Genomic DNA, 121,896 nt, shown 5'->3' on the forward strand with positions numbered 1-121,896 from the left:
AATCAAAACATATAAAGAAGTGAAAAAAAGGGGTTGATAAAAATGGAAACAGCATTCTTAGGTGATACAAGCACAAACAACTCAATATCATTTGATTAAATTGGCTCAGTGTAGCTGTGGGGAATAGAGGTATAGCAGCAAGATTTTAAGATATGGAAAGACATGCAAGTGGTCAAGCAAAAAGATACTGAAAATGTAATAGAATTTCAGAAAAATATACTGATCTGGAGAATTAGATTTGACTTTCATGCAACACAAATCCACAAACCCTTTATTTCGATGAATATTTTATGCTGATTCCTGCTTTTCTTTCCATTTTTTCTTTGCAGACATGTTGGAGTCTAACAACCTTGTGACATTTGAAGGCCTACCCAACAGCTCGGCTTACCACACCTTCCTGTTGGATGAGGAGAAAGGAAGACTAGTAGTTGGAGCCAAGGACCACATCTTCTCTTTTAATCTTCTCAATATCAGCAAAGAGTTTGCACAGGTAGCTGAAGCCTATAATTTATAGACTGCATGACTGGTTTCATGCATTCTGCGACAGACTCCATGTGTGTTTGCTGTTTCTGACCGACTTATTATCTCGCTCGTATCCGTGCATCTCCATCCAGAGTGCCAGGCAGGGGCGCAGGTGTCTTGGGAATCTCTTTTCTGTTCCTACCGAAAAGTGCCTCATGAATATTTCAGAGCAGGGCTGTTGCACACGATCACACACTGTGCCAGGCATGTAAGCTGCTCTCTGCACACCTGGATGAATAATAGAATAAACCGAAACAAAGTGGATAACAAATCGCAATGTGACCCCTTCAACTCTCATATATACACATCCATGCACACAAGCTGTTCCTCTTTCGACTGACTCTGTAAAATTGATTTTGTGTGGGGGTAATTCTTTTCTAACATGTGCAGGAACTGTGTTTATGTTGCAGATCCCTTGGCCAGCTTCTTCCACCAGAAGAGATGAATGCAAGTGGGCAGGAAAAGATCTCTCGGTAAGAGCTAAAACCATCCACCTTTTAAGTGGGTGTCAGCAGTTTGCCCCTCTACTCCCACTAATTTTTTCAAATGTCTTTGTTCTCTCATACGATGAAAAATGTGCAGTTCTGCAGGTCTCAAAGCAAATCACCCTTGGAGTTACACTGGGGTTATATGAGCTTTTTTTATATGGCATTTTAATCATAGATTATATGAGATTTTTTTCTTTTTTTCAGTTTGTTTATAGCAGTTTGTTGACAATATGTTATATGGACAACTCAAAGACTCGCTATAGATCTGATAATAATCTCAGAGCCATATTTGAGACCATAATAATTTCTCTCCTCCCTAAAAGATCTGTTTTAGCCTATAAAAACGTACTTTTAGGTATAACATTTCTTTGTTATTAATAACTACCAGTACTTCCATATATTCAGGGATCACAGACAGTAGTGTTCCAGTGTTATTGGGCTTTGTTTTTCCTCTGTTTCTGCTTTAATATTTGACAGACTAACCTCAAGGGAGGCCTTTGAAGCTGAAAGACTACTAATTTGCCAAATTTAAATAAGACAAACTAGTGTCACCCAATCCCATTACATTACTAATATAATTTCTGTGGGACTGTTTTTTTTTAAACTAGCACATACAAAACCACAGAAACAATACATTAAATCACATTATTCATATATTGAAACCTACAGTAGCATAGTTGTGGATAAAACACAACATTTCATAATTTTAGATTATAGAGTTCTCTGGATGAAAATACTTTCTAAAATTTTGCTCCCAACTAAAGCTGGTCTTAAACAAATCCAAGTTGTTCTGGCATTTACATTCAGGGCCTTTTTTTTTTTTTTTTTTTTTTTAACTCTGTACATCTTTCAGAGCTTTGGCAAGTCAAAAATCACATTTCTCTATGTCTGGCCAAGTGCAGTTTTAGAATAGCTTTTGTGATGTGGTGAAACTTTGTGCCCCTGCTCTCTGTAAGCTATGTTATGAATTTTATCTCTAAATGGGCCCTGAAGCAAAAGGCTGGAATGTAAAATCATGGAAATGCTGGATGTGTATCAGCTGTACCTGTGATCATCAGCCCTTCTGTGTGGCTGATTTGAAGTGTACTAAAGTCTTTTGTGTTATTTTATTCTATAAACATTATGTCATGGATATATAGGGTATCCTGAGGGGTGGTCTCTGTGTTATATAGTTGGAGGAGAGTAAGAATTAATGGGAGATGAAGAGTCTGTTCACTAATCTTATTTAATGCAATCAAAACAAACAAGATGAAACGGAGAGTCAATGAGAAGCAGGAAGGTCTGATATGTGTGACAGACAAGTACAAGTTAAAAAGCACAAGTGTTACGAGTTTATCACAGCAAATGTCAGGTCAGTCAGGGTCATAGCAAAACAGTGCTGCTTCCTGCTCGTGACCTAGTATAACCAGATAACTTAGTCATGCATAATTTGTGGCAGTATTCTATTTTTTTACATTTTCTGTTGTGAAAATGTGGTGACACATTCAGCTTTATTTGAGGTCAGGCTCGCTCAGGCATGTGCTGCAAGAACACGAGGAAATGTGGCATATGGCTGCAGAGCAATGCAATATTTCATATACAGTTGTGCAACACAACAACACACACACACTGTTTTCTTCGACTTTTGAGTTCAGTATGTAATAAAAAAAAAACAGAATCAGATGACAGTGTTTAGTGGGCTCTTAATTTTATTTCCAGATTTATTACTCGGCACACTGGTAGGGTTTATGGGTCACTCTCTCGGGAAATACAGCAGATTACTTTAAGCTTTGCTCTGTTTTTGTCTCCAGTCTTTTTTATGCAGGCACTGGATTTTTCTGAGTGACACTCTGTTCTGAATGACACTTTAAAAAAATAATAATTTTACTGTTTTCTGTCTTTGCTACATCAGAGAGAATGCTCAAATTTTGTGAAGGTGCTGCAGCCATTCAACCAGACCCATGTCTATGTGTGTGGGACAGGAGCCTTCCACCCTGTGTGCTCCTACCTGGACGTGGGCAAGAAATCAGAGGTACAGGCACACTCTACACCTCCATTGAAGTTTCCAATTTCAATTTCTATCAAACACATAATCCCTTAGAATATAAAAGCTGAGTTTCCTGACATATCAAGTATAAGTATTTAAAGCTCTCAGTGGCCATGAGGGTTAGAGAATTGTCTTTCTAACAGATGATTATATAAGTGCATAAAAAGTGGTTTTCATTCAGCAAAATGAGGTGGAAACGCAGGGTTTCATAGTCTGACGAATTTCCAGTGCATCAGTCTAATGCGCGCTCTTTTCTCCTCCAAATGTCACTGAGTCTGACTGATGTGAATTTCCAATTCATTAAACAGCTATTTACAGATAATTAGATGCAGGAAATCCATCTATCTCGTGTGTAGAACTCATGAACAAAATATGAAATTCCTCTGTAGGGCGTCCTTTGGTGTCACAGAGTTAGAGAGAAATGAAATTTATTGTTTTAATACTTGTTCTGTAAAAATTTCAAAATGCTTCAATATTTTAAACTGAACCTATTTTACATAATGACTAACATTGATATTATATATTATATCTACAGTCTCTAACATTATCACACAAGTATTTGTCAAAAACAACTTTTGCATCGTGTCGCAATATTTCCAAAATAGTTTGGACTAAAAAACAAAAAAAACAAACAAAACATAAATACTATCCTGTGGTCTCTCTAGCTTTGCCGTTCTGGAAGTTGTGAAATGCTGACAGCAAAATGACTTTCCCAGAAAACTTTCACTTAAATGGAAACTACTTTTTCCAAAAGCTGATACTTGATGATATACTGAAGGTTCTGTGCTTGTCTGTTCAACTATGTACAGGACAGTGTTTTCAGACTTGAGCCCCACGTGGAAAATGGCCGTGGGAAGAGTCCCTATGATCCCAAGCTGCTCACTGCATCCATGCTAATTGGTGAGTTTAAGAGCGGATACCCTGCGCTGTCTGTCTGTGTGTGTTAGAGTGAGGTCATATAAAAACAAGTAAGTTAAGATACACCCACTGGTTTGCTCTGTCATTGCAGCAGATATATAGGGTGCAAAGTAAAAGCAAATAACAGAACACAGGCATTCTTCTCATTCATTATAAGTGGACCAGCTTTGTATTTAAGCACTGGGAACCCCTCATTGGCACGATTGTAAACTTCTTTTCACCATGACTATACATCATTTAAGTAGTGGGTGTGGGGTCAGTGACACTTTATTGAGTTTTTTCTTTGCATAGAATCTCATTTTTTTGGCAAGTGAACTATGTGAGCATGCCTTTTCTCTCTTACTCCAATCATTGCCAGTCACATTGCGTTACATCTGAGTGTTTAACCTAGCAGATGGCCATTTTCCAGCCCATCACCCCTAATCCCTGCTCCCTTTTCTCTTTCCTTTCTCACCAGCTTTATTATGTACTCGTCCTATCTCACACCTCTGTCCTGTCCCTCCTCCTCTGACCTATTCATTCATCCTTCTCTCTCCTCCCTTCTTAGCCCTGCCTACGGTGTTAATGTCAATTTCACACTCCTGATGTTCATCACATCTGTCACTGTCTGTTTTCTCTCAGGACTCCAAGTTTATCTATACTGCCAAGCCCCTGTACAATCCCTCAGTTTTATGCCTTCATCATTGGGGAAAAATCCCTAAAGATTGTTTACTCATCTGACATTACTAAGCTAACTCAGTTTATTCCTCTTAATCTCAGATGGAGAACTGTATGCAGGAACATCAGCTGATTTCATGGGGCGGGACTTTGCCATCTTTCGCACTCTTGGAAAGCATCACCCAATCAGAACAGAGCAGCATGACTCCCGATGGTTAAATGGTGAGAGAGATGAGGAAAATCCCTTCTGATTATACAGTACTTTTCTTGTTTTTAATTTTGCAAGCTGACTCTTTGATCCCAGTTGTGTTTTTGTTTGAGCTCAGATATGATCAGAGTTCGTCACTGATCTCCTCGTGGACATGGATCTCAATGTATCATCACCTGATTTACATTTATCACAGTTTGGTACTACAAAAAAAGGGGTTTGACCTTAAAACAACTTTAAATTAAACTACCCTGAGTGCTAATATATAAGAAAAATATAGAAAAATATACAAGAAATACCTATAATAACCGGAACTATCATCTCTGTTGATGGAATGGCATACCTCAAGTTTTCAAATGTAGGTTTTACTTACTGTTTTTCACCAGTTAATATTATTCCAATTCATCATATTCTGCTTCAGCTAAGGTGCTGCAGCTTGTTGCAGTCCAGACAAAGAACGAGAAGCACATAATTCATTTAGCTGGCCCGTCTCCAGTGGAGTTGTGAAATTTAATATTAAGTGTTGTTATTGCCTTTCAGGCTCTATAGAGGGAAGTCCCTGAGTACATGTCTGCTATTTCACAGCATCTTTAAACTCTCACACAGTATCTAGCACTTGGTTTAAAACTAGATACAGAGCAGTTTTTTCCAGATTAAGAAACACAAAAACTAACATTGACTTTGTGTGTGTCTTTGTCGCTTGCAGATCCTAGGTTTTTAGGCATTCATCTTATTTCAGAGAGTGACAACCCAGAAGATGACAAAATCTACCTGTTCTTCAGAGAAAATGCTATAGACGGAGAGCATACTGGAAAGGCCACACATGCTCGCGTCGGACAGCTCTGCAAAGTACGCACGCACACAGAGGACATGCAGGATGGCCTTTACAAAGGAAAATCCCAATATACACAATAGCAGAGAGACAAAGGCACACACACGTTCACACCAGCATTATGTGAAATAGCTCCTGTATCTGGAAAAAACACTTGACGGGTGTCTGAGTGGCTTTCATAATGGTAGCTTTCAGGAGCTGTTATCTGTGATTATTTTTAGCCTGGAGAAGAGTGGGCTTTGTTTTGCGTGGTACAACTGCCCCGGAAGACAGAAACCTGAGAGAAATGTCAAATGTCGCCAGAACCTGAGAGGCAAACACACCATCAATGGCAGCACTGTTATCCTAATGCCAAGCTTTGGCACTTATTGGGCCTTTAGCTCCAGGGGATGGTTATGTTAAAGAACTGGCCTCGTATCAAATTTCACAGCCTAAATCCATTTCTTATTCATTTAGCAGGAATTCAGTAAGCTTACTGCAGATCAGTGAGCGATGTCAGCCTCAAACCCCTGTTTAGCTGCACATCATGCCTCCTTCATGACTGCCTGATTATCTAGAATGTCAAGAATCTGCTATCTTCAACACAAGACAAGCCATCCATTATGTAAAATGGGGTATTAACTCCAGCATATGCATGTCTTGGATACACTATAATTTACTGCCATAAATCAACACAAAGTGAAATCCATTTTTATGAGCCAGAGCTTTGTGCGTCTGTGTTTTTGTGCTATGTTCATGAAGACAAACACTACCCTGTAAGGCACAGAGATGCATATTATTAAGAAGTGCACTGGAACAAACAGTTCAATATGTGCTGTCCTCTTTTTGTACAGCATCTAGAATTGCATTATTCACAAAAATATATATAAAAATATACATATAAATATAGAAATACATTTTAAAAACCCAAACATGGATGCTTATTAGACTTGTTTAATATGTTATAGAATTTTTTTGGTAGTTTATTTTGTACAGAGAGTTTACTGTGCATTCACTGAATAAAAAATAGGAAATAGAGAGACTAAATATGATAATAATAATAATAATAACATGAATGCTAGTATTGTGTCTTTAGTATGCTTTAAACAGTGTTAAAAAAGTGAAAATGACAGTATCACTAAGCATAGACAATAAAAAAATTTTGCCATGTCCAACAGAATGACCTGGGAGGTCACAGGAGTCTGGTAAATAAATGGACAACCTTCTTGAAAGCTCGACTTATTTGCTCTGTGCCCGGGAATAATGGAATAGACACACACTTTGATGAATTACGTAAGTGATCGCTCCCAAACCTCCACATATTATTTCCTTAATTTGAAATATTTGCACAATGTCTTTTTACGTCTTGCCTTTTCTTTTGGCTTTCAGAGGATGTTTTTCTCATGAGCACAAAAGATCCCAAGAGCCCAGTTGTGTATGCAGTATTCACTACTTCCAGGTACTGTGGCTCATTTGAAGTAGTTAAATGGTTTTTAGTAGTTCATGTCCATTTAATACACGATTTGTAACTTCAAAATTACATGTGTTTTTCTGTCTCATTCTTTCTTCTATTAGCAACATCTTCAAAGGTTCAGCTGTGTGTATGTACAGCATGACAGACATCAGAAGAGTGTTCCTGGGTCCGTACGCCCACAGAGATGGGCCCAGCTATCAGTGGGTGCCCTTCCAGGGACGTGTTCCCTATCCACGACCTGGCACAGTGAGTACAATATCCTCTTTACAAGAGGATGTACTGAAGCTTGTGAGTTCTTGCTTCTTTACAACCAACAATGTAACAGACACTGTTACCTTTATTTGCCCCCACAGTGCCCGAGCAAGACATTTGGTGGATTTGACACAACAAAGGACCTCCCCGATGAAGTTGTGCAGTTTGCCAGAAGCCATCCAGCCATGTTCAACCCTGTCTACCCCATTAATAATCGACCAATCATAGTCAAAACAGATGTGGACTACCAGTTCACCCAGATAGTGGTGGACAAAGTCGAGGCAGAAGATGGCCTTTACGATGTTATGTTCATAGGCACAGGTAAAACAAATAAAAAGTATAAAGTTTATGTAATTTATAACTAAACATTATCATACTGTAGTAAGGAATCGCTTGGAACTACAAAGCAGTATTGACCTAAAATGTGTACTTTCATTATATCCTAGATGCGGGAACAATTCTGAAAGTGGTGTCCATCCCCAGAGGCTCCTGGCATGACTTAGAGGAAGTCCTATTAGAAGAAATGACCGTTTTCAGAGTAGGCTATTTTCCCATCACCCATATTATTTCGTTTTGGAGAATATCAAATCAGAAAGATCTGTTGTTTGTTTTTAATTATTTTTGTTTTATTATATTTTACAGGAGCCTGCAGCCATTACAGCTATGGAACTATCTACAAAACAGGTAGAGACTGCTTATGATTAAACTTTACACAGCTGTCATATTGTAGACATTCATGACAAACAAGTGACTCTTGTTTATATAAGTGTGTCTGAAAAACCGTCCTGAGAAAGCGTTCTCTTATTGGTGACACATCTTGCTTCAGGGTAAAAAGACAGAACAAAGACATGCTTGTCTGCGCAATTTAAACAACAGCATGTTGCCACAGAAAAATCTTGATTGTTGGGTTTGTCGCAACAGTTGGGTTGTCAACTGAAATTGCAGGATGAGACAAAATGAGCAGGATAATTGATAATTGTAGTAAAATGTATCTATCTTTCTTTTCTTGCTTTACTGAGAAACAACATCTGAGACAAAAGTAGTTAATGAAACCACACTGCCCACCCAGACTTAGTAGCAAAACTAAAGCTCCTAAGACATAAAATAACAAATATTTGAAATTTTTCTGTTTACAGCAACAACTCTACCTGGGTTCAGACATCGGGGTCTCGCAGATGCCTCTGCATCGTTGTGAGGTTTATGGGAAGGCTTGTGCTGAATGCTGCTTGGCAAGAGACCCTTATTGTGCATGGGATGGCACAGAATGCTCCAGATACTTTCCCATGGCTAAGAGGTAGTGAATTTCACAGTCATACTTAACATGTTGCCAGTGTGTTGAAGCTGCTTGAGATCTTTTACGTTGCAGCTAATCAGATCTGTAAGACACAGAGCAAGTTTAGGTTTGCCTACAATGTCCTGGACTGGTACTTATATAGCACTTTTGTACTCTAACTGGGAACTCAAAGTGCTTTTTACTAGCCTCATCCACCCAATCACACACACTCTTTTCCATACTTAAGAGCTTTGTTTAACATTTACATACACAGTCACATGTAGGCATCAGGGGCACTCGGGGTTCAGTATCTGGTCCAAGGATGCTTCAATAGGCAGACTGGAGTGGCCAAGGAATCCATTCACGACCTTCCGATTGGTAAATGGCCTGCTTGACTTTCACCCCAATGGAAATGATGCTCCAACAGCACAATTCACATACAACATTTTATATATTGTCATGCATGTACATAAATACAGCATATTTTATTAGAGCAACTTGCTTTTTTAAAACACAAGTGTTGTCCTGTTAGGGTTTTAATCATGATTGTTTAATAAATTGTGTTGGTTAAATCTATGGTCTATACTTCTTTGAGGTAAAACTTGATTATGTGAATAGACTGAGGACATAGCCGCAATTCAGCACTAGAGCTAGGGTGCACTTTTAGTGCAGGCTTTGCGTATTTGCCAAAATCCCCTGAAGGTACAGGATCCTGTTTCTAGCACAAAACTAGAAATATAAACTGCCTCATGTGTTGACTGCAAATGAGAGCCAGTGTCAGTGATGTCTGGAGGCTGCCTGGGTGAACCAGGGGTGAGGTAGGTTCGGTGGTGGTTTGGTTATGCTGTAGTAGACGTGGACTGATTGATGTGCGCTTGTGTGGTTGTGCTTTTTGTGCAGCCGCCCACTCATAGCTTCATGGGGCTTATTGATTTAAATGCTAGCTCCATCCTGTGTTATATTCGACTCTAATATTTTTTAAACACCAATATAAAAACTTTGAGTTGGAACATGAGGAAACAAAGGTGAATTATTTTTCCGTTTGCTTTGGTGTCTCCATAGTTGCTTAAATTGTTGTTGGTTGAAATATTCTCATGGTAATGCTTGACAGTAAACATGAAACTCTATCTCTTTTCCATGTGAAACCGACAGAGATGACAGGCTAGAAAGATTTATTAATTTGAATTCCTGTGTCACACACCCTATAATTAAAGCTTTCCTGCTAAGCTTTAAGCTGAATGATGCTTATTTGTTTGTGTTGGCCACCAGTACAGCTGCAAATCTCTGCAAATCTCATTCAGATGCACACACACACATACAAAGTGACTGAACACCTATTTTCTTTAGCACACCCATGCAATCATTGCTTCTTTTGACCTGGGAAAATGTTTATATATATATGTGTGTGTGTATAAAAAAATTTTGTCTGTGTGTTTTTGCAGGAGAACAAGGAGGCAAGATATCAGGAATGGAGACCCACTCACACAGTGCTCAGATCTGCAACACCATGGTATTTTTTTCGATATATGTACATGTTTTATATCATTCAATTAAGATTTTATGTTGTAATGTAGACAATAACATTTCAATATCCAAAAGAATGTGCTAAAACAAATTATAATCAGATTTAAATGACACTGGCCTTTCCTGACCTGCTCAAAAAGGGTGGAGAAGATAGTAGAGTTGAATGTGTGTGGTGTCGTATCTACGTCTTTTATGTGTTTTCTGGTGGTTTAAAGATTAAGGTCAGTTGACGTGAAGCTTGTAATTAACACATTAAAGAATCCTCCAAGTCTGCTTTCTGTTGCCAAACCCTTCAGTCTAATGCACTGTAATTGTACTTAGTCCAAAAGCAGGACTGGTCTACTATACTTACTCACTATCTTAATTATACATCTCTTTCTTTAATTGAAATAGACAAAAGAAGAAAATGTTAGCAAAAGCTTCCAAGTTGACAAGGTTTAACCAGACACTACAAAAAAAACCTTAATAAAAATTGTGGCGTATATATTTAATTGTATGTACAACCCAGATATTGACTAGTAAATGTCATTGTTGTTGTTGCTGCCTCTTTATATGCTGTTTGTGACTGAGCATGATGAGAAAGGAGAACATTTTGTGAATGTCAGTAACTGAATAACCTTCAGTTAATATTTCTAACTTATTGTCTGTAAATAAATCACATAGCCAAAACCTGCAATACCTAAACAAAATTCATTTCTTTCCCAGATGAGTTAAGTGGGCAGTCAACCCTCCAGGATAAAACTGTGTACGGTGTGGAGAACAGCAGCACTTTCCTGGAGTGTAGTCCAAAGTCCCAGAGAGCTACGACATACTGGCAGTATCAATCCACAACGGATGACCACAAACAAGAGGTGGGCTTCATCACAGCACACATAATGTGTTTCATTTCAGAAAAATAGATTCAGACTGCATCTGGATCAGTTTGACTCGGATACAGTCTGTCTTGATAGAAAGTAAATAAAGAAAAGAAAGAGACATTGCGTTAGGTAACACATAATACAGGTGACAAAAAAAAACCCAATAAAACAACCAGACTAAGTATCTAAGTACTCAGTAAAGTACTGAACTACCATATGCTGTCAAATCAGTGCTGGTATTCCTTGGCTACTGGAACGTTAAAGGGATGGAACATCCTTCTCTTAAAATGTATTTGGTGTTTTGATGTTAACTCTACTTACCATATAGTCACTGTATAGTAAAGGACTCATTCCTTTTCATCACAGATGATTTCTCAAATCTATACTCCATGTGCATTTTCCCCAAAACCTATTATACTGTAAAAAACAAACCAAAAAAACCCCAAAAACTGATGCAGGTATTGACCGTTTTGCAAATACTTTGCACCTACAGAAATGCTTTATGGTTATCAAAAAATCTACTGCAATTTCTGACTGAGGCTCCAGCCCTCCATGTCGTAGTAACTAATTATTTTCCAAAATCACTTACATTGTATCTACATCTATTTGATATCTTGATACAAATTCAGAATCAACTGGGCCTGCTCAGCATTTTAATACATACTGCCAAACTAGACCATTGTTGAATGTTAATTGCATAATTGCAATCATGCAGTGCACCGGTGTAGAAGTACCTGTATCTGTTATATTTCTTATTATCTCAGGTTGTCCTTGAATCACATACCTGTCGCCTACCTTTTTTTTTTTTTTTATTAATCAAATACTATAGTTGATTTTTTGGACAGTATAATATGATAATAGATTTCAGATTCTGAATGCATTTTTTCTGTCTTTTTTCTCTTTGTCCTTCACTCTGCCTCTCTCATCACTGATTCTTTCACTCTTTAGATTAAATCAGAGGAGCGCTTTATCCACACCGAGCAGGGCCTCCTGATTCGCACACTTAACAAGAAGGATTCAGGCATTTATCTGTGCCAGGCAGTGGAACATGGCTTCATGCAGACAGTTCTAAAAGTTAACTTAGAGGTCATTGACACGGAGCGTCTGGAAGATCTTCTGCATCGTGATGAAGAAGCAGCTAGTGCCCCTGCCCATGAATTTTCCTCTTCTAGAGAAACTCCCAATCAAAGGCTGTGGTACAGGGACTTCCTCTCTTTGGTCAATCACCCAACTCTAAATAGTGTGGACGAGTTCTGCGAGCAAGTTTGGAAACGGGAGAGGAAGCACAAGAGGCAAAAATCTCACTTGGTACAGAAAGTGCAACTACATCAGCAACAGCAGCAGAAGACTGCGACGAGTCCTCGCAACCACATGCATGCTCAAGGGCTGGCAGCCAAGTGGAAACACCTGCAAGAGAGGCAAAAGGGTCGCAACCGCAGGACCCATGAACTGGAGAGGGCTCCCCGCAGTGTGTGACTTACAAACCTTGACTGTTAGCACAGACTTTTAACCACACTCAGTTCTCATTCAGTAAACTCATCCTGTTTTTATCCTCTGTTCTGAGACACAGATTTCTTCCACAAAGAATGGAAACCTCAAAAAGTAGATACTACCCTGAAGTGTCAGCTGGAGTGTTCTGTGCGTGGGAAGCCATGTTTACAGTTCACCAGTATGGAGGACTGCAGGAATCAGGATGTTGTATCACGCAAGACCATTGGAGCATGTTATCGTAGTTGGCTCATGCGGTCTGAATACTGCAGAGTGACATATCCACCCTAAAGACTCTTGTGGAGGTGGATCTGACAGTGGCAGTTACATGGTATGCTTTTAACTGTCAGTGCGGAGAAACACCCGATAATTTCTGCTGCAGAAATACGAAACAAAAGTAGCTGAGATTATACGAATAAAGTCTTGAAAATTAAAAGACTCATCATCAACAACAACAACAACATGAAGCTCATCAAAAGGACACGATGCCTGATCACTGCAAGAAATCCAGAGGAGCATTTATCATTCATTAAAAAAATAAACTAATTAAATAACTAAAATGTGTAAATACTGTATTCTGTAACATCTGCTCATCTGAAAGGGAATGCTTGTAGTTATCAAGTTGCTTCATGTTGCTTTCCCGTGTAGAAATTTATTTTTAAAAAAATATCTGTCAAAAGCTGTTGTAAACAAGGAGGTTTTGTACATGTCTGTGTCCTACCCCTAGATAATCTTCCAAAACAAAGACTTGTTCTGTTGTTGTTTTTTTTGTAGTTATCAGATTCCTTCTAGCCTCAACATTTAAAGTTAAGTGTCAGTTCACAGTATATGGATGGCTGCCAACTCTATCGTTTCAGTATGCCAAATCTCATTCTGAGTTCTTCCATATTTATTTAATTGTACCTTGTGTACACTTTGTCTCCTTTACTTGTGTATTTATTGATAAACAGTTCTGTACATTGTGTGTTTCCTTTTTTTCATGTGCAGGAGGCTTCCTGGAGGTTAATATTTGGTTTGATTAAGTTGATTTGCAGGACCAATCTAATCAAATAACTGTATTGTCTGCAGTAGAACTAGAAGTACAGTATCACAAGTTTTGTTCAGTGTCAAATGCATTACATATCAAATGTACTGAGCAATAAGCCAGTATCTATACTTTTATTTTTCCCTTTTATTGACTCATATCCATATTCTTCACAGAGCAGTGACAGTCTTTTTTCTGAATATGATGTTAAACGATATCCACGCAAACACAAACCTGGAATGTAGCTGTGAACACCATGTAAATATAAATACTATGGTATATGTTTGAGAAATATGACAGTATGTGCTAGTGCATGTCAGTGCTATTGTAGTGTTGCTGTTTTACTATGGCATTGATAACCAGTCTGATGTTGTAGAGTTCAATTGTTTGCTTATCTAGTGGACGGTAGTTATTATTCGAAAGCTGTACATACTATTTCTGTTAGGACTCTAAATTGTATACTTGATATAAAACAAGAACTAAACATAATCTCTATGGATTGAAATGGCCACAGACCAGTGAACAACAGTAACCAGTTCAACTCTGCAGCACATTAGTATGCCAGATAACATTGTGTGTTTGTGAGCTTCATCTGCTTTTGGAAGCCAAGACAGAGGAAGATGAGAAACAGCTGGGGCCAGCCTCAAGAAATGTGAGGCTCACAAATCAAGTTAAACACCAGTTGTGAATGTGCATATATGATAAGATCATGATTATAAAGAGAAAATGTGGGGGACCTGTAGTGCACATGGAGTGGCTCTGAGGAAATGAAGTGCTGCTCTTGCTGCTTTTTGGCATGATGATGGTGATGCTGATGTATTCTACTGATCTAATAAATGTCTTTTCATAAAATGCTAGCTTCATTAAATCTGTTTTAATATACTATGCCCTGCTGCATGGTATAGCGAGCTCGTGTAGTGTAGATGATCGGATTAGATCTTGAAATACCTTTTTGGTACATCTGCATAGTAATGAGGAAAACTTTTATTCCCTCATGTAACGTATCCTTAATATTGGGATTCATTTAATGGTGTGCTTGTCTTTTCTCTGTGCAGACAAGAACTGCTGTATGGTACATACAAAACTGACTAATTAATGATTTATAGCTGAAGTAATTAACATAAGAGATATTAAAAATCAATGTTGCTTAAAAAGACAGCCCAAGTGCCTCTTATGGTGTGTATTGAAAAAGTGAAGCTGTGTACTCTTGTGTGCCTCAGGCAGTAGAGTTACTGTAAGTTGATATTAAAACCTTGATGGGTGATGTGCTGTGAATAAAACATTAGACCCCTACAGTCTCTAACTGAAGCCTAGCTGTTGTATTTGCATGCCGACATGAGCTGCAAACATTTCAACTTGGACTCTCGACATATGCAATTCAGACAAAAATTATAAAAAGAAAAAAATGAGGAGGAGAAAAAACAAGTTGCCAAAACTCACCCATGGAGGGTGTGACAGCGTAGCCTGCCACAAAATATTAAGTGTGTTGTACTACCGCCCTCTGGTGGTTATTTTATCACAGCACATATTGTTTTATAAATGGAAAAAAATATCTCTTCTATATGATTGTAAAGCATTTACTGTAGTCATAAAGGTGTTTCTTATACATTTTTGGTCCTGAAGCTGCGTTTGGAAACACAGCAGACTTGTTTTATCACTTTTGAGCATCTGGTGACACCTTTGGCCTGAGGTCAAAGGTCGGTTGGTGTATGTCCCACCTGGGTTATGACCTTGACCTCTGCAGTCAATTCAGCTGAGGCCACGGAAGTTTCAAGCAGACACTTCAAAGGGAGTATTACTATGGCCTGTCTGCTGTATTTCATCTGGAAAATAAATACAGCATATGTATATATATGCTTTTGGACTGTGGAAAGAATATTAGTGCGTGTGTGTGTGTGTGTGTGTGTGTGTGTGCTATAAATGCTCTTACATTCTCTTTCAGTATTTCAATCACATTTGAACTTGTATTGTTCCATTTGGTCATGTTATCACAGATTCAGCAAAGGGATCAAGAAGCGCTTTCAAAAAAGGCCACAGAGCCTTGATATAATTGCTTCTGCTATTGTAGTTATACAGCACGTGACTGCCCTCCAGTGGCTGATGAGAGACATCTTTCCACCATTCCAGTCCAGTGGAAAACAGAAACTCCCTCTGACTCGCAGCCAAGGCCATGGTTGAGTGAAAACACCCCTGACACTCACACAAAGGACTACTAAACTCAGTGGAAAAACTGACATAGAAGTGACAAAGTCAGAGAGCAAGAATAAAGAAAACAGAGAAGTTAAAAACTTTCTTGCTGCTGTTTTTACTGCACTGACGATGCTTTTGAACTTCAAAAGAATATTCCAGAGAAGAAATGCATATGTATTATAGAAATGAGATAGCAAGCTAGCTATAATCATGTATAATAGCTATAATCATCTGAAACGGATTTTTCCCATAAAAAACAGATTAGCAATCACCTGGCATACAGCTGAATGCACAGGTAAGAGCACATGTTGCAGAAAACATTATACTCTTTGTAAGACAGACATCAGAAAAGACAGACTGTATTCTCTTCTATCTGGACTCGTGGGAAAACTAAAATGCACCAGAGAGCGCTTATTTTGCACTTATTACAATCTGCTAGACTGATGCTTCACTACACCCAGCAGCTGGAGACATGTAAAAACTTGTATGGATCACAGGTGCTTTCCAGCTGGTCTGTTCTGGATCACTTCAAAATACAACACCTTGGTCTATCTGGAAAATTAACATTTCCAAAAGCAGAAGATTCAGTTAACTTAAGCATAAATGCATGCTTGTCAGTATTTGCAAATCATAAGCCTAACCACACAGAGGCTCCTTGCAATTTATTTTCAAAAACCGAACTGAATATAAGGCAAAGATATTCTGCATAGTTGGAATCTGTGGAGAGAGCCGCATTACCAAAGCATCAGTGCAGCCAAAACCACTCAACCACAGCATGTCTCACATTTACTCAACCAAATGATGGCCCCTGACAGTATCCTGCCTATTAGACAGGCTGCATCAGTTTGACATACCTCAGTTTTGTCACTTCAGTACAAGGTGCTCTCTGAGTGAGGTGATAATCTATTGCTTTCCCTCTGTTACTTATTTGTGGAGTCAAAGACTTTGTAACCCTACTGCTGGGAATAGCACACTTGGAAGTGAAAATGTGAGTGGGATGGTATTTTCCATAAATCTTCCGTTTGCAGGTTGGGTTGAGGGTGGGAAGTTACTAGATCATCGATGGATAGTGCTCTGTAACACAATCGGGTTTTTCTGTCACCATATAGAGTCTGCTTCTCTCGATGAGGATATGGGAGGGTGTTAGATTTTGTAAGCATGTAGGGACATATCCGTTGCCTGGGGTAAAATAGAGGACATAGTTTCTAGCTGTGACAGCTGTGGCAGCTTAGCAACAGTGGTGCCTGGTAGTGCTCTATAAAGTTGGCAGGAATCTTGGGGGCCTTTCTGCTATGAGTGACAGCTTGGCACAAAAAAATTAAACTGGAGATATGACAAGACCTTTAGCTCATTTCCTATGTGGAAAAGACCTGTTCTAATGTTGTAATTATGGTTATTGCACAGGATGCTCATTTTGGAGTCTGCTTACATCTATGGAACTCTTGAGAAACAGGCATCATGATCTTTCCATATATTGACCTTATATCACGGTGTTTATATACTGTTTATTTTAGCACATACATACCAAGTTACTATTTATACATAATAAGTGTTTAGGTTCATATACAGATATAACCTCAAAGCAAAATATACTTTAATTCATTTATATTCATCTATAAATAAAAGAAGCACGCATCATGCGGGTGTACAAACACAACAATCTATGCTAGCTAAGCTGCCATGACATAAAACAGATATTTTGAGATGTTTTATTGGTTTAGTAAATTTGAATGACATTGTAAGCAGTGGATTACCTTCATGATTTGGACGGCTCAAAAGCATAAAACTCAAATCAGACAACGGCTTACAAATAAAGTAAATAAAAGGAGAGTAATGTCTTTTTCATCCTTTAGCATCCACACTTGACTCATAAAGTAATCATCTAAACCTGCAATCACACAAGAATAACTGTCACTAGGGACGGTACATTATACTGAGCCTGTTTGTAAGCACGTTGCATGACATACAAACTCCAGCAAATCAGTGTATCTGTACTCTGTGTAATTCTGTGTAATGTAGTTCCAGACAGTGCTTTTATTGTTTTGAAATGGCATTACTGGCAAAAATGTTTGTGGGTATTATAGAGTTTGTACTGTTGCCAGTGTAAAAATGTGGTGTATTTTTAACAACAACAAAAAAGGGGTAAGAAAAAGAAGAAGAAAAACCTGCAGAGGCTTGAAAGGAAATGCTGTTAAGAAACACTAGAAACTGAAAAAAGTTAATGAAAATAAAAGCATGAAAGCTGAAGATGAGATAGGATTAGACAGTGGGGGAATGAGGCCCATAGCTTGACCTTAGCTGACCCTGAGATGGTTTGAGGGTGCGCCAAGGAGCAAGAGGTTAATTTATCCAGAGAAAAATGTATAGGTACCCTGCTATGTGTTTGACTGTTGCCTGGCTGCTCCCTTGCACACTTCTAATCTGTAACTGATTGAAGTGTGCATAAGCTAGCTTTAGCTCAGACGCCTGCAAAACATTATCCACAAGTGGGACGGTGGGTTCAGCGCTGTGTCATTCTGGCAAGAAACTTAAAAGGAGAATAAAAATATCTGTCTCTTCATAGGAAAGCAACTGAACCTGAAGAGAATATATCAGAAACATAACAGATCTTTGTTCTGAAGTGCACTCAAAAATATTCCAGCGCTTATTCCTCTCCCTGCATAACCCATCACTTAGTCAACACAAATAGCAACCTCAGGCATAATGTTATGCCTACTGTTCCGTGGAATATTTTCTCTTTTATGTTTAGTGGCTTTAATTGTCTTGCTTACATTTTTATTTTAGCCTGGAAAGGAGTTCACACAAGACTGTCAGTGATCAAATGTTGCTCCTTTATTAATGGCCAAACACTTTATTTTGGACTTTGTATGCAAAATTCACTCATGGTTGCATCAAGGTTTTAGTCATACATTTACCAGGAAAACTTAGGGATAAATTTTCCTTCACAGTTAAAAAATGAATTTTTGATCTTGTGCTGTGAAAAAAAATTAATCTTTGTGTTTTAACAAAAGTCTATATTTTATCTTGTTACCGCTGTCAAGTCATGCACAGGACAGAGTAAGACAATAGGCATGCCCTAGATGTGACTCACATTAAGCTCACATTCCTGAAGTCCATTAAACTGTTGGGCTGTTTTTTTGTATTATTTGAATTTATTGATTGTGTCAGAATCTGATGGGAAAACAAATTGTGGCATTTGACGGACGCTTCAAACGCAGGTGTGAACTTTGTGATGTTTTCTTGTCTAAATTTAACTGTTAGCTAAAGTTTTCATGTGGTGAACATGTGAAAATAACACTTCTGTTTTGTTCTGTTGCCACACTATCCAATTAGTGGTCAAGGGAAGAGATTTTTTCCGCCACCTTATAGTTCATACTGGTTGTGTGAGATGATGCTGATGAGTGTACACTGGTGGCTCAAAATATGTGACCCATAACAAGTGTGTTTTGTTCCAGGAAAAGTGTTTGTCAGTTAACATAAAGTGCAGAAATGAGTGACTTTGAAAAGTCCGGTGTTTATCTCCTGTCCTCCTCTAAGGGCAAAAGCGGATCTTGTGGAATTGTAAGTCCAGTAATTATGGACAGATGAAGTGACAAACAAAGCTGGTGGAGAAACAGCCACGCTGACACAAAACTTACTGGCAGTACTGACACGGTGGCGTCAGCCTGAAACTTTTTAATGGATTTATAGCATGAGGGAGTTTATTTTTTATTTGTGAGTATTTCTGTAAAACTTTATTAGTCTGTTAAAACTGTGTGTTTTCTTCTTTGGTTACAGACAGGCGCAAGCTGAAGTTAAAAGACTAGCCTTTTAGGAAGACTGAAGATTGAAAAGATATGTCTAATACTGTCATGGTCCTGGGCCATGTGGGCCCAGTATTCTTAGTTTTCATGTATTTTTGTATTTTGTTCTTTATTTAGGCCATGCTTCCTGGGTTGATCTGTTACGTTGTTCCTTATGTGTTTTCCCTTCGTGACTCTTACCCCCTGTGTGCCCCTCTGTGTATTTATGAGCCCTCGTCTCTCTTTGTGTTTTATTCTATGTTTTCCCCAGCCCGTTATGTCTGCGTTCTCCCCGTGCTCTCTCTCCTCCTGTTTGAACCTCTGTGTACTTCCTGCTTTACTTTGCCCATCTCCCATCAGTGTTACGTTCACTCCTGCCGTGTCTTGTTATGATTATCAGTGTCACCTGTGTTCCCCGTGTGCATCCACTTCCCCTGATCATCCCTCATGTGTATTTAGTCTCTGTGTTTCATACAGTCTGTGTCGCGTGGTCTGTGTTCCCACCCTCCGTGTTTCCATGCCTGGTCTGTTGTCTTCCAAGCCATAGCCTCACCATAGTTTGTTCCCAGTTTAGGTTTTTGTTTAGCCACGCCATCCCTGCTGTATTTGCACACCTTGTTTTCAGCCATATTAAAGGCTCGCCTTTTGTTAAAACTCACTCCCGTCTGCTCACTTGTGTACGCACCTGGGTCCATTACACGCATTCTCCACTCGGTCCGTCACAGCGGACCGTGACAAATACCATAGCAAAATCCCTGAAAATGTGTTTATATTATGCTTGTACTTTTGAACACTTAAAGCAAATAAGATAAGATGTGTTCAGTGAGATTTTGTCACACTGGATAGAGCCACTGTAGCATTTTCCACATTTTTAAGTCTTTGTGGTAAGCTTAGAAAACCAGCTGTCTGTGGTAACTTTGGAATGTCTCCATGAATCTCCTCATCTAGCTGGATAAGACACTGAAAATTCCAAAGTATTGCTTTAATGTTAACCCCATTTTTATTTTTCCAAGGTTTTGACGCTGCCTGCCATGTTTCTGTACGTAGGTGTGCGCGTAAAATGTCAACACAATATGTCAGCCTACACTGCATATCTCTGGAATTTGTCTCATAGTGGTCCAAACGACTGCTAACTGTTATTAATCAGTTAGGGAGCAATGTAAACTCAGTGACATCGACAGATGGATTAACAGGAGCTTTTGACACAAATTACCGACAGTGTCTTTTGGAGCAGTCAGTGTGATATAGAGCAGGTTAACAGGTTAACTGATAGTTCTTCCACAATGAACAACACATCTGGAAAAAGCACTAGTGTTCCAACTCACACTTTGGGTCATTTCTGACAGTGACTAATATACACAACTTGTCACTGTGTTTGTTCATTGGGTGCAACTGAAGCACAGTGACCCTGATAGCGCTGAAGGTTCACCTCCCATCTAGTCCCCTTTGATAAGTAAAGCCCCAATTTAGACAACGGTGAGGCGTTGATTTGAAGAGTGCCTGATATTTATAGGTGGCAAAAATGTAGGAAACAGCTAAAACAGTTATTTACTAGAGGAAAGAGGCAAGCCCGAAGATACACACATAGTATGACTCAGACTCTTAAATGCGTGATGTGGATGTGGCATTTGGTCTCAATTAATTTGTTTTCAGTGTTTTTGTCTTTGTATATCAAACAACAGTGGTTGTGCAATTAAAGGAGGGGTTTAAACATAAGAGTTGTGTTTTGCTGGTCGCTGACAAAAACTCCAGGAGGACGGTTTTCAGGAACTCTTACTGCTTTTCAGCCATTTCAAAGCACACAGTCAGAAAGTGCTTCTTCTTCGTAGCAACACATGGTGGTCCTGCCCTGGAGCAAGCCTGGGATTACTGATTCAATTAAGGTGTCCCTATTCATATTTCATAAACACTAGGGTTCATGGATAGATGTCCACAGTCATACACACCAAGGAGCAACGATTTTATGCTGAGGGGTTTTCTTTGAGCAAAAGATCTTGTGCATTTTGATGCAGTGCACGGCACTGCCCTGCTGCTTTTCCGCGCATCCCCCTCTGTTTTCGTTTTGCTACTGACGGAAATGTGTCTGCCATTTCTGTATGCGCTTAAATCACCCACCAGTGAGGTAGAAAAAACAGCAGTAAGTACATGTTGAAGGCAGATGTTTAGTCTGTGCCTCTCACCATTATTATTATATGTATCTGTCAGCCAAAAGCAATCATGGTTAAACATATTTAAAACCAATGGTCAAGGCAGAGAGTATTAAAGAATTTTTTTTCTCAAACGGCCTGATTTAGCCTTATTTTAAACTTGGAGTCATTTTACTGTACAAGGCATTAAACTTTGACTTCACAAACCCATGTAAACAACGCATATGTGTTCACAAAAATTCACCCTCACCCCCTCACCTGTAGGTTATGTTGATGGTTACCATGATGATGGATGAGAATCCAAAAGAGACCAGATGGCAACTTCCACACATCACTCCAGAGGCGTAACCCATTCCTCCTCTTCACAGTCTGTGACCGCAGACCACTGCCTTGGTCTGTATTTCCCATTACTATACCTATAACAAAGAAATATGTCCTGAAAGCTGAATCACAGGAAGAAGAAAATGGTGACCACATAGCATTTTTGATAACTGTTTTGTAACCACCTGAGCTTTGACACATTGTGGTCTTTAGCATTAGTTTTTGCAAAGGGCGAATTCATTTACTACACTTTGGTCCCATAGACATCCATGCAAGATGTACACCCACATAGGGCCTCAGCTGAGGTTTGACAGCACACGGTTGGAGAGAGGTTGAGCACAAATGGGCTGTGACAGAGTATATACAGACTTATTTCCACTTATCTCAAGACTTAGGTTAAAAGTGGTTCCAAGTATAAATTCATATGCATGAAGGTGTGCACAGTAGGTCTTATACTGTAATACTCACACTCAGCAGACACAGCTAAGCCAACCATAACACCCCGGCTTCCCGGTCAGAAAGCGCCCCTGCTTGTCTCTCTTTCTTGGTTCATTTCTCCATGTTACTCCCTTCTCTGCGTGATATCACTCACACTGAAACTTCAGTTCTCTGACGAAATGCAAAAAGTGTATTTATGTGTCTTGCAAAGATTACTCACTCCAGTTATATCATATAGTGTAATGACTGCTGGAGGAAACAAGTACTGATACATGCCTGCAGATTCTAAGTATGTCTTATTGGCCATATGATAACCACCTGTGTAAACGCTTGGAGTGCATCATGGCTCGAAAACACTGGATCCTCAGAGTGTTGCTTCTGTTGCTACGGAAGACCAGAAACATGACCTCTTTGCTCTGCAGGTGGTCAGTAGTAGACATACACATAGGCACAGTTTCATGCATAAATGTATGTATCAATCTATGCATATTTACCCGGTGCTTGATTTTAATATTTTTTATTTCCTTTTGTTTTTCTTAAATTATGACAAAGTGCAGTTCAGTGCGCATTGCTGTACAATACTTAAAAAGACAAAAATGGAGAGTTTGCATGTGTAATTTAGGAGAGCAGCGGGAATGCATGTCAATCTCTGCAGGTCAAACAGGAGGTGCGAGAGGCTCCTGTTGAACAGGGTGCATATTGACACAGCATTATCATGAATGAAAATATTTTCTGTGTTCAGCGGGCATGAAAGGAAAGCCACCAGACATTTTGACATGGCCTGTTCAAACAAACATTAGACACCAGTATTCAATCAAAAACACATTCACCCTCGCAGGCTTCTAAAACAGCAACTAGGAAGGAAGAAGGCATTTAATGATGTGAAAACAGGCAAAAAAAAATGTGACCATGAATGTTGCCATCCTTGCAATCTGATGCATTCACAGACTGCAGACATTGCAGACCAAATATCTCTGCAGTGCACTACATACTGAATAAAATTTTCAGGCATTGGTGGAATCCCAGGGACACTTGTAAGAGGACAGAATTTCAATGGAGCTGGTAAGAAAGTAGCTGCTGTTGTTAATATGTGTAGGGGTGCTGCTTTGATGGGCCCTGGGTAAAAAGCTAACAGTGAAACTGGATTCGTACAAATAGCAACATTGAGGGCTGAAATGAAACACACAAATCAAGAAAACGTAAGGGAAGCAGGGACACACTGAATGAGGATAGTACAAAAAATAAAAAAGGAGTGCAGACAGAGGTTATTTGAGCTTTTATTGTTTCTGGATTGAGGCATATTCCTGACTGATTACTGCTGTTAGACAGGGTAGAGGAATTAGATACCCATTCAGTCAATGATGGGATAATGTAAGCAAAAGAATGCATTGCCAGACTATCTACATTAGACTCTTTAAATGGCTATTAATCTTAGGCACTGGCTTAAGAGATCGGAAATGAAAATGTTCTGCAGAAGCTTTCATCTGGAGCGGAGCTAAAATATGTTCTTGCATTAATGCCTGGGTTCAAACTGATGAAACTCTGTGTCACAGTCAATCTGACGGTGCCAGCTCTGGGAACTTTGACGATGAACAGTTGTCTCATGCTCAACAACAGATGAGAGTCTATAATTGCACCAGGCAATGAAATAACAGAGATAGTATATGTTACAAGACCTCCATATACATACAAAGTCCTTCTGTTCTGCAGGGAACAGGTGCAACGTGGGAGTGTAGTCATGATATCCTAGGGTGGTGAAGGGGCGTGGGGTTGCTGGTGCAGCTGCCACGTACAGCCTAATGCAATCATTTCTGTGACTGCATGTCTTTTAATTGCTATTTGTTGATGAGGACATTTTTATAGAATCTGTAATGTTAACACTACTGTATGTGCTGTTTTCAAGCTTTCTTTCTAATTACTAAGTCACATTTGTTTGTTTTGCACTCCCCTTTTTGCTGCTGTTAATTGACTCGGGGATCTCAAATATGAATGAGTACTGTCACTGGGAAATGTACTCATTAAATCCCTGCTTCACAAATTGAAAAGCAATGCAAAGCAGACACAGATTTGAGAATAACAAAACAAATTTATTTTCTTTTTTTCTGTAGTGACTGATGGGTTACTTGGGGTGCTAAGCATGGATCAGCATGACTTAATGTTGATGTCAACACACTGCCATGAGAAAGAACAGAGAAAAACAGATGTATTTCAGAGAGGTTCACAGAAGACAGATATAGATCTGCTCCAGTGGATTGACGTCTATGTTATTTTCTTGAAGGGTATCTGCAGATTCAGTAATGACTCCAATCTCTTCTTGTACTTATTTTTGCGTGTTTCAGTAAGTTTTTGCATGTGTTTGCAAAACATGTTCAGTCAATCTTTTCCACAATGCTGACAAGACCTGGATACCTCAACTTAAACACCGTAACAGATACACAAGGGCTGCGGGAACCTGGGATAGAAATTAACTTTAGACAGACTACAGAAACAAAAGTCCTGGTAGGATAAATCAGAGAAGACGGTGCAGCATACACTAATAACAAGGTTTTAAAGAACTGATGAGTTTGATGGATGGTGGGGAAGATAAAAAGAAAGAGAACCTAAGCAAGAAAGGAAAAATCTTCATGAAAGGAACCTTGTACATGGAAACCCATGGTAACAGTGGTAATGACTATCCAAATGGAAACAAGCACAAAGAGGGAAATAATTGAAAATGAAAAGAAGTGCCAGTTAACCTTGGCTGTGGTCCATATTAATGCAGAAGGGGCAGGAGCCAAATGAAGGTAGTGAAGGAGTAGAGCAAGGGTAGAGAAGAAGTGGGGGTAGTCTGTAGAGTGACATTAGAGGAGGGGAAGTCTGCCTGGGAGACACACTGCACTTAATCCAGCTGCCTGGGAGGGAAAGACAGATCCTGAGGCAGTTTAGAGGAAGGAGCAGGCAATTTTCAGCCCTTCTATCTGATACAAACTCAGTCCATTTCTAACCACACACACACAGGCTTTTACTCAAACACACCACACTGTGGCAGGTGGCCTCTGCCCAGATCAGTAGCTGTGGTAGAAACCATCTCAAGTGACTGGCAGAGGTTTCAACTGAGGTTTGGAGCCTCCCTGACTGAGCGTGAGCAGAGTTAGGAGCTGGAGCTTTACTTTCTTTCCTAGTGCAGAGAGACCGCACGTCAGGCACGAGGCTCTCCACTCCTCCCCTCTTCTACTCATCCTTTGCTTGGGCTCTCGTCCAGAGAATGACTGGCTCCAGTGGACCCAAGAGGAGGAACACAGACTGAAGACAGAGCACACCAGCTCCAGCTCCAGATCTGCCTGTCTGCCCTCCTACTGGGATAGACTTATACACTGAGGTTTTACAAATTAGCATCTACACCTTTGTGGGATTCATAGATCTGATTTTTCTACCTTCTTTTCATTCATCACATCAGAAAGAGTGGATCTAAGCTGTTCATACAGACAGACAAAAAAAAAAAACAGACGGACTGACATATGGACAGAGGACAGTGAGCACTGCGGCGTGAATGTGGCAAGTGGACTTCTCTTCTCCCTGGTTACTAAAACCAAACAAGGATAATACCCAAAGCACTACCCTGTCCACAGAGGTAGTGGGTGGATGCAGCTTTCAGTCGACTGCTATAGGGGAAAGCAGGGGCTATATAGAAGCTGCAGAGATACACTGAGCCAATTCACATTGTTTTGATCATTAGAAAATGGACTGCTACCTCCAAGCAAGCTCTTGTTGGATTGTTATATTAAAGATTGTATCTTACTGAACAGTATTTGCAGAACGCTGCTGAGCAAACACCTGTGGGCAATTTCTTTTTTCCAAAGACCTCGGAGGCTACGTTGAGACTCTGGACTTGCATGGCTTCTAAATAGGCAAATGTAGAATGTTTATGTCAATGATGATGGTAGAGTGCATACGGACTGTGTATCTCTCACTGATGCTGCTGTATATTGCTCTGCTGGGCATGACACACACAGCACACAGCATCAACCCAAGGATACGTCTCTCCAACAAAGGTAAGAAATATCTAATGTGTGTTTCTTTTCATTTATTTTGTCAATAAATATTTATATAGCATGCTTTAAAATGCTTCCTGTGCTTCATTAATATAGAGACAATTTGATTTTTTTGACACTGTCAAAAATTAATCAGCGCACTTTGATTTTTCTGCACAGACTAATAACTGGAAATTGGAAATGAGACAGGTATAATGCAAAATCATTGTCCATACTTAATAGACTTCTGCTCTCTGCCAGTAGTGACTGTAGCATAGTTGATGACTGCACTAAAAATTTAATAGCTAATGTTAGTTTTTATACAGTTTTAAAGCATTATAGTTTCCTGCAGAAAATATGCATAAAGTTATACATAAGCAATGAAATGATGCATCAAATGCTCAGTGAAAAAATAGTGAAGTTAAAAACAGTGCTATTCTTTGGACGTGAGTTCAGGATGCTGTTAGTTATCATTACCGTGTAATGAGATGTTTATTGAAGATTTATGTTTTAACCTGGCACTGCGCAGCATTGGCTCAGGGAAGACTTTGGGAAGTGCACCCTTTTTTTCACCCACTGTTGATATGTAAGGAGCCTCCTTGTAGTTTGTTTTGGTGCCCCAGCCATGGTGGTTGAGAATCTAAAATGTGGCTTTCTCTCATGCTATACTGGTGGTGTGATGGAAACGTTGTTTATTTCTTTTCTTGGTGCACGGGAATGTGCGTGCGTGCACGTGCCAGTTAAAGTGTGTGTGGGAGTTTGCAATGCCCTGGTATGTAGACTGATTTTTGTGTATCTCTTAGACAATAATGAGGGTTTTATCTTTGCAGATAAAACTCTTGAGTAAACACTGGCCTTTTCTCACAGTTTCTTTGATCTCTACAGCAACAGAAGGTGATGATTTCACATAAGCCTGTTAGTCATGGTTGAAAATAGGTGTGGAATTTGGATGGTCAATAACTCAAAAATACGTGTTTGGACTCAGTTATGAAAGCTGACAAGTCTGGTTCATCAGTAAGAGGGTGTGCTGTTTTATGATATGTACTGCACGCGTTATTTTTCTCATCTTTGCTCATGTGTCAGCAATAGCACAATAACTTACAATGAAAAGTAAGGCAAAGTTCGCACCAAAACAAATGTTAGAAAATCACCACTGATATGCTTAGTCACAAAAAGTAGGTATTAATTATGATTGTTACTTTCGGTTCATTAATTGCCCAAGGGGCGAGCTGAGACACTCACTGACATACCACCTAGCACTCTTTCTTCCTCTCTCTCTCTCTCGCTACATGCTCTGGCTAGCACAGGGGAGCTTGAAATGGCTGCAGTTGGATCCTATCATTATGGAATGAAAAACATCTAAGTCCTAATTTATGCCTCATGGGCTGTTCTGTCAGTGATTTTTTGCACACACCCTAAACTCACACATATGCATAAACAAAGAGAGACACATGTACCGGAGAAAGAAATTCTGTAAATTCTTCACACACTGACAATTTGAATGCAGTTCAGGAAGATGGAAAGAGATGGATGTGGTTTTACTAACCTATTCCTAGAAGTATGACCATATTATCATAACATTTGGTATCAAAGCAGGTTAGAAAAACTAAATTCTTCTATTTAAGAGAAGGTTTAATAATGGGAAAGAAAATATTATAATATCAATAATGAAATACTTGTATTCTGCTTTTGGTTAGATGGGCCGATCCATGATGTGGGATCAATAGAAAGCTCAATAAATGAACAGGTCAAATTTCCAGAGTTTGTGAGATTGAATTCCTCTGGGCCCATTACCATGTGTTTTAAAGATGGCATTACTGCCATACAGTATGGACCTCTCTGCGCTTTTATGTGAGCCATACTTTGCACGTTTTATGGCAGAATTATTCACTATTTCTTTTTTTGATCTTTTCCCAATGTTCTTTTCGAGACTTCTGTTCCAGTGAAGACCTCTTTAAATGCATTTAATTCACTTTAATCCCACTCATTCTTTCATGTGCTTACACATCCAGTTAACTCCGAGCTGTTACCTAAATCATATGGTGTATCGAGTTACAAACACAGACTCTGTGCTGTTTGACCGTAATCTTCTGCTGCAAAGATTTAAAAGACTTTAAAAATAACATAAAGATGTTAATGCATCTCAGTTGCTTGGGCTTTTGCCCAATAAAACCCCCTAAGTCTTGGACTATAGCACAGAAAGCCCCCATTAGCGAGATATGCTGACCATAAAACAAAAATAAAAAGATACTGTTTGTTTTGAAATTTTCGGCCACAGAGCCATGCAGTTTGGATTTGCATCATTCAAGGTGCTTGGCAGCAGGTTGTTTTTTCAGCTCTCCAGGACTGTGAAGTGAAATGAGCTCTTCCTTTAGGACAGCCATCAATTTTGCTGCTAATGAAGCTGTTGCACAGCTAGCATGTTGACAGGCTGCAGATAGGTGGTCAGACTTAGATGTATTCTGCTGCTTCCTCAGCACTTTCATCATACTTGGCCTAAGCTGCTGAGAGTTTGATGCAGCAGATTTCATAGTTTGCATAGTTCTAATGACCCAGCTGGAAAAAAAAAGTCACACCCAGAAACGTGTGCATTTAATTTATGAACAAATTGGAACAATAAATTGCTTGTTTAGCAAAGCTAAAACATCACTTTCTCCTGCCACATAATAGATACCTACACAGAACAGTAAAAAAAAAGGAAGAAAAATAATGAACATTTTAAAATAATTAAATTGACCAGGAATTTCCTCAGTCGTCTGCCAAGGACACGTTTTCACTAAAGCTGTAAGCATTTAGTAACAAAAATATTTTAATGCAGCGAGTCAATAAAGGGGAAAAAGGTGTTCTGGCAAGGTTAAAATCATACTGCATACCGCTTATATAAATAAACAGATGCACTTTCTTTATTTTGTCCAATTGGAAACTTCAAGAGAAAGAAAGTTTAAAAAAAACAACAAAAAACAACAACTTGTGAGCTGAATTTCATCATTTACTATTTCTTTCACACGAGTGAGCAAAACATGCTTTTTATTAAAGAAACGTTACAGTGTAGGTATAGATAAGTAAATACACTGGTCGAGAAATACAAAGCTTGTGCTTAGCATTGCCTTTCTTCAGTAGAAACTGTAAAACTGTGTGATTTGAGCAGAGGCAGCAGAGGTGCAAGCATCTGTGAGCACAGGTAGCAATTACTCATGTCCTTTGAAACTATAATTTTAGAGGTGCCACTCCAGACAAGAAAAAGCTTTTTCTGTGTACTTTACAATCTTGAAATGATGAATATGTGGGTGACTTTCATCTGGGGCTGAGATGGAAAACACCAGTGTGACTCTAGATGTGTTTGCCTCAAAAGAAATGGGGATTTTTGCTTCTTGTTTTTTCTACTTACATATAATGTGTTAAGTGAGGAGTCCCATTATGTTTCTTGCCTCTGTGTGTGAAGAGGCCTATAATTAGCATTTACCACACTGCATCGCGGTCACAGCACAAGTCATACTGTAGACCTTTAATCAAACAGCTAGAAAATGAAGGGAATGGTGGCGTAAATCACACCTTTTAGGCTAGCACAGGAAAAGGGATCATCTTTCAGCCTTCTCCAGTCGCCTCTACAATCACCCTTCTCATATTCTCATTTTGTGTGTGTACATCTCACCATCATTTTTTTTCACCCATTGTGTTATGTATGTGTTCTCTGGTTCATTAATGAGATGTCCAGAGGGGAAGGCAGCTGGTGAAGCTCTAATATCCTTTCTGACCTTTTTGCAGTGAAGGGAGCATGAAGACTAGGTGAGTTAAGTTTGTAACAGAGAAGCATAGATAGGACAAAAATGGTGCCTCTGTAGAGTCTAAGCTGCAATGATATTACAAGGGAGGAGGATGAAGGATAGCAAAAGTGATGGATTCATTGTGGATATTGTTTGTTGTAGGCTGGTGCATCAAAGAGAGTAAATAACAGGAAAGGTCTCTCTTATTTCACTCTGCCAGCTTTTGGGGGGAAAATAAGAAGAGAGGAGAACTGTAATAAATGGTTTCACACAATATTGATCCAAAGCGTTTTTAATGTCCCCAGCTAATTATATGCAGCTAATTATGTTCAAAAGAGTGAGTGTCCACAGCCATCTGTAAAGCACATTGGATGCTCTGTCATGGTTTGGGGATGCATTTCAGCCAGTGGTGTTGGAGAGCTTAGCAAATTTTTCAACACAACCTTGAAAAAAGTCTTGAAAAACTCCATATACACCACATATCTAGTATGATTCAATAAATCGCTAGTGTGGCTAAAGACTTGTGGACAGTACTGCATTCACCGTGCTGGAATTGACATTGAAATCAGTTTGTACATTCTGGTCCTTTAACATACAGCGCCGATATACATCAAGTTATCCAGTAAGTCCTTCATTTTTATCTCAGAGGCCACATAGCCTACTTCATATATGACTGAAGGAGTAACAGATGGGGACAGGCTTTAATTACATGTCAGTCAAAGACGGCACAGTGATATATTCACAAACCTTGCAAAGAGATGAAGTACGTATGAGGTGTATGTATCTGCTTGCCTTTTGATGTGGTTTTTATCTTTTATCTTATCTTAATTTATAACTTTATTCAGGAAACATACTTGCACTCTTGTCATTACAGAGAAGCACACTCTGTCTCACCCTCCACAGACACACCATGTGGGTTTCATTTTGCTCTGTGACATCATTCCCCCTCACACAAGGGAATATAGAAATACAAGGCTGTATACCGATAATGGCATAACACCACAGTTCTTCTGCTCCTGACCCCACCCCCAGGAGTTCTGCAGTCTCACTCAGGCTTTCAGGAGAACAGACCCCCTTCTCATTTTTTTTTACCCTTTAACAGTTCACTTCAATAATTCTCTTTGTTTCTGTTCCTGCACAAGTCCCATTACTCAGTGTAATACGCGTAAGCTTATTTTGCTGGAAATACGAGCCTGTCTACCTCAAGTTTAGGTTAAATGTGTGCTTAGTCCTTGGCAATATACAAAATTATGATAGATACTTTAATTTGTGTTTTTAAGTTTCCAGGGGAATGTTCTTTTTTTCTCCATGATCTCCTGTGTGCAGTTACCTTGGTTTATGTGGCCATAGATGAAATGCTGCTAAAGTACTGCTGCACACTTGGAGACACACGCATACACATACTGTATCCCCTCATACAGCAAAACAGTATTTCCATACATGGATAAAGAAGAGATGACAAAGTTTATTTTGATTTCATCACATCAAATCTCCTTAAACATCTATCAGCACTCCTCAGACAACCGATGAAAGTGTGCGCCTTGTGGGAGTCCATTTTCTTTGTGTCTGTCATTTGAAGTGGGATCACAGTAGGGCCATGTGTCTCTTTGGCAAAGTTGCTGGTAGAGAAACACCCTCTTCCTCCTTCCAACTACTTAGCTGTTGGCTAAGGAGCTGTCACTGGCTGCAGATGGTGAGAGAGCGAGAGAGAGACAGAGAGAAGTGTGGAGAATTGTGGAAATCCCCCCATTCCTTTATTCAGCCAGTGGGGTGGCATGCACTTATAATAACAGAGGAGAAATCTTTAAACAACTCCTCTGAAACATCCTTCAGTTCATCTGTATAATCAGAAGATCCACTGATTGTATTTTTGTAACTTCAACTGTAATTATAACATTTTTTATATGTGATTATAGGTTTTTAGAACTTGCATTTTTGCATTTCCTTTTCTTTTTCTTTCTTCAAATGAACATTGCTTACTGTAAAAACATTCCAGTTCAAAAGAGGTGAACACCATATATCTACAATGTAACAAACAAATCTACACAATTAAATGTAAGTTTATTTGCAGTTTTTCTTGTGTGTGTGTGAGAGAGAGAGACTCCTACAGGTCTATCTTAGTGCCTTGTTATGTGCATGTGTCCATATAAATCAGCTGCAACTCATCTTTATTGACATAGACAAGTGAAAAGCAGATCGAAAAATGGGTTTGACTTACACACTGTTTATTCCATCATTTTAAATTGCCCTGTAAGTCAGTCATCTAAGTGAGTAGCTGCAAATTTGACATCACAAGAAAAAAGAAAGAGCTGATTGAAAGCCAGTGTTAGAGGATTGTGCTCAATGCAAGTCCAGCTTAGCACAGAGGGATTAAGGAGATAAAAAATCTGCATGTGAGTGACACAAAAACTGAAAGAATTCCGTGTATGTGTGGTGGGGGCTGTCTGTATGTGTATGTGTGTGGATTAGATAATTACAGGAAGCATGTCTGAGCCTTGGCAGAACACCACTGCCACTCTCCGTCTCTGCCACCTAACCACCAAAGATTTAATTCTACTCAAACAAACTGTCACTTGTCTCCAACGCAGAAATCTTAATAGCAACAAAACATACACAATCACCCATTCCTCTGTGGATACCTAATCCTATTTTAAACAAATAAAACTTTCCACGGAGTGGAGTACTGTTGCCAAGAGTGATCTGCAAAATAGGATAAACACTCTCTCCTCCTATCTTGGAGATCGAGTATCACTAAAAATATACAGCGCCTAGAAAAACAAATCATACAATTACCCCCTGCAGCCCTGGCACGTAGAGGCACCTCAGTATTGTTTTAAATAGTCCAAAGGCTGTTACAGTAATATGATTAAGTAGGTTATTATTTTTTTTCTCTTCTTTCAAAAGGAGTTTGATGTACAGTGTGAAGATGAACTACCATTTTCATGAAAAGTAGGACGAATAAATGTTTTGGGTTTTTTTCACAAATTCTAGCTTGTCTGGTTGGCTTGACCTAAGGTCTCAAAAAGCACCATTAACACACACCAGATCCTCTTTCTTCCTTTACGAGGGCACCTAGCCCAACCGATCATGTGTTAATGAAAGGTTTTTCAGGCCAGTGGAACCCAGAGGAAGTGCATGCCTCTGGAAGTCTGGGACTTAGTTTAAATCCCTCTCCCCCAGTCTTTCATGAAGATTACAGAGAGCAGGTATGGTGGGGCAGCCTGTCAAGCTCAATCTCAGGTGTGCATGTGCATGGGTGGTATTTGTGATGCAAACCGTGTTTGCTGGTGCGTTTATGTTTATATAAAATGACATGCATGTGATGGTCCACTGCCTCCTTTTTAGAATAAGATTTCAAATCACCTAAAATAAAACTGACAGGGAGTGGCAGCTCATCTAAACTAATGGCTGATAAGGAGCCAGTTCGCTTTCCTGTCTGATAAAACTGCTTCCTCTCAGTACAAGAAACCATAGCCTAGTGCAACTCAAATGACCCTTCTATTATACAAAAGATTACTTCCTGAATCGTTTCAGCTTTTTTGCATTTTCGAGATGTAGCTAAAAAGAGTCATCTTCTAAGAAATCACTTATTTGTCATTTCTTTCAGATTTAGGGATGATAACCACTGTTGAAGTGAGATATAGGTATCACTGAGAAGGGAGACATAAGATGGAAAGATAACCTTTGCTGTCTGTGATTCTCATGAGGTTGGTATGAATCAAAAACACATGTTGCAATATGACCTTGGCCACTTGAGCAGTTGGACTTTAGGCACAGGTTTCTACAGTTGTTAGAAATCTCTTGAGGAAGGGTGTCTGGCTGAAATTGACTTTCACTACAGTCAAAAAGCTACATACATGTAAAGTATATCTAAATGTGTGCTGTGTTTATTATTGTAATCAATTTATTTGTATTGTCTATATAGAGCTTTGGCAGCTGAACAGGACTTGGGTGTTCCAGAAACATGGAGTGTCACTTCAACCCCAGACCATGCTGCTGGATGAGGGCCACGAGAGGCTTTATGTTGGTGCCAAGAATGCTCTGTTCTCTCTTAGCCTGGACCAGGTTAACACACACCATGCAGAGGTGAGCCTGGTTTCTTTCCTTCCTGTCAGCAACTGCGATATTTAGACCCATAAGTCTATAGACTAGCCAAAATGAATGTAAACGCTTCTTTGCCATGGGTTCAAAATGATGAGCTAAATATGGAAATGAATAAATAAAGAGGACGTGTTTTAAAACTTACTGGAGAGCTACATAACAACAGGCACTGTAAGGTTAAGGGGTGAACACAAAAACAGATAAATTATTTAAAAGTTATAGAGACAAGAGGAGAGTGGGAGAAACAGACAAACCAGCAGGACTGACAAGGCCAAATGCTAATTGGGAACATTTGGAAACAATTCGAGAATGACAGAGGCGGCGATAAGAATGAGACAGGATGCAATTAACACATCTCCCCTTTCTCATTTCTGAATTTCTACATCCTCACCTCACATTGTCTGATGAGATGCGAGCAGAGGAGAAAAAGAAGAGAGGAAGTGAAACAACAGGCATTTAACATAACGAGACAGCCTTGCTTCAGGGCCTCATTTTAAAGCAATGTCAATTAAATATGACGTTTGGCACAACTGCAATGCTTAGGCATCAATAAATTGTTTTGTTATAACTTAACTTCTGCTAGTTTTAATTATAATCACAGAATGGCACAATATGACAATATAAAGCTCAGTAAGAAGAGATCAATTGGAAGAACTGAACATGATTTACGGAGACAGACAAATGAATGTATTTTGCGATTAGACTCAGATGACCCATGATGGCAGAATGGAATCCCAGCTGTGATAGGATTTAGAACAGGACCCCTGAAGTCTAGTGGTGGTGAAGATGAAGACTCAGACTTGAATAGTGTTCTGGCTGAAGTGTCTGAGGTGGAGGTGGGGAGGAGGTGGGCTGCGCAAAAGACAGTCTGAAAGGGAGAACGATGGAGAGCACAGATTTAAACTATGGCTGGCTCAAAGCGGGCAGGTGAGAAGATGAATGGTAAATGGCCTGCATTTGTATAGCGCTTTACTCAGTGTTACACCCCGGCCTAGGCAACCGGGGTGCAACGTAGAAAAACAAAGATAAGGAAAATAAAACCACGAAGGCTCTCCACCAAAATCCCAAAACGAAAATATCCCATGACGAAAATATTTACAACAAACTATTTATTTACAACAAAACACCAAACTATTTACAACACGGGGGAGATCGCGACCATGACCAACTGACACACAGGGCCTAAATACATAGAAGGAGCAATCAGGGAATGGACCACAGGAGGGAAACACAGCTGGGGCAAATTAGACCTGACGAGACAAGGAAACGTAAACTGAACACACTAAGATAACAACAGACCTTCAAAGTAAAACAGGAAACACATGACAGTCACGCAAAAACAAAACACTGACAACACCGAAACGTAACACTCAGTCCCTAAGGACCCCAAAGCACTTCACACTACATTCAGTCATTCACCCATTGGCAATGGCACACTACATTGTAGCCACAGCAGCCCTGGGGCGCACTGACAGAGGCAAGGCTGCCAGACACTGGCGCCACCGGGCCCTCTGACCGCCACCAGTAGGCAAACATGGGGTTAGTATCTTGCCCAAGAACATTTGGCATGCAGCCAGGAGGCAGCCTGGGATCAAACCACCAACCTTCTGATTAGTGGCTGACCTGCTCTGCCACCTGAGCTACAGCCACCCCATGGACTAGAGTAACGATGTCAGTTGTAAGACTGGCAGTGTGGGAAAACGGTAGACAGGTAAAAAGAAAAGCAGCCGAACACCCAGCAAAGCAGACACATGAGTGATTACAGCTTCCTTATTCCTTCCTTATTGAACTTACACATAAGCTTCATAAAGTTTAAACATGCAGTGGATCATCACAAATGCTTAATCAACAAATGAATATAAATAGCACTTGAATAGTTGTTTCAAAACTTCTCCTCCCACCTTGGTTTGTATATTCAAGCCATGTGTCATGCCTCTTTTTTACAATGAGGGTGAAAACATTTCTACAGAGAGTACACCTTTTCATCTTTGATTTTTTTTCCCTTCTAGCAAGATTGCTCTCTGCTCTGGACTCCAGATGCATTTTAGGAATTAAGACATCTTTCAGCGTGGTGTGCTGAAATTGATTTCAGTCTCAGACAGGTGGACGGTCAACAAAGGAGATGAAAAAAGCGTATTAAGTAACAACAAAGACTCGGTTCCAGTCTTGCTGGCGGAGCTATGAGCAGGGATGGTGAACAGGTGTATCCCTTTCACCCGCAATGTATGACAGAGTCTTGACGTTAAATATATAAATCATGGTAAAAGCAGGAGAGAAGTCACTGGTTATGATATATGATCAAGTGCATGATCAAAGTTTCGACTCTTCATGAATTCTAGGCGTAATAATGAAAAAGAAAGATATTTTTTGACATTCTTACCACATTTCTCTTACAGTCTCCTAAAATTAAAAGCAATATATATATATATATATATATATATATATATATATATATATATATATATATATATATATATATGTTGTCATGGAAACAGTTATGCTCATGAAGACATCATAAAATATAGTGGGGGGTTATTACAAAACAATGGACATATGTTGCAGATGTACCACATGCAGGGTTTAATTGTAAGTGGTTTAAAATTATAGTTTTGAAGCATGAAATGCTTGCTTTTCCAACTCCTCTTTCACGATTGATCTTCCTTGCTTTCTTCTTTTCTTATATGTCATGTGGGAGGGACTAAGATGAGGGTAGAGAGAGAAGAAGCAAATTTAAGATGTGCAAACCGAGAAATGAGAAAACGGGAGAGAAACTGAAGACACAGGGAAAAAGAACACACTCAGATACATCAATCATTGACAGAAGACAGGAAAAGACACATCAGTGGCCATAACAATTCTTTTGTGTGATATTTAAAGAGTGTAAAGAGTAAATGTGGAGGGACAATTGTGCTGTGTTTCAGATCCAGTGGGCCAGTACAGACTATCAGGTGGAGGAATGTCTCATGAAAGGGAGGGAAAAGGTAAGGCTTCTGCAATAAAATATGACTGAATATACAGATGGTTATGTTCTTTGCTATAACTTGTTGTTATTATTATTGTTAACAGTAAGCACTAATGACCAGCTGAATATTTATTGGCCTGATATGTATATGATTATGAACCTGAACATGCTTTATCAATATTATTAATGATCCAGAAACACCCTGGCATGTTTCCATTGCCCATTTTTCACTGTTTGGTCCCAGTGTAAAAGAACAACTCCCTACCGACTTTACCTTCATCCTTGTAATTCCTCCAACAGCAAGAGTGTGCAAACTACATAAAGGTCTTACAACAGTACAACCAGACCCATCTGTTGGCCTGTGGAACAGGAGCCTTCAACCCTATCTGTGCTGCGGTCAGAGTTGGGCATACATGGCAGGTGAGCCCAGAAGAAAGAACCATACAATGCCATACCATACCACTAGGGCTGACTAAAGTGCTGTACAATCACACCAAACATAAAAGACAAACTCAGGTCAAACGATAAAAGATACAGAAAAAAAAACAAAAAAAAAAACAATCATTTTAGGAACCAAAAGTTTAAAAAACTTAATTTCAGACACTTCAAGGTCAAACAGAATTGTGAATTATGATCTTTAGTTCTGTTACATCATTCTAATTATTCACTTTCAATATTTATACTAAAAAAAGATGTTGGATTGGTTAATGGTGGATTTCACAACGAGGTACTGGCATCAAAATGAGCAACTAATCCCAGGTTCTTTACTCTTAATCCTACCCCTTATGATGGATATGAACATGAAGTGTTTTGATAAAGTTTCAGCCCTGGGTCTGCTCTGCTGTAAAAACACTGCACATGCTGCTGTAGATGTAAAGCTTTGGTTTTGGAGAGCATAAGGCTTTGTGCATGTGAGCGTCCATGTGGACACTCTCTGCTTATAAATTTAGTGAGCAGAAGGAATAAGGTTTCCGCCCTGCATTCCAGCACTTGTCCAGTAGGTCAACCAAGCCAGGGATAGCTTCCAGGCAGGAACCACACTCAGTCATCACTCAGGTCATTGGAATGCTCATAGCTGAGCACACAACTCAGATATGGCTGATTTATGTAAGCACAGAAAACTTACATGCCAAATTGCCTCCCGAAATCATACATGTAGTACTTGAGATTGTATTCAGTCTTTAGTTACCTTTAATTTTGATCTTATTAATGTATACACTAGGAAAACCAAGATTAATAGATACTATTGAAATCGATTATGCCAACCAATGCCCAATCAACGTAATATCAGGTGGCTTAGATGTTTCAATAAAAGCACAAATCACATACCAAAGTACAGACTGGAAGTAATATTGGTTAGATGTATTTTTGCTCTTTTCCATTTAGTTTTGATAGGCCACTTCTTATGATGAATGAGTTTAACCCCAGAACTGGCTTCTGTTACAGTCATGCGTAGGGGGGTAGTCACCTCACAGCAGGGTTCTGTGGCTGCACATAAATCACTGCAGTATATGACATCTCCCCTGGACTGCCATTGACTGTTAAAATCACTGGTGGCCCACAGCATGTGAGCTGTGGTTCTATAGGGAGTTCAGATCTGTATTTGTAAGCATGTGTGGGTCTGTTTGTGTGTGCATACTTCAGCTGTTAGCATCTGAACGGTAAAAGTGGTGATCTCATTATGAAATAAGAGTAGAGAATAGCTGGTTATACCCATCCAGACAGAAGTCCTCCATTTGGTCATCCATCACTTGTTGTCTCATCTATCTTCCTCCCTCATTCTAATCCATCATTTTCTGATCTTTCCTTTCTGCAGTTCTTTTCGATTTATTCCTCTACACATCAGCTTAAGGGATTTGCTTAGGTGCTGTCAAAGCCTTTGCGCAGGAGTAACTCTTTAGTGTGTGTTTGTGGCCCTGTTTTGTGAATCCCTGTGAAAATAACTACACATATATCAAAGTGTTTGCATGTTTTCCTCAGGACAGGCTGTTTGCTCTTGAAGAAGAGAGCATTACAAGTGGCAGAGGACGAAGTCCATATGACCCCAACAGTTCCTGCACATCAGCGTTATCCAGTAAGAACTGCTCAACTTATCACTCAACACCTCCCCATCTGAGGTTAAAAGATAAAGGCTCAGTTGTGAAATGACCATGTTTTCATTTTAGTTCCATGGTAAAGCATGTAAATCTCCTCTGGCCAGTAAACACTGCCACCTTGTGGTCTTTTTATTTAATTTATTTTAATAAATAATTATACTTTATATCATTTTAATCATATTTAAAGAAACTGCTGTTATTTTTTTTAATAGCACTGTTATTACTTTGTGTCTGTCCATGTGTACATTAGGAGGAGAGCTTTATATTGGCCTCTACACTGACTACTGGGAGAACGATGGTGCTTTGTGTCGACTTAACAACCAGACCTACACACGCACAGAAAGAAACGACAGATCCCAGCTAAATGGTTGGTGTACATTACAGGATTGTAATAACATGTCCTTATTAATGCGAAGGGCAAATATGTCCATATGGCGTGGCAGTGCAAACTGTGACCTCCTACTCGTGTCGAATGTGACGTTAACTATCTGGCACACATGTTTCTTCTCAAACATAGCTTCAAGGCTTATAATCATGTTAAAAAAGATGCTCATGATTTACACTACATAATTAAAGTCAATATACACTGATTAGCCACAACATCAAAACCAGCTGCCTGGGTGTCCTGTGGTTTTGGCTCATGAGCATTTGCAGCAAATGCACTGGGTCCACTAGTTTGTGTGGTAGGGCCTCTTGATCTGACTTGCGCCGGCATGTGCCACAGGTACTCAATCTCAGTTGGACCTCCAGAGTTTAGGGGCATGCACTCTTTGTTGTATTGTTAGACACTTTTGCTGGGGAGGTGCACTGAAGTCATTTTTATGGTGTGGGAGGGGTTTTATTGTTGTGGCTGATCAGTGTAACTGTGCTAATTAGTACTAGCTTTGAGATATTTTCATATTTATTATATGTTTTCTTAATAAATCATATATTCACATTTATTTTCCTAAAAAAATGTTCATATAACACTTTTTTTTTAGGTTTCACTGTATGCAACTAATTCTTCTTCCTACAGAACCCAAATTTGTTGGGTCTGCAGTTATACCTGACAATGATGACAGAGGTGATGATAAAGTTTACTTCTTCTTCACTGAGCGAGAGATGGATGCCGAAGGTGTGACCAAGGCCGTTTATTCCCGTATTGGACGGGTCTGTGCGGTGAGAACACTACAGAAACAAAATCCAACCAAAATGTTTATACTGACCGTGACATTAAAACCTATACATGCCTTTATCTCTCAGAATGACCAAGGAGGACAGAGGATGCTGGTGAACAGATGGACCTCCTTCCTGAAAACTCGTCTGATCTGCTCTGTGGCTGGACCCAATGGCATCGATACGCATTTTGATGAGCTCGGTAAAGAAACAACAAAGCCTTACAAGCCACGTTATCTAATGATTGCTTTTTTCTTCTTCTTCTTTTTATATCGCACCCATCCACATTTACAAGTTTCAGATGTTCATCACATCTTGTGTCAATGTCTCATTCATTACTGCTGCCTTTGCCACACAAACCATCCCATTTAGAGGGAAAAATGTGATTAATGAGACATCATGAGAATAAATGAACAACTCCCACTGCTTTACTGGAGATGTCAAAGATGCATTAAAGGCACATCTAACCATCTGCATGAAAAAAAAACCTTTCTCTAAAACTTTGAACTAAATTTTAATGCCAGCATGCTAACATACTCAGAATGGCAATGATAAGAGACAAAAAAATGTCAGCTTCATGTGTGCTCAACAATATACACACTAAATCTAAATGATACATTTTGTGTTTCAGAGGACGTGTTTGTGCTCAACAACAAGGATGAGAAAAACCCAGAAGTCTTTTGCCTCTTTAGCACAACAAGGTGAGAAATGAGATGTCAGCATTTCATTAAAGAATTTCGCTCTCTATCAAATTTACTGATGAACCCTTTCTTTGTAGTACGGTGTTTAAAGGTTATGCAGTCTGTGTCTATCACATGGATGACATCAGAGCAGCCTTCAATGGGCCTTTCGCCTTCAGAGAGAGACCTGAGCATCACTGGACACCTTATGAGGACAGAGTCCCCTATCCTCGACCTGGATCTGTGAGACCCAAATTTGAAATAAATCACGTTTATGTGATTTAATTAACAGTTTCACCAGCATTGTTTATCGAGGGCACTCTCCTATTCTCACATCCAGTCTGTGTTCAGAGCAGATGTCCTTTAAAATACAGAGTGCTGAAAGAATGCAGAGCAGTGTCAGTGAATGTCAGCACTGTTGTGGCTACCTTAGCAGGTCATGCCAGGGCAGTTTGAGCATGACTAATGCGTGTCAGCTTTTTTCTTTTCAACTTATGCAGTGAGGAAGCAATAAATAGTCTTTGCTTATCTTTGTCCCATCCTCTTCTCTATTTGCTTACATCACAGTGTGCCAGTAAAGTGAACGGTGGTGGCTTCTCCAGCTCTAAGGAGTTCCCTGATGAGGTCCTGCGTTTTTTGCGTTCTCACCCAGTGATGTATAATCCAGTCCTTCCGCAACATCATAGACCAGTCCTATTACAGACAGAACCAGGCAGAAGAAAGTTGACCCAGATTGCAGTTGACAGAGTCCAAGCCCAAGATGGACACTACCACGTTCTTTACATTGGCACAGGTATAGGCACTGTACTGGACTGCATAAATCCATGCAAAACGTGCAAGTAATGAGTATTTCATCAAAAAAGACACCAAAGAAATTTAATAGGTGTTCTGTAAAAACAAATACAAAGTCATTGCATAAATAGTTTTAAAACAACATTTTCTTACCATTTCACACATAACTTGTTTGTTTGCTTTTGTTTGCAGAAGTATAATGTTTATCTCTCCTTCTGTTAGATGACTCAGTGGTGTTGAAATTTATCACCATCTACAACAAAGACACAGATACTATGGAGGAGGTGCTGCTGGAAGAGCTAGAAGTTTTCAGGGTACCATATTTTTTTGCTCCAGAATGTGAAAGCAAAGTAGACTTTGTTCCCAAGTGAATTCTGCATTATAATACGTCCACACCATAATTCAGTTGCTGCAGCGACACCACGAGAGGATAATGATTTGCTGATTTTCTTGCTTTCGATCATCAGAAGAGTACAAGTGTGATTGTTCAACCTGACAGCTGAGAGATCTTCATTATAACATGAATACATTAGCTCTTCTCTACTAAGATCAGTTACATCTGAAAATTACTCAACAAGAAGTGGTTGCTGCTGTTTTCATTAAGAGCTGATTTGGTATGGACAGAAGAATGACAAGAGGCTTTCAGCTATGGTTTTTAATAGCATACAATGAACCAACCACTTATTCAGCTTTATTCTTAAATAACAGTAAAGTTTTTCCCTTTTTTGCAGGTAAAAACACCAGTGACAGAGATCCTAATATCACCTAAAAGGGTAAGACAATAATCTGAATAGTTATTTGTGTTACTAATGCAGTTCTGCAGTTCTCCTGTTTAGCCACAAGATGATAACATTGTGACAGTATGCATAACACTGTATTGACATGATCTGCATGATTGCCTGTGCGTTGTTAAGTAGATCTGAGGAAAAGACATAATGTATATACAAAGTCTCATTTTAATTAGCCTGCAAATCAATTCTAATGGACCACATTTTTTTGGTTCACAGCAACAGCTGTATGTTGGGTCAGAAGAGGGTTTGGCTCAGGTCAGACTGCATCAGTGTGACCTCTATGGTTCAGAATGTGCTGACTGTTGTCTGGCCAGAGATCCCTACTGTGCCTGGGATGGTATCACCTGCTCCAGATACTACCCTGCTGGAGTCTACCCCAGCAGGAGGTAACAGCATATATACACAGCCTTCAGTACAGGAGTCATTTTCTTTTTATCGCAAATGTCTGCAAGAGCTATCATCTGTTTGCACCTTTAATAGTAGACACCCCCTCGGGTTCCATTTCAGGATCTTGCACTGAAAGTCACAATGCTGTGAAGCTGGTTTCCCAAGTCATTATCACAGACACTGAGAGACATGCCAGCCAGATGTTATGTAATGCCAATCAGTATGCACTTGATCACCCTCTTCCTCTTTCCATCTTTCCTGCTCTCTCTTTTTGCTTCTCTCTCACTTTTTAGCCGACGATTCAGGCGGCAGGATGTGCGCCATGGCAACGCTGTCCAGCTGTGCAATGGGCTGCAAATTGATGGTTAGTGTATAAAAGAACTGTGGGATGTGCATGTTTGTGTGGGTGTGCATGGCCACTTGCCTGTATTTACTAGAATATTAAAAATGTTGTCAGACAAATATGGTTACATGTTGCAAAAACCGTTTTTAAAAAAAACTATGTGATTGGTGCACTTGTGCTATAGCAAAAGAACAATGAACAATTCAATGTACATTTACCAACTAATGAAAGGTCAAAGCAGCTCAATGTCATTTTTCTTGCCTCACTATGTTTTATGATGTGTGCGTATTGGTGTGTAGATGAAAAATGGCACAGAGCTAAAGACAGGCTGGTGTACGGGGTGGAGAGCAATAGCACTTTATTGGAATGTGTCCCGCGATCACTTCAAGCCAAGGTCCTTTGGTTCTTCCAGAAAGGAGGGGAGAACCATCAGGTAAGTCTGATGCATGTTTAAAATACAACGAACATACTTGTATTAAGTATGTTATTGTGATAAACAAGTTGTCACATTTACTTAGATGACAAGGTCCATAGATTGTTACAGATTTAAACGCGTATATCTTACATTCCATCTAATTCAGTAGTGTAGAGAAAGTCAGAAAGGTTATATTCCTAAAAATCTTTTTAAAAAAGTCACTGAGTTAGGCATATTATTAAAATACTAACATTCTGTCAACCTAATTCATAAAATGACATCAGTGGCATAAAAAGTTGTTTTATCTCTTGCTTCATGTAGGTTCAAGGTGATGAACGAGTTGTTGTGACCTCACATGGGCTGCTGTTCTTACGTGTAAGAGGTTCAGATGCTGGTGTGTACGTATGTCAGACGGTGGAACACGGATATGTGCACACATTGCTACGTATCACTCTACATGTGCTCAGAGGAGAGAAGGTGGAATCAGCAATCCACATGGTCAATGATGGAGATGGGGCAAAAGCAGCGGCTTTGTGTCACTCTTCCATGGGTCCCCCACCACGCCCCAGCATCAGCCCCAAATCTCTGGCACCATCCCTGGCATCAGGCTCCCACTCCAGGCTGTGGTACAAGGAATTCCTCCAGCTGATTGGCTATGGGGATGCTCAAAAAGTGGAAGAGTACTGTGAGAGAGTGTGGTGCTCTGATAAGAAACGTAAAAAGACTAAAAAAAAGTATGTTCCTCTGGCTGGTGAGAAGAGAGTGAAAGGAAAGGGAGGGGAGAACTCCCACAGAGCTCCCAGGCACACCTTGGACACCTGAGGAGAGCAGAGACTCACTGCACATACATACATGCACTCATACACAGTCTAAAGGTCAGACTCGCTCAGTGTTTGCACCATGTAAAAGGTTTTCACTTTGCTTTCGACAAGAGCAGTACAAAAAAAAGAGAGAAAAAGAACAGTAGCAAGCTGCCTCGCTGTTGTAGCTACATTCATTACTGAGTAGTTTGACTGTGTTGTTTCCTCTTGTTTAAAAAACACTGCCTTTTTTTTTTGTCGTATAAACTTATTTTTGGCGCCAATCAACATTACAAACTTAAGTGTCAGTATGGAGAAAGTGACCTGGAAGCATATGGACAACAGCAACATTGCTTCAAATCTGAAGAGACGTGTTAATATCCGCTCCCTTGGATTGATCCAGCCTACCCCATCCCAGCTGTCAATTGAAGTGCACACAGAGGCTGCTTTACTTCTAATACAACGGTAAAATCCAGCAAACTCTTACGGCACCTACAGTGCCATGAGAGGGAACAACTGCCTTTTTACCTTATTTGTTACTACGGTAACTTATTTTCATTTTGTTTTTTTTCTCTGAGTACTTTAGCTTTTTAGGTGTCATTAACTGGAGAATATGTTGTTTTTGAACAATGAAAAATAATTTGAGCATTATAATATTGCTATTTTGATTAGACTGCAGTCATGGCTTTGGGGTGTGTAGTTACAATGACCACAATACAAGGCGTGTTGTGATGCCACTGTTATTGATATTTGAGGCATGTTTCTGTTACAGTTGCACCCTTGATGAAAATAATTATTATCTAAGCACTTCTAAAAGTTTATACATTGGATGAAATGTGATCTTAGTAGTGGATCTCATTGTTGCTCTGTGTCTGCATTTATTATGTGTCTACTATTGTGATCAAATGTACCAACAGTATTGTGTGTATTGTATGCTGTATTTATCTAAAATTCAGGGTGGTCCTTATGTGCATATCTGATAATTATAACTGTGTATTCCAAAAATGATTTATCCTTCTCCGCTTCCTGACCTGTTCGCCTTCTGTTTTCTCTCGTACTGTTTCTCTTTCCTCCTTTTGACACTCTTTAAAGCCACGTTATGATTTTGTTTCTCATGAGTGATGCTGTAGATGGGCTTTACCACAAACAGTAATGTACATCACCAAATTTCTCTGTGAAGAAAAACACCAAATAAATGATAGGGTCACTAGCCAAGCATATCATTAGCAAAACTGATGAGTCGGTATGTATATTCAATTTATCCTGGAATGACAAGAAAAGAAATGATCTTACAGTGAAGTATACACTGTAGTCGTGTGGTAATTACTCCAGAGGACCATATTTCTTCTTTATTATTTATTTCTTTTCTTTTTTACATTGTTTTGATCTTTATGGTATGTGATTAAAAAAAAAATCCACTTTTCTATGTCAGGCCTTAATGTCACTTATCATTCACCTTGAGTATTCTTGATAAAATGTTGTGTCTGCTATACCCCCTATAAATTCTTGTCATTAAAAAAAGATGGACCATCCTTCCCTGGTGTCACCTCTGTGGTTAAGCAATCAATAATGGCAACGCATACTCCGAGTGTCTGTAACAGCATACACACACAAACAGATGGAGAAAGTGGTTATGCAGTAGTAGTGATTAAAAAGACAAAATATATATATATATATATATATATATATATATATATATATATATATATATATAATTTTTATAATAATCTACTATAATATAATATATGTTTATATTTATTTTACCTCTATTATTTCTCAGCAAATAGAACTTCTTTGTTTTAATATCAACATTAAAACAACTGAAATGATCACAGCAAGATTTTCCTATATTTTATTAAAAAGAAAGCACACCAAATGTACCGACAGTATTATGTGTATTGTATGCTGTATGTATATTGTATACTATTGTATGGTAGCACACCATCTGTCAGTTCTAAGGTTTTACATATCAGGGCATCATAAAAATCACCTGGTCCATAGCAGCATAGTAGGTCTTAAAATTTGGTAAGCAACACATGGCATATTACACTGTGCAATTATTTAATAAAAATTAAGCCAACATGCAGAAGAAGTGTGTGAAAAATTAGTACACCCTTACTGCTTCCGTAAAAATTGAGAGTAAGTAGCAGCCTGGTGCTTATGATCAAATGCACTTGATTGTCCTTAAGTGTGGGCACCTCTAGGAAAGCAGTTCTGACAGTTTGTTGGTCTGGAGCTTTTAGATTTACAAACATAATCAAAAGAAGGAAAGGGAATGGAAAGCAATGACCTTAAAGGAGCAACTATTGCCTCTGATCAATCTGGGAAGGGCTATGAGACCATTTCCAAGCTATCTGAAGTCCATCATTCTACAGTGAGAAAGACTGTTCACTAGCGGAAAACATTCAAGACGGGTGTCAATCTTCCCAGAGTGGACATCCCAGCAAATTCATCAGAAAGCAAGACTGAGGATGCTCAGAGAAACTGCAAAAAAGAACTACATGTCAGACTCTGTAAGCAGCAATCAAAATATCAAACGTTAAAGTTCAGAAAAGTGCCATTTGCACTGGACAACTATGGCTTGTTTTGAAGTTTTGCCAAGAGAAGGTTGCTTCCCGATTAAAAGAAGGTGGTAGCATAGTTCAGGTTTGCCGAGCTGCACCTGAAGAAAGTACAAAACTTCTGGAACTTGATGTCCTTAAGACCAAAGTGGAGATGGCTGGCCATGAACCACAGCCCCACTTTTTTTTCTTTTCTTTTTTTTGCATTTATATTATAGTCAGTGTTGGGAAGGTTACTTTTAAAATATATTGCACTATGGATTACAGAATACATGACCCAAAATGTATTTTGTAACGTATTCCGTTACATATTCCAAAGTAACTGTATTCTGAATACCACCTTTTTAAACGGTAACTGTAACAGAATACAGTTACTCATATTTTGTATTTTAAATACGTAACGGCGGTACATGTATTCCGTTACCCCCCAACACTGATTATAGTGCAGTATGTATTTACCTGTATAAAATGTCACCGTCACCGAAAAATACATCTAGGGCAACCAATAACATCTGTTCAGGGTTCTTTTTATTCTCCAGAGTGAAATACATACTGGGACATCAGACTCATTCACATTCCGCCTGGGTCTACCTGAGTCAGTGGGGTGCTGAAGGCATTTCAGAATGGAATTCATGCTGCTGATTTATTCCACATGGCTACCATAGCAACAGACTCAGTTCAGCTCACCTCCTCATCAAAGAATCCTTTTCTCTCTTTCGGTCAAGTTTTTAACACTGTTTCTTGGGCCCCTGTAACCAGTAGTCCCTGTGGTCACTCATAAATCATACTCTACTACATGAAACTTGTTCTCTTAGTTAAGCTCCAAAGTGCCTTCCTTTCTTATGGAATTAAACCCTTAATTCACCTCCTAAATTTGTCTTCTGATCCAACACATGGATTCCATCTGAGTAGATGAAAACAGATGGAAAAGAAAATAATAAATCTGGAACAACTCATATTAATTATGCATTTTAGGATTGAGAGGCAAATTAATTGTGCTCAAAACTCTGTAAACCAACAAAGACCCCAACAGTCAAAGGGCTCTGTAATAAAAACAGTACCCTTCCTTGGCTTTGTTGAGGATAATGCTCAGTCTTTTCCTCTGTTTGCAATTTTCCCGTTTTTGTCCCCTGTTGTCTTTGTTGTTGCCACACAGCACTACTTCCATCAGAATCCACTGTATTTGATTACAAGTGAAAATGCCACAGAAAAAAGGGGGAGGTTATCAGGCAGTGGAAAATGAACAAATGGTAAATGATCTGCTACAAGTACTAACACTCTTTAATGTTGTGTCCCTGTGCATTTTTGCAACAACTGATTGTGCTGTGCTCAGCAAATATGAACAGATAGCTCTCATAGTTTTCTCTCTTGTATAATATTTTTTAGTATATTTTGGTTTTGTTTTGTATTTTATAGCATCTGTCAACGTATGGGAATGAATTATTAGCTATGGAAGTGAAAGCTTGTACATCTGGAAAGGCAACATCAGTGCTGAAAGGTATATGCATGTATATTATAACGACACAGTTTTGTGTTAGGAGAGTCCAGGGGCTGAACCGGCCTGCCTGCGGACCTTTCCAACTAAAAAGATTTGTTTCACAAATGAAAAATACTATAAACCTGGACTGTTGACAGTTAGAATTGTATATCAGACGAGAGTGGAACATTTCTGCGAATCCAAAAGTCCAGATATTTGCTCCATTCACAGATGTTTACAGACCGTTCTTCAAAGAAAACAGGGATGCTACACAGTGGTAAACAAGACTCTGTCCCAGCTTTTTTGTGACAGGTTGTTCCTATAAAACTTTAAATTACATTATTTTTCTTCTTATAATAATAATTTTAAAATGTGATGTTTTCTATTTTCTGTTGTGAATGAAATATGGGTTTATAAAATTTTCAAATCATTCTGTCTTATTTGAATTTTTCATATTGTGACAACTTTTCAGGAAATGAGGTTGTATGATGGATGATAATACAAAAAATGTCATACACAAAAACACTGTACACACAGCAACAGGACAACATGTGCTATGCTGCCCAGTGTTATCTCAATGACAAAGCTGTCATAGAAGTATATTTCCCCAGCAGCCACTACATTAGATAACCAAAGTGAGAGAGCTTGTACTGACCCCTGAGTGGGCTTTGTTTTTGTATATTGCTTGCAATAGCACATGTGTCACCTATACAAGACATGAAAACTCAAATTACACATTCAAGAGGATTCACTCTGATTCATGTGTCAGTGTGCTTTTCTCTGATCCCAGGAATGACTTTGTGAATAATAAAGATCCCTACCAGCCATCAATGTGATGGCTGGTAGGCATCTACCAGCCATCAGTATGGGAGCTGCGATGTTTCCCACAGCGCCCATACTTCAGAAGACACGAGAGGCTTAGAAAGGACAGCTGAGCGAGTGAGAAAGATGGGAAGTGTAGATCATCTGGCTTTTCCGACTGATAGGCAAGGGAAAGCAGAGAAAGCAGAATGAGTCAGAGAGAGATAGGGAAATTGTGAAGAGAATAAAGCAAAGAAAAGAGGGCACAGAGTAACGTATACCCACTGAGGTGTGTGATGGGGAGCTCTGTGCTCCCGTCACCTTTGGGGTTTGCCTCTCCAGGGATAACAAACTTTGAATTATATTACTGCCTCATCTGGAAACCTGAACTCGAAATCTTCCAAGAGAGGTACCGGATGCAAGTGAAAAACTTGGTTGCCCTAAAATATCGTGCATGACAGACAGGTAAAAATTTGTAATGCTGCTCAGCACAACTCATTATTTTTTGGCATTTATTTGTATATTTTACCAACAGAATGCCTACATACTAATATGAAATGAAATTTCTTTTTGAAGAGAGAAGAAAAAAAGTTTAAAACAACAACACAGTCAGGAGATAGGAAAACAAAGCAATAAACAAAAAATCAATAAAAAAAATGCATCTGTGCAGCTTTATTTAACATCTCTATTCAGTAAAGTGCACTGTTTAGCGAAAGTAATGCATGAATACTGCGTCATGAATCTCAGTGTAATCACTACATTTATGTCCCTGTGGGGGCTGCTCTCTCCTCTAATCCATCTCTTTATCCCAGCGTCTTGCTCATTACATAACTCTGACCTTTGTACCATGTCAGCTCCAACAGCTGGCCAAGGCTGTTAAACACCAAACAACATGCACTGAGAAGCAGCAAATATTGGTCGTATTGGCTTTTATATGCAGGAGTAATACAATGAAAAGTCTTGATTTACATATAAATGTAGAGATTATTATTTGGTTACAGAGAAGTGAAACAGTCTCAGACATACTATGGAGCTGCAAGAATTCATCTATATTTATTGTTGATCCCAGCTACAGAAATGCATGTACTCAAGGATTTGCATCCTGTTAAGTAAGCATATACAGTAGGCATTCAGCCTGCTTGTCCGTTGAAGCCTCTCAACCATTCATCTAATCAATATGCACAGAAAGAGAGAGAGAGAGGGAGGGAGCAAAGGAAAATAATGATGACGTTTGGACATTATTATTTGCATTATGTGATTTTCTTCTAGCCTGTTTGTGAAATATACTTAGGAAAACAAACATAAAATGAAAAAAATAGTTACGGTATAAGAGACCAAATGTAACTAAACCTAAGTGTGGTGTTTTAGTAAAGACAAATATAAAGCATCCTCTGCTGCAGACAGGTGATAAAAGATGAAGAAACCAATGAGGACAAAGATATTTTACCCAATGCTAAATGATCCCAGGGCCCCTGAGTGAAAACAGAAAGTGCTTAAGGCTGTAAGGTACCAGCATCTGTTAGTTTCATCCACAGAAAATACACGGATTTGTATGAGTGATCAAATTAGTAGTCTTAAGCAGATTGTTCAGCACTTCATGACACTTTCAGAGATATTCTTCAAAGCGTCGTGTTGTACACTAATACTTTGGAAGTGATCACAGCTTTTCTTTTGCCACACTCCAGTTCTTTCATGAACCACACATTTAAATGCAGTTTAACTTTCCAAATTTGCCTCAACAGTTCAACAGTCTGAGCTTTGAAACTAACATTGTCTAGTTGAAACATATAAAACCAATAGCGTTACTATATTTCTTCATTAATACGCATTAGTTTATTAAAGTATAGGAAGGCAGAACCCAGTATTATTCTTTCAGCTAAGAGTTACCCAGTTATATTTTTTAGTATAAATTAAACATCCTGAATGTTAGCATTAAAATACATGAACTGCTTTTAAAGCATAGTTTAATGATCTGTTTTTCATGAAAATGCCACACATTGTTGATTTGATCTATGGTTGTGAATAAATTTTAAACATGTGATTTATGTGTACACTTCCAGGGGAGCTGCAGACACTGAAAACTGATTCTCAAAATGGACTGTTCAAACATTTTACGAGGCACTTTTTTTTCAGTTGACAGCTGAATGTTCGTCAAGCACTGAATAACATAGCAATATGTGTGCATTATAGCAGCAGGCAGCTGGGAGCCTGTGGTTGCTGGTGAATATTTGATGAGAGAATAGATCCTCTCCCTGGGCAGGTTGAGTACAGTGTGCATACTCAGTCACACAGACGCGCACTCACAGACACACACATACAGATATACCCTGGTGCACACACATACACCAGGTGGTACAGTTTCTCTGCTGTTCAGCAACTAAGCGAGTGCCAGTGAAGGTGATATAAGAGTATACTGCAAAACTCCCTGATGAAAAATACACCAGAAAGTGATGCCTCTCACTCTTCATGGTGTCCATCTTAGAAATCATCAGGACACACACTACGCACACATGCAAGGTCATCGTCTCTTTTTCACTAGAGGCTTTCAAGCCGCAAGAGTTGAATACTAAGAGAGCCACACAAATAGAAAACAAGCAACTAATGCAAGAAGTGCACATCTCCATTGGTTCATATTAGTCAGAAATAATATTTATTTTAAAACACATTTTGCAGCATGCAGTATATAAATACCATATACACTGAAAACATTTGAGAATAAAGTGCAATTTGAAAATACTAATACTAATAATAAAAAAATGCTCTTTTTGCAAACATTTGGTAGCAATGCTATTGAATTTGATTTGGATTTCTTTGCAAAAGAAATATACATTTTAGTTAAAGTGCCTGCATGCAAGCTGAAGAAAGGCTACCCCTGACACTGTACACTGTTAGTGCAGGACTCTCCTTGTAGTCTAAAACCCCATCTTCTTTTACACCTCTTCAATTATATACAGCTGGCTGTCTGGACCTTATCACAGAACCTGTACAAACATTCTGATGCCATTCAGGCACCGACACCATTATAGATTGGCCGTTTCAGGGCTTGTATGATTACATGCTACATAGACTGAGGTGCACAAAGGTTTATGCTGTCACATGGTTGAAATGCGGATTTCAGAGATTTGCCAAGTATGATATTGTAAGATCTGGAAACACAAAGCAAATGCACACACTCTCCATGCCTTTTATAATGTCAGCAAGATATGCCTGAGAAAGACAGCAAAATGTTTTACTTAAGGCTTTTGCCAATTCCATTAGCAATTCCATTAGCATTAAAGCTGATGTGAGTCTTTTCAGCCAAATTGGGTTTTCTAGACGCACAATTCATACTGCCTGGTCCTACATCTGCTAAACCTGTCACTGACTTTTTTCCTCTCGGCTGTAAGATATTCATTAAGGTAGTGCTTATTTCCTGTCAGACTAGAAAATAAAGACTCATTTTTATTCTCGTCCATCCTTTTCACCTATGCCAGTCTGACTCTATCAGCAGTGATTTTGTGCTCACTGATTTGGAGGATTTGGGGGCGTGAACTGGGTAATCCTCAAATTTCTCCCGTGACATGGCAGCAGAGGGAGGGGCTGGTGTGAAAAGCAAGATAAGAGTAGTAGGGGCAGTGATAAGCCCATACAGATGTCTTGTCGGTGCTGTCTCTTTAAGAGTATTTTTAGTACGGGAGATAGCAGTGGTCACTCATCAGGAAAAAGGACTGGGTGGCTTTAGAGGCTTGCTCAGTGTTCTAGCACAATGCTGAGTGAGGAAGGCACAAAGCACAAACCATTCTCCCAAGTGACACACATCAGACTGCCAGTGCTTGGTAACTCTTTATTTTTTAACTTTTTATTTTTATTTTTATTCCTATTTATTCTATTTATCCCCTTCGTATATTTTATTTATATTGTCTCTGTATTTATATATATGTGTGTGTGTATAACTCTGTAACTTCTGTCGGTGCTGTGCTTTTTTGGAAATCGAATTTCCCAGAGGAACCCACCCGAGGGATTAATAAAGTTCTATCTAATCTAATCTCTACCTGTGTCTCATGTACATTCGAACACAATCAAGTTAACGGTCAGTCAGTTGCATTGTTTGGAACATATTTTATGTGTGACACAGTTTGTACTTGAGTCGAACTGTAAACAACGCATTCAACAGGAAAAACAACTCATGACAGAGTGTGCAATTTTTGTGTATTTTTCCTGTCCACTGTTGAGCCAGTCCCTTCAGGGATGTAAGGATCTATATTCTGGCAATTAATAACATGTTGCAACGAATAACAGTCTGCATTAGATTGAATTACACACAGAACTAGATTCCTGAAATACAGAACCTGTAAACACCTTCATCTGCTGTTAATATTATATTAGTGATTTTTGCTCTTTCCACATGTGTTTCGGTTCTGTTCAGAGAGTATTATTGCAAGTCCATATTTTCCCCTCCCAGGGGCAGATATGTAAATTTAATGATGCTGGCAAAGTGTGTGTGATCAGGTTACTGTATAGATTACATTGTGAACCTGCCAGATACTCAGGCACAGAGACCTAGAGACCTACAGAGGACAGCAATACACCTCGATGCAGGTTACCACTCCACCTTGCTCCGGCTCTGCTCCCGAGAAAACCATGCCGGGAAAAAACTGCTTTGAATTCCTCAAGGGTCAACGTCAGAGGTGTGTGTTTTTGTAAACTTATTCCAACATTATCAAAAAAAGTGAATGTTTGACTGTTGTTCTTGTTGCGGAAGTAGCAGTCTCATATGTGAGAATTGCAGCTAGGGAAGTTAGAAACTGCTAGGTAGCATAATGCTCCACAGTGTCTGCTTAATTAAAATGAGAGAGAGATAAGTACTGCCTCTCAAATCTGTTTGAGTTTGTTTGTGTACACAGCCTGATAGAGAAACAGTGAGAGAGAAATAGGGACGGGTGTGTGGGTGTTGGTATCAACTGTGGAGAGAAGAATACAAGTGTAGAATACAAGAGTGTTACTACATGAGCGAGAACTACAGATGTGTTTGGTCAACTCTTCTTAGTCACGCCATCATGTTTATTTTCTTATTTAAAATTCCTATAAAAGACACATTTATGGTTTTTATTACTGGGCTAGTAACAGATAAGCAAAGTAGCAAGAAGCTCTTCTGTCCCCGTGCAAGCAGGTCTGAAGTTCAAACTGCCATATAAAACATATTTTATTCACAATACAAAATAGAAAACATATCAAATGTTTAAACTACAAAATCTTCATATTTCACAAAAAACTATCACCTCATTTTGAATGTGATGGCATTAACGTGGGAAAACTAAAATCTGGAAAAGTAAGTGGTACCAAAAAAACAAAAAACAAAAAAACACCTGGAGGAACATTTAGCAAAAAAACAAAACAAAACATCCCAAATAGGTTAATTGGCTACAGGTCAGTAACGTAGCTGGATATAAAAACCGCATAAGAGGTTTGTAAAAATGGACAAAAAGCTACATTGTGGAACAATTTCAGGATAATGTTCCTCAACATAAAATTGTCTTCTCATCATTTACAGTACATCATATCATCAAATGACAAATTGGAGAAATCGGTATTGAATGCCTGTGATCTTTGGCAGCGCTGCATTAAAACCAGGCATGATTCTGTCATAGAAACGGGCTTGGGCCTAAGAACACTTCTGTGTTTGTGAACACAGTTCACCATGGCATCCACAAACAAAGGTTAAAGCTCTATCATGCAAAGAAGAACCAATATGTGAACAAGATTCAGAAACACGGCTGTGTTTTCGGGTCAAAAGTTCATTTAAGATTGAAAACAGTGGAAAATGTTTCTTTGGTCAGACTAATTTTCATTTTGGAAAACATGGATGTTGCATCCTTTGGACTAAAGAGGAGAGGGACCATCTGACTTGTTATCAGTGCTCATTCAAAAGCCTGCGTCTCTGATGATGTGGGAGCGACTTAATGCCTATTAAATCGGCAGCTTGCACAGCTGGAAAGGCAGCAGCAAAGCTGAAAGGTATATACAGGTTTTAAATCAACATGTGCTCCCATGCAGGCAGAATCTTTTGTCAGTGAAAGCCTTTCAACAAGAAAATGGTAAACTGCTTACTGCCAACTATTGTAACAGTGTGGTTTGTGCTAGAAGAGTCTCGGTGCTGAACCAATCTGCCTACAGTCTAGACCGTTCACCTATTTGATTTAAAAAAAAAAAGACCCAGGACTGTTGAGGACTGGGATTCTATATCAGACAAGAATGGGACAGTCCTGGAATTGGTCTCCTCAGTTCCCAGATGTTTCCCAGGATTGTTGTTAAGATAGATGTTACAGTGGTAAACATGCATTTTCAACTTTTTTTAAGCTGTGTTGTCATCACCATATCATCATTAAAGTCACCTTATTTTTTCTTAAAATGTTACATTTTCTCAGCTTAAACATTAGATATGCTTTCCACATTCTGCTGCGAATAAAACATAGGTTTATGAGATTTGCAAATCATTGCATTGTGTTTTTTATTTAAATTTTATGTCCCAACTTGTTAGTAATTGGGGTTGTACTTTCTATACATGTGAAGCCACTGAAAAGAAGTGAGCTTTCAAAGCTTCCCATCAGCAACTTGGTTTTTGTTTCGTTCCTGGATACACGTGACAGACTCTAATTCACTTTGAGGTCAGCTGGTAAACATGTGAGTGATGCAGTTAAAAATCTGCGATGTCTTAGTTGTGTGAGAGCAAAGTCTGGTCTGCCCTTATCAAAGAGTATGTGGGGGAAAAAAGGATGGTGACAGTGGAGATTTTGGTTATTGTATTTAAACTGACAAGTAGGGAGGGAACAAAAGAAAAGAACATGCTCGTCCCACATCTGGTGATTTCCTGCTGTCTTACATAATATTGACTGACAAACAAATCTGTTGTGAGGAAGAGTGTAAACTGTTTAATGATAAACACTAAATTATAGACAGCCTGTTTACTGTAATGTGCTTTAAATATCAAAGCTAATCATATTATTTATCTCGTAATCATTGTCAGAAGAAAATATGAAACCTAAAGCTCACGATACAACAATGACCTAAGACATTACCTAATGGCACATAAAGGTATTAGTGTGCATTAACATAATTTTAGCTCTACTCTTTTTCTGTTCTAAAACTTTACAAAAACAAAAAGAGGAAACAGAAGGAAGCGGCAGATTGTGAGGATGAGGTAGAGATAAGCAGTTTTGAGATTACTTAATGGATTTTCAGCCCAGGTAGGAGGACACGGAAAAGTTACAGCCTATATCCCCAGATGGAGATTGTGCTACATGTTTCCTGTGTGCGTATCTGTTTGTGTATGTGCACATGTCTGCAGTGAAGCCAGATTTGGCGCTTTCCAAAGAGAGATCATAGCGATTCTGCTGCTCACACATCACACATGACGTAACTCTTCCACACGCCCACACAACACTTGCTCTCTATCCTTCCCACAGAGCTTCCTCAGGCTTACCAGACACTGAGTAGGAAATTATTGACTGTACGACTGAGTAAACATGCATGCCATGGTGGATCTATATTAGTGCTCAAAAATGATGAACTGTGGTGGTGAGTAATCGCTGAGGGTGAATTTCCTCTTTTATGGTAGCAGGATGCTACAGAAGTGATAAATAATAGAGCAAAAGTTTTGCTAAACTTTGTGATATATTCCATATCATCAGTTCACCAGGAAGAAAACTACATATTTGAATATTTTAGTAGTATACACATTTTTGCATTTACATGGTTATCTGTTTCGAATATAATTATAAATTCTGCAGAGCTGCCAAAAGCTGTGATCATGATATGCAACCTCCTTGAACTGGAAAAGTTTTCCAAAGCAGGACCAGATATGATTGTCCAAATTGTCTCTTCTCCTCACATCTGCTCTTTCAGTTGTGACAGAGATAAGAAAGTTAGTACAAGGGGAAAAAACGAGATTATGCAGTCAAAATCTTGACAGGTGTCCAGGTCTGAACCATGGAAGAACTGATATACAGTGGCAGTTGGTGTGAATTTCTTTTGTATGAGCTAAATAAAACAACAAGAGCTGCTTGTGCACAGAGTTACTCATGCATTTTGCTTCACCAAGCATGTTTATTTGTTAATGAAACTAAATGAACTGATACTCTATAATGGAGGCTGTGTGGATTATATCTAGCCCATTATTACTGTGGAAGAGATCCGGAACCAAGGCTGGTTGGAACATTTACCTTAACTAAATTGACAGAGAGCACTATAAGAAGAAAACTTAGAGGCAGGTCAGATGAACTAATTTCTTCTAAGACAGAGTCTAAAGCTGAACTTTACAATATATAAGCCGGGGAAAGCGCTCTCATTCTGTCTTTCAGACAACAGAGGGTCATAGCTTGCTCACTTTCTTAATGGTGCTCGGGCATGCTCACACTGCAAATCCAAAAGAGGACCTAGCACATACATAAAGCAGATGAGGCATTATTTGCCTTTCTTGTGCTCAGTGCTGATTTAAATCCACTGTGCTTTCAGGAACAAGAGAAATAAGTGAACGTGACAGGGGAGCGTCATTTGTCTAGAAAATGCAATTAATCGGGTATAACATTTAAAGTGATGTGAAATTATCCAGTGCTGCTCTTTTTTTTATTATTATTATTATCCAGCTATACTGCAACTCACGATCACAGCAATGACATATCAAATCTGTCAGCGGCCACTGAGAAGACGTTCAGCATAAGGGTAAATTTTCAGGTCTGATCACACGTGACTCCAGGGGAAATAAATCGCTTGTCCCCTTTAATTTCAATTTCCGTGCGTGATCTATATTGTGATCACCTGTCAGATGTGGCGCATGCGCGCAAAAGTGGGAGGCGGAGTGGATGCTGATCGCTCTCTATCCGCTGCCCTGTGCTCTCTATCCCCCGGCGATCAGACAGACACGGATAGGGGATATCTCAGGAAGGTTGGGCAGGATGGGGAGACAGATCAGCTGTTGATGAAGGTACTGTTTCTCTTCGGTTTCTCTTGAATTCTGCGCTTCAGTGTTTGACATTGTGACCGTGGAGGGTGAAGGATGCTTGGTTGCATGCAGGATGGGAGGAGGTGAGCGGGGGGCGCAGAGTGGATAACAGATGGTATTTCGGGAAATCACAGGGATGACAGAGCTGTTACTGGGTTTCGTCACAGTTTTACGCTGGTTTACAATAATCTAGAACAGTATACTACACATTAAGTATAAAAAATATTCGTTAAGATACCCGGTCAAGGACACAAGAAAAAGGTGAGAATGTGTTTTCCATTTTTTCGCTCACCCGTGGGCTTGGGCTGTTATCACCTCGTACCCTCTGCGGACTAAGATGTTGTCCGGTTTAGAATGGTTGGTGGTTATGCATGATGCCTTTTCATATCGGTAAAGCGCCGTGGATACGTCAGATACACCGCGTATGAGTGAACCTGAGCTGCAAGTGAGCATTGCGTAGTAAACGCCGAACGCAGCTGTAATTGCCTATTTAGAAAGATAATTGGTCATCACAGACTTGTATTGTCCTTGATGTTGCTTTTGTCCAAGAAACTATCAGTATTTACTTCCCATGCATTATTTGCTGGGCCGCTACCCGGATGTGCCTGCAGTTTCTCCAGTGAAAGCGCTAGATTTCCTGTGTTTACTCGTCTGGCTGCTGTAAAACACGTCTTGCGTGACATTTTTCACTCCGTGACAATCGGTGCCATTCGGATAATGAAAATCTAATTCTGTCACCGTGAAAAAAAATGGTGTTCTGGACCCGCGAGTCCACCTTCAATAGTCATTTGAATAGGATTTGTAGTAGCCCGGTCAATTGAGAGCAACATCCCCCTCCTGTATTGCACATTAGGCTGTATCGTAGGCTTTAACTGGCTGACAAGGATCTCTCTGATTTGTATAGGCTGCAAGCAGCAGAGCGGTTCTGGTCCCGTCCATGGTACTGAAAGCAACAGTCGGTGTGGAGTAAATCAAAGAGAATGAATCTTTAATGGCTTTAATGACAAATAATAATAGTTCTAACCAGAATGGAAATAAATATAATTTATCAAACACCGGTGTGTCTAATACACAGATTCTTACAGAATATTTATATGAAAATTTCTCTATTGAAAACCATGCAGTTAATAGGTTCAGATAAGGATGCACTTGTCTAAATCGAGTTAAGTACATATTGTGTAATGCATTGATGGTCTTCAAAGTTGAGTTATTAGATTAAGCCAACTTTATGTTAATGTTGAGTGGATGGGTGAAACTACGTTATCCCTTCTTCTACATACTTGTGGTCCGCAAATGTTACTCTCTTTCATTATCCCTCCCTTGTTTCTGTCACCTCACACATCCTCTCTTTGTCTGTCATGTATGTAGGAAGTCTGACGTAGATGCTGAGCCAGAGGAGAGCCCAGGGAGCAGCAGCAGTAGCAGCAGCAGCAGGAGTGGGGCTGTAGATGCCCTCTCCACCGGTCCAGCCCCCCCTCAGGCATCTGTGGGAGAGCCGGGTCAAAGTGGAGACAGTTCCTGCTCTGACTCTGACAGTCCTGTAGATTCCAGCTCCTGCAAGGAGGAAGAGGGGGAGGACGAGGAAGACCCAACAATGTTCTCCTCCAAATTCCTTAGTGGGGCAAACCCCCTCAATGCCGTGTCCTCTGCTGTAAATAAGTTTGGTTTGTTTGGAGATGATGGTGAGGGGGATAAAAAATCACCTCCCCAGCAGGGGCAAAAGCAATCTGGAGAACAGAAGCCAACAGCAGGCTCTGGAAAAGACCATCAACAGCAACCGCATCCCCATAAACCAGGCCAATCTCCCCCTATGCAAAAGACCCAACAACCTCCCAAGCAAGGTTCACCACAGCTACATGGAAATGGACAAACTGGCCCCTCAAACAAACCTGCTGGGCAACAAACAACTTCAAAGACAGGGGCTCAACCTGAAGTCCAGCCTAAAGGAGAACCCCCCAAAAACCAACCTATACAGCAAAGTTCTCCTAAACCTGGAGCTCAACAACAGACAAGGATGCAGCAACAAAACCCCACTAAGACTGGTGCACAAGGGTCAACAAAGGTTGGGTCTGAGGTTGGAAAACAACAGCAGGCATCACCAAAAATTGGGCAGCAACAGCATGACTCGTCTAAGGCAGGACCAGAGCAGAAAGGCATCAGGGCCACATCCCAACAGCAGTCCTCTGATAAGCAAGGGAGTAAGGGACCTGGTCCAACTGGCATGACACAAGCAGGGTCTTCATCACCTGGAACAGCCAAAGCAAGATCAGGGTCAACAGCAGTAGCAAAGCTTTGCCCAGTGTGTAAAACAACACAACTTACAAAAGAACCAGCTAACCATAAAACCTGTACACAGTGTAAAATGGATGTGTGCAGCTTGTGTGGCTTCAGCCCTCCAGACTCTAATGTAAGTAGTGGTTTAATTTAGTCTTAATGTGATCTATTTTATGCTTTCTCGTAATTTTGCTTCAATGCAAATGTTCTTTTATTTGATACTACAAATTTCAAGCAGTTTTCTTTGGTTGGATACTTTTGCTATACACTACACTTACAGAATTAATACATATGTAATTAAAAATATTAATGCAGTGTAGTTTTAATTGATATCATGAGACAATGAGGGCAAATGGCCAGGAGTTGAATGGTTATTCATTTGCATCTATCAATGCATCTTAAAAGTTCAGAATATCATAAAAAATGCATTTTGTCATTTAATTAAAAAAGGTAATATTTAATGCACATTTAAATATTTCAAGCCTTTTTGTTTTCATTTTGACAATCACAGCTCATAGCTCACAAAAATACAAAAATCAGTGTCTCACATTATTCAAATATTTCAGTTTGAGATTAAAACTTCTACTCAAACAGTATAAATACCGTGTATGCCTCAGTCTAATTCAGTGCACGCAACCTCAGTCACGGGGAAGACTGCTGACTTGACTGCTGTTCAGGTGGTGATCTTCGACACCCTCTACAAGGAGAGTAAGCCACAGAAGATCATTGCTGAAACGGCTGCCTGTTTGCAGAGTGCTGTATCATAGAATATTCATGGAAATTTGACTGGAAGGAAAAAGTGTGGTAGGAAGAGGTGCACAAGCAACATGTATAAGTGCAGCCTTGAGAGGACTGTTAAGACCAATCGATTGAAGAACTCTGAAGAGCTTTGCATAGAATGAAGTAACATGTTAGTACAATACTGTGAACAAATCTTGAGCCACCCCTCATTTCTTTATATTTTGCTATGAAAATGTGAGATATGTTCAGCTGTTTACTGAAGCTGTTGCAAAACTACATGGAAATGCAATGTAGAATGCAAAAATCGTGTTTGTATAATTCTGACAAGCATGGAAGTCGGTCTTTGGTATGACCACCTTTATTCACCAACACAGCTTGAAATCTATTAGGCAGGTTTTCTTGTAATTTCTTTAAGTAGTCTTCAGCAATAGTTTTCCAGTCTTTCTGAAGGACGTTCAGCCTCTTCTTTGGATGTTGGTTGCCTTTTATTCCATTTTATCCCAAGATGATCACACACTGTTTCAGTAATGTTAAATGCTAGATTCTCAAGTGACCAATCTATGACTAACAGTCTTCCACTGTGTTTTTCTATCCAGGTATGCTTTAGGCAGTATATTTGAGATCATTTTCATGCTGAAAATGAAGCTGTTGCCAATCAGCCATTTTCGAGTTGGTATTGCTTGGTGGAAAATCTGATGGTAGATATCTATGTGCCAGAGGCTGAAATGCAGCCCCAAAACATGACAGAGTGTCCAGCGTGTTCTACAGATACCTGTAGACACAGTACTCACTGTTGTACTTCTCTTCTGACATCCTTTGTATGTACTGATGATGATTTGAACTAAAATTTGGTTTTGCCACTGATTTTCTGGAGTAGTTTGGCATACTTCCTTGTTTTCCTTCCTTAAGATTAACTCATTTACAGCTACCCTTCTACTGAGACCATTTCAAGATTCACTGAATAGTACATGGATCAACTTAAGGACCAGTGTCAGGTGTTTTCTTGATTTTTTTCCTATTTCTCAAGAACATGACTGTCAGATACTACTCATATCTTATTGATGGTCTAAGGAGCTTGGAAAGAAAAGCGTCTCGAATTCTTTAAGTTGCTTGAAAACGTTTCACCTCTCATCTGAGAAGCTTCTTCAGTTCTAAGGTCAAATGATGGAGAGTCCCAGATTTAAGCCCTATGGGAGTCCCCCAAGAGGGACAATGGACCCCCTAATGATCCTCTACCTAATCACCAAGGTGTGAAAATGGGTGTAGGCCACAATCAGCCAACCATCTGTCTTCTCTGTCCAAAATGTGAACATTGGTGTCCTCGATGGAGTGACCTTTGTACTTTAGATGCAGAGTCTTGTCCCGTCGAGGTGGCTCTTCTATGTTGTGCCATGCGTTTATGAAGTGGCTGTTTGCTCTCTCCAATGTAGAGGTCTGAGCATTCCCTGCTCCACTGTACAGCAGTGTTCCTCGCTACACTGTACAGCAACAGTGCTGTACAGTGTAGCAAGGAACAGTCTACATTAAACAACGATGACCTGGATGACTGAGAACCTTCACAGACATCCTATTGATGGTTTTCTTTAGTCCTGACACATTTTCTTTTTTCTCCACTTGTCAAATTTCTGCAAAATTTTAAGTAAACTCTGTACAACGTGTTAAGAAATGGAGAGTTTTCAGCTAGTAGCTCTTTGGGAATCTATTTCTATAACAATTTATAACTATAGCAATTTATAACTATAGCTAGTTATAAATAAAGTATCTAAAACTTGTATTAACTATTTTATGCCTTTGAAACTGTGTTATTTTTGGACTTTTCATTGATTTAATTTCAGAAGAAATTATATAATTTTGCGATGTGCTGCTGGTAACAAACGTGCCTAAATATATAATTTAAAATTGGTTCTTGGCTAACTTGTCTGTTATGTGTATGTATATGACACTAGTTCATTCATTGAGTTAGGTGCCTTTTTATGCTTGATTGAGTCATAGGCCAGTGTTAAGTGGCTTAACAAACAAGCAAAAGCATTCCATTCATAATTGCTAGGTACAAGGACTGTATTGAAAATGGGAAAATTTAGTCAATATCTAATATCCAAAGAAAATCCTTGAAAGACCTTCACAAAGCTTGAGGAACTCTTGCTCTACTACTTTAAAATTACAAGAAGGAAATAAAATAAAGAGAAATGAGGGCTCGCTCTAGAGTTTTGCACAGCACTTAACTTCAAGAACCACTACACACAAACAGCTTCAGGAAAGGGTCTACAACGATCTAATTTCTATTATCAATCATACCAAACAATCAATACTCAGAGACAATGTCAGAATCGTCTTATCTTGGCTAAGGAGAAAGATATTTCCATTTTCAGCAGGATTTAGCTCATGCACACAGTGCCAAAACTACTAACAAATAATTCGCTGACTATCTTGTCACTGTCCTTGATTGGTCAGCCACCTCACCTGACCTGAACCTCATTAAAAATCTGTAGGGTATTGTCAAGAGGAAGATGAGAAACACCTGACCTGAGAATGTATACAAGATGAAGGTTGCTGTTAAAGCAACTTGATCTTCAAGAACACCTTAGCAAGCTGGTCTGCTGTATGTCACAACACAGCATATTAACAATAATAATAATAATAATAATAATACATTTTATTTGAGGGCACCTTTCAAAAACCCAAGATCACCTTACAAAAGAACAAAATTAATAAAAGAAGCAATAGTCATAAAATAAGTTAAAATTGCAAAGCAGAACTTGACAACAGATAAAATCAGCACTAAAGCGAATAAGCCAGTTTGAACAGATGTGTTTTGAGCTGTGACTTAAATGTGGGAAGAGAGTTTATATTTCTTATGGCTGGAGGAAGAGAGTTCCAGAGTCGAGGAGCAGAGCGACTGAAGGCTCTGTTCCCCATAGTGGTAAGACGTGCGGACGGAACAGTAAGATGAATAGCAGATGAGGATCGGAGAGGGCGGGAAACAGTGGTGATATGGAGCAGGTCACACAAATAGGAAGGAGCAGATTTATGGATACATTTGAACGTGAGAAGTAAGATTTTAAAGTTTATCCTGACTTCTATGGGCAACCAGTGAAGCTGCTGAAGAACTGGCCTAATATGAGCTCTTGAAGGAGTACGCGTTATGACCCGAGCTGTGGAATTTTGAAGAAGTTGGAGTTTATGAAGGGACCTTTTAGGGAGACCAAATAAGAGGGAATTGCAGTAATCAATGCGGGACGTAATAAGACTATGGACAAGGATGGCAGCAGCATGGGGAGTAAGGAAGGGGCGTAAGTGGAAATATGCAGACCAGGTTATGTAATTAATGTGGGACTGGAATGAAAGAGTATTATCAAGTATGACACCCAAACTCTTAACCTGAGGGGAGGAAAGGGTGGGAGAACTTTCAATGTCAATGGAAAAACTGTGGCATTTGGATAAGATAGAGGCTGTACCAACAAGTAAAACGTCTGTTTTATTACTGTTTAGTTTAAGAAAATTGGAGGAGAACCAGGATCTAATCTCGATAAGACAGTTTGAGAGGGAGGTAGGTGGGAGGGATGAATTGGGTTTAGAAGAAATATAGAGCTGGGTGTCATCGGCATAACAGTGAAAATTTATATGATATTTTCGGAATATATGACCAAGAGGGAGCATGTAAATAATGAATAAAAGAGGCCCTAATACTGAACCCTGGGGCACACCAGCAGAAACAGGATGGAGACTTGAAGAATGGAATTTAAATTGGATAAACTGAGTGCTGTCTGAGAGATAGGAGGTGAACCAGGCAAGGGCCGTATGACTAATGCCAATGGATGCTAGCCGGTTCAGGAGGATATTGTGAGAAATGGTATCAAACGCCGCACTAAGATCAAGAAGGATGAGGATGGATAGGAGACCAGAATCAGCTGCCATCAGAAGGTCATTGATAATCCTTAACAAAGCAGTTTCTGTGCTATGACTGGGGCGGAAACCAGATTGAAATTGTTCATAGAGATTATGTTTATTGAGGTGTAAGTGAACTGGGAGGTGACAATTTTTTCAAGAATTTTTGAAATAAAGGGTAGATTTGATATAGGGCAAAGATTATCAAAGTTATGGGGGTCTGCACCAGGCTTTTTGAGAGTTGGAATAAAAGAAGCCTTTTTCAGAGATGAAGGAACGATTCCAGTGTTAAGGGAGGAATGTATAATACTGGTTATGAGAGGAGCTAATGAGGGAAGACAGGCTTTAACTAACACAGTGGGAAGAGGGTCAAGGTGACAGGTGGATGATTTAGATTTTATAATAAGATTAGATACATCAGTTATGGAGGGAAGAGGAAAGCTTGAAAAAAGTGAGGGGAAACAGGAAGTCTACTTCAGAGTTGGAAGCTCCTGCAGAGTTAAGTTGACGGTGGATATCTGAGATTTTACGGGTGAACAAAGACATAAGAGAATTACAAAAGTCAGCAGAATACATATGGGAGGGTAATATGTCTGGAGGTTTTGTAATTTTACTGAACATTGAAAAGAGAGACCTTGAGCTACCTTCATTAGAACTGATTAAACCAGAGTAGTATGTGGATTTGGCTGAAGCAGTGCAGTCCTTATAGAACAAAACATAAACATTATACATTTCTTTATGTAGTCCATTTTGATCCAATAGTATGTTTTCAAGGAGCTCCAATCAAGTATTGAGTGTATAAATGAACATATTTTTCAGAGGTTTGATATTTTGTGTTGTAAATCCTTTTTTGATTGATATTCTTATAATCTGAGATAGAGATTTCTGATTTTCCTGAGATATAAGCTATAATCAAAATTGCTATCTTTTATCTAACAATTAAAGCAACAAAGACTTGAAATATTTCACTTAATGTGTTTTAGCACATTAGCACATACTTTGAACAAAGTATATTGTTCAAAGTACTTTGCAATGTCTTTTCACATTCACACACAAGGGGTTTTACAATTTTGGGTTCAATGTCTTACCAAAGGACACGGAACCCTTACCGTGCTAGTAGTGGGCAAGCTACTTGGTGACACCAAAGTTCTTACAAGATGAAATATTGTACTATCGCAAGTATTGTACATTTTATGTCATGTATTTGAAAACTGCTGTTAGATTGTGTTTAATTAGTATTGAATTAACACGGGTTTAGCACTGGTAGAGCTAAATCAATCTGGTACCATTATTGAATCACTAGTTTTTACATTTTTTTTATTTTCAAAAGTTTCAAAACTCAGTTGTGATGTCCCTTGAATAATTTGGGGAAATGTACTTTTTTTCTTCTTTCACCTTATTACATTATGTGCATCTATCTGCACATATCTTTTAATAAATTTATTTGTCTTTGTTTTTTTGTACAGGCACACGAGTGGCTTTGTCTTACTTGCCAAATACAGAGAGCTCAAGGATCTTCTGAACTGCCAGGACCTCCCATGAAAAACCCCACACCTAACAAAATGTCTGGTCCCCAAAAACAGACACCATCAGCTGCTGAGCCTGTCAAAAAGGAAATATCAGCACCAGGTTCACCGCAGAAAATCCAGTCTAAATCAACAAAAGTGCCAGAAAAGGCAGAAGCTGCTAAAGGACCGGAGGCTCAAAAAAAAGGCAGTCCAGCACCTGTTCAGAAAATGACACCTGAGGCCCAGAGAGCATCAGGATCTCCTAAGCCACACCAAACTAATCAGACTGAACGCAAGCAAAGCAGTGCCACCTCAGCACCCCAGCAGCAGTCAGGAGGTTTATTTGGCTTTGGAGGTACTAAAACTGAAACTGCAAAGACAGAAGATTCAGTGACTGGAAAGATGTTTGGGTTTGGTTCGTCTATTTTTAGTTCTGCATCTAATTTGATAGCTTCTGCTGTTCAAGATGAGGCTAAAACAACTCCACCGGTTTCTCCTAAAATGCAATCTTCCAAGGAGACCAAACCGCCTTCTATCCAAAAGTCAGAACAAGACAAGAAACAAGAACAACCTCAACAAGCAAAGGTTCATCCAGCTGGACAGGCAAAAGCAGAAAAATCCCTGCCAGTCACTCCAAAGACAGCAACAACTTCCCACACTGCTCCGACTACAAGCCAATCCACTTGTCCTCTCTGTAAAATAGTGCTTAACATGGGCTCGAAGGATCCTCCCAACTACAACACATGCACTGAATGCAAAACCGTTGTCTGCAATCAATGTGGTTTTAACCCCATGCCAAACGTTAATGAGGTAAGAGGTGCAGTTTACTGAAGTAACTTAGGAAAATTAAAATAAAATGTATATCTTTTTAATTTTGGAGTTTTAAAGGGTCAGTACATTTGTTTGCTGTAATATTTTACAGATTTCTCAGAAGTGTCTTTTACTTGGACTTCTGAGGCATGCTTAAGAATTAAGCTTGTTGAAGCTGTTAAGATCCTTTTTTATGTTATTTCATAGATTGGAGAGCTATTATCAAAGAACCATTACATGTTAGATGATATACAAAATTTTGTTACATTTGAGCGTTTTTCACAAAGTTTTATGAACACAGAAGTTACCCGAGAAAGCTATTTTGTTTTTGTTTTCATGTGCAGTCCTGTTGAACGTCTGATACTTTGACTAAGAGTCACACTGAGAATGCTATTTGTCAGATCCTTTAATCATGCTGAGCAGGGGAAGGCTCACACTCCTGCAAACAGCTGTCTTTTCCATTAGACCTAGATCTCTTTTCAAGTAAAAGGGAGTGGCATTTTATTTCTTTCAATAATTTTACCACTCTTATATGGTTATATAACAGAAACAAGAAATAAAAATGCTCAGTAATGCTTGAACAGTGTTGTTGCTTTTTCACATTCATACTGTGCAAGTTCCTGTTCTTGGATTTTGGACAAAGACATTTACTTTTAAAGGTGTTTTCAAAATACATCACTGCTCAAAGTAAAGCCTTTGAGGGTAAATGACAAAGTACCTACTGTGTTGTGATACTGCCTTAAACTAAAATAATACTATCATTATTGCTCTCAGTTTTTTAATTTGTAAGTTAAACAAATAGTTATTGGCGATTAATCCTTCTTTAAGCTTTTGTTTTGCTGCACTATTTTTAGTTGGAAAACCAAATTTATTTGGATACAGTTAAAATACATTACATTGTCTCATGTAGATATTTGGTGCTACAAATAGCACCATAAAGTACTATCCCAATCTTAAGCTGATTTTTGGACCACCACAGTTCTTGCTTACTGTAGTTATAACATTTTTTGTGCATTTGTATTTCTATGGTTCTTTTCTCTTTTTGTGGTTTTTTTTCCATAAGACTGTTTTTGTGTTTTTAGGATTAATACATTTATAATGTATTTTATGCTGTTCTTTTAAGGGGAAGGAGTGGCTATGTCTAAACTGCCAGGTGAAACGGGCTGCTGGAGGAATTGGACCTCAAATTGATACATCTTTGGGAAAATCTTTCAAAAAGACTACTCCCACACAGCCTACACCACAGAAGACTAATGCACCAGGCTCTCCCCAGAGAAAAGTACCAACATCAGCACCACAGCCAGCAAAGACTAAAGAACCAGACAGTCAAAAGGCAGTCAGCCCAGCTCCTGGTCAGACAGCATCTCAGGAGAACAAGAAGACACAACCGCAGCAGACGAATCAAACTGTAGGAAAGCAGGAAAGCACCACTAAAGCTGCACAGCAAGAGTCCGGAGGCCTCTTTGGTTTTGGTGGTGCTAAAACTCAGCCTGATGCTACAAAGCCTGCAGATTCAGTGACAGGGAAAATGTTTGGTTTTGGTTCCTCCATTTTCAACTCTGCATCTACTTTGATTACCACAGCTGTTCAAGATGAACCTAAAAGTACACCACCTGTTTCTCCCAAGATGTCTGCTGCAAAGGATTCTAAACCCCCCACTTCGAAATCTCCTCTTCCAGTCAAGAAGCTGGAAGAGGCCAAAAAAACAGAGGAACTACAGAAAGCCAAGGGCTCACCACCAGTACAGCCAAAAGCAGACAAGCCATCATCAGAGCAACCAAAGAAAGCATCAGCTCCACCAGTTGTTTCCAAGGCAGGCCAGTCTACCTGCTCTCTCTGTAAACTGGAACTTAATGTTGGCTCTAAAGATCCTCCCAACTATAATACTTGTACTGAGTGCAAAAACACTGTCTGCAACCAGTGTGGATTTAATCCTATGCCAAATGTTAAGGAGGTAAGTTAAGAAGAATTGTGTCGAATATAACAATTTATTTGAACAATAACTGTGACATTATGTCTTTTTTATTGTTGTCACTTTAAAATGTCTTAACATTAAAATGTATTCCGCAGCACGACTGATTGAATTTTTAAATATTGTTGCTCCATTGTAGGTGAAGGAGTGGCTATGTCTCAACTGTCAGATGCAGAGAGCACTGGGAGCATCAGAACCTCCAGGAACTCCCATGATGAAAATACAGGCGTCACCGAGTAAAGTCACTGCACAAGACAGTGCCCTAAAGAAGGAAACTCCCCCAGTGGATAAACTTCAAAAGAAAGAGAATGTGACATCTGCTGAATCTAAATTAAAGGAGCCCTCTCCATCAAGCTCACCTCAGCGGAAAGTGCAAAAGCCAGGAGAACAGCTGGCAAAGACTGAAGATGTGAAAGGATCTGAAAGTCATAGGCAGGCCAGTCCAGCTTCTGGTCAGAAAAATGCACAGCAAAGCTTGAAGACAGGTCCTCAGAAGCCAACAGATCAGATAAATCAACCAGGATCTAAAAGGGGTAGTACAGCATCGACACAAGGGGAATCTGGATCGTTCTTTGGCTTTGGCAGTTCTACAACTCAACCTGATTCTGCAAAGACCCCTGAATCACTAGGTGGAAAAATGTTTGGCTTTGGTAGCTCCATCTTCAGTTCTGCATCGACTTTAATAAACTCAGCTGTCCAAGATGAATCCAAAAAGACACCACCAGTGTCTCCTAAGATGTCTTCTGCACGTGACTCCAAGTCTCCCACTGTCAAGAAACTGGTACAGGAGAAAACATCAGAGCAAACACAAAAAGACAAAGGTTCACCATCAGTACAGACAAAAGCAGGCAAACCTCCTGAAGAGGCATCCAAGACAGCACCTGCATTGCCTGTCGTTTCTAAGACAGGCCAGTCAACTTGTCCGATCTGTAAACTGGAACTCAATATGGGTTCTAAAGACCCTCCCAACTACAACACCTGTACTGAGTGCAAAAACACTGTCTGCAACCAATGTGGATTTGATCCTATGCCAAATGTTAAGGAGGTAAGAAAATACTTGAACAATCACCTATACATATTACATATATAAATGTTTGTCAATGAACTTATTACAGTCTTTTAATAGTAAAATATTCTATTGCATTAAAACTACCCTGACTATATTTTAATTAATTTTTCCTTGCTTTAATATAGGGGAAGGTGTGGTTATGTCTCAACTGTCAGATGAAAAAACCAGCAGAGCAACCAGAAAAGCCACCGCAGAGCCAAAAGACAGGACCTCAAAAACCACCTGAACAGAGAAATCCAACTGAAATCAAAAAGAGTAGTATTACATCCACTACACAAGAGGAGTCTGGAGCTGTCTTTGGATTTGGCCGTTCCACACCTCCCTCAGATTCTACAAAGCTTGGTGAATCACGGGGTGGAAAAATGTTTGGCTTTGGTACCTCCATCTTCAGTTCGGCTTCGACTTTAATAAACTCAGCTGTCCAAGATGAATCCAAAAAGACACCACCAGTTTCTCCTAAGCTTCCTGTCTCAAAGGCGAGTGAATCACCATTTGTTCAGAAGCAGGAGCAGGAGAAGAAGGCTGTGCAAGTTCAAGAAGCCAAGACCTCTCCCCTGATACAAGCCAAAGTAGAGAAAGAGCCAGCTTCACCAGCTCTTCCAAAGGCAGGCCAATCTACCTGTCCACTCTGTAAGATGAAACTCAACTTTGGCTCAAAGGAACCGCCAAACTACAGCAAATGCACTGAATGCAAGAACACTGTGTGTAACCAGTGTGGATTCAATCCAATGCCAAATGTGTCAGAGGTAGGAGAAGCAATAATTACTCGTTTTACTTTAATAAAACTTCAATAAAATGCACGGCATAAATTACATATATAGACCTGTAATTGAATTGTTATTACAACATTAATTTAGATGTTAATATTATTTTAAATGTTTCATATTTTAATAAAATATACTTTGTTTTTGCAGGTTGGTTATGCAGAATGGTTATGTCTGAACTGTCAGATGCAGAGAGCTCTTAGTGCAGCTGAACCCACAGGGCCTCCTGTGAAACACCTCCATGGAGATAAAAAAATTTCTCCATCTGCTGTACATCATAAAGCAATAGTTACTGATCAAGTGGAAACTAAAAAGGAAATAAAATCAGATGCAGCTCCTAAGATGGAGACTCCAGGGGCTTGCATACTTCAAAAGAAGGACACAGCCACACTAGGCTCTCCTCAGAAGACACGGTCCACAGCAGTAGCACCTTCATCTAAGGAGGCTAAAGGACCCGAAAGTGAAGGACATCCTAGCCCAACTCCTGGTGAGAAAAAGCCTCTTGATATTTCAGTTGCATCAGGCCCTGAGAAACCAACTGACCAGGGAAGTCAACCGGGATTAAAACAGAGTAAGGTCACCACAGTCACACAAGAGGAGTCTGGAAACCCACTAGGTTTGGGTGGTAAAATCGTAACTGATACTTCAAAAACAACAGAATCCATCAGTGGAAAGATGTTTGGCTTTGGATCTTCCATTTTCAGCTCAGCATCCACTTTGATATCATCTGCAGTTCAAGACGAATCACGGACCACACCACCAAGCTCTCGAAAAATGTCTGCGCCAGCACAAGTCTCGCCGAAGATGTCTGCTGCAACCAAGAGTTCTCCAAAAAGTACACCAACAGTTTCTCCCAAGATGTCACCGGCAAGGGAGCCTAAAACTCTTCCTCAGAAGCCAGAACAAAAGAAGAAACCAGAAGAATCCCACCAAAGCAAAGATGATAAAGCTCTACCACAAGTAGCAAAAGTGTCTCATATGGCTCCTAATGCAGGCCAGACAACCTGTCCACTGTGTAAGGCTGAGCTTAACATAGGCTCCAAGGACCCACCTAACTATAACACCTGCACTGAGTGCAAGAACATTGTCTGCAACCAATGTGGATTTAATCCCATGCCAGTAGGAGAGGTAAGTACATGAATACAAGATTTAAAAAATATTGTCTGTTTTCCACATTGCCTGTAGTGTCAAAACAATCAAATACCACCATGCTGGCAGCAGTTATAGTCTCAGGCATGTTTTTGTGGTCATCTGTGTCCATGTCCGTGCATCTCAGACTTGAAAACATCTCAAACACACCATGTGATTTTTTAAAAAATTTTTTAGCCAAACACTGTAGTGTACTCAGAATTTAGTTATCAAAAGTCAATGCCACTGTGAGCTGAAAATATGCCTTTTGTCATAATTAATAAATCAGATGATAATTCTTATAAAATTTAATATAAATGGCTAATAGGATTAAAAGATATAGTGATGATGTCTTATAAAGAGAAGTTAAAACATTTTTCAAGCCATTATCCAATGCTCTATCTCAAGAGCAGAGGTAATATAATAATCCTATTTCACTTTGGGCCAGATACTGTGTAGGTGACTTTAATCTTTGGTACCGGCCTTTTGAATTCAATCATTAAAAGTTGCTTTTTAAAGTAATTTATTTGTAGATGTATCATCTGTGGTATTAAACTATATTTAAGTAGAGATTTGATGAATTTGTTTTGATGCATAATGTATACATTTGATGATATAATCTGTAGTTATAAAACATCACTTAACCAAGTGTCTATTATATTTTAGGTAAAAGAGTGGCTGTGTCTTAATTGTCAGATGAAAAGAGCAGTAGGAGCTTCTGAGCTTACTGGACCTCCATCACTAAAGTCACAAATGTCACCCAATAAAGTTTCTTTACCTGCTACAGTCCAGTCCAAGGAATCTTCCAAACTGACTACTCCTCAAACAAAGGACAGTCCAGACACAGCTGTACAAAAGCAAACCTCAGAAGCAGTCTCCCCACAAAGAAAACAATCAACAGCATCTGTGAAACAGGCTAGCCCAGCACCTGAACGTAAAACATCGGAAGAAAAAGCGAAAACAGCTCCTGAAAAAGTCCCAGATCAGGCAACCCAACATGGTCGTAAGCAAACTAATGCCAAAGCAGCAACACAGCAAGAGTCAGGAGGCTTCTTTGGCTTTGCTGGTCCTAAGCCTCAACCTGAAGCTGCAAAGTCTGCAGAGTCAGTGAGTGGAAAAATGTTAGGCTTTAGTTCTTCAATCTTCAGTTCTGCATCTACTTTGATAACCTCAGCAGTTCGGGACCAGCCAAAAACTACTCCACCAGTTTCACCTAAGATGTCTCCTGCAAGGGAAACCAAATCTTCCACTGTAAAGAAACCAGAACAGGAGACGAAATCTGATCAACCAGAGCAGATAAAGGGTCCACCATCAATCCAGTCAAAAGCAGAAGAGATGAAGCCCCCTGCTTCCCAGAAGCTGGAGCAGCAGAAGTTAACTGAGCCATCCCTGCAGACCAAAACACCAGCATCAAGACAGGTGCCATTAGAATCTCCAAAGGCAGCAGCTTCCCAAGCAGCTGTCAAACCAGATCAGTCTACCTGCCCACTCTGTAAGGTCAAACTTAACACTGGTTCCAAGGATCTGCCCAACTACAATACCTGCACTGAATGCAAAAACACTGTGTGCAACCAGTGTGGATTTAACCCTATGCCAGACGGAACTGGGGTAAGACTAAGAAGAAAATAAAACATGTTATTATTGACACTTTGTATTTAACTAATATCAGCAGACTTATACTTTTGAAATGTCTCTTGTTGACCTAGATTTCAGGATTTCAAGGAATATTCATCCAGGATTTAGGAATATTAAATAATGAAAAAATACTACGTATTACTAGATGTATTACAGCATTGGAAAAGTAAACTAAAATAAAAATAACTAGTTTAATAAACAATCAGTATTTGTAAATAGATCACCTAACAGTATGTGTGTGTGTATATAACTTTTAATTTTATTTAATTTTTCTTTCAGGCAAAGGAGTGGTTATGTCTTACCTGCCAGATGCAGCGGGCTCTAGGAGTAACAGAGCCTCCATCAGTAATTTCAGTGAATGCTCAGACACCTGCAAAACCCCAAAAGAAAGATGTCACCAGCCCAGCTGAACCTGAAAAGAAGGTGTATTCAGCACAGCAGTCACCTCAGAGGAAACTATCCGTAACGGCACAGCCTGCTACATCTGAGACTAAAGTCAAGCCAGAGGTTCACAAACAGGCCACCCCGGTTTCTTCTCAGAAAATACAACAGAAGCCCCAGAAAACATCAGCTCCTAACAAATCACCAGACCAAATCAGGCAGCCTGAACGTAAGCTGAGTACTGCCACTCCACCACCACGAAAAGAATCGGGAGGCTTCCTTGGATTTGGCAGTGGTAAATCTCAACCTGATGCTGAAAAGCAGGCAGAGTCTGTGACGGGGAAAATGTTTGGCTTTGGTTCTTCTATTTTCAGTTCTGCATCCACTTTGATTACCTCAGCTGTTCAGGACCAGCCTAAGACTCCACCAGTTTCTCCCAAGTTATCCCCTGCAAAAGAGATCAAATCCCCTGCTACCCAGGAGAAAACCAAGGCTGAACAACCCCAGCTGATCCAGACACCACCATTAGTCTCAGCCAAAGTTGACAAGGCTCCATCAGAACCTCCAAAAACAGGTGAAGCCTCCCAAACCACCGTCAAACAAGGCCCGTCCACCTGTCCGCTTTGTAAGGCTGGGCTCAACATAGGGTCTAAGGATCTGCCTAACTACAATGTCTGTACTGAATGCAAGAAAACTGTCTGTAACCAGTGTGGATTTAACCCAACACCAAATGAAACGGAGGTAAATAAACCAAAAATGTAGTTATTAAAATGTATGTTATGTATAATATATACGTTATGTTTTCTTAACTGTGGCGATTTATGCTTTTATTTTAAAAATTTAGTTGTTAAAGACACACTTACTCAAAATAATATGCTTTTCCTTGTAGATGAAGGAGTGGTTGTGTCTGACTTGCCAGATGCAACGAGCCCTCACAGCAGCTGAATCAGTACAGCCTCCACTGATGAAACCTCAGGCATCACCCAGCAAAGCATCCGCACCTGCCGCTGAGCAAAAAGATGTCTCTGAGACTAAAACGAAAGATATTATTCCCACACAGAAAACAGACGTATTAGAGAAAAAGCAGAAAGAAAGTCCAAAACCAGAGGCACCAGCAGAGAAAATGGATATCGTACATCGAACTCCAGATATCGTTCCACCTGCAAAAGACACCACAGCTACTGTTTCAGCTGAAGCAAAAGAGGAGAAAGTTAGTTCACTGCCTGCCAAGGATGTTCAAGCCATCACTGCACCTCCAAGCGAAGAAAGACAACTGCCTTCCCAAGGTGCACCTGTTATCACTAATGCTGAAACTTCAGCTATGAAGAAAAGTGATCTCACACCAAGTTTTCCTCTGCCTAAAGAAGATTCAGAAAAGGAAAACAATAAAGTTGAAACACTTCAGAAAACAGCTGAACAGCTGATTATATCCTCTGATCAAATACAGGAAAAACAACCCCTAAGCAAAGAATCACACCAAGTTGTTGCTCAGAAACCACAACTGGAAAAGAAGCAACCTCAGCCAGTCAAGGCTCCTCTATCAGAGCAGACAACAGTGGATAAAACACCAATAGAGTCTGAAAAACCAGAAGCTGCTCCCAAAGGGGCTCACTCTACTTGTCCACTCTGTAAAGCAGAACTCAACATGGACTCCAAAAATGTTCCAAACTACAACACCTGCACTGACTGCAAGACCACTGTGTGCAACAAGTGTGGATTTAGTCCTATGCCAAATGTAACAGAGGTAATTAAATGTTTTATCAGTGTAGAATGCCTATTTAGACATAGTTCTAGTATTGGTTTGAATTTGCTTGTGTGAGAGAGAGATTGACAGAGCTCATGTGTGTTTTTCATACAGGTAAAGGAATGGCTATGTCTCAACTGTCAGATGCAGAGAGCACTTGGAGCCTCTGAACCTCCAGGCCTACCAATGATAAAACCACAACCTTCACCAAGCAAAGAGGTCCCTGCCAGCACACAGAAGACAGACATCTTGACAGCTTCTAAGAAAGATGTTTCTAAGCCAGATGTACCCAAAGGTGACCTTGTTAGCATTCCTGCAGCCAAAGAAACTGTCTCCCCTGTCAATATTGACCTAACTAAAGAGGTTGCTCCAAAAGTTGCTTCATTGCCTGACAAAATGATTTCATCCACTATCATAAAGACGGATGTTTCGCAAAAGCCTTCTGCAGAGACTCCCAAGGGACAGCCAGACACACCCCAGCAACAAACTCCAAAAATTCAGCCTGCCGCTCCCCCTGATTCAAAGACAGAAAAGGCACCCCCTCAACAGGCTCCAAAAGCTGCATCTTCTTTAGCTAAGTCTGCTCTTCCATCAGACCAAGAAGCAAGAAAGGCACCCCTTCAACAGCCTCCAAAAGCTGCGACCCCTCCAGCTAAATCTGCTCCATCACCTGTTCAGCCTGCAAAACAGGAATCAGGAGGCTTTTTTGGTTTTGGCAGTCCTAAAACACAGCCTGCTGCTGCAAAATCCGCTGAGTCAGTGACAGGAAAGATGTTTGGCTTTGGATCATCGTTCTTAAGCTCTGCATCCAATTTAATAACATCAGCTGTTCAAGATGAGCCTAAAACTACACCACCAACGCCACGTAAAATGTCCACCACAGCCAGTGTCACTCCTAAAACTACACCACCAACGCCACGTAAAATGTCCACCACAGCCAGTGTCACTCCTAAAACTACACCACCAGCACCACGTAAAATGTCCACCACAGCCAGTGTCACTCCTAAAACTACACCACCAGCCTCTCCTAAAACATTACCTGCAAAGGACACCAAACCACCGCCTGTCCAGAAAACAGAGGAGAAGAAACCAGAGAAACCACAGCAGGATAAGACTCCTTCAACAGTTCAAGCCAAAGTGGACAAAGTTCCATCAGAGCCCCCTAAGGTGCCAGTAGACACCCAAGGTGCTTCAAAAGCAGATCAGTCTGTCTGCCCACTCTGTAAGGTGAAACTTACAGTGGGCCCCACAGATCCTCCTAACTACAACACTTGCACAGAATGCAAGACAACTGTCTGCAATCAGTGTGGCTTTAATCCAGTACCAGATGATTTAAAGGTATGCAACTTTCTGTTTATTGTTGCCCTTTTTGTAGTTTTCATATTTTTGTCACTCAATTATTGTGGGTCCTACTAAATCAAGTATTACTTGATTTACAAAACAATCCAGCCATAACAGCTTTATGAATATTTAACTGATGTTAATCTGAATTTAATCTAAATCTAAAGACTTAATCTAAATTATTTGTAATAAATTGCCTGAATTGGCTTAATTTTTGCCATTTATCTCCAGTAAAATGCACAAATTATAGGAAGAATTTGAATACCAAATTTGAGAAATAATTTGTTAAAATATAGATGTTTTATTTTTCAAGAGACATCGAAAACATGTTGCATACCCCAATTTGAGACTGTAACTTTTGAAACTTACATTTGGAGAAGAATTATCAGATTGAGTTGATAAAAGCTACGCTACTCTGAGTCAAAAATATAAAAAATAAAAGTAACAAAGCTGGGCATTATAGAAAAGCTTTTAAAACAATACAGGAGCTCTCACAGTTCCTATTGTTTGAAAAAAAGTTCGCCTCTGATTTTTTTTTATAATTATGCCTTATTAAAATTGCATTAAAAGAAAATAAAAACTACATTACACTGGTAAAACAGTTTGAGAAATTAAACACATTTTATTTTTCAATGATCATGATTTGTTTGTATGAATGAATCCCCTTTGAATATATGCACGTTACATTAGTAACCTTGATATCATTGGATATTCTTTGTGCTTTAAAATCATTGCACCTTCATCTGATTTCAGAACACTGTTATTGTTTTTTTATTTATTGGACAGTGATTTATGCTTTCCATTACACTTGTTCCAGGTAAAGGAATGGCTTTGTTTAAACTGCCAGATGCAGAGAGCCCTTGGAGTATCTGAAGCCATTGAACCTACTGTGGTGAAACCCCAGCCCATGCCAAGCAAGGTTTCTACACCTCCTCGCTCTGAACAGAAGGACACACCGACATTAGTCCAGAAGGAGAAAGCTGCAGAGTATGCAGATGTCCAAAAAGAGGCTACTCAAATAGTTCAACCCAGAAAAGAAATTCTCAAAGGTGAGGCTCCAGTGCCAACTGCAGTCCAAAGGATGGACAAAGCACAGCAAGATTCTAAGGAAAAGGCACAAGGACATGCTCAGGATGTGGCCAGCCAGCCAAAGCTTGTGGAAAAACCCCCACAAGGACAGATTTCACAACCTACAAAGCCAGAAGTAAAGTCAGGTTTCGCAAAACAAGAAGCTGGCAAACTACCACAACAGCCATCAAAGCCATTGACCCAATCTCCCAAGCCTGCCCCACCACCAGCTCAACCAGCGAAACAGGAGTCTGGTGGTTTCTTTGGCTTTGGTGCCCCTAAACCTACTGTTCCAAAGCCTGCTGAGTCAGTGACTGGGAAGATGTTTGGTTTTGGTTCATCAATTTTAAGTTCAGCATCTACATTGATAACCTCGGCAGTTCAGGATGAACCTAAAGTTACACCACCTACTCCACGGAAGATGTCCACTACAACAAGTGTCAGCCCTAAACCTACACCTCCGGTTTCTCCTAAGATGCCCCCAGTAAAGGATAGTAAACCACCGGCAACACAGACACCTGATCCACTTCAACAGGCCAAGGCTACACCATTAGCACAGGACAAAGTGCTTCAGGTTGCTCCTAAAGAAAGTCTGTCTACCTGTCTGCTCTGTAAGGTCAAACTCAATGTGGGAACGAAGGAGCCACCCAATTACAACACCTGTACTGAATGCAAGAACATTGTCTGCAATCTTTGTGGATTTAACCCCATGCCTCATACAGCAGTGGTAAGTACAAAAATACTCTTGAATACACATATTAATGTTTCAGTTACAATTTACAGAAAAAAGGGAGTTTTTTTCATCAGCTGATATGCCTTGTGTTCAACTGGCAGGAGTGATCCTCATCATGATCATGTCTTTTTGCATTAATGTGACAAAAGCACCTTATTTTAATATTCAGTGTTTCCATTGGGGAGCCAAACATGAGTAAGAGCACCACAGAGTGATAGTGAAGTGGCCATGTTGCTCCATTTGCACACTTTTCAACATAATTTATTTCAGTGGCTTCTTATTTTATATAAAACAAATTGTTCCAGTACAAAAGTTTTGGTCAGGCACATTGTTGGCTTTCATGTAAAAGTTGCATAAAATCTAATATAAGAACACTCACGTTTTGGCAATGCACCTGAGACATGTTAATGAGCATGTTAATGACTTTACAAGTGTTTGGTAGTCCTAATGCTGCTATTTATCAGTACAGTAAGTTTGTATCCTTACTACACTTTCTGTTTATGTGGTGTTTCTTGTGCTATTAAATATTGGTTTGGAGTGTTCAGGCTGCACCAACATATTTTAGCACATTTTTACTCTGAGGAATATTCCTTTCTGTTGCAAAGGGTGGAAAAACATAGACTGACTGTCATAAAGCTTTTTATTCCTTCTGAAAATAGAGCACACCCGAGGCAGCATTTTGCTCTGTTGTTTGATTTTCTTGACAAAGAAAATAAAATACAAGTGGAGTAGAATATTAGATGAAGGTGCCACAGCAGCTAGAATCTGATGAGAACTTCAATTTATATGTATTTTCAGACTTTGATTTTGAAGAGCTGTCTGTGTCCATTCAGTTTATTATGTCTTAGTGTTTGGAATAATTACAATGTAAAACAAATCATACCAAAACTACACTCTCTCTAACTGCTGTGGTTCTCTCTCCACGGAAGATGCCAGGGTTATTACATAACTGCTCATGAGGAGAGTGCTTCAGCTGGCCAGGAGCACTGAAAATGTATTAAAGTGATTGACGGTTGCGCAACCGCATTAGCGAGATGGGATCTACTGCCATAGGAGACCCGGGTCAAGGGAATCTCCATCCCCCATAAGAGATTTGAGATGGCAAAGCCCTGTGATATGCCAATAAGTAGAGTTGAAACAGATTAAGTCCAGCAAAACAGTGCAGTACATTAGAAGAGCAGACATTTCTTATCAGGCCATCTGCTCTCACACGCAGCAGTGGCTCCATGTAATTCAACAATTTCCTCTTCGTTTTGGTGACATGAATATACACGTGTACCTGCTTTGTGACTTACCCACGCACATACAACGTGTAGCTGAATGAAATGTGCAGTGCTGTCTACTCTTTCTTTGTGAAATCCTAGACTTTACTATAATTAAGTGAACAAATACCACAACGCTTTTTTAAATCTCCTGAGATGTGGATTTAAGAGTTGATGCTGTAATTTGTTCTGGCACACTCAGACCTGAATCTTTTTTTCTTTCATTTTCCCAGTGACAGATAACCTAGAATGACATGTGCCATTTATGCAATTGACACTTGTCACTTTTTTCGTTGACACAACAAAATGGTAATAACCTGGAGCTTGAATTTGGATTGTGTTCTGGGGGCTGGGGGGATGTGAGTCAGAGTTTGCTGCTTTGGGTGTACAATGCACATGTTTTTTCTAAATATGTGATGAAAACAGAAAAAGCTTCAGTATGACTGGATAGCACGATAGGATGCCATATTTGCTGCTGTCCTATGACCTGCTTTGTCCAAAATGGGTGTGTTCACCAGTTTACTATCTGGGTTTTTTTAGCACCCTTTTAAAATATCAAAAAGTAATGTTTGAAAGAAGAGGAGGTAAAGTGAGTGCCATCAGCAAGTCTATTCATTTTTTTCCGTTTGCCTGTTCTGCTTCAGCTGATGCCATCAAAAGCCTGGGAGTGACTGTTGTCTGACAAGTAGGGCACACGTGTGTTGTGCTTTGCTAGCTAAAGCTTAGAGTGTGACAGCTGTGACAGTATGAATGATGATTCCTCTATTTTCTGTGTTACCACTGGTTTAAAATAGAATATTTGTTCAGCTTTACCAGTACAAAAGCCCCACATTATTACTGTCCATTTAAATTGGTTTACTATGAGACCCAGTAGTTGCCTCAAGGTAAGACAGTACTGTCAAGGTACAGAGGAGTACCTTGACATTGCTATGTTAAGTTGCTACATTTCAGCTAATAGGAAGAAAAAAATTAATAGTTCTAGAAAGAGCTGTGTGATATATAGCTAATTTTGCATGATTTCACAATTTTATGGTGTTAAAAAGTAATCAGTCAGCAGGCTAATTAATGTTTTTTAAATTATTATTTTTTGCGGGGTAGTTCAATATTATGGTAAATGGTCTGATTCTCATATAGCACTTTTCTACTCTCCCAAAGTACTCAACGCACTATATACAACATGCCTCATTCACCCATTCACACAAGCACTTCTAAACTAAACTCAAGTGCAAACTAATCTACACACACACTACATTCACACTCCGATGAACGCATCAGAGGGCAACTTGGTTCTTGCCCAAGAATATTTGACATGCAGACTGGGGAAGCCAAGGATCAAACCACCAACCTTCCAATCAGTAGCTAATCTGCTCTACCTGAGCTACAGTCACCGCTATGTGAGCATAATATCATGTATGAAAATCTCACATGCATAAGCTTAATGATGCGGTCCAGCATTAAAGAGGTGACAACAACAAGTCTGTAAACGCTGAAGCTGTTGAATGTTCTTTAAGAATTTCCCAGTTTAAATTCATGAAAGTTGAAGCAATGGAAATTAGTCACAAGATCCAACATTTATCAAAGAAGGCCACCTTTGGAGTGCATGTGCCACCCTTGGCAACCATCAAAAAATGGTCTTAACTTAAATTTGAACTTAAATGGAAATTTAAACTTCTGGAGGCGTGATGGCTGTTTCTGGTTTATGTCAGGTGTCGAGAGTAATCGCTGGTGGGCGTATTGAATTAGTCACTGAATGTCACATTGCAAAGTAAATGCATCTCAGTTGCACCTTCACATTTCTTTTGCATTTCACTGACAATCAGAAGACCAACTATTAGAAAAAAAACATCCACCAACTCTCGGTGAGCAGCCATGATATGTTAGAGCAGGTAAACCGATGATGTTGTTTACTATTGTGTTAGCTGGTATGTTATTCACTAACACACAGTGAAACAGAGAGCAGATGTAAGCATTTTTTTTTTTTGCTCTGACTTGCAAATTATAGGGAAGGACTTTCACTAAATTTGTAAAAGTAGCTATGAAAACACCGAACAGGAAAGGCTTGGTTTACAAAACATAGAGGGAGTTTAACTCCTTGGTGCTATGTTACAAAGCAAATACTCAAAATTGTACTTACATAACCTGTTATTACTTCATTTTACAGAGTTAGTTAATAATTAAAAATTGTATTAATGCTTAAAGTATCTAAATATAAATATAGAAATGAATAATAAGTAACATGAATGAAATGCTTGTAAATTCCACATCATCTCAAGATGCGTTCTCTCTCCTGTACTGACAGTGATTAGGGGTTATATGTTAATACATGATCATTTCTAAGAGCTTCTTTAGTTCAAATGCTTTAATTCTTTTCTATAAACAAGAATCGTAGAAAATATATTTGGAATTTGGAAACACTGATGTTTCTGTATCAGTAATTCTGTGCCTGCATTTATTCATTGCTTTAAAAAATATTATTCTATTCATCTATTTGTGTTTGTAGCTTATAGCTTTAATTTGTAACATTTCCTTCTAATGCTGGAACACCCTCTTACCACTGGTCCCACAACAGTCTTTATCCCCACTGCACTCTGCCATCAAATGAAACTTTGCTGATGCACCAGTTGTCACAATGGAAAAAGCATGGGCATATTTCATTGTCTTTAGAGTGAGTCACTGTGGTTATTACAGATTAGTAGGTCAACATTCTGTATTATCAGAGTGCGTGATTTATGAGAAACCCTGCTCTGTGGGGGCTGCTGGAAGCCAAGTATATTAGCAAGCTACAGCCTTTGCTAAAGGTGCTTGCCAGAAAATCAATAAGAGCCTTACTAGATCCGACACATCAGCAGGAAAGCACAGAAGAAAGGCTGAGAAATAGTGAGTCCTTGAATCTAGCTATGTTAAGATACATTTCAGCACCACCACGATAAGTTATGATAGGTGTCTAAGAAGTGACAAATAATATTCATTATTAAAACAATATAAAAAAATTGTTTCATTCGTCTAAAAATGCAAGACTAAAACATTTTTGGTCTTTGGAGCACTTTGATTAATGTGTCTTTGCTGAACCAGTCACTTTTCATCCCAAACACTACGACGACCTAAGAGTACTGAGGATCCATTGAGAGTTATCAGAAGAGATCTGGCAAATGTTTTTATTTAACATACATAAATAACAGTAAAAGTATTTTAACATCTCACATTTTGAATGACATATATAATTTATTTGTCTTTTTGTTTAAGTGATTTGAACAGGGAAATGATTTCATAAGCTCAGCAGATCTAGCTTAATGCAGCATACCTGTGTGTCAAGAGCCTATTTTCCTTACTGCTGTCATTGTCAAGGTCTGATAATCCAGCTCAGAGGCTAATCGTGTGGAGCAGTCTCTCCCACAGCTCTCTGCTATAAGCTCCTGCTCTTTGCTCATAAAATAGATTTAATTAAACAAAAGAACGATGGCAACTTTCCAAGCCCTGTGGCTCTGATGCATGACTCTGAAGCAGTGACTGGCGCTAGTGGGGGATGTGAAGGGTCTTTTTTGTTGACGGAAGTTCTTTTTTTTCTGCCTTGCTGTCAGATTTTGCATTAGGAGGTTAAATGACTTATCAGGTTCTAGACTGGTGCAGTGAGGGGTGTACTTGTTTATCACAGCTGCCTTGTCCACCATTTAATACGCAATGCAAAAGTGAGTTGCTTTGTTTACGTTCTTCCTGCAATTTGTCAGTACATGCATTCATCACTTCGGTTGAAAAAGATCAATTAATACGATTCAGACCAGTGTAATACTATTACCTGAAGATGGCGTGAACCATATTAGATTGTCGGCAAGTAGCTTTGTCACAACCTCTGTGTTGTGAATATGTTTTAATTTCAGTTTGCAGTTATCTTTACTAAAGACAATCCATAGAGGGTAACTAATAAATTGATGCTGACTAATAGAATATCAGAAATATTACAACTGTAAACATCTCCTGTAATCAATGATTGTAAAATGTATCTGATTTTATATCCATCTTCGAACTAAAGTTAAGATTGCTTATGACTACTTGCGATTTCATCTCCTTGAAAATGACAAATGGCACAGGTGTTTATACACAGGAAAAATTGTATTCATTTTAGTATACATTAGTTATAAAGATAATCAGCTGCCTCCCATCAGACCATATTGTAATGGGTCTACAAGATGATCAAACAAACAGGAAGAGCAGAAGTTTATGATTATTAATTTATCCTCTGAATGGCCTTGGTAGTGACATGAAATTGCTGATTAGCATACACAGGCAAGAAGAGCATCTTACACCTTACCTGTGATTACATCTTGTAAGCAAGACAGAGAAGAATATGGAGCATGGAAGGACATGTTGGGATTATATTAGAATACTTGAACTAACCCTAACCTTTAGACTTAAAAGGTTTTTCAGCACATATTCTGTATTCTTGATGAATTGTTCTCAGCAAATATGGGTTTTAGATGAACCTCCTGGTAATTAGTGTTTGATCAACTTCAAAGGTAAACATCACTGATGCTGAACTCGCATCAGATCACACGAAACTGAGACTCAAATCATTTTGTGTTTAACACAATTATCAGCATCATACACTCTGCTGATGAGGTATTATTTGTTACTGTTGGTAACAAATAGGATTATCATCCTCCTGACTGAATCACGACTCACTGAACAAAAACATCTCACTGTCAGGCAAACTGAATGCATCAGTATCAGATTTTCCTCTAAGTCTAGCATTTTTTCCCCATTTTTTATGGCGTTATTTATCAAAGATTATGTTAATGTGTTCTCACTGGCTGTAATTTTGTTTTCAATTAATATTTCTCAGTTAGAAACAAAACACGCTCATGCAGTTTATCATATTCATCTTGCAGTGTTACTGCTGCCTACACTTTCTGAATATAAACACTTCCTTGCATGCTCTATTTGCAGTAGATGTACGCTATCAGTCTTCAGTGGTAGTTCTGGAAAGTTACAAGCAATAATTATACAATTTAGTGGGACAAAATATACAAACAAGAGGGGTATTTTAAAAGCTCAGTTTCACAAGTAAAATGAAAGAGAAAAAAACAAAGTAACTGTGTTACTAGTTTATGAATTACATGGGCATTGTTATGCATATATGACCACTGTATTAGCATAATTATGATATTCTAAATGTATATACACTAAACAGTATAAGTAGTATGGGTCTAATACATTAAACCATGGATGAAGTAATTAAAACTTTGTGGTGTTTCACAGGATATGTGTGTGTTATAAACTCCCCCTCTGTCCTATATGAGAGCAGCTCTCCCTGACTCTGCAGAGGCAGGCGCATTGCTGTGATTTGGTCTGCTAGGTTGCTAGTACAGACACAGTGCTTAATGTATTGGCAGCTTATGGCTTTTGTCCTCTTTAGCTGTCCATTAATGGAGCTTAGATGTGATAGGAAATGTCTTCAGAGGAGTACATTTTGAAGTAATAGCATTCCTTATAAAATGAGATTAGCTTTTTTGCAAGGTAAGCATTCTATTGCTGTTTCATGTGTAATGTACGGTCTACTGTAACAGTACTGAGCATGTTTATATTATTTTATTAAGAAGTTTAAAAATCTAAGTCTGTTTTTCAGCATTGATAGCTGATTACTGAATTTAGATCACTTAGAGTGCTATGGTATTACTCAGCATCCAAAACTGTATTGTATTGACTATAATATTTGTCTATGTGAAAACCATCAGGAATTATCATGTCTTAGTCTAAAACACATAATTTGGAACTTTTATTACTTGCAAACGTACTTAACAGGAAAAAGTCTAGACATCACACGACTGAGTTCTTCAAGTATTTTTGCTTTTTGTTGTTTTGTGCTTGTTGTTTTTCTTCAGTGTTTTTCTTTGTTTTTGCTTTTCCTTTCAGTAAAGACATAAAGCAGCCTCATTCAAGTAATTTGGCACTATTTTCAGCAAATTGTCTTTCTGAAAGCAGTTTAAAAAGAAATAAAGTCTGAGGCGAGGCTTTTGTAAAATGAGATTGATACTGATTCAACTTACATAAGCCCTTCTTTTTCTTTAATAGTTCCACTTTGTATGAAAAATAACCTTTCTGTCTAATTCAGCCTGGCCAGGTTACTTTTGACCGTGGACTCTTTTTTTTGAATGTGTATGGATGAAATGACATATAAAACACAAGATTCTGTATCATCATAACAGAAAGCAGAAAAAATGCATGCACAAGAAAACTGAGTTCTGCACACAGTGGGGTAATTTACTGTGATCTTAATGCAGGATTTTAATGAGCACCTGACATGTAACAAAGTTTAGTGTTGTCAGTGCTCAGATTTAGTCTGTTGTTATTTGAGCCGATATAATTCCCTTTCTTAAACAGTGAAGGTAATGGGCTAATAATTAGTTAGGCACAGTTATATATATTACAGAATAGATATCCTTTTTTTGTGTAATGTCTCAATGGGCTAGCCAAACAATTACTCAACAATTTCTTTGTTCTGCTAGCTTGGTTTTAGAGCGCTGTTTTTCTGTGGCATTGGTACACACATGGAGACATCCCACCTAAATACCAAGTACTAATTTAGTCATAAATTCCAGACAGTTTCATTTTAATTATTACTAATAATTTAAGGTATAATACTTTATTTAAGTAGGCTCTAAGTCAAGATTTTAAATCATTATGCAGGGCCATCCATATACATATCATCAGGTACTAGTCCAGAAGCTAATGAAAAAGCAGTGGTGTGAAGCATGACAAAGAAGCTAATTCATTCATGACTTTACAACTCTGGCATAACGCTTCAGTTATCTTTTTGAACAAATAAATTCTTTGGATAAGGACCATAATTAGCCTGATTACAATAGCTCTCATTTGGTATTGTGACTTTTTATCTTAATGTGTTTCCTAATTATGTTGTTTTTGTTTGATTACAGAAGGAATGGCTGTGTTTAAACTGCCAAACTCAGAGGGCTTTGTCAGGACAGCTGGGAGACTCAGGAAAAATGCCTCAACCTTCACCTCCACCTGCCAAGTCAGAGACCCAGGCCACACCAGTAACCACAAAGGCAGAGCCCAAAACCACCTCAACGAAGTCAGAGACCAGGCCTGGACCCACAAAATCACAACCCACCCCCGTGCCTGTTGAGACAGCACCAACAGTTTCAACCATAAAAGCAAATGTAGACTCAACATCTCTCAAAATGGAAACAATGCTTACAGCAGCGTCTACACATATTGAGCTTGAGACGACACCTTTACCCACCAAAGAAGAGGTTTTAAAGCAACCTTTGACAGAGGTAACACCAACGATTGACGTTCTAGATACAGATGTTACCAAGAAAGAAGAGGTACCAAAAACAGATTTCAGCACGACAAAATTACGCAAAACTGAAGAGTCTAAAACGGATCTTCATAAAGTTGAATTTGAAGCAGGAGTAGCTGAACCTTCTTCAGTTCCAGTTCCTGACGCTTCAGTTGTCTCTGCGTCCCCTGTCACTCCAGAGGTTGCAGTAGCTCAAGTTATTCCAGAGGCTCAGACAAAACAAGACCTGTCTGTTGCAGAGAGGATTATTAAGGTGGTAGACACTGATGATCGCACCATCCTGACAGACTCATCAAAATCTTTGCAGCAAATTATGGTGCAACCAGAGTCAAAAGAACAGCAGCAGGTGGTTATGGAAGGAGATGCAGTCACAGTAACTGACAGCAAAGAATTTGCTGATGACTCTGCTGACAAAATTACCAACATCCTCTCAACCATTGAGTCGCAACCAGTCTCTCCAAAAAGAAAAGTAAGAGTTTATCCTGTTTGTTGAAAAAAAATCTAGATTATCTAAAAGAGATAAAAAATTAAACAACAAGAGCTTTTCTCTCTGTTCTTTAGTCTTGGCTATACTTTACCTGTATAAGATTAGATGTATTTTTATATTCAAAGCACATCAGATTCCAAACTCTTGTTTTGCTAATCTTGAAAACTTTGACTTTTATCTTTCAAATTATAAGAACGTTAAAGTTGTTCACATCAGTGATGGCATTTTCATGAGTATATGGAGTAATATGGAAATTTGTACATTACAGCTCCATTTGGTTACACTGATTAACTCAAAAGGGGACAGAATCTTGTTAAGCTTGTTGGTGTGTCTTCTGCAGTAAGTTAGCTCATGACAGATCTTGGGTTCCACAGCATTAAGAGTCAACTTCATTTATTAAAGAAATGTAATCACAGGCACACTGATATGTCTTCCTTTTCACAATTTTAGGATGAAGATGAAGACAAAGAGCTCAGTAAGAAACGAAAAGACTCTCTTTCCACTGCGGAGGTGCCTACAGATGTCCCTGTAACAGCTACTAAGCCCAAATCCAAACCAGAGGGTCATGATGAAGAGCAACCTCAGATTTTACCCATATTACATGAATTGAATGATGAAATAGTGAGTGGTGCAAGCAAAGATGGTGCAGATTCTTCTATACCAGCAAAGGAGCAGATAAATGCTAAAAGAAGGCGTCTGAGTTTCCAAGCAATGGATGAAAGCAGTGAAAGTGAACTCACACCCTCACCATCACCTAAAGTCCAGAGAAGGAAACTAAAGGTGAGCAATATTTCATCCAGCAGTGAGGACATCAAAACTGAGAGTGCTGACTCCTCTGTGGAAGACGAAGAGTTCATCCGCAAGCAGATAATGGGTATGGGTGATGAAGAAGAAATGTCTGTATCAGAAGATGAGAAAGAAAAGAATTTGGAGAATGTACAAGCTATAAAGGATACTGACCTTGATAATACATTGGTGACAGTCAAACCACTTTCTAGAAAAGGTAGCACAGATAATGAAGACAGCCCAGCCAGGAACAAAGCAGTCCCAAAAACTGACAGCATGACTGCTCAAAGCGTGCCTGAAACATTACCCAGAACTACTTTCAAGAAAGCAATTCCAGTCATGAGACAAAGACAAAGCACAGATGAAGAAATAGAAAGCATCACAGAATCTGTGTCAAAGGGTTCATCTAGTGTTCAAGCATCCAGTTTTACTCCAGAATCTTCACCTACATCAGCCTCCTCCCTGGAAGAGGATAGTGATAGCAGCCCTAGTCGCAGGAAACCCAGTGGGGACAAACAGTATCGCAAAGGTAAGCACAGGCAACCAACTCAGCCTCTTCCTACCATCGAAGACTCCTCTGAGGAAGAGAAGATGGGACCCCATGGACAACTACTGTCCCCACACAAAGATTCTTCCTCCACAGAGGATCTGAAAGAAGTCACAGTTATAAAGGAAACTCATAGAACATCTGGCTCGGAGTATTCTGCCAGTATAGAATCAGAATCAGAAGCCACTCAAGCTGTACAGAGAGGACGTAAACCTTCACCAACAGTCATACCATACACCCTTTCTGATCCATTTATAGAAAAGGACAGTGTGACAAAATCATTAAAGAGTGCAGAAGAAGCATACGAGGAAATTATTCAGAAGACTAAAGCTATTCCAGGAGACAGTCCACCTGATATTGAGCCACTCTATGGGGGGATGGCAATAGAGGACTATCTTTATGAATCCTTAGTTGAGGAACCTGAAATTAAAATGAGTGAATCTCGGGAAGAACCCAAAAATGATACTGGCTCTGATTCTCTCAAAAAACTCAGGTCTCCTGAGGAGGTTTATGAGGAGATGATGCAAAAGAAGAGAGAGTTAATGATGATAGAGCATGAATTTCAGCAGGCACAAAATGCCATGGAATCTTCTGCCTCAAGCGCTTCACAGGTCACTTGCCCTCCCTCATTTGCTGAAACTTGTGTAGTGACTATAGAAGAGACATACCCAACTGAAAAACTTGAAATGCCTCTTACAGAAACTGAAACTTTAAGTGACATGTCAGCAAAGAAAAAGAAGCGACCAGCCCCTCCACGCCCTTCTGAGCCCCCAAAGCGTCCTGACATAACTGTTGTCCCTAGTACTCCTAGTGGGGCTATAAGTTTTGTTAGGCCTATGATTCAACAAGATCCTGCATTAAGGAAAGCATTGTTCCCTATACCAGACCTCAAGATTACTCAGTGTTCATCTGGGGAAGAAGAGGATGACAGTCTTGCAGATGACTATGGCATTGGTATTTCCTCTGACATTACCCCCAGTGATGACTCTGAGACCAAAGAAGAACCATGCATAAGCCCATCTTTGTCTGAAACTGTTGAGATGGATCCTATATGTGTAGTCTGTGAAATTCCAGAGCCAAAACCTATTCCAACTCCAATATCAGCTCCAGAACTAACTACAACACCTTCTCCTGTATCACCAGTGTCACCTCCAACCTCACCAGCTAGTGCAGATTCCAGTTTGGCCTCTAATGCTACATCTTCATCTCCATTCCAGGCTCAAACACCTCTTTCATCAGATTCAACTCCACTGTCTACACCAACACCTTCTGCTTCATTTAAAACACAATCACCTCCAGAGATCTCCTCACCACTGCCTGCCACAGATGCAGGAGTACAATCTAATGAAAACTCAGTCTCTTCTTCTCCAGTTACAGTTATAGTTACAATACCAGATGTTGTGTCTGATCCATCCAAAGTGCAAACAGCTACAGCCATTCAAGTTCAGACTTCTACAGTAGAAGCCATAACTGCATCACCTGTTGTGGTACAAATGCCAGACTTGGTTTCATCTCCATCTCAGGTTCCTGACAACATTCCAGCTATTTCACAGGTCTCAGCACCAAGTCCAGCACCTTCTGTTGTCTCCATTCATTCTACAACCCTAGTAGCAGCCCGACCTGTTGCAGTCTCGGCTCCAACATCTGCCAGTCTTTCCACTTCTGTCACTCTAGTTTCATGTCCTGAACCAGTCATAGTGCAGATGCCTGACCTGGTTTCAACCACAGCTCCCATACCAACACATCCCCCATTACCAGTCTCAGCACTTGTTACTACCCCAGCTCAAGCTGAAACTAAAGTGATACACTCAGTCCCTGTACAATCAGCCATCCCATCAGTCAGTCCAGTGGTAGTCCCACCTCTGGCTCAAACCGCCCAGATGCCTTCAGCAGCAACAGCTTCAACTACTATAGTCAAAAAGAAGGTCCCGCCTCCTCCTCCCCCTCGATCTACTTCGGTATCATTACCTGAAACTAATAAAGATGTTCCTTTTGTAAAACCTGTTGAGCATGCCACTCGGACTACATCACCTATGGGAACCACAGCTGTTGGACAGCCAATGCAATCTGTTGTTGTGGATATCCAACCAAGAATGGAAGCCATGAAATCAGATGGTGGAGTTGTACCTCAGTTAGTAACACCAAATAGACAGGGGCATGTAGTTATCATTGTCCCCAGTGTAGAGAACAAAGCTTTGATTGAACAAGCCAGAAACCAAGGTATACCTAGCAAAGGGCCAATATCTTTCATTGCTTCTGCTCCATATGGTAGCCAAGTAGCCCCACATTCTGCTTCAGATGTGTGCAGTACAGATATATCTTCACTTCCTACTAAGGTGGCAACAGTGCAGGAAGTTGTAGCTCCACCCATTTCACCTAAAGTTATAGACACAGTAGAAGTACCCATTACAGTTTCTAGTCCAACACCTCCATCCACTTTACCCAAACCAACTGTTCCAAAGCAATCAGTTCCCACTCCAGTGACAACTGCTAAAGCAAATTTCACACCAGTTCTTTCTGCAGCTTCTATTCCTAGTCAGACTACCAAGCCTCCTCCACCCATACCACCTAAACCTGTATCAATTCCAGCTGGACTGGTTTTCAGTCATAAACCAGGAGAGAGTGTCAAGCCACCTCCTGTAGCTCCCAAAGCGGCAACCCTCCCCAGGACAAAAGAACCTCCAAAGGCTCTATCACTTAGTCTGACAAGACCTGTGGAGTCTAAGTTGGGTGCAACATCTCCTAAATCACCTGTATCTCCTAGACATGCGAAATGTTTACAAACCTATGTAGTGATAACGCTTCCATCAGAACCTGGTTCACCAACAGAGTCCATAACTGTCCAAGCACCTGTAAGAAGAGGGTCCATCCCTTCCACAAAAGTGTCAGGAATACGGACAACACCATCAGAGCAGAAAGGACCCATTGAAGTATTCTCAGCACAGGCTACAGTAAGGAGAGCCTCGGTCCCTACTGTAAGGCATCCACCTCCAATATCTGTAGCTTCAGCTGTCCCTGAACAAATGACAACTTCTGAGGTAGTAGTTTCTGAAGTCCAAGCTAAAACAGACACTATGCCATCTGTAATGCTGTCATCGCTTCCTGTAGTTGATATCGTAACATTGCCATTAGCCCAGGAAACTTCTGTCCAAGCACATACTGTGCCTTTTCCAATTAAGAAACCATTTGTGCACCAGGAGCAATCAATGACTCCACCACTGTCACAACCTAAAACACTGTCTGAGGTCATCACAGTGTCCCCAGAGCCAAAAATTCTCATTCATCCAGTCCAAGCCACAATTACAGAGATCATAACAGTTCCATCAGAAAGTTTAAGTGAAGCACTGGTTCCTCAGGCTCCCAAACCAACCATACCTGTCCAGCCAGAGCCTCTGATTGAAGTTTTTTCTACTTCATTGCAGCCTGGAGTATCTTTTGACAAACCTGTAGCCCAAGATAGACCATCTGCAACTGTTTTTGATGCACAAGCTGCAGCCCAAATTGAAATGCCACATACAGACGAGGATGTACCTACTGATGTCGTTGTTGCAGAAGCAATTTCATTAAGATCACTGATACCAGGTGTTCAGCAAATCCCTGTTGAGCATCCACTTACAGTATCTGAAGCAATGACTCATTCGAAAGATCAAGAATTGGCCACAGGTCTTAACTATAGCTGGACCATTTCTGAACCCTCACCTGTTCTACAAACTATTCAACCTTCAGAAGTTCTGCCTGCAGTGACAGAACATCTGCCTACTCAGCAACCACTTCTTGTAGCTGAAGGGGTTTTCCTCCCTACCAAGTCTGATGTACTCACAGAAGTTATTACAACTGATGCAGCTGTTAGAATACCAGAGATAGCAATGGTACATCCATTACCGCATCATCAACCTGTGGTAAGTGAAATTACCCCTGTTGAGTTAATGCCATTAACTATAGACGATAAGAAGATATCTCCTACAGCTGCTGAGGAAACACCATCACCTCTTATCATGGAAGTTGAACACATAGTTACACATCCAAATATACCTCCTCATATATATATTCCAAAGGTCTGTGAAGGAATAACATCCTCAGTTATGACACATTCAGTGCCACCACTGGCATTGCAACCTCAATTTGAGCCTCCTTCACAAATTATAACTAAGGATGCTGATCTCATAGCTTCTTCAATATCATCATCCATGATACAACCTCAGGCTGGGCCTGGAATGCCAGTTATGACAACTGAGGAAACCACCCATAAGAGGAGGACATCCATATCTTCCATAGTACAGCCAACATATGCCACAACTGAAAGATTTACTTGTCCTACAGAGTATGAAATGCCCAGACAAGTGGTTACAGCTGAAGCCTTTGCTGCCACCAGAAGAGAATCCATAACCATGCAGCAACCATACCAATTAGCACAGGTAGTAAACCTGCCAGCTGAAAAAGATGTTTCTAATGATGGTTATGCTGTTCAGCTCCCCTACAGAAGAGAATCTATTCCAGAACGCCAACCACATGCATTGACTTATTCATCAGAATATGATCACCCTGTGGAGCTAATAACCACTGAGGAATACACCGCGAGGACCTCACGGCCCACAGTGCAAGACATTCCACAGAATGTTTCTCCAGTCACCATCACTAAAATTCAGCAAGAGTCTATTGAAAGCCAGGAGATAAGAGGAGCAGAAAAGGTGGTCTCTAGTATGAGCCATATGTATTCAGCTTCAATTTCCACCTCAGGCCAGCCACCTGAAAGCCTTCCTAGCCTAGTTACTCAAGTAGTTACCACTGAGGTCCAGAGGACCACTGTTTCTGTTGTCCATGAAAGACTTCCACAGGTCCCTCCACCTAGTGTAGCAATAACTATACAACCAGACATTGCTAAAGTCCAACCTGTACCCAAACAGAATGGTAAAATATATCCTGGTGATGTTATTGATTTACGTACAATGAAGGTTGGTATAAAGATGACTGCGCAAGGCATGGACCTGACTCCGCCTGAATCAAGTCGACAGTCTTTTTCAAGTGACTCTAGTGGCCGTCAAATTACAGCAGTACAGCCGGAGATAGTAAATCTTAGTCCAGCAATTACCCCAGCAACCACACTGTCTGTTGTCACTGACAGCATCACAATTGTCACATGCACAGCTACTATTGCTTCATATAGCAACACTCCAGCAGAGAAACCGCTTGATTTGCAAGGCCCCGTTACATCATTGCCACTATCCCTCACAACATACAAACCATTTGAGCCCTTAGCACAGATCGTATACAGACCTGTTAGCACCCAACCCATGCTGAGTGCTGTAGCATCCACAGCTCAAGATATACCAATTAATCTTTCCTTTGAAGCTCTTGTGTCCTCTGGAGCAAAACAGCCATTGACGTCAGTCCCCACACTTCTCAGCAATGGAGGGCCTGTCCTTTCTCTAGAGGCCACAGAGGCCATGGATCTGACAAACTACAAACCAATGAGAGCTGTGGTAGCATTGTCTGGTACAAGTCCAGGAGTGGTGACCACTGTTGTAGAGGATGAAGGGACCCCAATGGACCTTACAGCAGGAAGGCATAGTGTTTGCTGTGATGTAATTTACAAGCTACCATTCACGGGATCATGCAGAACACAGCCTCCAGTTACAAGCCAACCTGATAACCGTTTTGGCTACAGAGATGACCACTATCAATATGATAATGCTGGACTGTATAGTATCAAAGGAACTAATGGCATAAAAGCATCAGTGTCTGAAACCAACTTGACAGAGGCAGGACTGTTTTCCATGGTTCCTAAAAGTGACTATGACTACCTCAGTGGCTCTTCAGATGGCGCTATAGACCTCACTGCAGCTAAACTTTCTGCTGGTGAGTATGAGAGTACTTCTGCATGATTTGTCTTTTTTACTTCCGTGTTTTCTTTTTTTGAGAGGGGGGAGTGGGCTTCCATTGGCTTGAATCAAGCTTTTAAAATGCCTCTGCATGACATATAGTATGTTTTTACAGTTCAGTTCTTTCTGAAGATAAACATACTTATTTTTCCTGGAAGTTTATTATTTCATGTTTGCTTGCATACTGTTTCCAAAAAAGTTAGGACACTAGCTTTACTTTGTTGTCTGGGTCAACTTTGTTAGTGAGAGACAGAGGGAGGCGCTGAAAGGTTGCTCCAATGGAGAAAAACACAAACACAGTTTACAGTTAATAGCTTACTTACAACTGGGCTACACTGCCCATGAGGCTACATTCTTTAGGGCTATGCCTGTAACACTCTGCCTATTGCCTTCACATTATATAACTTTTTAAAATATTTCGCCGCATCATTATACGGGCTGCAAGTAGGGGTGACATGGGCTGCGAGATTGAGACAGAGGAATTAGAGCCTCTTAATACGTGTTTCGTTTGGGTTTCCACCAGGGTGGAATTACCACAAATAGAGAGGGGACAACATAACGTATGAAACAGGAAAAGATCGCCGTGTAATCCCTTTAATTCAACAAAGTAACTGTATTCTGAATACCACCTTTTTAAACGGTAACTGTAACAGAATACAGTTACTCATATTTTGTATTTTAAATACGTAACGCCGTTACTCACCAGCACTGCATATATGCCAATTTTAAATTTAATGCCAGCAACATGCTTTATAAAAGCTGGAAGGACATAGTTTGAGGAATATCTCATAACAAATTAGGAAAATTATTATTCAATCAGGGTAAAAAAGATAACTCTACCAACTGTGGTATATAATATCATTAGAAGATTCTGATAATTTGAGAAAAATTGACAATAAATGCCCTTTATCTTTAAGACAGAAATAGACAAAGAACATACAAAGATGTGTTCTGTAATTTCACAAATTAAAAAAATATTTTGATTCATAGATTCAGTTCCATTTTATTATACTTATATAGCGCCAAATCACAATAGTTACCTCCAAGTGCTTTATATTGTAAGGTAAAGACAATAATACAGAGAAAACAGAGAAAACCCAAACAATTATATGAATATCTATAAGCAAGCGCGTCAGTGGGAAGGAAAAACTGTCTTTTAACAGGAAGAAATCTGCAGCAGAACCATCTGTCCTGATCACTGGGGGGTCAAGCGAGAAAGAGATTAATAATAACTAATGTGTATAGACACATGGTGAGTAAAAAGATGAGTAAAGAAAGACACTCAATGCATCATGGGAAGCCCCTAGCAGCCTAGACATTGCACCGTAACTAAGGGAAGATTCAGCCCTAACTATATGCTTTATCAAAAAGAAAAGTAAGCCTAATCTTAAAAGTAGAGAGCGTTTCTGTCTCCTGAAGATGTTGTGTACTCTAGGCTAAAGCAGCCATTGACCACCTGGCTTGTTTTCAGCAGACACATGACAATCTGAATAGTTATAGGTTCCACTGATGCACATAGCATGGAAAACTTAATTTCTTCGAGGCACCATTAATGCTGAACAATGATTCTGTCAGTGAGAAGCTTGGTTATATCAGCAAGATAATGGAAAATTCTGTACATATTACAAAGAGTCCAAGCCTGCTGCCTGAAGGCAAGACCCGTCACCCTTTAGCACATAATAAAATTAACATAAAATTCCCTGAAGTGATTACCAACTAAAATTCGATTTCAAGCAAAGAAGCATTTTGGAAACATTTTGTTTGAAAAAAAAATCACCAGTATTTTATATATTTTCTACACTTCTCTAATAAAATCTTTTATATGATTAAATCTTCTGTTTTTTATTTATAGGTTGCATGATCTCCTTAACTTTTTTGGAAATTATTTAATTTGCTTTGCTGTTTAATATGCATGATTTCCTTAAATATTAACCTGTTTTTCTTTTCTTTTCCGTTTTTTCATACAGATGCATGTGTTTGCCTACGTGTGCTCCCTCAGTATTTTGGTTTTGCATCTTGCTAGCCAAAATGACTTCAGATATGCATGTGCAGTTTTTTTTAATCCAAATTGCATGACTCATTTGGGGTTTTTTTTAATAAAAGTTTTTTAGAAGAATAAAATATATATTTTATTACAACAGGTAAAGCACTAGACTACACTAGCAAAACGACTGGAGTCTACCCTTTGATGACTACTGCTCAATACTCCCAGATCCCTGCAGCTGGGTTTGGTGTAAATAGTGCTCTAAGGACATCAGATGGAATAGTTTACTCCTCTGTTGCTGCCCCAGTTCCATCCACATATGCAATTACGACTCAGCCAGGTTCTGTCTTTAGCACAACCTTAACACCCACATCAATAGTCCACAGCCAGCCATTACCACACCCATATGGCTTTATCCCCACTACAGACCCTGGACAGATAATTCCTTTTGACTCTGGGCTATCTAAAGATTTTCTACCTACAGCTTTGGCTGACATCATAACTGGTTATCCAGAGATGTACTCTGATGCCACCCTGGAAGCTATTGCTGCTTCTCTGGATGCCCTAGCTTCTTCTCCAATATTCCCTGGCTTAGATAACACCAAAATGGCCCAGTATCAGATGGAGAGGGAATTTCTAGAGCTAGAGAAGCTTAAGCAACTATGTCTTGCAGAAGAGCTGGAATGGGAAAGGCAAGAAATCCAGCGATATCGAGAACAGGAACAGCTTATGGTCCAAAGGGAGCTTGAGGAACTTCAGGCTCTGAAACAGCAGCTTCTCCTTCAGCAAGAAGAGGAGCATCATGCCCACATGGTGGCTCAACAGGAGACCTATGCACAGCAGAAAGAGCAGTTGCAGCAAATTCAGCAGCTCCAACTGCAACTCCAGCGGCAGCTAGACGAGCACTATGGTAGTACTGGTCCCACTGGAAATCTTCTAGATGCTAAATATGCAGGTGTAGGAGACAGTGGCCAGTACTGGCCAGTCAGAGATGAGTCTACGACTCCATCTGCTGGGACACACATAGAGGAAAGTCAAGATTTAGTAAAGCTTCAAGCTGATCAGGACATAGGGAAAAAAATAATTGATAGTGGGGTGCAGACAGATGATGAAGACTCAGCAGAGAAACAACACGTTGGAAGGAGAAAGAAAAATAAAAGAAACATTGATAGCTCAGCTCAGACTGACGATGAAGACCAAGATGAATGGGATGCTCCAACAAAAGCTCGGCGACGCTCTCGAAAGCATAGCAGTGATGGAAAACATGGCTCCAAGGTCTCTAGCATTGCTATCCAGACAGTGGCAGAGATATCTGTCCAGACTGATCACTCTGGAACTATCAAGCGACCTAATGTCCAGATGGACACAAAAGTAGAAATCATTAAACATATATCAGCTCCAGAGAACTCTCAGAGAGGTGGAAGTCTGAGCTGTCAGACAGACTCAGACAGAAGACATGCTCCCACTGAGGTGGGCTACAGCACACACCTCTCAGCAGACATCCCCGCTAAGTCCAAAACCTTCTATACTACAGTTTCCCCACTGTCCCCAGAAAAGTCACTTGGAGGACAGAGAATGTTGACTGCAGACCCAACCAGATTTTCTTCTGGTCCTCGGATATTGAAGGCTGGTCAAAAATCTCTATCTGACCCTAAGTCCCTTAGTCCTTCCACAGAAGACAGGATGGGTGGATACTATGCAGACAGCTATTCTGTAAGTCATATCACATATGAATGGAAAAATATGAGCCGTCATATAGTAGTCTGAATTGACAAACTGATTGTTTGATTGTTTTTATTCTAGAGCCGAGGCTCTCCCTCTAGTACAGGTAAGAAGGTAAAGAGAACACTGCCAGATCCCCCTCCTGAAGATGACTCCCTCTCAGGACGGTCAGGCTACAGCACCAACTCTGCTCGACGCCGTCTAGCTCGTAGTACAACTATGGCCCGGGCAAAGATCCTGCAGGACATTGACAAGGAGCTTGATCTAGTGGAGAGAGAATCTTCTAAACTTCGAAAGAAACAGGCTGAGTTAGATGAAGAAGAAAAAGAGATTGATGCCAAGCTACGGTGAGACACATTTAATTTTTTTAAAATCATCGCAGTTTAGGATATAAAGTTACCTATACTTGTATTACTGTATTAAATTAATAAATAACTAATACCTCAGAAAATGATTCAAGCTAACTCCACTGCATCAGTCATTGCATCTCATGCCATCAATCTTCCTAATTCGTCTGCATGATTCCCTTCTTACCTTGATAGCTTATGGGCAAAAAGGCTGCCTTGACATCTCTCAATGAGACTTCTCAACACTCACACATAGTAACAGGTATTAATGTGTGAGAAAACAGAATATTGTTTGCCACCTCCCCTGGTTTTTATTAGAACTTTTGAGTACTAAAATTGTAAAAATATATATATATATATATATTTATTTCATTTATTTATTCAAGGTACTTGGAGATGGGTATCAACCGTCGTAAGGAGGCCTTGCTGAAAGAAAGAGAGAAGAGAGAAAGAGCCTATCTTCAGGGTGTGGCAGAGGAGCGAGACTACATGTCTGACAGTGAGGTCAGCAACATCAGAGAGACCAGAGGTGATGGTCTTGAGAGACCACGGACAGCTCCCCAGTCGGAATTTGAGCAATTCATCCCCCCACAGACAGAAGCTGATTCCCAGTACAACACACTAACTAGTCCCTACTCTCACTATGGCCAGTATGTTCCCCAGACCCAAACCACTAGCCACTACACCCAACAGAACATGTATCAGCAACAATCACTTTACCACCAACAGGTGTCTCCTTACCCAACCATGTCCCTCTCCCATGCCCAGACTCAGCCAGGCAGCTACCAACATGCTCTGCTCTTGCAGCAGGGGAAGCAGCGACAAACAAACCTGTCTGATTTAGAGCCCAAAATCACCACTAACTATGAGGTGATACGCAACCAGCCACTGCTCATTGTGCCAACTTCCACAGAAAGTGGATATGGAGTGGCTCACCTAGGGGGCAAGTATGGAAGCTTGGACTTGAGGTTAGGACTTGAGGAGAGGAGCATGGCCTCTAGTCCCATGTCTAGCATTTCTGCTGATTCTTTCTATGCTGATATTGACCACCATAATGCCAGGAATTATGTGCTGATAGAAGACATAGGGGAGCTCACCAAGGCGTCAACAGGGCTGAGCAATACTGGCTTGGGTTCTGGATTCAACTTGCCTGATAAGGAGATGTCCAAGGCAGACAGACTCAGGCGCACAGCAGAGGTAAATCCCATACTGTTAACTTAGTTTCTAGTTTTTGCTACCTTTTTCTCCTCAGACAAATGCTAATAGCTCAGAATGTTAGTGTTTCTTGGTGTTGGCTCTTTCATTTAAAAAAGCGATTCAACAATTTGAAGTGCTGATTCTCCAGTTTTATTTTATTAGGCTTGCATGAATGTAGAAAACAGTGTGACTGATATAGCCCTTTTAATTGTTCAAAACACTTCAGTGTTTTGAACAATTACACAATAACACTTAACATGTGGCGTATAATTTTATCTATTTTTTCCGTTTAGGTGGCAGAATTTTTAGGCTCATCTCGGCTTCAGAGTTATGGCAAAGGAGAAGATGATACTATGGAAGAACCTTATGAGCTGAAGCTACTGAAGCAGCAGATCAAGCAAGAATTCCGACGAGGAACTGAGGGACTCGAACACTTGACTGGTCTGGGCTTACCACAATATCTCCCCAGTGACAGCAATTTTCGCCATTTCCCTAAAGGAGAGAAATATAGCATTGGCAGGCTCACCCTTGAAAAACAGGCTGCAAAACAACTCCCAGCGGCTATGCTTTACCAGAAACAGATGAAGAACAAAAAGGCCCTTATAGACCCTAAGGCCATCACAAAATTTTCCCCAATTCAGGAGAGTAGGGACCTTGAGCCTGAATATGGTAGCTACATGGGATCTGGAGCGTCCTCTGTGTCCAGTCTGGCTGCTAGAGCTAGGCTACTTCAGGATGAGATTACATTTGGGCTAAGAAAAAACTTGTCTGAGCAACAAAAATATTTAGGCTCCTCCTTAGGGGCCAACCTGTCTGGTTCTCTTAATCTTGGTCAGTCTCTTGGACTTGGCTCTACTATCAGGGCAACTGCCCATGATGATGGCACCTACCCAAGTGGTACCCGTTCTCGCCCCTCCTCCCGACCCTCTTCAGTCTATGGTTTGGATCTATCTATTAAACGGGATCTGTCCAGTTCTTCATTAAGACTTAAATCAGAGGGAGAGGTTCTAGATGCAGCGTTTGCCCCTGGGGTAGCCAGAGCAAAACCCACTAGTTTACCTATAAGCCAAAGCCGTGGACGCATCCCCATTGTTGCTCAGAACTCAGAGGAGGAAAGTCCTCTGAGTCCAGTGGGGCAACCAATGGGTATGGCTAGAGCTTCAGCTGGTCCTCTCCCTCCCATTTCTGCTGACTCCAGGGACCAATTTGGGTCAAGCCATTCCCTCCCAGAGGTACAGCAACATATGAGAGAGGAATCTCGGACTCGTGGCTATGATCGAGACATCGCATTCATCATGGATGACTTGCAAGGTGCCATGTCTGACAGTGAAGGTAAATGGAGCCTAAGACTGCTTCAACAATTTGACCATATCGACGTGCTTATCATGCATGCTAATACTGAGTGGTCATATTGACTTTCTGGATTAACTGTTTCTTTCTCAGTTATCAGTGCTCCAGATAATTATTGTTGTCTGTTACAATATTTCCCTCTGTCACGATAAATGTAAAGTCACAATTTTGCATGATTTTTCCTTTCTTTTAATTATCGTGGTCAGCGATACATAACACTCTTTGTTTATGTATGCCACGTCTATCCATGCTTTTCTGTGTCATTTCATCAGCTTGATGTTTGTTTGTTTTTTTCAGTTTAATTTATTCAATGTCCTTCCTTATTCTTAGACCCCAACAGTTCTAAAAATGTTAAATTAGATCCTCTCTAGAATCTATGTTATCTGTTTATGAACTACAAAGAGATATGCTAAGCAAACATACTGCTCACAATGCAGCTGCCTTATTTTTTGTATAAATTTCATTAAAAATCTGAGCAATATTGAACAGCCTACACTGGAGCCCTTTTTCAGTGGCACAGAAAACTTATAGAAAAAGAAATACATACATTTTTAAGGTTCTTCCTTTAGTTTTGCTCGAAAACAACAGCAGTAAGTTTAAAAGAGTACTGCTGAATCATGGTGATATACATGTTCTGCAGATTCTACAGGTATTTTTGTTTCATTCTAACTAAATTGCTAAGCCAGTGCCAGGCCAATTTAGACATTTCCAAATGGATGGTTTATATAGATCAAAAAAGATGTAATGCAGTAGCTTTCTATAAAGCCGATGTTGTTGTGTATACTTAAAGAAAATTGTGTCAACTGTGTTAAGCGTTGATTCTGTAATCTTTCAGTTTCTAATCTGGTCTTATTTTCATCCTTGCATGTACATCTGTTTTCCATTTTCATCTTAATAAAATTAATGTTTTCTGCTTGTTGGTTGTTGCTGTGGATGTCTCCTTGTGGTGTGAGATGTCTGTGTTCCCCGGTGATTCACAGCAGATATTGACATGCACTGTTTCCATTTCCATAAGAATGGGACTGGTAGTGTTCCATTAGTTTAGGTAAATCCAGTGCCTTTATAATTATTTATCTTTTATTTGGTAAGTATCTTGTATATGAAGTAGCATTAAAAAGCACAGGGTCTGATGTAATTGTCAGATAGTGCCAACGAACAAGAATATCTTCCGCAACTTTAGCTTTGTTTCAAGGCCAATTTTGAGGAATCAATGTAAATACATTCTTGTTGAGACAGAAGCATTTGTCTTGACCTTACATAAAAGTGTTCATCTGCCTCAATTGCAGCACAAAGTGAGTCCATGTTGGCTTTGAACAGAGATGATGCCAGAATCTTTCATGAAAGTATCAGACACGGTAGAGTATCTTACAGCATAGTTAAAGTTACTGCCTCTCATGATAATGTGGCTCAATCTTGATATGGCTTTCCCTCCTAAAGAAACATCTTATATGTTTTGTTTGGGGGGTTTTTTCATAGTGCTTCTGCTTAAATTTGTGATCTGTCTATCAGGCTAGTAAATGCAGTAAAGCATGCATCTCTTACTATTGCTTTTAGTGCATGTGCTGAATTTTAGCCTACTTGCAGTACAAATCTTAGTCTTAGCACTCTACTTCCTGTAGCTTGATAGAAGAATGAACATATGTTGAACAAATTTCTTAAAAACATATATAACTTTGTACCACAGCTGGAGGCCCAAACTGGAATATAGAAGGTGAGACGGCATCGCAATTCTCATGTAGTTACTTAGAGACTGTATGCCTCCATGCCGCATATCATGAATGGTTCACTTCTCTGGCTGAGTTTGTAAACATACCAGATTCATTCTGGAATGACCCACCTCACAATCGTATACAATACATATCATTTAGTGACTCTTGTAGTTGACATGTCAGTTCCATGCTGGTATGAACCCCATCTTAATGACACTCGATATCTTTTATGTGTCATACACTGCAGAGACTTAATTTATGTGTCATTCAGGAATGTTTGCACTGTGGTTTTGTAAACATATCAGACCCATTTCCAGTATTCATGTCCATGCACTAAAATAAATGTGTGTTGTGCATAAGTGTTACCAAAAACATGCAGATTCACAGCACAAAGTATTTTAAGATCTTCTATAGAATTCTGAAAACCAATGCTGCCATCATATACCAATTTGTTCAAGATCTAATGCTTTCAAGATATTTACAAGATATGTAGCAGTCTATTTTCTGTTTGTGGGCTTGGCTCGCCAATACATAGAAAATTCTATCTTTGTTTGGATTCTTTTACATTTAACACCAAAACAGTATTTCAAAGTTGAGATATTACTATAGCTTTCAATATTTTGATTATTTTTGCTCTTAAAGGTATGATTTAGAATTGTGATGGTAAAATAGAGCACGAGACTGTCAGTATCTTCCAGTCGTTACTTATAAATGAAGATGGTTTGGGGGAGACTTCCAGTACACAGTGCTGTAAAATAATACATAGAAAATAAAACGTTCCAAACATTTAAAGCATATCAATTTTTATCAAACTTGAAATTATTCATACACCATTTAGTATTTTTAGTAGCCATCTGAGCTCACACTTGTGGATAGGATGGAGCAGAGTTTCTGTTTCTTTGCTTTCACCTATCCAGTCAGGACAGATCAGAGATCTTCCTGCCTTTTAGAAAATCTGGGTGGATGTGTGACAATTATTCTTAAATACAAAAAAAGAGATTGCTTGATTCTATGCTGAAAGCTTCTAGTCCCTATTTTCATGCATAGATTTTAATGCGATCCTTTCCTTGTCTAGCCTACCACCTGAGAAGAGAGGACACAGATTGGTTTGATAAGCCAAGAGAAGGGCATCCTCAGACCGGGAGTGTTTCAGACAGGAGACAGGTGCAATTCAAGCTAATAATATTCAGCTTGGTCCTTTTTTTTCCACTCCATGTTTATTTTTGGTTTTAATATGTAAACCCGGAATGTTTTCTGCTTACAAACATGCTTCTTTTAATCCTGTGAATTTTCAGATGAAACTCGTGCCTTATGCCTTCCCTCACACTCGCATCAAGCTTAAGAGAGACATGAAGGACTCCAGTGTGTCAGGTATAAAACTATTACAAAATGCAGACATACAGTTATCGTACAACCATAAAAAAATCACAAAGATTGTCTATTTCTGTTTTTGTAATTAGGATTTGTATCCCTATTTTTACCGTTTAGGTAATGGACTTGGCATCCGTGTGGTAGGTGGTAAGGAGATTCCAGGGAGTCGTGGAGAGATCGGAGCGTACATTGCCAAGGTCATCCCTGGTGGGGTGGCAGAACAAACGGGGAAAGTTGTGGAGGGTAAGAGCAGAATGAAAAAGATTCTCAAGGCTCAGGAGAGTCATGATCACAGTGCTTTTTAAGTGTTGATGATTTTAGGGCCGTTTACGCCTTCAGTAAAAATTCATGCCTAAATCACTCCAGATGGAGTTGTGACAGGCGGCTGTAGCCTACTGTGTGTTGGTTTGTCATGTGTCTTTCCTCAACACATCACGCGCAAACACACCCTCCACATCAGTGGGCTGTGTTAGTCATTAGACTATATTTAGCGTCCCTGTAAACATACAGATACAGATAGACAGGCAAGCACAGATAAACACACGCACACACACACAGTGAATTACCATGCAACAATCCCTGCTCAATTTGTTCTTGTAGTTTCTGGAATTTCAAATAATTGATGCTCTAATCTTTGTTTAGAAAGAGAAGCGCCTGAGTACTGATTGCAGTTCCACCAGTAGTTTTAATGAGATAATTGGTTCTAGCTTCTTATTCCATTTAATTCTGATATAGCTTACTCCCTTTTTGTCTTGCTGAACAAGAAAAAAAATTTTTTTTAAAAAGGCAAGACAGTAGGTTGGCTGGTTTACTTTCAAGCGTGTGCTGTATGCTATGCATATGTTTATGTTCTGTTGAAAGAAACTGGCAGCAGAACATGCCTTTAGGTGCAGTGTGAAATAAAGTGGGGGAGGATACAGATTATACACAGAGAACAGAGGGAATAATCTAAGAAGAAATACTGGCTCATGCATGAGGATACGCACTTATTAATGTGAGCCTTTATTGTCACAGCAGCTGGTGAGTTGCTTCGTAAGCAGAAGTCTAATCTGAAGACCAGGTTTCAGTTGTGTAAGTGAGGCCTCATATTTCTTTGGCCCTGGGTGGAAAAATTGAGTTTGCTGTGATTTGTTTTGTGTATTACATCATAAATATGCAAATATTAGTGGTTATTTCTTGTGCTGTTGCTGTGTTTTTACTTCTAATATGCTATTTTTTCTACATTATTCTTTGTGAGAAACAAAACATCTAATATAATCATCGGCAAAACTCTTCTTTCTTGCTTTTGTGCTGGGTGTTGTTCCAACAATGGAACAAAGCCAATGCATAAACCCAACTGAGAATAAAGAAGAATGAAGACAGAGTTAATTCAGTTGAAGAGCTGTTTGCTATTACTATTGTTCTGTGAGCATGAAAACTGCACTCTCTGTTCTAACACGTTTCATGTATAGAGATGAGGGGTAGTCACTCATTTTGCATGCTGGCCTTCATCGTATTACAGGAATGCAGGTGTTGGAGTGGAATGGAGTCCCTCTAACGGGAAAGACTTATGAGGAAGTGCAGTCTATTATGGGCCAGACATGTGCAGAGGCGGAGCTTTGTGTGAGACTGTGAGTAACATCTGTCACCATTTATCCCTCTATCCCACTGAAACTCCTACATGTTTAGTCACAAAATGGTGACTCTGCAGCCATGAACACCTTCTCTCGTCTTTCCTTCCCCTTCTGTTCGTCCCACACCCCTTCATCTGCCAAATATCCACTCTGTGACTGATTACTCCTACAACGCACTGGTTGTTATTCCATTATAAATTCCCTGTATGGATCCAAACAGCGACCTAAACATGCTGTCTGACCCTGAGCACCCACAAGCCCTGGAGCACCATGTCCAGCTTAAGGCTGGTATGTACGAGAATTTGTTGCTACGTCTGCATGCGTGCATGCGCCTGCGTACATGTTTGACATAAATAAAATGTGAGTCACTATATACACTCGTCTCTGTAGGTGGACAGCGTTCCCCCGGTGTGGATCCTAAGCAGTTAGCTGCAGAATTGCAGAAGGTGTCCCAGCAGCAGGCACCTGGTATGGCTGGAGTAGGAGCTGGGGGATTGGGGGTCCTGTCTGCACTAGAGCGCTCTGCCCTCCTCCACTCTGGTACTGGATCGGCTGCCTCCAGTGGGGTGCCAAGCCCTGGCCAGCCTGCATCCCCTGCAATAAGCAAGAAGCAGCGACACAAGGTAATGGATTTCATCCATTAAAATTATTTTTAGTGGCTTACCTCACACACATTCTTATTCAAATTAGTCTTTTGTTGACATTTCTGTGAAATGTGTTTGCTTTAAATAAATGAAGTGAAGACCGCAGGCAAGTTCAGCCAGGCAACTCGAGCTGCACTGCATCAGACAAATGAAACATTCTCCTTAAATCATATACCAAACACAACCTCTCATCTGGGCATTCTATTTAAGAGTCTGGGTTTCTCGTCTCTCCCTCTGCACAGAGCAGCTGGCTGCTTCGACCATCCTAGCATCCGCATGTAGGGTCAAGGGGGATAATTACCTATCAAACCCCAAATTCGCAGTCTGATGCTGCAATAAAGAACTCATTTTGAACACGAGATGTCTGACTAAACTAACTAATGGTGTCACACTACACCGACAGACTTTCCTTTCTAACACACCGATCAGATAGTCAGTGTCCCCCACAACGTGCATACGTTCAATGAAAAATGTTAATATCTATTCTACAAGGGCACCTCTTTCACCAGTACTCTATTAATATATACTTCAACTTAATCCCAGGTTAATGGCTAAAGTCTGTTATTGTGGGCCAGACAAATTTGTTTGCCAAATCATTAAACTATCAATCTAGAACCACTCCACCTCCTGACCTCTCTGTTTTTGTTCTATTTTTTTTAGCAAACAGAGATGATGAAGATGCCTCATCCCATCACAGGAGAAATTCAGGTTAAAACACACACACATGCAAACAAACATTAAGAAAATATCACTATTTACCCCCAACAACATAAAGATGGACCCCTGTAGTTTCTCTCATAGAGCCTCCTCTACACTCTGTTTCAAACAGCTCCAGATCAACTATGACAGAAATCTAGGAAATCTTATTGTCCACGTCCTGCAAGCTAGAAACCTGGCCCCAAGGGATAATGATGGCTACTCTGACCCTTTTGTGAAGGTCTACCTTTTACCTGGGAGAGGGTGAGCTTTTAGCATTTTAGTGCTAACTAATATGTGTTCTGTGTCTGCTTTTCTGCCTTTGTGTCTGTTTTGTTTTCTCTCTCCCTGTTTTTTTTTCCTGACTTTGTACTGACTTTGCTGTATCCCACTGACTAACGTCTTAAGTTTGTGTGAGAAAATGGTATAGGACATGATGATATGAGGCAGTCATTTCTGCAGTAATTTGATTCGATTTGCTTTAGTCTATAAATAAATAAAGTGAGTTGTGTTAGACTTTACATAAAGCTGTAAGAGGCGGCCTTTTTCCAAATTGCTGCATTATAATGTATCAAATTAGCTGGCAACAGAGAGTCCACATGGTCAACCTCATGTTCTTACTCTTTCTACTTTTGGCTAAAGTGAGTGCTTTGGTTTTGTCCCTAGGTGAGACTCCTTCTTATCGGTGTCGACTCCACTGTCTTCCTAAGAGCTTGTGAATAGCAAGAGAGAGGATCGATGCAGCCATTATCTCCCTTGTAACAATATCTGCTCTTAGATAATGCCTCCATCAGGCCTGTTTATTAGATTATGCGCTCTCTCCCTCAACCTACACGCTGTATAGGTTAAAAATGTAAGCTCGTTGAGAGCACCTTTGTACTGCTGCTTTATTGCAAGAATATATTTGAAATGCATCTGTCTGACATTAGCAAAAGAGTTCACAGCCGCAGTGTCTCAACAAAAGGTCAGAGTAGTGAATTTCTCATTCACCTGTGAGCCAGTAATCACTGTGAGGCTTTTTGGTCTTGAGTCATATCTACTGTGTAGGCACAAAAACAGTGATTTACCCTCAAGAGAATATTGATTGCCTCAGCTCTCTATCCTTTACTGCCTTTTCTTTGAGCTCTTTGAGCTTCTCTGACTGTTATTTTGTATTTTTGCTTTTCTTGTTTGTGATATATGCCCTCCTCTTCCTCTTCTGGACTCCCTCAGCCAAGTCATGGTTGTCCAGAATGCAAGGTAGTGTGGTGCTGATCTTTGTTTTTAGTTGGTGTTATGTTTTTATTTGTGTAATTTACCCATCCAAAGTGGTTTTCCATCCTTTTATTGTGGCCTTTGTTGTTCGTCCAATTATCTGCTCTATTTCACAATGTTTAAGAGCACTTCTGCCATTACATTTTCTCTCCATGCCTCTGACTTTGAACTCTCCTAAGCTTCTATCTCTGTACTCATTTGAAAAAAAAATTTAAAAGCATCTTACTCAGAGCAGACAATTAACAAAAATATTTCAGTTTGTTTGCAATCTTTCTGGTGCCTCCAAATAAGGATATTGACCATTTTCCAAGCAGCATCTATTCAGCCCATTTACTGAGCATTGCAGTTTTGTGAATGTTGCCATGGGATCAAGCAGTGGAGAGATTTTTAATAATGTATTATTAACAACCAATCATTCTGAATGTCATGAATTATCAGTGCTGATAACAAGAGAAGGACCAAGTATGCCCAGAAGACCATGAACCCAGAATGGAATCAGACTGTCATCTACAAGAACATTCATCTGGAGCAGGTACTGTGCAGACCCTCTCTTCCTGTCCCACACTAAAACGCACATGCACACAAACATCTTCCCACAGTCACTCTTGTGTAGTTACTGTATTTGTTGTGATCCACTTTGGGCAATGTGGAAGCCTCAGCGTCTTATACGACACTTAGAATTCCGTCCTCATGCTCTCTCCCTCGGGCTGTTTTCAGTATCCTCCATGCAGCCTCTTATCAGCACTAGCAAACCTCAAGTTAACAACCGACATTCTTGCTCTTACAGTGTCAATACAGACACTTTAACTGCATGCCTTTTTAGCAAAAAGAGTAATAGAAGAGTGTTAGGTAATCATGCCCATGTGTGCTCATCTGTGACTGCTAGAGGTATATATGGTTGCTTGTGTTTATTCTTAGCCATCTGTGTTTGCTTGTGTTGTTTGTGACAGACACCACCATCGTCTTACCACAGCCTTAAAAAAAAATCTGCAGCGCATACTTATATAAGTATATCTGTATATGTTATGTCCTCCAACATGCTTCCGAGTGTTTCTATACACGTCCACGTATTTGCACACATGCATTTAACAACTCGTGATTTCCTTGCTGATTAAATTACCCCCTCATTAGCATTCATGGCTGCACTCATTTAGGCACGACTCATTCAGTGTACACGAGCTCGTTTCTTTTGTCCTTCATCCACCCACATTCGCACAGACAAACAAGCTCACACCTCACACATTTTGTTCCCTCGCACGATCGCCTCAACGCCTCACCATAATCTGTGACCCTCTCTTTACTTATTTTTTCTTTCTTTGAAGCTGAAGAAAAAAACGCTGGAGGTGACAGTGTGGGACTATGACAGGTCCTCCTCCAATGACTTCCTTGGAGAAGTAAGTGACTTGTGAAGCCGAGTCTGCCATCTGACAATGTGAAATTTAGCTCACTTTTTCTTTTTCTTTTTTACCAATTTACCTCATTAAAGTGGTTTTTGCTATTTTATTTTATGTTGGTTTATTTTTATTGTTTTATTGGTGGACCTGCGTTTCTTAACTTAACTCTCTGGTCAGACAAACACCAAATTTAAACTTGGCTTCTATAACTATATATATTAAATTCCTATTTATTTTGTACTGTCTCACTCTTTCTCTCTTTTATTTTCTCTTATTGTCACTCAGGTACTGATTGACTTGTCAAATACCACCCAGCTGGACAACACTCCTCGCTGGCTGCCTTTGAAAGAGCAGAGTGAAAGCATTGAACACAGCAGAGCCCACCATGCTGCCCAAGGTCCGTCAGGGTCTGGGTCAAGTCAGGGACATGGCCAGGGCCAGGGCCACATTTCAGGTTCTGGACAGGGGTATGGAATGAGTCTAGCACCAGGGCAGGGAGATGGGAGTCATGATTCACCTAAAAACTCTGTAATCAAGAGCAGAAGCCATGGAATCTTTCCTGATCCAGCTAAAGGTAAAGAATCACCTCATTCTTACAGTTAATGATTGCTAAATATCAATTAATTCCATATAAGTAGTTTTAAGCAATAAATAATATTAATATTCTTGGCAGGTATTCATAACCATACCTTGAACACTGTAAATACATACATATCAGTATTGCATGGAACAATCAGATGACTGTGAAATATTATTTGCACCTGAGAGGGGTTGGTTTATTTACAGTGTCTTGCAAAAGTATCCGGCCCCCTTGAACCGAATACTCTTGCAAGCCACTGTATTTTGCAGTTTTCTCTTTGGCACTTGTAACCATTCATTTAATATTCCTTTAGACATGCAAATGATGCCTTTGGAAAAGTCACACAGTAGCCCAGGCAGTTCCAAGTCTTCCTCCGACGGCCAACTACGTTCCCATGGCCCTTCCCGAAGCCAAAGCAAGAGCAGTGTCACTCAGGCCCACCTTGAGGATGCTGGAATAGCAATTGCTGCTGCTGAAGCTGCCGTGCAACAATCCTGCCTGCAACCAAGTAAATCCTTCCCCTACCCCTGATAAACCACCTTCGAAATGCACCTTTTCCCCTTGCATGCAAGCTTTGTAGAGATTGTTTGATAAAGCCTTGAATTGCTCTGCATTCATCTCCTTAACAGTTTACCTTGCCTTCTGCTCATCTCATCTTGCTTTTCTGCCAGCACAAAGTCACAGTGATCTATCTCATTAATATAACTGTTAAGCAAAAAGCAAGGCAGATAAAGAATCAAATAAGTACACAAATAAAAATAAACTTGCTGTGAAATCCTATTTAATACACTATGTAATTCTAAAATCTTATTTTTAGAGATGGGGCTCATTCAGTTTACTAAATTGTTATGTGTTGTTTCTGATATTTTTCACCAGTTTAATATTTTGGCTTTCTCTTTGGGCATCTTAAATAGTTAATTAAATGGGATAATAGTTTAAGAAACTACAAACATAATTAATGGATTATTTTAACTTGTAGTATTAGTATTATTAGCTAAATTAGAAATCCAGACCCCTCTGTTTCTACATGGACTGTGCATGTGCCAATCCCAAGCATATGGTTTCTACAGAACCCCGGTGTGGAGATCTCCAACCCCAGTACAGAAACCAAGCTAGGATGGCAATCCCTTACATGTTGTATGTTCTACTGTGTTAACATGACTTAAACAACATCCATTACCTGTGTATAATCCTCAATGTGATATCCTCAAAATGAACTCTAATGGTCTACTTCTTTACAAAGGAAAGTAAACTCATTGTTGGAGGTTTTTATACGCATGCAACTGTAGATTCCCTAGCTATTATTTCCTGGCCACAGAATATTTTGTGGAGCTGCAATATTGCTGTGTATGTGCATGTGTGTGTCACAAGAATTAACCCCTAGAAAAGCACACACAGAGGCAGACACAGGTATGGCACACAGTCTTCTCGCCCTGCACAGTCCTTCCCTATTCCTCCCACCTAAAACAAAGGGGGCACAAATGACCCAGTCAAACCTGGAAACACAGAAACACCAAGAGGTTTCAAAAGTCAACAGGAGGTTCACGCTGCACTCACCAGCCAGTGAGTGTAAAGCGGTCAGCTAACCATGAGGGAAGCAGAAATGTCAAGGGAAGGTGAGGCAACATAGGAAAAATGTACTCTATAAATATATAAATAAATCATATTAATCAACAACTAAAAAAACTACTACTAATAATTATTATTATAATTAAATAATTAAAACTAAGCCTTCCAAATAAATGAATGTGTAAATATTGATATTTCTGTTGTAATTATTTTCTGTATGTAGCACTATGAATGTCTGGAAATGCACATATTCATTTTATATATTATTTCATTATTTATATATTTATTTTGTGTCGCTTTTATTATCGAATGATTTTGTTTTCATTAGGAACAGAATGAGTAATTATTGCATTTCAGTAACAGACTGTGCTTCAAACACATTGTGGTCACACATCATCTTTCAAAAATACACCGAAAGTCACCGAATGTGTTTCAACAGTAATCTTCACATATTTTCCCAAGTTCTTTCTTACTGCAAAAGCATAACAGAAACCAGCCAGAGCCAAGAAAGAATATTTAATTGTATGAACAAACTGCCATGCCATGTCCTACAGTGAATTAATCTTATTTTTTTTTCATTAAATTTAGTGACCTTCATTTAGTTCTAATGTAGGGATTTGCTTCGTATTACAGAGATTTTACACAGCACTGTTACGTAAATGCAAGGAGATGCTGACATTTACAGTGATGCCCTGTTATGTGATGCTTAGTCAAAGTTGTCAAAGTTATGTGTGATGGAGAGTGCCTCTGTCAATGAGTGATAGCTGGGTGTGTGTTTTGTTACATACAGCACATGTCTTGGGCACCCATGCATGTGTGGTAAAAGCTGGGTCGTTTAACATTCTCTGTTTGTTTGTTTTTTATGCAAGTCATTTATTTTGAAGGAAAAAACTGAGTGATTGATTTCCTCAGTATCACACTCAGTATTGCCACCCACAGGACCAGGACACCGGCTGAGTGATGTTTCAGGGTCAGTGGTACTATCTGCCCCGAGCCTGGTTGGAGACGCTTATGGAGGTCTGGATAGTGAAGATGGAGCAGGCACAGGAGTGGACAGTGCCATTTTTCAAGTGCCACGGATGTAAGACTGTTTGTAGCTCCATGCAAGCATATTATGCATTAACGGTTGTTAATGTATATGTCATGTTATACTCTTTTAAATGTATAAAACAGTGTTCATAAATTCATTTGTTCTGTTTTTTTTTGTTTTTTCTCACAGCGGTAAGACTATTCCTAATGGCACAGACAAAAACCAACTTGAGACTGCAGAAAATGAAGGCAAGCTCTAGAAATGTCACGTTTTCAAATGTTTGCTTTCTTGGTCAGAGGGCTCCCCCTGTTGAGTGTTTTGTGCAATGGTGGTTTTGTTGTATTTTTTTTTCCAATTTCTTTGTAACCAAGCCACCTAATTAACTGCCTCTAAATGTTGTTGCTAATGTCATTATTAAGTTGCGAGGTCAAATTGTCAGCTAAGTGCTTATTGTCAATGAACAATATTAACCCGAATAATAACTTACTGCACGGCTTGAGAGAAGTGGTTGCCATGCTGTCCCACAACTGCTGTTATATCTACATTTCATGTAGCTCAGGTGTCACGATGCCTCCCTTCCCTCTCTAGTTTCAATTTGTTACAAAGAGCAGAGGGTCATTTTAGGGTATAGCCTGGCAGCTGTTACAATGATGAAGGTCGGGAGGTCATTTCCATGGTGCCTGACAACTAATTTACCAAGTTTAAATCAGCTTGTCTTGTAAAATTCTTAATTATTTCAGGACATGTAGAACTGGTGAGATACACGTGAAACTTTGGCGATATATTCCCTGATGTGATTTTGATTTTGCTCTTTCTGTTTCGTGTTAGCTGGTAAAACACAAGTAATGGGGGAGATCAAGGTTGCTCTCAAGAAGGAGGTGAAAACAGAAGGGGACCAACTGGTCTTGGAGATCCTTCAGTGCAGAAACATCACTTACAAGTTCAAAAGCCCAGACCACCTGCCAGGTGTGGAACCAATCAGTACTGATGTACATGCATTTTGATTTTTTAATCTCAATAGTCCTCTTTTTATGAATTCATATTATTATTTATCCAACTTGCATCCAGATCTGTATGTGAAGTTGTATGTGGTGAATGTGGCCACCCAAAAGAGGATCATTAAGAAGAAGACGAGAATTTGTCGACATGATAGAGAGCCTTCTTTCAATGAGACCTTCAGATTCCCCCTAAACCCAACTGGACACTCCATACAGGTAGTGTACAACAGGCACCTAAATAACTTTCAGACCCCTGCTAATTGTCAAATACGATGAGTCAATAAAACTTAATAAATCATGATTGTGTTAGAGTCTGGACAATAAAGGCTATTTATGACTGATACCAATATTTGGTGATTTAAAAATCCAATATACTTGGCAATATTCTGTTGGGTTTTTTTTCTTTCAGACACACAAAACATAAATAGATTTCCCTAATATTTGTTATGCGTATTGACAAGGAGTCACAAATATCCCATAATATGAGAGTGTTGTTTAAAAATAATCGTATTTTATTATTACAACCAGTTGTGGATGACTAGTTTACACTCTTCCCAACTTTTTTTGTTGCGATGAGTGAGAGACTAGGCTGGTTAAGCACGAGGACACAGTGAGTATTTAGAAAAAAGTGGGTTTACCCCCCAAAATTGTAAAAAAAAATAAAAAATACAAAAATACAAAATGAACTAATAATACAGGGCCTTTAAAAGAAGTCAAATGAATAGAAAAAAACTTAATCCAAAAACAGCAACTTGACATATCTCCAGATTAACTACTCAGCAAACAAAACTGAGCTAACTGCAAGAACCAAAGGGGACTTAAATACTGGCTGATCAGGCCAAGTTGATACATAAGGGGAACACAAATCCTAACAAATTATCTAACACCAAACAAACAAAGCAACACTTAGTTTAATAATTACTTCAAATCAAAAATACCCAGCAGAAGGCTAAACAAGTCACTTATGCACATCTATGGGTGGCAAGAGCTGCACTTGGTATGGCCCAATCAGCACTTCAATATATAACACAGCCCAACTGCAGAGGTGTGTGGCTGCAGGTGCGGCCATAAGGCCGTGTTTGTAGTGTTCCAAACATAGGGAAGTTGCAGAGTTTCCTCTGGTACTCACAACGTGGTTAAAAGCTGTTTCTTCTGCTGTAAATAGCTCATATGGGCTCTAAAATTTCCAGGTCTATAAAATGCATTAAATTTTAGACTTATAGATATACTTGTAACAATCTGCTTGCAACTATTAATAATCATACTGAATAACATGCACTTTTTGAGCTGGCAAAGCACATATAGATAACTTACTGACAAATTCTCTTTGTCTTTCTCATGCATTCCCAGCTTTTCTTGGTGTCTAATGGAGGGAAGTTCATGAAGAAAACCTTGATAGGTGAAGCCTACATCTGGCTTGACAAGGTGGACATGAGGAAGAGAGTGGTCAGCTGGCACAAGCTGTTCGTCAGTTCCACTCAGACCAACCCCTGAACACCACACCAAAAAGATCCAGATGCAGCAGATCAGCCAACACTAAATGCAAAGTGCATAGTTCAGAGATGTGACAAAAAAAAATGAATAAGAGAATGAGAATAAGAGCAAAGAAAAAAGATTCCTTTAATTCGTTGCTTCGGTTTATAAATCATAAAATAAAGGTTTATTATGTGCTACTAACATTGCAATTATATCAGTCCAACACTGCCAGCACATTTCCACCTCTTCCCATTTCAAGTCTCTGCTGGTTTTGGATTTAACATGCAAACATAAAAAGCTGGCACTGATAGACACTCAGCAGCAATATGGCTTTGAGGGCAGTGACGTCTTTCTTACCACAGTTCTATTTCCATAATCCACGTGAGACGCCGAGATGTGATTCTGCACTACTGAACAAACATATCTAACAAAGGGAAAGATGAAAAACAGAATCATGGAATTCATTTTATTTCCTTCATATGAGAGACGTGGTTGTGCTACGATCGTGATGTGTGTGGATTTAAGTGGTCTTGGAATATTAACTGATGAAGAAATGCATACATTTTTTGTACAATATTCTTTCAGTTTCATTGAAAAAGGAAAAAAAAACACAATAAAGAGCTTATGTAGGCCTGAGTCAGACAGTTGACCTTTGCTGTGGGATGAGGATTAAATGTACAGCACTTCTGATTGTAGATATCCCACATGCAAATATAAGAGCATATCAGAGAATCACATTGTACAGTGTGACGTTTATATAGTATACACAGATATCAGATGCAGAATATATCTAAATATAATATACAGTATAAGAGTTGTTCTCTTGTCACTAGATTATATATACAAATATATATAATATGGGACAGATACACAGACTTGTTAGATTGAGGCTGTGAGTGGCGCACTGACAATCCAGTAATCTATGGTGTAGGCAGTCACAATAACTATTATGTGAATGTGGACCTATGTGAGCTCAAGGATGTTAATAATCATGTTCAGTAGCTCCCTTGGTTCTCTGATCACACTAATGCACCACTATATCGAACAGGGCTGTGACAGAATAAAAATAAAATCCAAGGTCAATGACAACCTCTAGTGGCTGATTACTATTTTACTAGCATGATATTGTTAGGAAAGATTAGAATTAAAATTTAAATTAACAATGAACAGCATCTGCTGTGTTGAATGTTACAACTGTGGAAGGTGAGTTTCACACATCCGTCTCAAGTGTACAACATTTTGCTTTAAGATTGTTATAGTGGCTCAGATTTTGCTAATATTTCCTTCTGTGTAGTCCATTGTCAGACATGTAATTCATACAATATGTGTCAAAATCCTCTGTAGATCTGCAACTGTCATTACTTCAGTATGACAGCCCTGCTGTCTCTGTGTTAGTAAGTCCCTCTGGTCTGAGTTTTCCCTGAAAATTATTTCAAAAGGAAGAAAAAAAAATGCTTTACCATTCAAACGTCAAGGTTCTTTTGTGTGTCTGGCTGTACTGTAAAACACTTAACTATTTTGTGTCAGTGACTCCCATTACAACACATTGAACCAGCCTCTTTCACTGCCTGCAACCAAAACACTCAGGCCCACTGGCGTACAGTGATGTATAGGATCAAATGAAAGCATGGGGCCTAGTCTCAGTACTAAGGTGTGAGTAGGTGACCCATGTATTTATCTGTATTCGTCTTACAATGTTTTGTCACCTTTACCTGTACAGAATGAAAAATTGACCCTCAGAACTACTGTTAGTGTGTTTAGGCACATCACAAAGCCAATGCAACTATTTATAATATATCACTGGAGACTACAAACATAGAGCAAGATGTCACTTATCGCCTATAATAATTACAAAGTAAAACAAACAAGCAAACAAAAAAGAGTATAGTGAGGAAGAAAACAAGGTTAATTTTTCAATGCTGACAATTATTTTGTTGTGCCAACCGTGATTTATGTTTAAATTCTTAACAGTTATATTTCTTTTTTACATTCCAGATCCATTGTTTCATTTGAAGTAATTCTATGCAACATATACGTTTGAATGCATTTGTGTTTTTGGAATTAAAATGTTTTAACTGTGAACATATGTTCTCAAAATAACTGTAAGAAAATAACTTTAATTTGTACATCGATGAAAGAAAATATGAAATACTCTGATTTTTTTACTGATTTTAATATATATTGACGTTAACGGCTGTTAACATCTACATGGATCTTGTGCACTTTATTATTGCGTTGTCTCATTTGTTCCATCATGACATGCGGGATTACGTGTTTTGTGTTTATGCACTGAAATGAACTGAGTCATGGTGTATGTGATGGCAGGAAATATTGTGGTGTGCATTTTGTATCTATGTGGAAAAAGAAAAAACATGCAGACACACTGGGGTTCCTAAACGTAATGCACAATGTGGGGGGGGGGATAAATATCACTCTAAACTGCATCATGCTCTCAGTGTACTTAAAAAAGTTTGTGTACACAGTACAGTAAATTAGACATATTATCTCAATGCTCAGCCTTGACTGTTCAACCCCTGTGTTTCATTAGACTTCACCCAAGCTAAATACTGTTTGTTTAGATCAGCTGTTGCCTGTAATCGTGAATCCATTCATTTGTTGTTGTTCTGAGGGGTGTGAATGTGACTCAAGTTGTTTGACATGTGTACATAAAGTGTTTATTTTCTACAAAGATTGAATGTTTATATTGTCCAAAGTCTGAGCATGTGAGTGTTGAAAAAAAAAATCACAAAAGACATATAATTGTACAGCAGTTCATGTCTATAGCTGTAAAAGGGGAGTTGACTGTGTAATCAAAACCTGTGCTGTCAACCAATGACTATGTGTGCAACTACGTCCCGTAAACTGCTGAAACAACACAAAGGGGGAAAAAAAAATCTACTCAACTTCAATAGTTGTCTAAAACTTTATGTTTTGGATGTTGCATGTTTTGTTGATGGTTTGTCGGTATATTTTGCCTAAAGATTACGTTTAAAAAGAGAGAGAATATGTATAGATTTATCTGTATGCTGAGTGTAAAGAAATATGCTTGTAAAATTGTCTTGTTTTTCACTCAGTGTAAAAACAAAACATATACTGTTATGGTTTTGTGGTTGTACACAGGATGTGTTGAGATATGCAAATCGTGCTGTAAAAAAAATCAGCGTTTCCCCTGAGTCTAAAAGAATAAATATTAAGAAGAGTTATATTGCACATTTGGAGTTGAGCTTTGTTTTGTTAACAGCTTTCTTTATTATTACTTAAAAAATAACTTTTTAAAGTGATAATAGACCTTGCTCTGTTAATTATTTTAAGGAACAAACTCGTTTTCTGTGTTTGGAGCAGCTTAATCATTATTTGTTAATTAGACGTGCCTACGGACACGTGAATTCAACTTCTGACCGTCTGCTCCATGTGGACACTGCAAACTTGGTCTTGAAAGAAAAACCTACATTAAGTATGCACAAACTGACATCCTAGTGCCAAAAACAATTTAAAAAAGGCACCGTGATTCTTTAAAAATTGTTTAGTAGAAGTGAGTTTGGAGTGGAACACATAATCGCTGTACCAATTTGCCGTGCTTGTGATTATGATGTAGACCTATTTTCAACATCCCATTGTGGTTTATTCTCATCAAACAGATACGAGTTTTGTGTCTATTTTTTCGTTTGTTAAATTTATTTATTTAAATTCTCTCTTTTCTTAGGAGTTGAAAATTATCACCATCTACACAGCTTTAACATTAGCTAAATATTTGGTGATTGCATATTTTACATAACTTATTACTATGACAGCAGAAGCTGGAACTGGGATGATGAATGGCTTTGGTAGAGCCTCCTATCCTTTATTTGGCTGTAATTTCAAGGCATGGTCACTGTGAGGCAGAATTGACTCACGTTAACATCTGGGGATGAGCCACTTGGTATCATAGACTGCAGCTCTAAAATTGGAATACTTTATGAATCCCTTAGGAAATGATGTGGTTGCAGCTGCTCCAAGACAGTACAGTAACTGATTAAATTAAATAAAACAGTATAATAAAGTTACAAAAAAAGATAAATATATGATGGACATTTTACTCTAAACTGTATACTGTAAAACTTTATCATTTGTTATTTCTCATTTTCACTCTACATGTGCAAAAGGGTGTGACTATTGCACTGTGTATTATGCATTAGACGGAGGAGTTGTAGCCACATCAGGCAGCACTGATTTCCTGTGTGGTTCAGTTATGGATTTGGGTATTCTCCATCTCTCACTGAACGTGCTTCTGTGATTGGCCAGCACGTCATGGAGTGGGTGGGAGGTACTGTCCAGCATTGACCTTATGACCTTATGACTCATTGAGAGATGCTACTGACCAGCCAATTGGTGGCACGCAGTCTGACGATGTCACATTTTAGTACCTGCTCGGATTGCTTTGAAACTCAGGCAAGCAGGTACTAAAAAAGTACCTGGTACCAGGTACTATGACCTAATGGAAAACCCTGAAAACCATGCTGAGTCAATTGAGTAGGTACTAATGGAAAAGGGGCTATAGTGCTTGCCAGCTGGTCCAGATGTGCATAGACAGAACTGAGCTGGTAGATGATGGCATCCTCAGCTCTGAGGCAAGGCTGGTATGAGACCTGAAAGGTATCCTGACGTGGCCTGACAATAGGTTGGGGACGGGAAAGGATGAGTCTTTCCAGGGTTTTCATGACATGGAAGGTCAGTGCCACAGGCCTGTAACCTTGGGGGCCATTGGGACATGGTGTCTTTGGTACAGGAATGAGACATGACATCGTCCACACCACTGGGACCCTCCAAAGACTTAGATTCATCCTGAACAGTTTATGAAAGACTCCACAAACCTGGGGGCACAGGCCATGAGGACATAGGGCCACACCCTGTCTGGACCAGCAAACTTGCCTGAGCGGAGTCTTCTCATTTGTCTCTGAACCTGGTCATGAGTGAAAGTGACAAAGGGGGGAAGGGGTGTCAGGACTTCCACAGGAGTTTGAAGAGAATGTGGGTTGCAGGCTGACTACAGGTAAGTCACTAGGGGGAGAGCATTCACTGCAGTGTCAAATCTGCTGAAAAACACATTCAACTCATTGGCTCTGTCCTCACTGCTCCCAG

The 121,896-nt window shown here is 39.6% G+C and overlaps 4 protein-coding genes across 6 annotated transcripts in view; all 4 read left to right on the forward strand.

The window, feature by feature from the left end:
- sema3ab (sema domain, immunoglobulin domain (Ig), short basic domain, secreted, (semaphorin) 3Ab) overlaps nucleotides 1–14,825 on the forward strand; it is a 23,275-nt gene extending 8,450 nt beyond the window's left edge. The window contains exons 2-17 of the mRNA XM_082539327.1: nucleotides 330–490; nucleotides 933–995; nucleotides 2,902–3,021; nucleotides 3,846–3,936; nucleotides 4,714–4,833; nucleotides 5,526–5,668; nucleotides 6,809–6,923; nucleotides 7,020–7,089; nucleotides 7,206–7,350; nucleotides 7,458–7,677; nucleotides 7,803–7,894; nucleotides 7,999–8,040; nucleotides 8,493–8,650; nucleotides 10,072–10,139; nucleotides 10,859–11,004; nucleotides 11,959–14,825. Of these exons, the coding sequence (XP_082395453.1) occupies nucleotides 330–490; nucleotides 933–995; nucleotides 2,902–3,021; nucleotides 3,846–3,936; nucleotides 4,714–4,833; nucleotides 5,526–5,668; nucleotides 6,809–6,923; nucleotides 7,020–7,089; nucleotides 7,206–7,350; nucleotides 7,458–7,677; nucleotides 7,803–7,894; nucleotides 7,999–8,040; nucleotides 8,493–8,650; nucleotides 10,072–10,139; nucleotides 10,859–11,004; nucleotides 11,959–12,486 (2,282 nt within the window). The 3' untranslated portion in view covers nucleotides 12,487–14,825. The remainder of the gene's footprint in view (nucleotides 1–329; nucleotides 491–932; nucleotides 996–2,901; nucleotides 3,022–3,845; nucleotides 3,937–4,713; nucleotides 4,834–5,525; nucleotides 5,669–6,808; nucleotides 6,924–7,019; nucleotides 7,090–7,205; nucleotides 7,351–7,457; nucleotides 7,678–7,802; nucleotides 7,895–7,998; nucleotides 8,041–8,492; nucleotides 8,651–10,071; nucleotides 10,140–10,858; nucleotides 11,005–11,958) is intronic.
- Nucleotides 14,826–25,314: 10,489 nt separating this feature from the next.
- Nucleotides 25,315–46,228, forward strand: sema3e (sema domain, immunoglobulin domain (Ig), short basic domain, secreted, (semaphorin) 3E). The gene is made up of 17 exons (XM_082539094.1): nucleotides 25,315–26,431; nucleotides 34,100–34,260; nucleotides 37,197–37,256; nucleotides 37,538–37,657; nucleotides 39,218–39,311; nucleotides 39,584–39,700; nucleotides 40,349–40,491; nucleotides 40,576–40,690; nucleotides 41,120–41,189; nucleotides 41,267–41,411; nucleotides 41,736–41,961; nucleotides 42,183–42,274; nucleotides 42,692–42,733; nucleotides 42,968–43,137; nucleotides 43,432–43,502; nucleotides 43,781–43,914; nucleotides 44,218–46,228. The coding sequence occupies exons 1-17, from the start codon at nucleotides 26,299–26,301 to the stop codon at nucleotides 44,716–44,718; spliced, it is 2,394 nt and encodes a 797-aa protein (XP_082395220.1). The 5' UTR covers nucleotides 25,315–26,298; the 3' UTR covers nucleotides 44,719–46,228.
- Nucleotides 46,229–57,069: 10,841 nt separating this feature from the next.
- LOC309709487 (uncharacterized protein) lies at nucleotides 57,070–75,755 on the forward strand (the record flags this gene model as incomplete). Its single annotated transcript, XM_082538102.1, has 11 exons — nucleotides 57,070–57,089; nucleotides 59,881–60,919; nucleotides 66,879–67,730; nucleotides 68,854–69,684; nucleotides 69,842–70,747; nucleotides 70,897–71,517; nucleotides 71,686–72,663; nucleotides 73,330–74,271; nucleotides 74,578–75,420; nucleotides 75,569–75,690; nucleotides 75,740–75,755. Exons 2-11 carry the CDS (start codon nucleotides 60,107–60,109, stop codon nucleotides 75,753–75,755), a joined length of 6,924 nt encoding a protein of 2,307 aa, XP_082394228.1. The 5' UTR covers nucleotides 57,070–57,089; nucleotides 59,881–60,106.
- LOC309710430 (uncharacterized protein) lies at nucleotides 75,694–119,988 on the forward strand. Of its 3 annotated transcripts, XM_082539865.1 has the most exons (27): nucleotides 75,694–76,423; nucleotides 76,538–77,761; nucleotides 78,582–79,559; nucleotides 87,757–88,614; nucleotides 89,083–95,821; nucleotides 97,986–99,541; nucleotides 99,632–99,897; nucleotides 100,284–101,094; nucleotides 101,388–102,426; nucleotides 105,229–105,317; nucleotides 105,449–105,524; nucleotides 105,642–105,767; nucleotides 107,026–107,134; nucleotides 107,358–107,425; nucleotides 107,528–107,760; nucleotides 108,442–108,489; nucleotides 108,611–108,741; nucleotides 109,690–109,716; nucleotides 110,170–110,263; nucleotides 111,054–111,125; nucleotides 111,411–111,699; nucleotides 112,019–112,213; nucleotides 114,214–114,355; nucleotides 114,494–114,552; nucleotides 115,133–115,270; nucleotides 115,373–115,518; nucleotides 116,653–119,988. In XM_082539865.1, the coding sequence occupies exons 1-27, from the start codon at nucleotides 75,803–75,805 to the stop codon at nucleotides 116,794–116,796; spliced, it is 16,278 nt and encodes a 5,425-aa protein (XP_082395991.1). In that variant the 5' UTR covers nucleotides 75,694–75,802; the 3' UTR covers nucleotides 116,797–119,988. The 3 variants fall into 3 exon arrangements, with proteins under 3 accessions (XP_082395991.1, XP_082395992.1, XP_082395993.1); XM_082539866.1 differs by lacking the exon at nucleotides 109,690–109,716; XM_082539867.1 differs by lacking the exons at nucleotides 107,358–107,425; nucleotides 108,442–108,489; nucleotides 108,611–108,741; ... (8 more) ...; nucleotides 115,373–115,518; nucleotides 116,653–119,988 and having other exon boundaries at nucleotides 107,528–107,645.
- Nucleotides 119,989–121,896: the final 1,908 nt, after the last annotated feature.

Source organism: Aulonocara stuartgranti, assembly GCF_965226115.1.
Source record: "Aulonocara stuartgranti genome assembly, chromosome: 7".
NCBI classification, from domain to species: Eukaryota; Metazoa; Chordata; class Actinopteri; order Cichliformes; family Cichlidae; genus Aulonocara; species Aulonocara stuartgranti.

Coding starts and splice junctions, on each gene's coding strand:
- sema3e (XM_082539094.1), top strand. CDS start 26,299: ATGTTTATGTCAATGATGATGGTAGAGTGCATACGGACTGTGTATCTC. Junction 26,432..34,099: donor GATACGTCTCTCCAACAAAG/GTAAGAAATATC, acceptor TTGTCTATATAG/AGCTTTGGCAGCTGAACAGG. Junction 40,691..41,119: donor TACGCATTTTGATGAGCTCG/GTAAAGAAACAA, acceptor TTTGTGTTTCAG/AGGACGTGTTTGTGCTCAAC.
- LOC309710430 (XM_082539865.1), top strand. CDS start 75,803: ATGGATATCGTACATCGAACTCCAGATATCGTTCCACCTGCAAAAGAC. Junction 108,742..109,689: donor TACCTTTTACCTGGGAGAGG/GTGAGCTTTTAG, acceptor GGACTCCCTCAG/CCAAGTCATGGTTGTCCAGA. Junction 110,264..111,053: donor AGAACATTCATCTGGAGCAG/GTACTGTGCAGA, acceptor CTTTCTTTGAAG/CTGAAGAAAAAAACGCTGGA.